Below are 144,179 nucleotides of genomic sequence, written 5' to 3'. Positions count from 1 at the left end.
ATTAATAGAAGAATTAGGCTAAAGCAATTAAATAAATAAAATATTTATTTAATTAGATATGACAATTTTAGGTGTCTACATTTTGCCCCTCTTTGAGACAATGCAGCTTGTCGCGTTGTTTCAAAGAAGATAATATAAACTGATACAAAGTTGCCCCAAGATGGGAATGATATGCCCCCTCAAGAGATTGGATGAAAATATCTGGAAAGGTCGCAGACAATCTCTCGATAAGAAAGAAAGGCTAGAATAGACTGACTGGATAGGATAGAGTGACAGAGTCACGGGATAAAGAAGACTAACTCGGGAGACTAGGGCTAGGGTAGTCTCAAGATAGACCACGAGGGGAAAACATCCTCATTGTCATCCACACATCCAATAGATTAGAGTACAAAGAGCAAATAGAGACGCAGCAGTTAGCAGCGATGGCATTGGTGCACAGATTTGATCGCGTTCGCCGATTTCAGAGGCCAACAGATGCAGGAGAGCCGGTAAGTATCGCAAAACCTGCTTGTACTTTATCGCAATAAATGTTGTCATTAATGCATGTTAGGTAGCGCAATAAATGCATTTTAGAATATGTCAAACAAGGTCAAAAAATTGAGGCACGTCTGTGTTGGTGTCAAGCGCATCTAGGTTAGCTAGGTGTGTTTGTGTTTGTGTCAGGCGCGTCTGTGCTAGAAAAAGCGTCTATGCAAAATGCGAGCGCGTCTGTGTTGTGCAGGCATGTTTATGCTATGTGGGCATGTCTGTGCAAAGCATAGGCACGTCTGTGTATTTCAAGCGCGTTTGTGCAGAGTAGGCGTGTTTGTGCAATATGTAAGCGTGTTTATGTCATGAAGGCGTGTTTGTGTCTTCTAGGGCAAATCGGCAGTTCTGTGATGTACATACGTTGTCGATTGGATAAGTTGCTGAGAGGATACACTCAAGCAGGTCCTCTAGGGAAGACTAGGGTAGCAGATCGAGGTACTTTGTGATGAATAGTGAGTACCAAGACAAAGTACTTTGTGATGAATAGGGAGTACTAATATGAACAACACTTTGTGATGAATAGGGAGTGCAAATATGAGCAGCACTTTGTGATGAACAGGGAGTGCAAAAACACGTAGTACTTTGTGATGAACAGGGAGTACCAATAGGATAAATAGAAACACTTTGTGATGAACAATGAGTGTCACTAGAATAGAAGCAACACTTTGTGATGAACAGTGATTGTCGCTAGGATAGAGTATCATAAGCAATTAGGATAATAAGTAGCATTTTATGATGAACAGGGAATGCCACTTTGACTAACACCTTTGATTTGTTTGACTACAAGAGGACCTACCGATTCTGGAGTCACGAGAGAGATTCCCTTCGACTCAGAGTTTGCGAGCAGAGCTGACAGTAAAGGAGAGAGCAGCAGTTCAGGCTATGGGCCTGCGACATATTCTGTATGTGCCTGAGTTTTAGGCGAACATGGGATTGTTGACTACGCTGGCTGAGAGATGGCACTCAGAGACTTGTAGTTTCCATTTACCGATGGGTGACATGACAGTCACCTTAGAGGATGTTTACAAGATTTTGAGGATACCAATCGATGGGGAGTTAGTTCCTAGGGAGGGAGTTCATCATAACCTTAGAGGGCTCCCTGTGTATCAGTTTTGTACCATTTTTGTATGATGATGTAGACACCTTCGGGTGATTGTAGCTATATGATTTTGACATCATTGTATCATGACACTTATGATTATATATATATATGAGATGATTCATCTTTGTGGCAGCTATATGCATGTGTACCTATGTAATGAGATGTTTCATGATGTATGTTTCTATGTGATGGTTATGATATGGATGCAAATATGTATATGATGCAATGCAATATTTTTGTTCTTTTATGTTTTTAAATATGTTATGCATATGTAAATGTGAATGTATGAAATGTAAATGAATATCATAATGCAAATGACTATTTACATGATGAGAATGTAAAATGTGCTAACATGTGTTGTGTGCAGGATGTGATGTAATTGTGATATCTATATGTATGTATGAAATGCTTATATGTGGTAATGCAGGTGAAACTACATGAGATGCAAATATTTTTGGTGTGTCATTATACTCAGTCGTGTGATAGCAGGCTACACGGACTCAAGAAGGACGATGGAAGTCAATCAAGAAAGGGGGATGAAATGTAGAAGATATGAAAGTGAAAGAGCTTCTTGTGCGTTATCATCATTGAGCTTTATTATGGCAAAATAAGTTATGACAATCGAGGCATATGTTTGACCCAAAAAGTCATTGTACCTATTTGCATGGAGACAAGACAATCGCAAACAAGGAATGCCCCAGTTCATACTAGACTCACAGTGTCCTCATATCCTTGGACAAGTCATAGCATTACTAAGAGACAATCCGCAGACATCAAAAGAAAAATAGGTGACGATACCCCATCCTCTCCTTTCTAGTCAAAGACATCCTGGAGATAGAATCTCTAGTCAGGGACATCCTAGAAAGCTAAAAGATATGTCACCAGAAAATTAAAATCAAAAGAAAACCAAGACTCGACACCAACATCCACTGTAGTCCTCAAGTTTAGTGTCTCTTGTCACTTGTATAAGTCTATTTGATTGTGGTCACAATGTTTACTTTCACAAAATGGATAGATAGCACTAAACCATAATGTTGTCTAAGTCTGTTGAAAGATTTGATTTTGTTGAAGCCCATTGTTGTTGATGTGTCTCATCTGAAACTGACTGAATCCATGAAACTGATACTTTATTGTGGAGAAGACGAAACTTTATTACGGATTGGCGATGCAAATGTTGCTTTATTGTGGATTGTGCATGGATAGACTGAAGAAAACTGGAAGAAACTGTACTCCTCAGAACAGGCAATGCTCTCAGTTCCACACCCATTACTAAACGTAGGATTTGCCTTAGCCATAGATAGGAGCTGATTTATTATGAACGGAAAGGGGTGAAAATGAGGGATTATTATGGATGGCTAACCAATCTTAGGTAGATCAATAACAAGCCATGATGGGAATAGGTAAGTTTATTATGAATGGATAGGTTGTGAGTGTGTGCAAAGTGAAAGGATGAAATGGAATCCTAAAGGAGGGAGGAGCAATGTCTCTACGCATGGCACTGGTGACCCAGTTTTCACCATGGTACTTACCCAGGGCGCCACCGAAGTGGTTTTCACCATTGGATGAAATGTTTTTTCTGTTTTTCAAATTTTTTTTGTGTGTCACAAGGCGCCTGTTTGCCAGGTTTTCACCAAGTAACGATTTTGAATTTTTTTATGATTTTTTGTATTTTGAATTTTTTGATTTTTTTTGTATTTTTGAATTAGGATAGTTTGAAGAGCTATGTGTAAAACCTGCAAAGGTGCATGTTGTTGATAGGATCCTCCAAAGGTTCGCCATCTGGAGTTGAAAGCTAATATGCACCAGAGCCATAGGCTGCTGTAATGATGTAAGGACCAAGTCAATTTGGTTTGAATTTGCCCTTCTTCTCTCTGTCTTGCTGATTTTTTGGATTCTCTTTAAGAACTAAGTCACCTACCTCAAATGTGTGAGGCTTCACCTTGTGATTATAACTGCATTGTTCCTTGACTGAATGATGTGTAGCATGCCAAAATGTTTATGGTGAAAGTGGAAACAACAATATTAAAAGACTAAATGAATTCAACTACAAAACCCTAGCCTAACAACAACAAAGATCCACCATAACATATGAAGATTACCTAAGACAATGCAAATCAAATGAAATCACAAAGATTATACCATCACATGTCCAATAGGGTTTGAATCTCCATTGATCTTGCTTGATATATTTGCTCTCAGATTTTATGTGCACAAGAGCTCAACAAAGAACGGAAATGTGGTTGTAAGTAGGATCTCATATGAGAGTGCAAAGGCGTAGTGTAGTCAAGTAGTCAAGTAGTTAGTTTGGGGGTCTTGATAATGAAGAAAGCATCTCCTTATATAGAAGACACCATAAGAAATGGAGGGATAAGATTGAGAGGTGTAAAAGATAAATGGTCGGCTATGATTAGAGGGTAGGTAGAGAAAATAAGAAAATAATGAGAGGGTAGGTAGTGTATGAATTAAGAGATGAATGACATGTGTCATAGGTAGAAAAGACTAATGAATTAATTAATTAATTAAATATTTATTTAATTAATAGAAGAAGTGGGATCAATTAAATAAATAAGATATTTATTTAATTTAGGAAAAAGGATAATTTAAATAAATAAAGGTATTTATTTAAATGAGAAATAAGGCTAGAAGAGGATAAATGAATTAATTAAATAAATAAATAAATAAAATATTAGGATTAAATAATTAAATAAAGTTCTATTTAATTAATAGAAGAATTAGGATTAAATAATTAAATAAATAAAATATTTATTTAATTAGACTGGACAATTTTAGGTGTCTACAGTATACTCCTTCACACAAGACTCTTTCTGCTTCAAGTTGTGTAACTTCCAGAACAGATTTACTTGATAATTAGCTGACATAAACTTTGAATTTAACTTGACAACTATCATTTCCCATGTTTTGATCTTTTCTTTGCCTCTTCTTTGTCTATCAACCTGCAAATGTTCCCACCAAAGAGATGCGTGACCTTTCAACCGGGTACATGCATACTTTACCTTTCTTTCTTCTGTGGTGTTCTCAAAATCAAAATACTTCTCCATCTCTGAAATCCAATCCATTAATTCATTCAAATCCAATTGTCCATCATACTCTGGTGGGGTAAAATGTGGTTTATTATTCGCCATACTCAACACCCTCAAGAACCTCCCTTCATCTGGATCGATCGTCGGTGGGTTTGCTACTTGTTCTGCTGGTGCTTCTTCTTCATCATCTTTGTTCACATCTTCAATATTTTGACCTCTTCTCTGGGTTGTTTCAACAGCTTCTAACCGGGTTGCAATTCCTCTTAACATTTCCATCATAGCAGGGTTTGCATTCCCACAAGATCCACCATTCCTATTTCCTCTTCGCACCATCTTCATGCCAGTCCTCTATAGCTGCAGGTCAGATCCATAATCTGCCACCACACAACAAATCTTTAGGACAATGCAATCTCCAAAACAAAATCTCGCTCTGATACCACTTGGTGCAGTCACCGGTTAGGAGGGACCTCAAAGAGATCAATTGAGACTGGGCAGCAAGAGTAAACATAGCAGAAACAAGAGGATATGATGGAGGTAATGCAAAACTAAATGAATTAGATCATGAAAATTAATTACAGATAACTAGTAACATCTGGGTTACAAGATTTGGCTCACTAGCCTGCTATGTACATGCTTAATTGTAGAATTGGTCAACTTCGGACCTCTAATTCCAAGATATGTCTTCTATGTTCTCACTGATTAATTCATGATGCTAAATTACATTGATTTATATGGACTAGAGGGATTCAGTCGGCCCAAGAAGAATCAAACAATGATGAACCTGATCAAACATGTAAAACCACCAGGTTGGCCTCCACCAATGAAAATCCTCCGAAAAATACAAAGGAAGAAGTGCAGATCAAAGGGAAGGTCAGCCACATGCTAAGGAACATTGGAATCAACTAACTAGGGATCTGCAAGCTATAGAAAGGATCTAAAAGATTCATCAATAGCAAAATAGGTCAAGGCGGCTCCGGTGTTCTTAGCCAAAAAACTGTCTTGGAATCCGGAATTGATAACTTGCGAAAAAATGATCCAAATGCTCTGCGGTTTAGGAATAAGGAAGATGATCAAGTTCACAAGCAAAATTCAGCTCCACAAGATCTAGTGAGCAAATGCAAGAAAATGCAGAAAGAAATAGAAAACAAACTAAAAATAAATGTTTTTGGTTGATGCAAGATTGCCAAGAACCGGGGATTCTCCTGCATCAATAAGAAAAGAAGCAAAGTTTCTATAAAGGCCCAAAGTCCTCTGTTGTTTCTCTGGGATGGGAAAGAGTGCTTAATCCCAAAGTCTTAAAACTCAATGTTGTCATATCAACTTTTTTACAAATACTTCTGTAACCCAATGTGTTAATTAAGAAAATCAAAGCAAAGCACAAAGTCTTTAATTTGACTCCTAATTAAAACTTTCGATAATATTTTTTTGAAATGATAATATGAAGCTCAAAGTCTTCAAGTCTTCAAGTTATGATTTCCTTTTCCAAGATGACACAATAGAGCATAAAGTCTTTAAGGTGCTACCTTACTATATTTCAGCTAACTTTATCTTGAAAATACCGATATGAAATACAAAGTCTTCAAAATGATGTCACACTCACCAATTCTTAATTCTATTAACAAGAGTCAAAATATGACACAAAGTTCACAAATTAACAATTGCCTCTACTCTTTAACAATATTCTCCTCAATCACACCTTTACTTGAGAAAAATAAGAATTTACAACAAGAATGACATAAGAACAATCTCACCGTAAACTACAAATGAATCCAACACAAAGTTTGGATGCCAAAGTTTTCTTCTTATTCGATCAAATTTGTAAAATCACAATAGGAACACAAAGTTTCACTTTGCTCTTCACTTCGACAGAGTTTTGGCATATAGATTAAAGATTCTAGATAGAAATTACAATAAGCAACCTCATATATATAGGAGAGGTGCGTTGAGAAAATCTAGGAAAAACTATAACTAATTCAAAGAAGAGTCCTAATTGACTTTGGACTCGCGCATTGCCTAAGTGCAAAAACTAAATACAAAAATTACACTTGATGTGTCAAATTCTTATTCAAAAATACATCTACTATGAAAAATACTAAGTGTCACCAGACACTGCATTTTGATCTTGCTTCATAAACTCTTCAAAGTTTTGTATAGTTTCTTTCATCTTCTCCTGATCAGGTCCCTTGGTGTGACTTGCAATGACCTTGACTCTAGTGATTGAATCTTTGAGGCTCATGTAGCATTTCTTGTGAATTTTCAAACGAGAGGCTAGATCATCTAGATTTACTTAGATATATATCAACTTATCAATTGAGGTCAATGAGAAAACTTGTTGTGTGCGGGAAAAGCAGGGCGATGAAACTTAAAATGTGAAAACGTAGTCTCAAAGAGGCTTGTTCATACACCCACGGGACTTTTTGGTGCAAGTTATGGAGTCATGAGGAATGACTCAACTTCCCAAGGTTGGTTCCATGGCTCTCTATCTCACAAGGTCCCTCAAGCCAATGCCTTTGCTCTCAGATCACTGAGCAAAGTGGCTTAGGGATGACGAATGCAAGAACGAGGGATGCTTATGATTGATTTTAATTATGAAATGCATCCTATCTATGCATGATCCTACAAATGCAATAAACTAGATTATAAGATGACAAGATTAGTAGCAATACTATCCTAACATGATATACTAGCTAATGATTTAAGCTAATGATAAAGGAAATAGTCTAAAGTGCTTATTAGATTAATTCCTATTACAAAGAGAAGCTAGATGTATTGATAAATTTGAGCATAAATGAGATACTAAAAGCTTGCATGGATCCTTAAAATGGAGGAATAGGAGCTCTATTTATAGTGAAAATAGGGCAATGGATGGTCAAGATTGAAGGAGTTAATTAAGGGTCAGGATTGAAAGTTATCAATCCATGTTTATAATTTTCACCAATGAAATGGTGACAATTGTCAACATAAGACTAGTTGAGAGGAGATGAAAGAAGCATTAAATGCTTGAGAAGACCTTATGGTTACCTTAGGAGGTAAGGGTTAAGGTTAGGTTAGGGTTATCTAATGGATAAAGCTTTTATCCAAGGGGTAAATTCTTGTGCAAAGGTTAAAGGGATGACCATGGTCAAAGCAATGAATGCTTGATGAGACCCTTAGGTTAGATGGAGGTTAAGTTACTCAAAAAGTCTCTAACCATGCCACTAAGGGTTAGTTAACCATTAATGGTTTGAAGACTTTGGGGACAAATTTGTAAGAGTCCTTCCAAATTTGGGGGTATTGGATAAAGTCTTTAATGCCTTTTGAAGACTTTACTCCAAATTTAAGAAGTGACCTCCTCAATTTTAGTGAAAGGGGATAATGAATGGGTTTGGGTTAATTGATTAGGATTAGATGGATTCTAGAAGAAATTAGGAATAGGGTTTAGGATGCAAATGGGAGATGTAGGAAAATGCAAGTGGGTGAGGGAAAATATAATTAATTAAAATAAATTGCTTTATTTCAATTTGGTTGCAATTTGGGAAATTGAATAAATTAGATTTATTCAATTTGGGATAAACTATTAATTAAATGTAAATTTAATTAAAAGTAAGAAGAAGAGATTTAATAAAATGATTTATTTAATTAAATGATGCAAAGGGCTTTAATGAATTTAACTAAATAAATTGAATAATTTATTTATTTCAATAGAAGAATGTGGGTGATTTAGTTAAATTGAATTTAACTAAATGCAGGAATGGGAATAAAATGAACATTAAATATTCATTTAGGAATACGGTCATTTTTATACGTCTACATTTTGCCCCTCTTTGAAGTGACATGTGTGCACATGTTGATTCAAAGAAAATGATGTGTCGTCATGATTTAGTTATGATCAATTTTTATGTCATTTTGAGATTTTCATGTCATGTTTATAATGCCCCCTCGGGAGATGAAACGGAATTTTTGAAAATTTGATTTGATTTAGATAAATTTGATAAATTTCATTGCATTGTGAAATTTTGTCTATGTTGAATGCGGTAATTTGATTCATCTCCCGATATGGACATTTCGTAGGGTTGTAGGAGACACCGCGAGCAATTTACACGTCCCTCCATGTAACCCTAATTTTGATTTACCCTATAAAAGGGAAAAAGTGATCTCTTTTGTCTCATTTGTGCTTGTTGACCTTGGAGAAAGTGATTTTTTGAGAGAAGTCAACATGTTGGTTCCTTATGCTTCTCATCGATTCGAGCGCGTTCGGAGGTATCGGAGGCCTGTCGTGTATGGACCACCAGTAAGTCAACCTTTTTGATCCCTTTTGGATTTTTTATTTTGTCATTTTTTATCATGTTTTCAATTTTGTCACGCGGATTTGTCGATTTAGCACGTCAAGGTCAAAGCGTAGCGCATACAATAGGCTTCATAGCGCGTCGGTTTTAATAAAATAGGTAGCATCCAAAAAGTTTGGGGTAGCGCGGCGGTAAATTAGGGTAGCGCTTAGGTTTAGGTTAGCGCACCGGGATCACAGGTTAGTGCAGAGGGAAAAATGGGTAGCACGTAGGAGATACCTAGCGCATAGGGTTTCTAGGAGGTTGCATGGGTAGGCTTATGTAGCGCGTAGGTATACCCTAGCGCAACGGGGAAGGGTTCTAGTGCAAGAGCCAAGTAGAATAGTGCATGGGGTAGTGTTAGCGCTTGGGGTAGGTTAGGTGGTGCAGAAATAGGATAAGGAAGCGCGTAGGTGCTGGCTAGCGCATAGGATGGATTGGGTAGCGCTTTGCGAGGACAGGGTAGTGCATAGTAAGAAGCTTAGCGCTTAGACAAGTTTGTTTAGTGCATGGGGAAAATTTTTGGTAAAGGACAATTTTTTGGATGAAGAAAATTTGTAGGTTGATGCCAGTTCTGCCAAGATAGGTGTAAATTGTCAGTCTGCGTGCCTGCTGTCTTTGCTTTCATAAGTTTATCCAATAGGATTTCTGATATAACTTGATTTGATTTGCAATGTTTTAAGTTGATATTGATTTGATATGATGTGGTTTTTGATAGGGATGGTGGATATGAACTTGATTTGATAGGAATTGTTTCAAGTTGATATATATGTTGAACTTGAGTTGTTTTACAAGCTGCAATGATTGTGGAACTTGAGTTGTTTTACAAGCTGATATGGATGCGAAACTTGAGTTGTTTTACAAGTTGCAATGAATGTGAAACTTGATTTGTGTTACAAGTTGATATGAATGTGAAACTTGAGTTGTGTTACAAGTTGATATGATTTGATATGAAAATGGAATGATATGATGTGGAACTTGATTAGATTTTCAAAGTTTCAAGTTTTGATATGTATTTGATTTTGATATCTATATTTTGATGAGGAAACTGATATTGGACTTGTTTTGTTGTGTGATAGGAGCGCATTGGAGTGGTTCAGTCGCGAGAGCGATTTTCGAGACCGTGGTCATTGATACCACAATTGACACAGGCTGATAGAGATATTATTGAGAGGTGTGGCATGTCCTTGTTGTTAGAGATGTGTCGGTTTATCTCGAACCAGGGTTTATTGATAGCATTAGCTAAGAGGTGGCACAGTGATACAAACACCTTTCATTTGGCGATAGGCGAGATCACAGTCACGCCTGAGGATTGCTACCGGATTCTGTGGAATCCTATGGTAGGGGCGTTATTACCCTATGAGTAGACTGAGGAGGGTGGTATAGAGGCACTTCACTAGATTCTGCAGGATGACGCAGTTTGCGGATACGAGATCCCCTGGCAGGAGTTCTGAGATTTGGATTACGCTCCCCTACCATCAGTGCTGGCAGGTTTTATAGGTGGTTTCTTATGTCCCGATCGTAGGTTGAAGGGACTGGCAGTGGGATGGGGGTTAGTTTTGGAGGACATGGTGATGCAGGGTCACCGCTTTGCATGGGGGTCGGCTATGCTGGCCCACTTATACAAGGCTTTGCATCAGGTAGTATACTTGGGTTATAGTAGTTTATCAGTTGGAGTGACACTACTACAGGTATGGGCATGGGAGCATATTCCTGCAACTAGGCTACTGGCGGATAGAGATAGGCATGTTGGGTGTGCGTATGCATACGGATACCGAGGGATAGTTGTCCAGCGTAAGCTGGGCAAGCTAGAGCACTGGAGGAGAGTTTTGTATGATATTGATACGGTCATTTGGCGATCATATACAGGTTGCGAGGTATGGGCAGAGGATGGGATGGAGATGCCTTATGTTTACATGTCCAGGTATCTGATAGGGCGGATGCCCTTTGTTATTGAGAGGTTTCTGCATAGCTGAGTGTTTTGGCAGTATGGTCGACAGCAGGGGATTCCACAGGGAGCATGCCTATATGCTCGACGGAGACAAGGCATTCCGGATTGGAGACCTACAATCGATAGCGCGACGGTCGTGGAGGAGTTCTTTCATTTAACTGACCATATTTGGGATTATGCCCCTAAGATAGTGGATGCAAGGATGACTGACAAGTTTGTAGGACTCTTTGCAGCGCGTGCAATGGCCAAGATATCAGATCCAGCGGAGATGATTCTCACTTTTGATGATGATGAGGATGATCAACCTGAGAGACTAGGGAGACGGGGAGAGGCGGGTGAGGAGGTAGATGAGGGAGGTGGTGATGGAGGAGGAGACGATGGCGGAGATGGTGGAGGAGGAGGTCAAGGTCAGTGAGGGGATAGGGGGAGATTAGATCGGGGGAGGAGAGGAGATAGGGGTGGAGATGGTGGTGATAGAGGGATATGGGTGGAGAGAGCAGTGCGGCAGGTTGCGATGGATAGAGGGAGAGGAGGTTTGACTATTAGAGATGGGGGTGAGGAGAGGGTTGGTGAGGTGATAGCGGTAGTGGGAGGGTATGATGACTTCAGACAACCGGCCCAGAGGAGGAGGTCAGATGTGCTACCTCCACCAGCACCGAGGGCAGGCAGAGGGACAGGGGGTACCCCTACAGATGCGGATTCCAATGCATCTGGAGGATGCACGGATTAGATCTTTGCAGTTGTCAATGCAGTAGTTACAGACACAGTTGTTGGCACATCAGTGTCGAATCATTCAGATGACCATAGAGCGTGATATTAAGATAGAGCGTTAGGGTTGAGTCAAGGAGCTCGCAGCGAGCTTGCAGAGAGCGACAACAGGTGGCCCGATGAAAGACACCTTGAGAGAGCTAGCTTTGAGAGACAAGGAGGCGGAGTACTACCGGCGTCATTATGAGGATGTAGTGCCCAGGGAGCGTCGAGTGCAGAGTTTTACAACGTCGAGATCTAGTTGATCTCGGGAGACTGGGTCGAGGATAGAGAGCAAAGGCGTGACAGGGCCTCCTAGACATGATCCACATGGAGATCCAGGTGTTGGGACATCTACAGCAAGACCGTCTCCCTCAGGAGATAGTCATACCTGAGAGACGTTGTCCCTATTGTATTTTTGATCATTTTGTTGTATTGGCACAAACATGACATATTTTGTACATTGATCATTCTTTTATATATATATATATATATATATATATATATATATGACACCATTTTCTTTGATCCTCATGTGATGTGTTAAGGATGATGCTTTCTATATGCTTGTGATTATTTTATGATTTTGCAATGCTTAGATGGATGCATGTGATGTGATATGTGATGAATATGATGTGATAATGCATGATGTTGTGAGATGTATCTTGAAAATGAGATGTATGTTAATGATATGCTGTGAGATGTATTTTGAAAATGAGATGTATGATAAGGATATGCTATGAGATGTATCTTGAAAATGAGATGTATGATAATGATATGCTGAGATGTATCTTGAAAATGAGATGTATGATAATGATATGCTGTGAGTGCAAGATTTTTAAAATGATATGTGACTAATTGTAAAATGATATGCAACTAATTAATTTGAGCATCCTCATTCTGCATTCGTCATCTTTGTATAGACACATGTTGTTTTGCTTTCTTTATAGGTATCATCATTGAGCATTGATTTGTTTTGGGATATGTTGAAAATTTATACAAGCATAATGGTATAAATGAACCATAATGACCTGAGAAAAATTTACATGATTTTTTATTTTTCAAGATAGCACAAGCGTCAAGGTATAATTGAACCAGGACGACCTGAGTGCAGTTTGTGTATAAACAGACAAGATTAAACCATTTGTATGCGTAAAGTGGAATCATGTCTTCAGTGATATACTGTGAATCACGTCTCGAGACAAGTATTTACACAGTACAAATGATCGCCTCACAGACAGAAAACTAAAAAAATATTGGAGTCCCCACGACTTTCTCTAGCTTGATGCATCGTCGAGAGAATGTAGAAGATCCAATAGTTCAAAAAGTTCAAGTGCAAGAATAGTCAAAAATTTATGCAAGATGCAACATTTGATACTTAAAAAAATCATCCATCATATTTTGTGAATCCCGTTAAGTGATCAATGTGTGGTGTTTGTGATTGTTGAGTTTTGTTTGCTGGATATGATGTTCTGAGTTTGCGACAAGTTTTTGACGTCTTGAGTGTACTGCAAGTTCTGATTAATACTGCCCCTAACTGAGCGTTCCTCTTAATGCGGATATGTACAGGGATTACCAAGCCATGGTGAGATGCAGTGAAAGGATATGATGATAAACTAGGATAGTGACTACGCTAAGTATGTCCTGGATGGATATTGTGATAAAAATGTCGGGCGACACCCGATAGTGCTTTACTGTGGATATAATGGTATGGATATAGATAGAGGAGTTGTCCTCTCACAATAGCGCCTGTTTGCCAGGTTTTCACTGGTTGCTTTTATTGTACCTTTTTATTTGCTTTTTCCTGATTTTATTTATATATATATATATAGACTTTTCTGTGCATTAGACTACTCAAGTGTAGTATTTATTCAGATGGATGTTTTTAGTTGGTTCGTCGAGCACATCTCCCTCTGAAGTTGTTAGCTGATAGGCACCTGATCCATAGGCTGATATGATGACATAGGGACCTAACCAATTAGGTTCAAATTTCCCTTTCTTTTCCCGATCTTGCTGATTCCTAGGATTTTCCTTGAGTACTAGGTCACCAATTTTAAAAAATTTGGGAATGACCTTGTGGTTGTAGCTTTTGCACATGCGTTGCTGATATGCTTTGAGATGAGTGTAGGCACGTTGATGTCTTTCTTCTAGAAGTTCGAGCTCTTGCAGTCGGTTAACTCGATACTCTTCATCTGGAATTAGGCCTTTTAAAGAGACTCTGAGAGATGGAATTTCTACCTCTAGGGGTAAAATTGTTTCGGATCCATATACCAATGAATATGGTGTAGCTGTCATTGGTGTGCGGATGCTAGTTCTATATGCCCAAAGTGCTGGATTGAGTTGTACATGCCAATCTTTGCCTGCATCATTCACTGTTTTCATTAGGATTTCCAATATTGTCTTATTGGATGCTTCTACTTGACCATTCCCCTGTGGGTAGTAAGGTGTAGAAAAATGATGTTGGATTTTGAATTTTTCACATAGTTCTTGCACATCTTGGTTCTTGAAAGGTCGTCTGTTATCTGTGATGATGGAGCTTGGAATGCCATATTTGCAGATCAGATAATTAAGGATGAAAGAGGCTATTTGTTTCCCAATTACTGTGGTCATGGGGACCGCTTCAATCCACTTGGTAAAGTATTCTATTGCAGTTATAATGAACTTGTGTCCATTTGAAGATGAAGGATAAATTTTGCCGACCAAGTCCAGTCCCCACTGGCAAAAGGGCCAGGATGTTGTGAATGGCTGCAGTTCCTGTGCTAGTGCATGTATAAGATTGCCATGGATTTGGCATTTAGGACACTTCTTTGCAAAGTGATAAGAGTCTTTTTCCATTGTCGGCCAGTAATATCCCATTCTTAGACATTTTTTAGCAAGAGTAGGACCACTTGAATGTGTGCCACAGATACCTTCATGAAGCTCTTGTAAAGCGGAGTCAGATTCATTACGATCAAGGCAACGAAGAAGAGTACCATCTAGACCTCGACGATACAAAGTATCAGCAGTAAGAGTATAACGGGCGGCTTGCCGGATAAAGTTACATTTTTGGTTTCGGGATAGGTCAATGGGTAGGGTATTTCTCTTAAGATAGTCGTATATCGGTCCATATAATGAAGAGTCTGAACCGGTCAAGGCATAGATAACATGGGAATCAGAATGGTCATAGGCTGGGGAGAACAGTTGCTCTACCAAAAACTCGTAACGATTTTGTTGCTTTGGAATTTGCAGTAGTGAAGCGATAGTAGCCATTGCATCAGCTTCTCTGTTATCCAACCTTGGTATTTGCTCGAAGGTGATGTGTACAGAATATTGTTTAAAATCATCCACCATCCACTTGTACGGTAGCAACTTGTCGTCCTTTGTCTGATAGTCATTGTTGATTTGATTGATGACTAGTTGTGAATCTCCGTAGACTTCCAATTCTGTGATTTTCTATTCTACGACCATTTTGATGCCTATAACCAGTGCCTCATATTCAACAACATTATTTGTGCATGGAAACATAAGCCAATATGATCTTGGTATGGTGTGCCCTTCAGGAGTGATGAACAGAATGCCAGCACCTGAGCCATGTTGAGTATAGGATCCATCAAAGTATAGGGTCCATTGTTTGGTAGAGATAGCAAGAACGTCTATGTCTAGTAATTCAATCTCCATAGGTTGTTTTCCAGGTAGGGGTGCTTCAACCAGTTGATCTGCAATTGCTTGTCCTTTGATAGCTCGTCACTCTGTGTAGTGGATATCAAATTCACTAAGAAACATGACCCATTTAGCCAATCTGCCTGTAAGAGCTGCTTTGCTGAGTAAATATTTGAGAGGGTCAATTTTTGCAACTAGCTTAATTGTGTGAGCCATCATGTAGTGTCAGAAATTTTGAGAGGCAAATACCACTATTAGACAAGACTTTTCAATGAATGTATAGTTGAGTTCATATCCGTTCAATGTCCTGCTGATGTAGTATATAGCTCGTTCTTTGCCCTGTTGATCCTCTTGTGCTAACAATGCCCCCAGAGAATTAGTGGCTTCCCTGCTATTGGTGGTACTAGAACTAGTGGGTTCATTAAATACTACTTGATTTGATAAAATGATTCGGCACATTTGGCTTCACATCTGAATGGTACATTTTTATGTAGCAAATGATTGAACGGGAGACTATTATCTGCTAATTGAGCGATGAATCGCCTGATTGATTGGAGTCGTCCTTGTAGAGATCTAAGCTGACTGATGTTCTTTGGTGGTGGCATCTCCATAATGGCTTGTACCTTTGCTGGATCCACTTCAATACCCTTAGCTGAAACTATGTAACCCAGTAATTTGCCTGATGTAACCCCAAAGACACACTTCTTAGGGTTGAGCCTGACTTGAAATTCCTCCACTCTGTCAAAAATATTTTCTAAGATGTTTAAATGATCTGCTCTGGTGAATGATTTAGCTAGTAAATCATCTACATAGTCTTCCATGAAGGTATGCATCATGTCATGAAAGATTGTCGTCATAGCTCGTTGATAAGTTGTTCCTACATTCTTTAGGCCAAAAGGCATGACATTCCAATAGTATGTTCCCCAGGGATAGGTAAATGTTGTTGTATCTTGATCCTCTGGGGCTATCTTGACTTGATTATAACCTGAAAAATCGTCCATTAGTGATAGCATTGCATGGCCTGCGGTGAGGTCTACAATTATGTCGATACTGGGTAAAGGAAAGTCATCCTTGGGACAAGCTTTGTTGACATCTCTAAAATCAGTGCATATTCTGATACTACCATCTGGTTTTGATACTAGTACAATGTTGGAAATCCATTCAGTATAGTCGATAGGTTGAATGAACCTGACATCTAATAGTTTCTTCAATTAAGCTTTAACCATGAGTGCCACATGTGGATTCATCTTTCGCAGTTTTTGCTTGACTGGCTTAGCTCCTAGAGTAATGGATAGGTGATGCATGATTAATTATGGATCAATCCCAGGCATATCTACATATGACCAAGCGAAGTTGATTTTCTTTTCTTTAAAAAATTTGATAAACTTTGATTTTTCTTCCTCTGTCAAAGATTCTACAAGGTGTATATTTTTGGCTGCTTCTGTAGTACCAATGTTGATTGATTGAGTGGGCTCAATCAATATGGGTGATTGCTCATGATAATGCTCAGGAAGAGTTTCAATTCTCCCATCCTTAGGTGCCTTAAAAAGGTTTTCACCCTTAGATGCGTCCTTTATTTTTATTTTTTTGTGATCTATTGCTGCCATTGATTGGTTTTCAGCAGTAGATCCTTTATTTCGTTCATTTTTGCGACTAAGAGACTTGGCACTCCCCTAATTGCAGATGTCGGTACTTTGTTCACTAGTAGAGTCTGTCTCCGGGTTAACAGTACATAAGTAATGGATAATGGATTCATCATTTGGGAAAATTGGTATATCATGAGTTTTAGGTTCGTCCCAGTCTATGAGGTCAGGAAAGATAAGTGGTAAGGAGTTGTTTGGTGGATCAAGTTCTGCTGTTGTAAGCGTCAAGACGAAGGTATCATCGTGTTTGGCTGGGGTGTTAAAGAAGTTAAGAATTTCGTCGAGGTCTTCGATGGTATCATTTTTCATATAGACTTGCTCATAATGTCGCTACTCGTTTTCCTTGGCGTCATAGATATTTTGTGGACCAAATTCAAGTGGTCTAGATTCTGTGTCATGTTCTTCTTGAGAGATGGGTGTATTACTGTTATTTGCACAAATATCTTCAGTAACATTAGAACAACTACCCCATTCATATTCATTGGAATCAGTCTTAGAGGTATTATTCCAGATTCTAGCAGTGTTGTGAATTGGTATGTTGTAGGGTGAGAACGGGTCTTTGATAATTGAGACAAGTTTGATAGTTTTCTCTGATTTTGTGTCAGATCCTGCTTCTACTTTTTGTATTTTCTCATATACTGTCTCTCCTCGGGGAGGAATGATGTAATCAGGAGGTGATTCTTCTTTGTTGGATATTGGTTCTTGAATATGATGTGCTTTTGCAGTAGGTGCTTCTTTCTTTTGATTGATAGGTTGCCTTTGACATTGCTTTTGTTCTTGATGTTCACGTTCCTTACGTATTGTCTCAACTGACTCAAATAGTGCCTCTTTCCAGGAGTCTTCTTTGTATTTCTTCTTTGCTTTCCACTAAGGTTTTTGATATTTGTGTGGTGCCCTCTTTGGTAGTAGAGTGAATTCAAAGCCCAATCCTTTTTTGTCTTTACTAAATTGTGAAGGAGGATCCAATGGTTCTGTGACGCCTTCCTGACGTTTACCAATAGGTCCTTTGCCATTGTATCCCATTTTTTGCATGATTAAGTAGCCTTTTCCATACAGGTGTGTTGGTATAGCTACCTCTATAGTAGCTGCTTTGTCTCCTTCTTCATCCTTGTACAACCAACTAAGGATGTCCTTTTCATCTGATTCATATGCTAGAGTGCCTAGTTGGATAAATGTGCCATCAAACTTGGTGATAGGTTGGGTTGCTTGATGTGTTGATGTTGTAGGTAATCCATGAGATTTAGTTGATGTTGGCAAGTTAGTTAAAAACATGGGTTCCAAAGAGTATTCTCCCATGCCTTGCTCTTTGATTTTCATTTTCTGCTTGAAATCCATAGACAGTGATGTAGACTTTTCTTGCTGAGGATATGGTGTTGAGTAACTTTGTTTTTCTCTATTATGTGGAACCAAGCTATCTTGGCCTGTCCCCATAGCATTACAATGTTGAAAAGGATTATGATCTACTGATATGGAAATTTCCTGTCCATTGTCAAGGAACTTAACACACTAATGACAAGTAGAAGGTACTGTCTGCAATTCATGTATCTAAGGTCGACCCAATAAGATATTGTATGTGAGGTCTATGTCCAAGACTTGGCACATAGTGTCTTTTTGTATTGGTCCCACTCGTATTGGCAACATTACTGTTCCTTTAGATGATCTTTCTTCATCATCATATGCTTTGATAGTGATCTTTTTGCATGGATCAATAGATTGCTCAGAGAAGCCTAATGCACAGATAAGTTTTAAGGTACAGATATTGAGTCCAACTCCTCCATCTATTAATACTCTTTTGACTCAATGCTTGTAGACCAAGACTTCAATGTGGAGTGGAGTATTGTGTGGATGTCTTAATGAGATATTATCATGCTCATAAAAAGTGAGGTTATGAGGCCCTGTCATATGAGCCACCATGGCTTGGAATTTGTCAGCATCCAGATCTTGAGGTACATTTGTTTCTAGTAACGCTTGCTCCAATATGTCTTTGTGTTTTGGCGAAAGTTTCAGCAACTCTAGTATAGATATTTGAGCAGGAGTTTTGCGCAGTTGACTGACTAGATCATATTGAATTTTGGGTGTGGTGTTTGTTGTTGACATATGCCCTTTTAAGACATATTTTTGAGCTCTGGTTGTTATGTTGGCAGATTCATTTTCATGCCTATCTCTAATTGTGATGACGTTTACTTGATTGTCTTCAACTGATATATGATTGATGGTGTTATTATATATGTGATTGATACGAGCTCCACGTGTATCGTTCGAGGTTGAAGCTCCATCCTTGTTGTAGTTTGGAAGAGGATTTTTAAAGGCTCCATGGTCACCATTTGTCTTGAGACCATCGACTATTAAATCACCTCTATCAATCATGTCTTGAACAATGTTTTTCAGTCTCATGCAATCATTTGTTTGATGACCTTTGTTACGATGAAAATCACAAAAGTGTGAGTCATTCCACCAGGGTGGTTTGATTTGTGGTTCAAAGTTGCTGATTGCTGGTAAGGAGATAATTTTGTTTGCCAGGAGTTCTCTGAATGCTGACTCTAATGATTGCCCCAGTGGTGTGAAAAATGCATTTTTGAAAGTTGTTTGTGTTGCCTCATGAGTTTGGATTAGGTCCTCGATTGGTGTTATTGTTTTGGGTATTTTTTGTATTGAGTTGATCTGGATTGGTATTTGGTGCATAAGTATTAGTGCCTTGGTTAGCACCATTGGGATTCTTTGTAGCTTGAGGATTACCTGATAATGCAAGCACAGGCTGCTTTGATTTTGGATCATTTGATTCATTTCCTCCTTCATTTCCATTGTTTTTGTTTCTGGTCCAGAATCTGGATTTGTCTAAGTTGTTGTTGTTTTGGTTGTTGTAGTTGGATGAACTTGTTCCTTCTTTGAAGAATTTTAACATTCCTTTCTTGACACAGGCCTCTTCTACTTGGATGCCATTCTCAATCAGCTTGGCAAAAGATGGTATGCATTGGAGTTTGAGTCTGTAACTCATCTCACTATTCAAGTTGTCGATGAAAATTTCCATCTTTCCTTTTCGAGCACATCACGATGATATCTCGAAACCATACGTCGCCAACGTTGAAGGAACATCATGAATGTTTCATTGTTTTTCTACTTGGTATTATACACATCTAGCATACTGATAGCATGTTGAATGTTATAGGAATATTGAGTTATGAATTTGTTGACTAGTTCATTGAATGATCTGACGAGAGGAGTGATTTTGGATAACCATTCCATTGTTTTCCCTCCCAAGCTTCTTGGGAATAACCTCATCAAATAGGTGTCATCATGGGCGAATTCAAGACTCATTGTACAAAATTCTTGAACATGATCACGAGGATCACTTTTCCCATCATATTTGTCAAATTTGGGAACGTCTGAGTTTGGAGGAAAAGCTACCATGTTTAACCGTCTGTCAAAAGGATAAGGACAAATTTCAGTTAAGGAGTATCGTATTGTTGTCCCTTGTTGCATGTCTTGCATTTGTCTTTGTAACATTTGCATTTGTTGAGTGAGAGCAATCAAAGGTGCGTTATTTTGCTGAGGGAAGAGTTCTTCCCTTGCATTAGTTCTAGGCTGAAATGGTGTGTGGAATGGTATGTTTTGCTCTGGGATGTTTTGCTCAGGGATATTTTGCTCAAGGATATTTTGCTCAGGGGTATCTTGCTCACGGTCACGTGTTTCTTCCTCTCTTTGTCATTCTTGATATTCATAAAGTCGAGATCTTGTTCTAAAAATGTCTGTGTCCAAACCTTCAGGAAGTTTAACTCCTTTGCTTGTAAGCATGAGCAGATATTTTTCCTTGTCATTTTCCATGAGCCTTTCCACAATCCTTTGAAATGAAGCTCTTTCTTGACACTCTTGAAGGAGTTCCTCAGACATTTCAGTGTCCTCTAGATGCGGATCCTCAAAAGGATTTGATAATCTTCGATTCATGCTGGATTTCGGTTGCATGTCGCTTTGTTTGTTTCGTTGAGAGCGAGTAACAATGGACATCTAGTAGAAGCTTTTGTGACAAAAGGAACAAACTCTTCTTCAATGTTTTGCTTAGGGGTTGGTGGTTCAAATTGGGGTATGTTATAAGTGATGCACTCTTCGGGAAAGAAGGCCGGATTGATCTTCCCTCCTTGATTTATGCATTGACTGAATGTTGATTTTTGACAGAATGCCCTACTCCTCAAGTATTCCTTGTTAAATTCATTTGTTTTGTTTTGAAGATATAAGCGTATATGATGAAGGGATGTGCAATGAGATTTGAAGAGTTGGGAAGTTTGGCAAGTTTCGAAGAACTCGGTTGTTGTTTCTTAAACTTAGTGTTATGATAAATATTCTTTCTTCTCAGAATATGAGGATTAGTCATGCACAAGCGATCAATGGTTTCCTTTGATTTGTTTTGGATTTAGTTTAGCTTGTTCTTGGAAACTCAAGTTTTACTTTATCAAAATGAAGGTTTAGATGCCCCCTCACGACAAAGTGTGTCAAATGATATGGAATACGAGCTTTCCCGATATGGAAACTCGATTTGACAACTTGGAGTTTTAAAACAAGTGTGTTTTGGGATAAAAATCCATTTGATTGAAGGACCTGTTTGATATTTGTGATGATGTTTCCTAATTTTGATTGGAGAGATGTGTTATCTTGCGACTAGTTTCAGATTTTGGACAACTTTGTTGGATGGAAATTTTGCTTTAGAAATAGCTTTTGATACTCTGTTTTTGGTTTTCTACTCAATGAAGTTCAGGGTGATGAAGGAAAGCTTTCAAAATTGTTTTCAAAATTTTCAAAATTGACCTTTGTTTTGCCCCCTATTTTTCTGGTTTTGGCTATGCGCTAAAATAGAGATGCAATGTGCTATAATTTTTTTGCAATGTGCTAGAGAAAAGACTCCATGCGCTACGCTGCCCCCTGATACACGCTAACTGATTTATTTTGATTTTGCCTTGGTTCAAAAGGTTATGCACTAATATGGGTCGCCTCTGCGCTAATTGTTAAACCCTACGCGCTAAGGTTTGGTTTCCACACGCTAAGTTGATGCTTCAACGCGCTAAACTATTTTCAAAACGCACTACTTGAAATTGCTAGTTTTGGTTTTTGATGAAGCGCTAATGTTTACACTTGATGTGCTAAGTTGAAGGTTTAATGCGCTAAAAGATGGTTTCCACGGGCTAAGAAGTTTCTCTTATGCGCTAAACTGTCCTGATATTTTGACTTGCTTTTTTTTCTGTGATTTTTGGAATTTTGCTTTGAGTTTTTAGTGCTGATAGATGATTTTCTGAAGTAACAAATGAAAGCATGGCACCAAAGAGACAACCATTTTGCTTAATCTAATCAATAAGTGTATGTTCTACGAGGATGTGTTCAAATCCTCAATGTTTTGACAGGTTTAAATACGACATGCACTTCAGTCAAACTCTTTATTCAAGGGTCATAAGCAATATCATAGCCCACTAGTCTCGATACTCTGTCAGCTCAAACAGTCGTGTCACCCCCTAGGGGGCGCCCATTTTTTTGCCTTTTGCCAGAAATTAACTCAAAGTGAATTGCTTCACAATTGAGTAGTTATCTTGGGAGATATATAGTGAGCGATCTTGGGGGTGGATTCTTCCCCACCCTTGCACTATGATATTGCAAATGTCTGGATACTGACTCGGCTCAAAGTTTCTATGCTAAGGTTCGTAATTAGGCTTCCCGTTTAGTCGGTGGTGATAAAATCCCTCAGGAGGCTTCCCAACCTTTAGAACAAAGGCTTTACGTATCTCAAGGATACTGGGGGAAGGCTAATCGCTGCGCACAACCGTTGAAAAGGACTTTTGTCACTTTCCACTTTTGATTATAGTGGGTTGGAACACTTGGCTTCAAAGTCATTTCCCACTTAGGTCGTTCCCTTCACACCGGCCAAAAAAATGGCTTTAAGAGTTTTTCAACCCCTCGAGAAGGCAGGCTTGCTAAAGAATTTATTGCTTGAAGTAAAGAAAGCTTTAAGAGTGGTCTAGCTTTTTGATCACCCAGTTAAGGGGAGAGCATATACCTTCCACTTTTGAGACAGAGCACACAAGTTTCTTTTTAGTCTTTTAAATAAATGATTTGCTAACTCTATATAGAGATGTCGCTCCACGAAAACACGGTGTTCCTTTTAACCTTTCATAGCAATGATTTTTTGATCTATTTAAAAGGGAACTTGGTCAACAAAATAAATGCGATGCTTTGTCAACAAAAGAAATCGATTTGAAAGGGAAAGATCTTCCCTCTTTAGTTGCAAATGACCTTTGGACTTTGTGTGATTCTTTACCTTGCAAGAATTTAAAATGGATCCTTTTATGCACCAAAGGATGGTCAAGTTCTTTTTAAGCCATTTGTTTGCAAAACTTGAAAATTTGATTTGTTCTTTTTAAGATCCAATTTGAAAAATTCTCTCCTAGAAAAGCAAGGAAAATTTGTTTTGTTTTGTGGATCTTTTTAAAGCCCAAACAAAGTGAGTTCAATTTTATCCAACAAAAATAAAAAAACTTTATATCTTGACTAACTTAACTAAGTTAGTAAAAACTTAAACTATTTATGATCCTAAAATTAAGCTCCCATCTGCAAGAAACTTGTTAAAAACCCTGCAAGATACCAAGTAAAATTGTTAGAAAATCTGTGGGTTTGGTGGACTTCAACAAGTCTAATTTGACATTCGGTTACAGTTTTTAATTTTGTCTTTGTCTGTGATGCGCTACAGAATAGACTGTGCGCGCTACGAGATAGTCAGGATGCGCTATTGGACAAACCCGATGCGCTGAACTGTTTTCTAAATGTGCTACTCTATTATTCTCTCGTGCCAAGACCTACAGGAAAATGTTAGTGAGGATGATGCGCTAAGGTATGGTTTGCATGCGCTGGGGAATGAGTCCCACGTGCCAAACAGTGAGTCAGATGTGCTAAAAGATCAACCAGATGCATTAAAGGATGTTCCCTACGCGTTGATTCCTATTTCCCGCATACTTGCAAAAGTGTTTATTTTTAAAAACCGATTTGATTAATGGGGTAGAGCCCCACGGTGGGCGCCAAAAATGTGTGCGGGAAAAGCGGGGTGATGAAACTTAAAATGTGAAAATGCGGTCTCAAAGAGGCTTGTTCACACACCCACGAGACTTCTTGGTGCAAGTTATGGAGTCATGAGGAATGACTCAACTTCCCAAGGTTGGTTCCATGGTTCTCTATCTCACAAGGTCCCTCAAGCCAATGTCTTTGCTCTCAGATCACTGAGAAAAGTGGCTTAGGGATGACGAATGCAAGAACGAGGGATGCTTATGATTGATTTTAATTATGAAATGCATCCTATCTATGCATGATCCTACAAATGCAATAAACTAGATTATAAGATGACAAGATTAGTAGAAATATTATCCTAACATGATATACTAGTTAATGATTTAAGCTAATGATAAAGGAAATAGTCTAAAGTGCTTATTAGATTAATTCCTATTACAAAGAGAAGCTAGATGTATTAATAAATTTGAGCATAAATGAGATACTAAAAGCTTGCATGGATCCTTAAAATGGAGGAATGAGAGCTCTATTTATAGTGAAAATAGGGCAATGGATGGTCAAGATTGAAGGAGTTAATCAAGGGTCGGGATTGAAAGTTATCAATCCATGTTTATAATTTTTACCAATGAAATGATGACAATTGTCAACATAAGACTGGTTAAGAGGAGATGAAAGAAGCATTAAATGCTTGAGAAGACGTTATGGTTACCTTAGGAGGTAAGGGTTAAGGTTAGGTTAGGATTATCCAATGGATAAAGCTTTTATCCAAGGGGTAAATTCTTTTGCAAAGGTTAAAGGGATAACCATGGTTAAAGCAATGAATGCTTGATGAGAACCCTGGGTTAGATGGAGGTTAAGTTAGTCAAAAAGTCTCTAACCATGCCACTAGGGGTTAGTTAACCATTAATGGTTTGAAGACTTTGGGGACAAATTTGTAAGAGTCCTTCCAAATTTGGGGGTATTCAACAAGTTAACTTGTTGAATGGATAAAGGCTTTAATGCCTTTTGAAGACTTTACTCCAAATTTGAGAAGTGACCTCCTCAATTTTAGGGAAAGGGGATAATGAATGGGTTTGGGTTAATTGATTAGGATTAGATGGATTCTAGAAGAAATTAGGAATAGGGTTTAGGATGCAAGTGGGAGATGTAGGAAAATGCAAGTGGGTGAGGGAAAATAGAATTAATTAAAATAAATAGCTTTATTTCAATTTGGTTGCAATTTGGGAAATTGAATGAATTAGATTTATTCAATTTGGGATAAACTATTAATTAAATGTAAATTTAATTAAAAGTAAGAAGAAGGGATTTAATAAAATGATTTATTTAATTAAATGATGCAAAGGGCTTTAGTGAATTTAACTAAATAAATTGTAATTTATTTATTTAAATAGAAGAATGTGGGTGATTTAGTTAAATTGAATTTAACTAAATGGAGGAATGAGAATAAAAAAATATTCATTTAGGAATACAGTCATTTTTATATGTCTACACTTGTTTATCGACCACTTCACCAATTAGCAAGTTGAATTCTTTGATGATGATGTCTTCAGGAAGGGGCTTTTGGTTCTTGTCGAGGAAAGTGCAAGGAAGGGTTGATATCTTCTCGATGATGTCTTTCCTTTTATCATTACATTCCTTATGTGATTTCCCCAAATCTTTTATAAGCACCTCTATTGTGTTCATTTGATGTTCTAGTACCTCCCTTTGTTCAACATACATATCTCTTGAAGGGAGCGCTCCATTATCAACTAGAACATCCAATTGGAAATCTTCTAACTTCAACCAAGAGTCAAAGTCCTTCTCATATGTGTCCAATTATTGTGAGAAAATATCTAAAGTTTTGTGAATTTCAGACTTGACATCTTCTAAATTATTTACCAAAGAAACAATAGAACCAATCAAATGAGTCCCTTGGCTCAAAAGCCTATACATCCACTAACCAATTGATCTCCCGTGAGAATTGACCTATTCAACTTGTTCGATGAGTTGTTCATCTACAAATGACATGACAAACTCAACTATCTCTAATGATTTGGCTATCTTGATCAAGACCTTAATTAGTGAGTTGATCAACCTGTTTCTTCAACTTGTCCTTCTTGATCTTTTCTTCATTGTACATTTCCACAAGATGTTGAAAATAAGTTTGAGAATTCTCCACCGTACCTTCACATGTTTGCTTGCCTAGATCAATCCTTTTAATGACATAATATGTAGGTTGCACTTTATCAAAATCTGTGTCCGGAGGAGGAATTGCCATTTTTACATATTTATTCTTTGATTTGTCAACCTTCACCTTGGATAATGTTTTGGCCTTCTTAGTACCCTTAGGCTTAATGGGCACCAATTTACTGAAGTCAAAGTCATCCGGAGAGATGAATTTCTTCTTTCTTTTTCTAAGCGTTAGACACTAGCCAAGGTGGCAAAGGTGTATCATCATCCACTCTAGTAGTCAACACTTGTGTTGCCAACTCTTGAGGCTGCACATTTGTAGTAACAATAGGTGAAGTTGAGGTAACAATGACATGTATATTTAGAGTAATAGAAACCCTAGGAGGAACTTGGGCTTCTAACATAAATTTATCAAAATCTTCCAACATGGAAGAAGTAACCTTAGACAAACTGGGAAGGAAAACAATATCAAGGTTGCCATGAGGTGTATCAAGGGTAGATTCACTTGTGGAAGTGGAGGGAATAACATGAATTTTAGGAACTTGTGATGAAAATGACACAATGGAACCTAAAGGAATAGTATTAATAGCTGAGACTGAAGTAGTACCTGTGATGTCACATGATGTAGGAGGAATACCTTCTAGTGTCTCGTGAGACTGGGAAGTACTTGGGATTTCAGGTAATCCCTCCTCATCAAATTCTTCTTCCTCTTGCTCCTGTTCATTTTCAGGTTCCTCTTCTTCTTGTTCCCCCTAATTATCTTCTTCATCTCCCTCATGAGTTTGAGTCTCTTGAGCAGAAGACTCATCTTGATTTTTACCCTTTCCAATAGTGAACTTGAACTTTGGACCTTTAGGAGGCATATGATCTTGTTTGTTTTTGGTCCTCAATTCAGAAGTCTTTCCCTTAGGCCATGTAGTATCATCTTCAAATGATTTGGTTTGGAAAGGCTTCAACAACATCATGTAGATTCAACCCAACACTGGTATTAGCAAGAATATTCTGGAACTTGCCCCTTATTGAAGTATTCTCCTTTTAGGACCATTGAATAAGAGGCAAAGGCGATCCAACAACTTTGTTTTTCTCATATATAGGATCTAGGATGTCTCCATCCTCTTGAATATCCTCGAGGACATCAACAAGATCAAAATTCTCAATTTGTTCTACCATAAGGCGATAGTAATCAAGTCTCTGAATATCCTCTTCAGTTTTGCAATCAATCCATACATATTCAATCTGGTGGACATGAGTGTAGTTCTTCTTTATCTCATTCTTCATGCCCATATAGTCAAAATATTTCTTGGCTTTGAAGAATCTCATGGTCACTCTCCTTATCTCCTCCTCCATGGCACGAGCCTTGTAGATAGAGTTGATGGAGTATCTCCCTATGGTAATGAAGAACTTGAGACCTATTTTATGAGATCTAGATTGACACTCATGGATTGATATCATTTGGTGAGCCATATCCATAAGAATAATCTTATCTAACGGATATCCTGGAAGCACGAAGGGTTCTCCATCAAAGCATCCAATTTTGATATATGTAAATGTGGGAAATTGTAAGAAAATACAACCATGTTCACTTACTACCTTCCAAGCCTCATTTGACACTCTCTTGTTTTAAAGATCTTTATTAAACAAGCACGTATAATGAGCAAAGAAAGCATCACGTTAACTCTCTTGAAATGGTGTAAACTCTCCTTGAGAGTGAATTGGGTAAAGTACTTATAAACAAGAACTTGGCTCCTATCACCTGTGGTGGATAAACCTGGAAAATGCCTCATTGAGGCAACTGCATATACAAGATATGAAGTCATATAAAATTTCAAGGTGGTGGGCACCTTAGTCAACTGCTCACACAATGCATCCACAATTTTATTGCCCCAAAAGATCTACTTCTTATTCTACCTAATGGCGTGAATGTACTGATACATCCACTTGCAGTAAGTGTTGGAAGTTGGGAGGCCTTTTACCCCACTAAGAAGAGTAATGAGATCATTGACCTCCTCAATGAAATAATTGTGAGGAAGAGTCTTAGGCCATCTTGAAATTGTAGGCCTAGGAGTTCTTAACCAATTATCATTAATGTTCTTCTTGCACTTATTTGAATTACTGTCAAAGTAGGTAACAATTGATTGCATATCAATATTAGCATATTGATCTATTGGTGGACACTTGAAAATTGTGTCAAAGAAGTCCTCATCAAGCTTGATGAGAGTCTTTTTACCATCTGCATCTTTCACTGATCTAGTTGTAGGATCATACTTGTTAGCTAGGGCTAAGACAAATTCTAGATTCTGTGCGGACATGGGAAAGCCTGCCACCAGATGAATTCCATTGTTAATGGTGGGCTCCATTTTGTAAGACATTGGCGGATCTTTGACTCTTTTCAAGAATTCCTTGAGATCTACATGGACAATCTTCGTATCCCTTACATTATCAATATTGGATGATACAGAAGGAGGAAAAATTGGATGAATCTCTTGCTTTTTGAACTTCATTGTTCTCTTACTAGGTGAGGGCTCTGTCATTTGAAAACAATTGCATTGCAACATTGAAAATATTATCACCATATTGAGATGATTAGCCTCCATAGGAATCTTATTTGATAAAACAAAAGTCATCGATCAATCACAAATTGGCTAAAAATCACCAATTTGTAAGTGTGTGAATTAGGTGCAAATAAAAAACAAGTGCATATCGGACTTGTAAGTCCGATTTGCACTTAAGAGATAGACAAAAACAAAAAACAAGTATATATTAGGCTTATATCCTTGATAAACACTTGGGAAAATCATAAAACACCAAAGGGTGCATATCAAACTTGTAACCCCGATATGCACTTGGGAAGAACGCTAAAAAAAGGTGCATATTGGAGTTATAAGTCTGATATACACCGCACAAAGAGTAAATATAAATATGGTGTGGATTGGGGTTATATCCCTGATTTACACCTTAAGGAACGATTTGGTGCAAGTCAAGGATACAACCCCGACCAACACCCAAAGAAAGGCACTTAGCAAAAAACTGTCAATTTACAAGGTAGTGTCGGGTGGGGTTGTAAACCTGACCAACACCTTATGTAAAGAAAGGTAATGGTGATGGTGGGTTTGTAACCCCACCACACACCACTAAGCAAGGCTCTAGTGTATGGTAGGGTCACATCCCCACCATGCACCATGGAATGTGCAGTGTGGAAATGATGTGGGTCGGGTTTGAATCCGACACATATCATAGCTATTTACTACGGTCTATGCTGAGTTCAAAACTCGACTTCACAACATGCAAATCCACAACAATGATGTGGGTCGGGTTTGAAGGCCCAACGCACATCAAACCCGACCCACATAAAAGCTGAGGCTTTGGTGTATGTCGGGTCTCCAAACCGACACCACACCAAAACTAGAGTTTCAATGCAATCGATAAAAATGATAATACAAATTTTAATATCAACAATATGAACATCCGAAAAAACTTTTGATGTGTATATTTAATATGAAAATTCGATTGGTAGTACACTAGGAAGAAATTCCTTGGGCGAGACTAGAGGTTTTCTTGCCTTGGTTCTTTCCTACCAGTGCCCACACTAAACCGAGGTGTAATTTTTAAAATTTAATAAAATATTGCGGCTACGACCTATTAACTATCAAAAAAATAATAATAAAATTTGACTGAGAAAAATTACAAAGAGAAGAACAAAATACATACCAGGGTTTTTAGAAAATCTGATTTGAAAAGAAATCCAACCCCTTATGAATCTCCTTTTGAATAATGAAAACAAATAAGGGGACAAATGGTAATAAAGGAGGAAATAAACCCGATATGAATCGAACTCTCAAAACAATAAATGAAAAATCATGCCAATATGTGCTTCATAATGATGTAAATCAGACATATAAGTTCAATTTGCATCATCATGCCTTTGGAGGTGCACATCAGACTTGTAAGTCTGATTTACACTTAAAAAGGGCTCACAAGTGCATTTTCGGGGTTGAAACCCGATTTTACACTGAAAAAATTAAAAATGATGTAGAGTCGGACTTAAAACCCGACTTTGCACCAAACAAGAAAAACTCTCTTAAGTTAAAATTTAAATTTTAACTAAGAAGACAAGGTTTTCAAGATTGAACACAAAGTGTTCAACGACGAGTGAAGCCACAAAAATGCTTCAAAACTCACAACTTAGAGAAGTGAAGACGAATTTAAGAAAAAATTGTAGGGGTTATCTTGTTTTCACACAAAACTAAAACAAGGATAACAAGCACTACCCAAAGACACAAAAAAAGAATTGAATAGATCAACACCATATCCAAAAACATAAAAAATCTGGATCACCATCAACTCAATCAATCCATACTAAATATCAACTCAAACACATCTTTCGGAGCACCAAAGATTCCAGGAACACATCTACCAAATTACCAACACCAAAACCATATGTTGACATCAATGACAACCATTATGTTAACATCAATGACAACCAACACAATCATCAACATCACATTTGCAACAAGGGTCACCATCATTTAACCATAGTTCCCTGGATTTGATTCCCTAATAGGTCTCCTCTCTTGCTAATATTTCTTTGTATGCCTCCATGAGAGATTTTTCTTTTTCAAATTCTATTTGAGTCATTCCTTTTTGTATGACCATGTTACTCAAGTCTGCAATTTCTTTTTCAATTTTGGTTTTATCATCAAAGATGTTTCCAAAGATGGATTTATTCCACTCTTTAGGCTTTCCTTTTAGATTTTCGAGTTTTTGGTAAATTATAAACACATATGTTCCTTTTTGCCTAATTGGTTCCTCCCACCATTGTTTCATGTTTTCTTTAAGTTCTGGGTGTCTAAACCACATTCTTTCAAAATAGAATTGTGTTTGATTCCATTGGAGTTGTAAAAAATGTTAAGTTCTCCAGGGAAATTATCCAAGATGGGAGCGGGGTGAATGAGTGAAGTTGGGAGACTTAGATACTCTCCCTATTTCTCAGATAGTAAGAAATGGTCAAGTCTCTCTGCAATATAGGCGAAACCTAATCACCTATTATTCTAGGTGAAATTTCCATTGACTAGTTGATAGTCCATTATATTATTATTCTCTACAAATGTTTGGAAATCTCTCTATGCGCGTGACACGTCTAATCCCCCATGTTTCTCTCTAAGTGATAAAATAGCGTTAAAATCCCCACCCAAGATAATATTGTCTTGATATAATGAGATGATATTGGTGACTTCTTGCCATATATTGTTCTTATCTTGTGTTTTGACTGGTCCATAAACATTGACAATAATGAAATTGAGGGAAGATTTCAGACTCTTAACCTTTGCTACCGGCTAGAAATTAGAGAAATTTTCAATGACACAGTGTACCTGATTTGGTTGCCAAAGGATGCCCAGACCTCCTGATACGCCATTGGCCTCCATGAATTGACCATCCCAACACTTGCAATGTTTTATGAATAGATCTGCTTCCTTGTTGTTCAATTTTGATTCTTGGATAAGCACAATGTCTGATAGTGATGTAGCTAACCGACACTTTATTAAGCATCTTTTGTCAGGGGAATTTAAGCCATTGACATTCCACGTGAGAATCTTCATTAGTTCCTAAGGGAGGGGGCTCCTCCCTTGGTAGTAGATCATGATAGGCAGGTTTTGATGAAAAATTGATCCCTTTTTAGTGCCTCCTCTTCCCTCTTCTGCTTATTTGTTTTTCTGCCTTTGCCTTTTCTATATGGACCACAATTTAAGGTTATTTTAGCAGTTTGGATAATACAATGAGGTTCTAGAATGTCTAGTTCATTAGCATGGTCCTCATAAAGGTCCTCTGAATCGTTTTCTTAGAGGTCATTGTCTGAACTTGCTTTAATTGGGGTTACTTCAAATTGGTTTGTATCCACTGCATTCTTTTCAATGCAAGTTGCTTGCTCTAAGATCTCCTCTGATAACTTTTTTGTGGCCCGGATCTAGATGTCAGCTTGGTTAATATTGACATATGTGTTTCTCCCCACCATATTGATTGGGGTTTCATTCAATGAGTGCTTAAGAAAGGGGACCTCCGTTGTTGTTTCTAATTTCGGCTTAAGCGGATGGTCTGTCATGGGTGAAACAACCAACGTTCTTGTGTTGGTTGTTGTGTCTTCATTTAGCTTGTCCCTAGCAAATTCTCCTTTTCCTATGCATTCCTTAATGAGGGGTTTTGCAGAGTAGACTACCATGACATTTGGCTTGGGTTCGGTGCTTCCTTTGCGTTTCCACTCCTTTTTTGTGCCTTTTACTGTGTGTATTTTTTATCTAGGGCAACTTGTAGTGGGATGTGAATGCACATTGCAATTTAAACAATAGAATCTTGGCTCTTTGATTTCAGTTTGTTGTTTCCATACTCCTACAATGATGGTGAGAAGAATTTGATCTAGAATTGGTTTGATAGATATAAGCTTGATTTGGGTGAAGAGAGCAGAGTCGACTCTCTCCATTTCCAGTCCCAAAACAATGCCAAGTTGTGAACCAATGAGACGAAAAATATTATTAGACTAGTATTCCAGTGGTAAATTGTTGAATCGAAGCCAAAGAGATTGATCTGTTGGTATTGTCTTGAGGGGATCGAAATTATTCTCCCATCTTTGAACATAGATCAATTTGTTAACAAATCACCATGGTTTTGTGTTGACGATCCGTTCCCAGTGATTTTCTAAATCTAGGGTTACAACAATTTTTTTGTTGTTGGAAGAAAATCAATTTATAAGTTAGGGCCCTAGAATTGATGAACCCATTTCTTGATATTGTTCCTAGAGGGCTTGAGTCCAACTACCCTTGCAATTACAATGTGTGCCACAAGGAAAACCGCCTCTAGGTCTACCAAATTTACAACATTTATTTCGATGGATGTCTATTCTTTCTTGATTGTCGGGGCTCTAGAGATTGACCTTTGTTTAGTCGGTGTGGAATCCTTGCTTTTCTGAAAACCTCCTAGGGTAGTTTGATTGATCCCCTAATGTCGTTCTTCTCTTGTGATTTGGCCTGATTGCAAGAAATGATTTGGTCTGTTTCTTTCGTGTGAGGTTGGGCGTTTTGTGTTATACCATTCTCCTTTGTTATTTTCATATTGGTCTTTTGATTTGTGTGCCGCTTGTGGCTGGAAACCCCCAAGTGGTATCATGTTTACTCCCTCACCAAAATGTGGCAGATATGCTTTTCATAGAGTAGTGTTTTTTCCTTTGGTATTACCTTTAGTAATTGGATACGAAATTGGTCACATATGTTGTAGCATAGCATAACATAGCGATAGTCTATATTTTTTAGTTCCATATTCCTATTTTAAAAATATTATTGACTAAATTGATACAAATATTTATAACTTTATCAACTAAATAATTATCCGATAGGCTATTCCTGTAGGGGGAACCCCCTCCACCGAAATAGTGTCTCACGTCGGCCTTGCGGGATACTTGCCGTTTTCCAGTTTTCCAATCGTCGTAATAAATTGTGTTGGAAATCTCAAACTATTTCTTTGTCGCAGTAAAGGGGAGGATGGAAGATTGATTGGGGTTAAGGAGCAACACAACCATGATTAGGCGAAATCTTTAGCCGACTGATGCAACACGTCCATTCACATAAGATCTGCTTAAGAAATTCAAGTGATGTTCAATACAAGCAAAATTATGCAATGCACTTGAGATTTTGTTACAACCTATCTAATATATTTTTAGTTTTCAATAGGCCTCTTTGGCACTCTTTTCCAGGGTTCCCAAGGAGATCTTCATATTTGCCAGTAGGTCAAGGTGGAGGTTCATGGTCACCATGTTTCATCGGATCTTTCAGAGCTACCCAAAACAAGGCATGTTCTTCCCGTATTCATGTTCTTTTCAATGAAAAGCATGCTAATTCGTCGAGTTGTTGAGTCTAACATCTACCTACAAAATGCCTTATTCAATTCTATATCATCCGAGTCTCTTCTATCTTGGAGCCACCACTTCCTCGCTATCCATTTGAGGTCGTACCAGAATGATAAGAACATCTGTCCCAAGCCGATCATGAAAGAAATACAGGTGATCCAACATAGTCGAGAATTCAATGAGATCCTTCCCTTCCAGAAGGATATAGGGGTTTCTTCAAATCATCTAGTCATTGAACAACTTTTGCCAACCCTTCTAAAATGCCATTATTCATAATTGTTTATTAAGCTTTTATTTCCCTCAACATACATTGAATGAGTTTTGTATTAGTTGCGCCTTGAATGATATGCACCTAATAGACAGTAAGAAAAAAATTCGTCGAATTTGCCGATGGAGAAGCTTCGTGAATTTGTCCTTACAAAACAAGAATTTGACTTTTGCCAAACCTTGAAATAGTGTTGTTTTCATTTTCACACCTTTTCCAAGTTAAAAGACAATATTTTTTTGGGAATGAATAGCCAACAATCCTATAAATCAAAATACATAGCCTTTATCCACACAACATTGATTATGGTGTACTTGAGTAGTTAGTGAAAAAGGACTAAAAGCATTAGATGGATAAGATTTTAGTAATCATCTTGAATCCTTTCTTTTAATTTTCACTTATTGATTTGGAAAAAAAAGTCTTTCACTTCATGTAAGGTACGCCTTTGGTATAGTAATACATTTTCAATTCTTCAAATTCATGATTGCACACAAGCTCACATATGCATGTTAGACGTACAATTATCTCCAACTCCCTTCTTATAGAAAAAATATCCACTAAAGTATGAAATAAGCACACCACTACTGCTTTCAAACCTTAAGCACCTCTCCGCTGAATCACAAATGATGGCATATCAAGAAACTCATATTTCCTTGATAATGATCCCATGATATAATATTTATTAGAGTGATTTCTTCATATTCTTTTTCATTCTTGACAAGTTGTACCAACATTAATAAGAATAACTTGAGCTCATCAACTAATCAACAATCACATTACATTCCACAATAAATTCAACCTATCATATTCTTCTTCAATTTCAAAAGAATTTAACTTCTGTAACATATGGAAAAGGAATCGAATCCTTGAAATAGTGGTGTTTTCATTTTCATATTGAAGTGTTGTAGATTACAAGGAAAATAGTATTGTTAATATCCATTTATATACTGTAGTTTGACTTTTTAAAGTATGCATACCTTGCAGAAATATTTAAAGTAAGAATATAGATGGCTTATTATTTTCTAAATTTTTATTTATTTATAAATAAATAAGTTACTCTATTAAATTCATCTTTTAATTATATTCAAATATAAATAAAACATGAGTTGGCTATCATGTTTAATCACTATTTCTAAATCAACTTATTACAATAACAAAATAGTTATAAATGATCACGTTGTTTCTAATCAATTACAAAATAGTCATTTACAACAACATTTGAAAAGACATTTGAGTGATATTAATGGTTTATTATGCATTTTGGCTCATCAATAACATTTTTTGGCCCTACCATACAACATATTACCCTTTGAATGACAAGACCAGAGATAACAATTTCAACAAATGCTATAAAAACATGCTAGATTGATATGTATCCCTCCATCTCCCCAAGACTAATAGAAAACAATTTGTGAAGAAATGGTATTTAAGAATAAGTATATTTTCTTCATTAACATCAGATAGGTTGGATCAAGATATTGATCGGATCATGATTAAATCCAACCCTTTAGAAAATAAAATTATAACTAGTGCTTGCACCAAAAGAGGTGCAATGGTTATGCCAATAGTAATTTATATCATTTATTATCTTTATAATTTTAGTATAGAATTTTCTCTTCATTTATTAACATTATTAAATCAAATTTTAAAATAATTAATATAAAGAAAAATACGAATATTATAGAGACTGTATGACATGGAGAAATACCCATTTATCAAGATTTTCAAAACAAAATCATAGCAACTCCATGTTGTGCTTGTTGGAAATGGTTTGCCTTTAAATACCCCCCATTTAAAAATACTCAATATTTTAATAATAAATAGATTTTTTTTCCCAAATACAATAAAATTGAGACATAAAATACACAAAATACAAATATCAAAATATAAAATTTAATATATGTTAGTAAGCAAAGAGCCCAATTTTTAAAATCTGAAATATAGAATGTAAACTTCAATAACTTGCTTAAAAAAAAAATTAAGAAAGAAACATGTAACATTTCAATGAGAATTCAACAAATTTTTTTTTTAAATAAAATTTTAAAATAGAATATATTGAAAATAAAATTAAATTGAAAACATAATTTAATATAAAATGTGACTTGTTGTTAATGGTCTGTTCAACTTGAGTTTGTATAAGGTCAACACCATTATTTTGTTAATTATTTTTTAAGTTATCAAGGTCAACACCCTTGTCTTACTACTTCTAATATCAGAAGGCCTTATATTTTGCCCTTTTCATAAATACAAAGAAATTTAAACTCGATGCAACTAAAAATTTAGAGTGTAACGTTTGAAAGGTCCTAAGAAAAAAAACAATTTTATAAAAATTGAGGAAACAAATTTTAACACGAATTGAATATCTATCTTTCAACAATTTATTTCTCCCAAAATGATTAAAAAGATATTCATACATTCAATTATGAAAATTCTACCATGTTTATATAGTTATATAGATATTAATGCTTGCCCTCCTACAGAGTGTACAATTATAAACCATTTGATAAAGTCAAAGGATGCATTGTAAGACTACACTGTGATGTAGACACCTAAATAATGCATAGTTCAATTCCTAAATAAAAAATTTGATAGCTAATACATTTAAATTTTGTTATTAATATTTAACATTTTGAAGGCTTTTAATAACTCAGACAATTGTCCTTTGTTCTCTTTCAATTGGTTGAACTCTGACGCTATTTGCGTGATAAGACAACAAACAAACTCTCAGATCATGACGCTACGAGCCATGTTTTCCGATGACCTCTTACCAATAACAATAATGAAGGGCACTACAATCTTTCCAAAACATTTCTTCACAGTGACATGCTAAATTAGGGTTTTATTGCAGCATTTACAGATAATTCTGAGTTTAAAATCTAAAATGTTTTACACTGTCAGTTTTCCTCATAAATTTGAACAAACAGATGCAATTTTGAGTGGAAATTATGGACTAGGTTTTAGCACTTCTGAATTCTTCGTTGGTTTTTAATTGCGCACCTAGAGATGGGCAATTAGAGATGAATTTGAGGGTTCAATACTTTTGTTTCCTCGCTATAGTTGGAGTTCTGGACTTTTAGGGCATGTTCCCATGCGACTGCTTAGCTTATTTTGGCTGGCCCCATGAATATTTATCTTTGCTGCTTATTTTTAAACAGAACATTTTAATTACTTATTAATAGTATTAATACTAATTTGTGCACTTAAAATTTGAAAAACAAAATAGAAATAAAATCTTAAAAAAAAAAGGAGGTGACACTTTTGTTAATAAGCAGCGTATTTTCAGCCCCCGCTTTTCTTCCATGGCTTATTTTTAATTCCTAAACAATAGCTGCTCCACCAAAGTAGGAAAAGATTCTAAATCATTCTTTTTTTCACAATTTTAAAATTGCATGGGAACATTTAACTGCTTAAATAGAAGCAGAAAATAGAATTAAGCAGAAAATAGAATTAAGCAGCCGCATGAGAATATGATGTTACTATCTTGCTTAGAACTGGACATTGATTTCAAGTAAAATTTATGAATTTCTTTTAGGGTGTTAGAGTTTTAAATGCTTGCAGGTTATTGCATTGCAGTCGGAGTTTCGTTTTTAAATTGCTCTTTATGGCTGAACATTTATACATGTTTTTCGAGGAAGACATTGGTTAGGATCAGGGTTTTAATTTTGGAAAGAAATTAGTGGATTTAATGTTTTTAGACCTTTGAAGTAGTGGTTGTAGTTGGAGTTTTGGGTTTAGATAGCTCATGAGGAGGCAATGTCACCGGATTCTCGACATGGCCGAAAGAAGGCTAGCATTTCGGAATCTAATGGCACATCCCGTGAAATACTTGGCTTGCGGGAGCTTTGTGAGGGTGAAGTAGGTGGTAATAGTTCTACGATAAGGCTGTGGAGGGACCCTAATTTGGACCATAGGCCTGATAGCTATGAAGATTACAAGTCAGATTACCATCCTGCTCTCTTTAGCGCTCTGGAGCGCCATCTTCCTGGGCACATATTGGACGCGACCAAGGATGCCAAGCTTCATGTTCTGGGCAAAGTTGTATCCAGATATGCACCCCGAGGAGAGAGGAAGCGGGTGAGGCAAACTGAACTATATATAATACTGAATTGACTGATTAGGGCATAGGGTATGTAATTATGATTTATTTTACTTACGTTGACGGGGCCAAAACAATGCACAAGACCATGAAATGTAACTTAATACATACACCCACCCAGCAATCAGTATGCAAACTCGTTTAAACAAGTTAACAAATACGGACATGTATTTCCTTTTTAGGTATCTATATTCTCTGTTGATCTTAATTCTTAGTTTGCCTTCTCTTTCTTCAAACCAATCTGACGTAGATTTTACCTTGAAGATTAGGCTGATTAATTGCAGTAAAGGTGGCATGTCTTAAGCAGCGTAGTTTTAGGTTTTGCAGAATTTAATTTGATATCTTGCATGTGGGAAATCAATAATTTCAGGGTTTGTAAATCTAATTGTAATCGGTTTTACTTACGGACATGAAACGGAGACAGTCTATTGGACCTTAAAAAGATGGGACTATAAAAAGTAACATTACACGTGTCAACCCGCAAATTGTCATGGATGATGGCAACAAACTTAAAAATAGGAAAATTCATTCGCTATTTAATCTTCTACTGTTGATCTTAATAATTATTCCCCTACCCTCTTTATTCTGATGCCTTCAAACAGGTCCAATGTATCGACAAAGATGAGAATTTTGTGTTTGGACTCTGGAGAAGTTATCTATTAAGTGGAAAATCAATTATTAGGTTAGTTAAGATTTTGTAGAATACGTGAACATAAATTACCCTTCGTTTGAAATTTTTCAGCTAGTTAATGTTTTGTGTTTGCATCCTAAGTCTTTGCCAAACAATCAATAGCTCTAAGAAAAAAGAGTCAGTTGACTATGTGACAACGACATTGATGAGTGACTGACATCTGATATTAGTCTGCCCATTCATAATGATAGAGTAGTCATCTCTTGTCCAAACATGCCTTATCTCCTCCATCACTATACTCACCTTGGAATACTCTTTGTCAAGAAGTGGGGTTCATAGCTTATGTTCATTGGGGGGCAAATGAAAGACTGATAACAATTGCATTTTTGAACATTTGTTTAAAATATGAAGAGCTTGCCTTATGAAACAATATGACATTGGCATTAAGTTTGAGAATAGAAGACTTGGCCATTTCTTATGATTGGATATCAAACATGCCTCAAGACTAGTGGCCCTTTTCTCTCTTATTTGACTTTCAACATCTGTGATTTGGGTAGGGAATGACATGCTAGGTTGCATATATTCTATTGGCATTCCTTTCATTTTGCCTCAACCTTTTTTTGCTAAGGTAAAGTTTTCACAACTTTTGATCTTTTAGGGGCTTTAAACTCTCGAGATCCATCTCTCAATGAAAGATCGATCTCGAATGTAGCTGCCCATTAATCCTTTTTGCAAAAATGACATAACCATACTCTACTTCCTCCTGATTTTTCCTTCATCTTTGTCTATGCGTGTTGCAAATTGTAAAAGAGGTTTTTTAAGATTAAATGGGCATTTTGCATAAGTTTTGAGGAGTACAGAAGGGCATTCAAATGGGTTACTTGAACTAATTGTCTTTGCAGTACTCCCACTTCTACAAGAACCTGCAACATTACTCTACTAGTATAGGCTCTTTGTTGAATTTGAACTTCTTCACCCTCACCAACCTCACTGCTGCTGCTGATTGCTTTTTTTTTTGTGGAAAATTCAAATGACAGCTGCAAGTGCAAACATAAAAGTTAAAACAAAAATCAAACAAAAACCCTCCCTTAGTGTTTGAAACTTTGACAAAAACAAAAAAAATTGCAAAAGAATGTGTGAAAATGAACAATAGATAGTGAACTTACCTCAAATGATATAGATTTGATGTTCTCTTGCTCTCTTCTCACTGCCATTCCTTTCTTTGTTTACAGCTGTTCTTATTCTTTCTTTTCCTCTTCCCAAGTTGAATCGTGGCAAAATGACTTTTTTTTAGCTGTTTGTCTTCCAATTTTAGGTTTAGGTTTTGTGTAAAGGGATGTGGGGTCCTTCTAGGCCCCCCCATCCCTTTTTTTAATTTTAATTTTGTGTTTTGTTTGCTGGGCTGTTGGGATGGCTAGCTGTTCTGTAATGTACTTTGCTGTCCCCTGTCTGATTTTTCTCATCCTTGAAACATTTGCTACCTTTTTGAAAATTTGGGGACAAAGGGTATTGAGGGTTTCCTACCCATTCTCACACCCCCTGTATTGGATGGGTCTGTTTTTGCCAGGAATACATTCCTTGGGTACACAGAATTATAAAAATTGTTGTTGTATATCATCAGGGTCATGAGGAAATTAAAAAACTGGAAGTATAATAATTTTGAGGAATGATAGTTGAAAAAACAGAAACCTTTGTTAGTTGAAATGCAATGCCATAAAATACTTGAAAGGATCTCTCAGATGAAATCAAATTTGAAAGCCAAATGAGCCAAGCAAAAATATGCAATATATAAAAATACATATTATATTTATTATTTTATGATCACTATTGAATTTAGTACTGATCTTAATGCCACATTATAAAATAACATCATCTATATTAATAGAGAAGAAAGCAAAAGGAGATCATCAATCTTAAGAGGTCAAACAAAAATAAAATGAGTGAAAACAGCTTGAAAAGAAAAGGAATAAATTTTTTGTTTTATCAACGTAGCTTAAGTGAAGTGACAGAATTTTTTATTAATGTCTAGGAAGATTATTTGGTTTTATATACTGATAAAATAACATATATAGTTTGGGTGACAATTATTTTGGGTTATCTGCTTTAAATTTTAGACACATCTAAAATAATATTCATGAATTCTAAAACATAACAACGTAACTAACTAGCTGTTTGGGGGGTAAGCTCAGTAGAGTTTACAAGTTTTTCATAACTTATGTTGCTATATCTCATTCACAACTCTTATTTGTAATACTAGCGTGCCTTGCTAATCTCCTAATACCTCTCATAGAAAATTCACTGTCAAGAGCTGTTCACTTTTGAACTAGCCACTGCTTAGAAAGTCATATTTCCCACACATTTTATTTCATAAGTACTTAGTCTGAGTAAGTTGATTGGACCAAACAATATTGGGAACAATTTAGCTGTGAATATTGTATTGTCACATTGCTTTTTATCTAAGTTGTTGGGTTTTCCACTTGGACCCTCTGGGTCTGGTTCTCCTTAGGTCTGGACAGGGTTTGGCCCAAACCCAGCCAGGAGGAATTTGAACGGATTTGCAGAACTCGTCAGGAATTTGGTGGAAAACACAATTTTGTTGACTTTTTAAAATTGTTTTTTAATGCCAAAAAGACAAATTCAACCCCCAACCCTAATTTGATGTCTTAAAACACTAAAAGGGTAAAATCTACTTCATTTTTGCACAATAGATTGAAAAACATAACTTCTTTGCTTCATTGCTGAACATCATTTTTTGCTTGCCATTGCTTAAGGAGAGTTGAAGATTGATTGTTGCTTGTTCCTAGCTGGTTCTTGTGCTACTTCTACATGGTTGCAAGTGTAGATTTGTTCTCGAAGACATTTGAGAGGAAGATTTCAACAAAAGGGGTAGGTTTTTGTTCTTTTTTTTTTAATTAAATTTTCCCTTGCATTTTTTTTACAAATTGAAATGAACTCTCTAGTTTTGTTTTAGTTTTTCATTTTGGTTTGTAGAATGGCAAGTGCTTCTAGTGTTGGGAATGAACCCTGTTTTAAAACGGACCCAAACTCTCTCCCTTGGAAATAAGTGGAAATGGTAGAACAATTTCCAGGTGGAGGAAGTTTTCTTTGGACTTGTTCTCATTGCAAAGAACCATACAAGAGTTCATACAGTCAAGTAAAAGCACATTTGTGCTTTATCCCTCAAAAAGGCATCAAATTTTGTGCAGGAAAACCAAAAGGTAAAGGGCTTCTTGCAGAGTCACAAGTATTGGCATATATAGAAGAGCAAAGAAAAGTAGACGAAGCAATTGGGAAGGAATCTTCTCATCCTTTGGTAAATAGTAAGGGTAAGAGTAAGAAAGGATCGGTGGACTCTCTATCACATCTCAATCTTGACCATACAGAGGGCCATCCATTCTTGTCTATACCTCAACAACAACCTATTTTGTAACATAAGAGAGCAAAGGGTCCATTGGAAACATCATTTCACAATGAGGGTAGATAGATTGCCGAGAAAGACATAGCTAGATGCATCTATGCTAATGGGTTGGCATTTAATGTTGTTTGCTCACCTTATTGGCAAAAAATGGTGAGATCAATTAATGAGGCTCCAAAGGGGTTCAAGGGCCCAAGTAATGAGAAGGTGCGTACTTCCTTATTGGAGAAAGAGGTGAGACATGTAGAGGACTCGTTGAAGCCCATCAAGGATTCATGGATTGAAACAACAGTGTCCATCGTATCTGATGGATGGAAAGATGCAAGAAATTGTCCATTGATCAACGTTGTTGCAGTGTACCCTAAAGAGGCAATGTTTTTGAGAGCAGTGGATTGTGAAGGGTAGGTGAAGGACAGTCCATTCATTGCTAATATTCTTTTTAAAGGGCATTGAGGAAGTTGGCCCTCGAAATGTTGTTCAAGTGGTAACAGACAATGCCAAAAATTGTAGGGCTGATGGGTTATTGGTTGAGGAGCGGTATCAACACATTTTTTGGACACCTTGTTCGGTCCACCCACTCAAACTAATGTTGCGAAAAATTGGCAAAAAAATTAATTGGATCAAAGAGGTGTATGCTGAGGCCGAGGAGATCCAAATGTTTATCACTAACTAGCAACCACCATATGTGACAAGGCATATTTAGACAATTCTTGAGATTGGAGCTATTGAAGGTAAGTAAATTTAAAATGTTTAGTAAATCTTTTAATTTAATTTTAATTTTAATTTTTTCTTATTTTGATTTTGAAATAGGTCGTTGAGACCTATTTTAATTCAAAAACTACACAGTTGAACCCTAATAGCAATATCATAGTTTGACTTGTTGTGGAAAATACCTCCTACTTATCAGGTTGCTGAGCCCTGTTTTACTTCCAACACACTTGTGTTGAGATGACTTTTGAAGGTTCATCTACCACTAGCTAGCATGGTAATCAGCCCTAGTTGGGGCATATGGAGGCAATCGAGCACTACAATGGCAGAAAACATTAAGAGAATGATACTAGATGACTCTTGGTGGGATCTTGTTGAGTACCTCCTGAAGTTCACTAAGCCTATATTGAGCATGATCCGTTACATTGAAATGGATAGGCCTTGTTTGGATGAGGTATATGATGGCATTGACTCAATGATTGAGAAGATGAAAGTTGTCATAAATGCAAAAGAGAAAGATCCAAAAGAATTTTTTTTCAAACAAATACAACAAATCGTTGTGGAGAGTTGAAACAAAATGACCACTCCATTGCATCTCCTTGCCTTTGCATTGAGTCTGAAGTATTATATTCAGCAAATCCTTAAAGAGAGTGACACAAGAGTTGCCTCATATAGAGATCCCAAATTTGCTCAAAGGTACAAGGCAGCCATTCGTAGAGTCTTTCCCCAAGACCTACGACCCAACGTGAGGGCTGAGTTCATGAGTTTTTCAAGCACAAATGATTGTGGTCTTGAAGCTCTTTGGGACAAGAATAAGGTTCCTGCTCATAGTTGGTGGTACTTCCATGGAGAAGCATACTAGCACCTACAACCTCTTGCCATCAAAGTTTTATCGCAAGAAAGTTCTTAGTTACTTAAAAAACCTTCTATCTTGCTTATATTTTAAATTTTAATTTATAATTCTCAAGTCTCTAATTTCAAAATCTTGATAGGTTGCTAGTTCATCTTCATTCGAGAGGAATTGGAGCACGTGCTCCAGCCACTCAATGAAGCACAATAGACTACACTCCATAAAGTTGGAGGACTTGATCTTTGTACATTCAAACTTGTGGCTCATCACACACGAAGAAAATGCCTACAAAGAAGGGGAGACAAAGCAGTGGGATATTGATCCAGAGCATGCCGAGTTGGATGATTCAATTGTCCGCCTTGATGCACTTGGAGTTGATGACATTGATGACCATGAGCTACCTAGTGATCATGAGATATACTATGCTAGTGCCACTGCACTGTTTGTGGTTCTTCTATCCTACCACGACATATAGATGATGATGATGATATTTTTGATGACCCATATGATATTTGATCAGTGATGGCTGATTGTAGTAGCTTGACATTATTATTTTTGAGCTAAAACATTAATATGGTGGTGTATTTACTGTTTTGCTATGTTATTTGAACTAAAAATTTAATAGATGATGGTGTATTTTGCTATGTTACTTGACTATTAGCATTGTGGTGTATTTTGAACTTAACTTTTGTTGCATATATGCATATATTTTTGATTTTTGTATGTTTTTGTACTAATGAACCTAAAACGAATCCAAAACCCCAAATTTTTTTTTGCTGAATCTGCGAACCCAAATCTCGAACCCGAATTCGAGCCTGAACCAGAATCGGCAACTTAGCTTTTTATACATACAAGGTCTGATATTGGAAAGTTTATGATCCATAAAAGCCTTTAATGTGTTAAGGTCATCCTACTTGTCCGTGTCCATAAAAGTTGCAAGGATAAATATCTTTCTAATGGTCAATTTTGATTATTTTTGAATATGGTGAAAAGATACAACATGAGGATCATTAGATTGCAGATAACAGATTAATCTATTATAGTTTCCTCCATGTTTTTACCAAGACAATGTTATCAATTAGCTAAAAAACTAGATAACCATCAAGGATGGTAATGGTGTTTCCAATTGATTATCTAAAATCTTTTAAAGATTAGCCATATCCTAGATTGGAGACTTAAGATCAGTGACCAGCCAACATGAGACAATTACAAGATTATTCCCCTAGTGGGGTAGCCCTTCAACAATATCAATTGATTATACAATATATGAACCAAAATATTACTATAATAGAGATGTTCTCATAAAATGCACCAAGAAAATGTAAAATCTATTCAAAACTGGCTAAATTGTTGGAAGTTTGTTCATTATTGGCTTTAATAACATATATAAATTAAAATAACCTATGAAAACATAAAATATTCAATTGATTTGTCATTTTAAGCTTTGCTTCTGGATGTTGGGCGAAAGATAACATAGAATGGTGCCTTACGTTAAACACATTCCAAGACTAAGAGGGGAAGGGGGGGGGTGTGCATTAGTCTTGATCAACCTCTTTAAACTTTATTTCAAAAATCAATGTCAACTCAATCGTAATCTTATCAGCACCAATGAAAGATAAAACAATGAACACCATGCACAAGAGAATACCAAAATTTACATGGAAAACCCAAATAAGGAAAAACCACGGGGAGAGTCAACTCACAATATATGAACAAGATTACAATGATGTTTTAGGCTCATTGCCAAGGAATTTCCCTGCCCCCTGAAGGACTTGCAGGTTGAGGTGCACTATCCCAGGGCAAGATACAAGGGACTTGCAAGTTGAGACACACTGCCTCTGGGCAAGATACAAAGAACTTGCTGGGGAGGCTCTCTATCTTCGAGCAAGGCACATGAACATATGAATTGAGATGAATGGGCCTTCAACAATATTGCCTCTAGCAATCTCCAAGTATGAAGTCATCCTTAAATCTCTGTCCTAAGCGACCAACTTCAAAACAATCACCACACACTTCCTGTACTTCAACTTTGCATCAATAACTCTGCAAAATGATATGATCATGTAGGCGCAACACATAATTGATAAACACACTCATCCACACCCTCAACACCGATTTGGTCTTCTATATATATCTTCCCCTTCATCATAAACCCCAATTAGGTCAGCCAAAATAGGGGACAAGTGTAAGTCCTATCAAGTCGGCCACCAAATACAATTGTGGTGAAAGCAGTCCAATCTAGGAGATAGAGAGGATCTAAAAGCATCACATCAGATCTTTCTAAGCCGCCTCAAACAATTCACACGCTAGTACACATCCTCCAAAGTCGACAATAAGGTAACGTGCAGATGAACCATGTAGTGCACAACTAGTTGGCTCAAAAGCATATCTTTCATACGAATTAACTCAATGCAGATCCCCACATGCCAAAGTAGGACCCAAATACAACATAACACAACCTTCAATGCAAGCGGAGATGCCCAAGGATACACCGCAAGCAAGATAACAAATCATGTCGGCCAAACTAAAGCAAATACCTTGAAACACAATTACTAGAACCAATGATCAACAAACATATCTTTTAGCATCATGCGGAGCATGCAAGGACATTCCTTGAACATCCAACAACATCCCCAAATACTTCTTTCCCATTGTCACGTCAAAAACATACTGGCACAACACAACTAATATAGAACACTTCATTCCGGAAGGCTAGGAGAAACTAGTCATGAACAAAGCATCATTATCAACTCTTGTAGACAACATCAGCACGTGAAACTTGAACTGAGGCACAACACAAACAATATAGACATGTCCTCCAAGCCGCAACACTTGAAACACCAATGTACAGAAATGCGGAGCATTTTCTAGACTAATTTTGACAGACAACCAGGCTGTCAGCAAACTCTGATTACCAACCACATCAGCTGCAACACTAGGACCTGCAAAGATAGGAGTGCAATGTCCATAGAGCATACACATTATGTCCAAATCCGCAAGACCAAATCATCAAATGCGGAGGAATGCAAAGCATTCTTCCAACTTGTCTTCAGCATACATTCTTGCAACAACATACTCCATCAAACTTCCAAGGATTAGAATGTCTGGGAAACATCATTTTCTCACTTAAGAATAAACAAGAAATATAACCACCATTTTGTAGCATCATAAACATCTTCATTCTAGTGCCATGCTAGTAATCCTCATCTCAATAAGATACCATCATCATGTTTCAATACATCATAGAGTAGACATTAGTTGCCAAACTGAGTGTGGACATCAGACACCAAGGAGGTGGACATCCACAATTAAGCAATTGCAACCATCAACCATCTATACTCTATATCAGTGACGACAACTTCCAACAATCTCCCTATACACAAGTAATCATCATACTAGACATATGATCGATGGCAACATTCAACTTCATCCTCACTTCTTCCACAATTGCAACAATCTCTATCCAACCAATCACCATATCATCAATGAGAACACAACAACTGTCAATAATCAAAGACAACATATATTGTCAGACATCAGGTTGACATCAATGACAACACATATTGCCAACACACCTTATTAGGGTAAAAAAGTCAAATGAGGCCATGCAAATGTTTCTTTCTAGCAACTTAACTAATTCAGTGTGTTTCTTAGCATTAATGCCTTACAATAATGCACCCCAAGAACGGAGTTTACCACAATTCTTCTTATGGATCCTCAACATAACACACAATCCTCTATGTCTTGTTTATAGCATTTAGTCTTTCCTTGAAAAGAAGTAGAAAACAAAACATTCACTATAAGAAAATTGCATAGATGAACTCAAGAACCATTAATCTTTTCATTCATGAAAAATTGAGTGTACATTTTGGAGACAATTGCAGTAAACACACGCCATTCATATATTTCAAACCAAACTTAAACTCACTATATAGAAATTTTTATCTATTATCGATGGGAGCTTAAAATTTGTGGAGACTACACATACAACCATGTTGAAAATAGGAGATGTGGAAATTGATGAAAAAGCTCCCCTGGAACAAGGCAAATTCAAAATCTCAGGAAAGTTCTTCTTGGATTAAATTTTCTCTCTATTAATATTCTCTCTTCAGGGGTTTCTTGCCAAATGGCAGCCAGGTCAATGCATGCTGAGGTAGTGGAGCATCTTTTTACATGTAGCCGTCGCATGGGGGGATGATGGGCATTTATGGTAGCGTGAGCAGGTTTGCATGGAGGAATCTTTATTGCACAATGGGCGATCTTTTGCATGAGGGTGCATTCATTGCATAGTGGGCACTTTTTGAATGCAATGGTTAATTAATGCTTTATGGTTGCCATTTTTGGCAGGATTGTAATTAATTGTATATTGGAATAATGGGCATTTAATGAATATTCCCACTTTGTTGCATCATGCGTGGGAATCTTTTAGGGCAAACCCTAGTTAAGGTTTTGCATGTAATCATGGCTTGAAGCCTATATAAGGGGGTGACCCCCTTCATTTGTAAGGGGAGATTGATTCGGAAATTGTTGTGATAAGTTGTGAAGTAGCAAACTTAATACATTGTTCAATTTGATGGTGTATTCTTGTTCTGTTTTATGACTTGCATGGTCTCACTCTCTTCACTTAGAATAGATTTGCTTTCAAGTTGTTAGATGAATGGGATTTGATGAGATTGTTTATAGTGCAAACCCTTGCTCATGCCTTTTGTTAGTAGCTGATTGTTACTAACTCTGCAAGGTTAGTTTGAGCCTTTTGTATGTGTGAACTTAACTTCAATCATTGGGTGGATATTGTTATATGATGGTGTCCATTGGTGGTGTGAAAAATTATTGCACAACCTTGGAAGATTGCACTGCCTTTGTGTAGTTGTCTTCTAGTGGCGAAGCAAAGTGTGGTTTGGTTTCACTTGAGCAATCCCTGTCTCCTTGTTCTTAGATTTGGATTAGATTAGAATAGTGTTTCTAAACCCTTTCCCGTTTACTTTTTGTATATTTTAAACTCGAGAAGTCCCAAAAAAGAGTCATTCAAAGCTAAATCATTCACTAGTAAATTCCTTGAAAGTTGCGAAATTGTTTAAACTTCTTTGAGTGTATGTAAGGCCCCTTGGATTACCAATATATCACATTAGCCAACTGAGTCACGTCTGTCGCATATAGGAACCTTGGAGTCAATTGTTTGATCTTCCTGCAATCTTAGCACATAATCGCACATTGATCAAGAGAGAGTGAAGTGACCGTTAGGCAACTTTATTCTGTGTTCGATGCTGTCATAAAAAAACATGTCAACACTACCTTCTCATTAATGAAATTGTGAGTTCCCGTTGAGTCTATCAACACTACTATTCTCTTTTTTCACGAAACCCACTATGTTGAGAGTTTGTAGGGTGGGTGCTAATTCGCAAAATTGCATGACAAAAGATGGTAGGGTATCTCTTGATTCATCATTTGACTCATTGATGATCTTTTAACATTTCTTCTTGACTAGGCTCTTCAATGTGGAACAACTTTTTGTTAACACATTTATGCCCTTGACTATATTTGCTATCATAATTAAAATATAATTTTTTCTTCAATTTTTAAAGAGTCAATCTAGTAGACTAAGCAAATGGTTTTGCTAGGATGTTTCTCCCTCCCTCTCATGTTATTACACCCTTGCCTTTTGGGAGGTAAAAACCTTTCTTTTGCCCTATGTGCCATGATAAAATAATTAGAGATAGTAAGATAATAAAATATGCATAATTAATGTTGGATGCGATCCTTAAGTCCACGAAGGAACAAGTCATTTAACTTCACCTCTGTAATCATTGCCACTTGCAAGGACAAATTTGGAATCATTGAATTTTTTTTTTTTTACTCAGATAATTCTCTGATACACTATTATTATTGTGCAACTACAACTTCTCTATAAAAGCTGAACAACTTACACTAAGAGCTCTGGTTCCACATATAGGGAAGCCATTGTCACCTTTTGCCCACTTGGAGTTTAATGTACATAAAAAAAAATCTCCATTTGATTTATCCAATTAAGTGGATCCTTTCCATAGAACTTACACAGGTCCACCTTTGGTAGCAGGTTCTTATTATAGTAATATTGTAATATTTAGCATGTAATGGTCATCTAGTTAGCTTTAGGAAGTTTCTTTTTTGTCTTTCGTCTTCTAGTTAAATTTAGGAAGTTTTCTTTTTGTCTTTCATTCATGATTGTTTCTTTAATAGAACATCACTTGTACTCTTTATTGAGGAGTTTTCATCTCCTTTGTAAATAATGAATTATTATTTCATGATATCAGAGCTCAAGAGAATTTTGCCAAAATTTTTTTATATAAAAATTTGTGGTTTTTACCTAGAAATTTTGAGGTTGGAAGTTTTATGCTTGATTTAAAAAAAAAATTCGAGGGTTTTTGTTTTTCGGCAGATTTTTTTAATAAAAAAATTTGTGTGGGTATGCAGATCGTGGTTTGCCTTGATTTTGGTCGATTTTTTTAATAAAAATCGTGGGTTGCGGGTTGATCTGTTTGAATCGCATGGGCATTGTTTTGACTGATTTTTCAAAAAAATCAGTTTTTTGATCAATTTTTTAATACAATCGGGGGTACTTGTGTTTTTTTTTAACTGATTTTGACCAAAAATTAGAAGTTTGTTCATTTTCTAAGCAACGCTTAGGGATTTGTGCCAGTAGGGTTTGAATCTTTTTCCACAAAATTGTGATGCTCTTTTTGACAATTTTTGGATAAAATCGTGGTTTCTTGCAACTTGTTTTGGGTCGCACCTAGGGTTTCTAGGGAAAATGGTGTTCGTCTGCAAATGTTTTTGATGTTTTTTTACAAAATCGTGGATGTTGCTGTTTTTCGTAAGTAGTGGAGGGTTTTTGACTTGGTTTTTCTTTTGAAAATTTTTGGCAAAATTATGGATTTTCAGAATATTTGCATAATTTAAAAAATAATAAATCACAGGTTTCAGTTTTTTGCCTATTTTTAATGATAAAAAATCAAAGTCTGTTGGTGGAGCTGATTTTTATTCCATTTTCCGTGCCTCTAGATAGCAGGAGGGATAGCTTTGTTACCCAATATCATGTTGGAAGGATTGTGATAAACTTGGTCATGTATAGAAGTTCTACAAAAAGTGGTTGGCTGATCAGGAGGAGGGTCTCAGCTGGAGGCTCATGTCGCAGAGTGTTCCTGAAGAGAAGTTAGCCTTTATGTCAAGTCTTCAGTAGGGTAGTTAGTAGAATGACCATTAAGGGAGGGTGTTATAGTAATATTGTAATATTTAGCGTGTAATGGTCATCTAGTTACCTTTAGAAAGTTTCCCTTTTGTCTTTTGTCTTCTAGCTAGTTTTAGGAAGTTTCCTTTTTGTCTTTTATTCATGATTGCGTCTTTTATAGAAACATTGCTTGTACTCTCTATTTAAGGAGTTTTCATTTCCTTTGTAAATAATGAATTATCATTTCAGTTTTGAGAGCCAGAGTGAGTGCTAGCATGTGGATCAAGATTCACTGTTTGGATGATCCACCTTAGTTAAAGGAAACATGGGGTTTTGAGACTGATTGCTTCCTAATATAATCTTCAATTTGAGAATTTAGTTTTCATGTTAGTGATGCAAGAGCTTTCAGGTCCATAGGTAAATTTGCATCACCAAAAATGATTTGTAGGTTATCTTTTTAATTTTCTACTTCATTTTTGGTGTGTTTGTTGTTTCTATTCTTATCAACTTGGTTCTAAAAGGATGTTACATGAAAGTTTCTATGTTTTAAATGGGCTTTATTCTTGTAGCTATGCTACAGTCCATCTTTTGGTTGCTTCAGATTTTTCTTCTGGTTGTCATGGAATGGTTTCTGATGTTTATAAGATTGTTTGTGATGTTTAGAAGTTGCTATGGAAAAGGCAACAGAACTGTGTATATACAACTATAGGTGGACTGTGTATACAGCTATAGGAGGACTATGTGATTTCCAATATAGGGACTCTCTATTTCTGTTGCAGGACCTGTGTATTGCTGCTATAGGGTTTTGAATTTTCCTATTAGAGGACCTATATATTTCTACTACATGGACCGTGTACCTTTTGCTGTAGCTGTTGTAGGACCTGTGTATTGCTACTATAGGGGTTGTGTATTTTGCTACATGTATTTTGTTGGTATAGGACTTGTGTTATCGGCCTTAGGAAAACTATATATTTTTCTGTTACATAACCTGTGCATGTTGCTACAAGAGGATTGCTTGTGCTGTTTTCTTTTTTAAATGTTCATGCCTAGGTGACAAGCTACAATTGGAACTATAAAGGCTACTATAGATATTAACATTGAAGGTACATATGATGTTGTTTAGATGAGAGGATTATCGTTGCTTTATGAAATGTAATTGATATAAAATATATATTAAAAACTGCTAGCTGTCTATCTCTTTAACGAAAGGTATTTTTTTTCCTTTTACTAATCTTGATGGCCTCATTAGACTTTATTGCTTTCAATAATAAAGTCTACGAGTAAATGATTTTACTATATTTATGGAGGATTTTTTTGAGGCTAATGATTTTGGAGGTCATGATTTATTTCCTTCTATTTGGGCTGCTGACTTTTCACATTCTTTTGTGGTGATTAATTTCCTGCATGCATGAGACTTTTATACTTTGATGTAGACATTGGCTGGGGTTTATCATTGGTTGAACCCATGGCCGATCAAGATGGGGAGGTTGTTGCTCTTCAAGATTTTATGACTTTTCAGATTCTTGTTGTTGGTGACAAGAATTGGGCAGTTTTCTTGGCTAAACAACAATAATTATTTATATGGCTTATTGTTCTGAAGGAACTGGACTCTCCATTGGTAGATTTGTGAGAGGGGAGAAAAGAAGAGAAGGGGGGAAGATTAACTCTTTCTGGAAGAGAAAAATGCAATTTTGTTGAGCAGCGTTAGAAGAGTGCAAACCCTTAAATGTGAAGAGGGAATTGTATTTGTGAAAATGTGTGTGTTAAAAGCTTTGTAGTGGGAGAATGAGGTAAGCTACAGGTTGTATAGACTGCTTTTTATAGCATAATGGAGTTTTGGTAAGCATGTTGTAGTGCATGCTTTTTGTAGCATAATGGAGTTTTGGTAAGCATGTTGTAGTGCATGCAATAAATTAATAAAATCTTTTTGTTTTGCATTTAAATGCTCCCATTGTGCATGGATGTATGTGTGTCATTGTGTTGGCTGTCCTTAAGTGGATTCCTGATTCCTAACTGCATCAGTTAGCTATTTCTCCTCACATGTTAGACAATTCTCCTTTCATTTCTAACATTTCAGACTACATATTTTGCATGCCTTCTTCCAATTGGTGCACTTTGTCATCTAATGAATATGACACTAGATCTGATGTCCCACCTGATCCTAACATTGAATCTATGCCCTCTTTGTTGGGAGATTTTCTTGATATGTAGGAATTATTGCCTTGGCTTCTAGTTTGTGGTCTCATCATGATGTTGCTAAAATACTTTTGATAATAACTTCTTCAAAACAAATCAAAATAATATGAAATTTTTACTACAACTTACCTAGGCTCAGATGTCATTTGGCTGAAAAACTCCAAGAATTCATTGATCTGTAGCCTTGAGAGCAAATTTGGTGAAACCCTAATTTTGCAACAACTCCAAAATTATTTCAAATAATCTCAAATTTGGACTATAACAAGCTTCATTATGTTTTTTATCAACACACCAAATCGCAAAAAAAAAAATCACCAAATTGAAAGAGATATGTAACTCACAATTTGACCTTCTAAATGAATGGGAAGCTTCCATTGTCACATCCTTTGAGGAAGTTATTCACTTGGAAGAACAGTTGAAGAATCTGCCAGAAATTCCAATAACCGAGATAGAAGGCATGACGACTAGATTCATTGAATATTCTAGGAAAGAGAAGGAGAAAGGGAACAAAGTAATTCATTGAATATGTCGGGTAAGAGAAGGAGAAAGGGAAAAAAGTAATTCATTGAATATGCCAAGAAAGAGAAGGAGAAAGGGAACAAAGTTCTAGATGACAGTTTGTTATGATCCTATGTGGCAGATTATTTTCCTATTGGAGGATGCTTCCTCGATTTTGTGCTAACTCATGTCATTTTCTTGTTGGTTGATATCATGATAATGCTTATCTTGATTAGGGTTTTATTTGGGGTTTAGGTGGCAAAATCTTGGCCCTTGATCTTCATTTGATCTTGACCCTTCATTGTATTTGGGAGTGCTATATAAACCCCAGTCATTTCATTTGTAATTATTAGACATTAGACAAGAAGAGACATTAGACAATAGAAATCAGCTGTAATAGATATAGGAGTTCAAGGGAGATAAGAGTAGGACTCGAAGAATTGTTGTTACTTTGCTATTGGGTTAATAAAACATTGAAGTTATGGTGTTTCTATTCAATCCTTGAAGCTTCTTACATGGTTTTTCATCCTCTCAAGTCAATCTTTGATATTGATTTAAGTATTTAGATTGAATGATGGAATGTTGCATATGATTTATTGTGAAGCTCATAATCCATACCACTAGCCTCTTGCTGATTGTAAGCGCGCCTTGTGTGATCAACTAGAAATATTGAAATTACTTAAGTTCAATTGTTGCTTAATCATGGATATGCATTCAATTGATGGTGTCTATGCTTAGTAGCGATTTGAATCTTCAAAGTCCTTAGAAGATTGCACTAGTTTTAGTGGAGTTGTTCTTGTATGGCAATACTAAGACTAGTAGAGTTTCACTTGAATTGTCCTTCATCCATCCATTCCTAGGAATAGCTTAGTATCTCTCAACCTTCATCTTTTGCAATTTTTTTTGATAAACATCTAGTAGTAGTAGGAAAGAGCCTCATTGAATATCATTCGAGGAAACCATTCTTAGAGAGATTGAGCATCATATTCTAAGAAGTTACGTAAGGCCCCTTGGAGGAACAACAATTGCAACAACCAATTGAGCTTAATTTTGAATAGATGTTGTGATGTATTCACACATCGCCCCATTGCAAATGGGGACCCCCACTTTTTTCGCTTTCTAGGGTAGTGTTAGAGTCTTTTGCTATTAACCTTTGCATTGGAGGGGTATAGTTGGTGAAGAAGCCAGGAGTCAGGTGGATAGCCCTTGTTGTGAGGGGTGAAATGAAGTGGTCAATGAATGAAGGAGCCCTTTATATCAAGCCTAGTCGACATTGCAGTGTTTCCTTCATCATCCACATGATTTGAGTGTACGTCATTAAGAGGTGAGATCTGGGAGCAAAATTTGACTAAGTATGCTAAAAATACCTTTGCTCCAGTCTAGGAGTGAATTTTGCTTCCATTGCTCCTCTTTAGGAGCGAGATCCCTCTCCAGGCTTTCCAAATCACCTAAAGTTGCCTCTAATCATCATGTGACACCTTAGTTTGAGCGAAGGATTCAATCCTTGATCAGGAACATTGAATGAGGTTAAGTGTGGAGGTCGTTTCCATTGCTCCTCATTAGGAGTGATTTTCACTTCCATTGCTCCCCTCTTTTGGAGTGAATTTTACTTCTTTTGCTCATGGATAGGAGCAAATTCTCTCTAAGGCTTTCCTTAAGGCTAATTTGACACATTTACACACTAGGAAGGCAAAATCACAAGGTCTAAAGTTGATGCAAAGGCAAGGAATTGATAAAACCTAGCTAAGAAGTGAGTTTGGGACCTACTTCCTTTGCTCTCTGATAGGAGCGAAAAACACTTCCATTGCTCCTTGTTGGGAGCGAAATTTGCTTCCTTTGCGTGAGTTTGAGAGCAAAATTGCTGATTTGATGCCTTCACTTGCATAGATTGCAAAACACCCTAGCTTGAGTCGATGAAGGGCAAAATTTGATTAAGTGTGTGATCATTTCCTTTGCTCTTCTTTTGGAGCGAAAAACACTTCCTTTGCTCCTCATTAGGAGCAGAAATGGCTTCCTTTGCTTGAGATTGGGAGCAAAATTGATGGATTGACTCCTTCAAGTGCAAAAATGGTGAAGTACTCAAATATGAATTGATGAAAGACAAGTTTGAAACCATTTCCTTTGCTCCCTGAGAGGAGCGAAATTTACTCCCTTTGCTCCTTCTCAGGAGCCAAATTTGCTTCCTTTGCTCTTGGTTGAGAGTGAAATTGATTCTAGAGCCTCCTTTGGGGTCAATTTGACATGTTTCCACGTATGGATGGCTAAAAGACTAAAGGTTTGAGTCAGTGAAATGAAGGAAAGTGAATAATATTGAACTAAGTGTCCAACTTGCAAGTACTTCCTTTGCCCCTTGATTGGAGCTAAAAACACTTCCATTGCTCCTCATTGGGAGCGACTTTCACTTCTATTGTTCCAATCTTAGAGCAAAATCACCTCCAAGACATTTGGTGGAAGAAATTTGACAAAGCTTGTTGCATATGAAGAGATAAATTGATGAAGGGAGAGCAAGAATTTGGTTAAGTGTCACAAAATTTCCATTGCTCCTTGTGAGGAGCGAATTCTTGTTCCTTTGCTCCTCATTGAGAGCGAAATGCTCTTCCTTTGCTCATGAATAGGAGCGAAGTTGATTCCAAGGCTCTCCTTAAGGTTATTTTGAGCTATTTTCACCCATCGATGACTAGAACCTAGAATTTGAATTGATGGAATGGAGAGAGAGGTTGAAATTTTGGCTAAGTATCATAAAATTTCCATTGTTCCTTACTAGGAGCGAATTCTACTTCCATCGCCCTTCTTTGAGAACGAAAATCATCCCAAGGCAATTTTGATGACAATGCATTTCATATAGGAGAGATGATGATTTGAGGTATAAGAGGGCAAGATTGGTGAAATTTAGCCGAAAGAAATGAGTTTCTTACCATTTCCATTGCTTATTATTTGAAGCGAAATCACTTGCCTTTGCTCCTTCATGAGAGCGAACTTGCTCTTAAGGCCTCAAATGAAGGTAATTTGATGCATTTGAGTGGATGGAATGGAGGGCAAATAGAGGAAATCAAGCTAAGTGTCTAAGTTGTAATGACTTCCATTGTTCATCATTTGAAGCGAATGTCACTTCCTTTGCATTCATGTTGGAGCGATTTCCATTGCTCCCTTCTAGGAGTGAAAGTTACTTCCATTGCTCCCCTGCAAGAGCAAACTCCCTCCATTTGCACTCAAAAAGTCCGAAATTCTTGTTTTAGTGTGATAGGGAGTGTATTGATTCAGTTAATTTTGTTATTTCATCAATATGATTCAAAATGTCTTCTTTTCCAGGTTTGATTGAAGAATCAAAGTCGAGAGTGAGGAAGCACATCCAAGACTACACCAAGATGGAACACAACACAAGGCAAGCATGACATTCAAAAGAAGAAGGATTTCACTGGCAAGCGCAGTGATACCAAGAAAGGTGACTACACAAGAAGGATTCACTTACACAAGGACATGATCCACAACACTAATAGCATGAAGGAAATCACAAAGAAAGAGTTTTAAAAGAGCGAAGAAGCGGTTATGACAAGGCAATATCAATATTCAAAACTAAGAGGGAGTCACATCTATACCTTGCACCTCCATGATTGAGACATTCAAGAGGATAGTTTCAAAAGAGTTAATCAAAGTTAGAATATCATCATCATCATCGCTGCTGAAGGTAGATAATGTTGAGTATCAAGAAATGTTATTCAATGCTCATTCATGATGATCTACCAAGTCTACAAGTGCAAGATGAGGTGTCATCGTAGTCACCACTCACCAATCAGAGGGGTTCCACATCAGCAGGTCCGGATTCAATTAACCAAGCTCTACTTATGGTGGCACAAACTTTGAGGCACCTACCTTTGTTTTCTATTGGTTCACATTCAGTATTGAACCTGAATGTAATTATTTCATTGGCCAGACTAAGGTTTGTTGTAACAAACTCTAATTAGGGTTTTCATTGTAAAATCTCGGCCATTGATCTCAAATCAATCCAGGCCATTCATTATAATGAGCTCTCTATATAAAGCTCAAGCTCTTCATTTGTAAAGGTTAATAGAGAAGAATAGAAGTAATAGAATAGAGGAATAGTGAATAGTGAATAGTGAATAGTAGATAGCAATTAGAGTAGAAGTTAGATTAGGAGAAGGCAAAGATTGTTGCCAAAACCTTGTTGTAAAGGACAATTGATTTCATTGAAGTTATGGTGAATTTGATTTGTTACTTCAACAAGTTGCATGGTCTCTACTTCTCAAATCATTTACTTTCATGTTGATTAGATTGAATGGAGAAATTTGTTGAATGCATTTGCGTGGAATCCATTTAGTCCATACCACTAGCCTCTTGTTGATTGTAAGAGTGCCTTGCGTGGTCAATTGGAATGATATGAGCTTAACTTCAAATTGTTATACATCCATTGTTTATGCATTAACTTGAATGGTAATCAATGTTTGATGGTAATAATTTGAATATCTTTGAATTAACCCTTAGAAGATAGCACTGAGGTTGTGTTAAATTGTTCAGTTTGATGGTGAGACCTCGCCCAGTAGGATTCCATCGAATCATTCACTCTTCTTTTGCATTCTTAGGATTAGAATAGACTCCCTGAACCCCATGCCTTTTGCTCTTTCTTTATTTCCCAAGCGAGTAGATAGAATCCAAGTTCCAGCGATTCATGCATTCAACAATTCGATTTTAGTCCCCCTTGTGATTCCAACATAATCACATCAAACCAATGAGCTTATCCACACGTCGTGACTCGACATACAAGAACCTTGGAGTTGTCTCAAATGATCCTTATGTGAATCTTCAACATTTGAGAGGCTTTGTTCAAGAGAGGATAAGATACAATGGGGTATTTTATTCTGTGTTAGACTATGCATAAAAAACACATCAACACTTGCTTTTTCGAATGCCAAGATCATGTTCCCACCACTTGTAATGAAATAAGTTACATAAGAGAAGAATATAATAGGAGATATGTTGCCACATTGAGGGGACAAATTTTCAAAAGTCTTTAATAAGAACATAATTAACGGTATGATGATCAATTACTACTCACTACCTCTTATATAGGCATCATTAGGTAATATTACTACCCTAATCCCAATGAGGCCAATTTAGCGTACTCTAATTGTACTAATGGAATTTTAAATAACTCAATTAAGGATTATGCTAGCCACAAGTTAGCCACTGGCATCCCAATGCAATCAATGGGTTAAGGTCGTAGCAAATTGATATACAAATGTTGAGTAGGAATTGCATTTTATTCAACTTCCTTTCCTATCTAAGCTCCTTAAGACTTGTATATGTATACCATTTGGCAAAGATAATGTGACTATAAGGTCATCAAATGCAATCCTATGTCACTAAGTGGCTAAGTAGATGAAGCTCCTTTCTATTCCAAGGCATATAAGTACTCAAAGAAATTGAAAAAACCTACTAATTTATCCTCATCTAGAGACTTATGATATGTTTTTGAAATTGGTTGAGAGATTTATGATATTAAACTTATTAGATTTCCAGAGTCCATGATAGATTGTATGAGAAATTTTCTGGATTCAGCTGTGTAAAAGATTTATGATAGATTCAGTTTACTAACTTGTGGTCCATGAATAAATCGTTTGTTTCCAAACTAACATATTTAGTCTTCATTCTAAAGAAAATATAGACAAAATACCTTGCTCATAATATAAGAAGTCATAATCATCAATCCTCTGATATGCTAGACGCTATAAGAAAAAATCTCTTGGGTCAACATCTAAGAAACAAAGCTTGGAAATTTAATTGACTTGATCTATTGCAAACAAACTTTGATTTATTGAAAGCACAAATCACGTAATCAATATTATTTAAACATGACAATAAACCACAAGAATGAAGGCTTTATTTCAGGATGTGAAATAAGTGCTTGATGTGAAATCCAGTTCAAAGCTAAGAAGGTACGATGGATTGTCTTTTTTTAGTGAATGTATTATGAATATGTTTTTGCCAAATATTGTCATTAAACTTCGTTTTGGTCGACAAGGAACTGAAGTAAAGCATTTGCTATAGTTTTGTTCAAAGTGACAAAGATACCTATAGAATTTTAATTTCTCATCTTTTAAGTGAATTTAGTATGAATATATTTTTGCCAAGTAGCATCATTAATCTTCTGTTTGCTTATCAGGGCACTGGAGGAGACTTTTACTATATTTTTTATTGGGATTCATGAAGATACCTAGAGTTTTAATTTATCTCTCTTACTTGCAGGCACAGAGGCATAAAGAGTATAGGGAGAGAATTTTCAATGAGTATCAGGTGAATAGCATCTCATCTTTTTTCTTCTTCCTTTTGGATTCTTAGACCATGTTTATCATTCCAATATTAGAATCTTTATATGTTTCATCTTTAAAATTTTTGTTTATACTTGCTATAGCCATATGCTTAATTATTGTGTAACTCTCTAACTAAGTTACTGGTTTGCTCCCTTCGACTAGCCGGTTCAGGTCTGATTCAACTTGAATCCAGATTTGGATTCTATTTGTCATGGGGTGCAAACTTGGTTCGAGAAATTGTCTGTGGGTTCAGTCCCGGATGGATTTCTGAGGAATTTCAATTTTTTCTCTGCTTCCGCAATGAATCTGCCTTTTCCTCTGTAAAATGCTTTACTTGTATTTTGTGCAATGGCATTTCAACTACTCCTAGATTCAATGCTTGCCATTTTGGGAAGAATGGGTTTGGATATTCTTTGGTCTATCACCTCTAAGTCGCATCGTTCTTCAGAATTGAGATCAACCCGTCTCCTCTTTGGTCGAGTGAGCGCAGATGGATAAAAAGTTTGTGAATAAATTAAATAATTTATTGATCTTACGATTATTAATAAAAAATTAACAATTATATATGATAATTAATTTTTAAAATTAATAATATATATTAATATTTATTATTTAAAATTAATAATATATATTAATATTAATTTTTTATAATTTATAATTTTATTATATTATAATATTATATACTAATTTTATTAATATTATATCATATATTAACTTTATTATTAGCAACTTTCTTGTACAATTTTATTGTGATATTATATATATTAATATTTATTTTTTATTAATATTACTTTTTTTAATAATTTATTAATTTTATTATATATTAAATTTATTAATATTATATATTAACTTTATTATTTATTTATTTATTTTTAGACTACAGGAATCAGGTAGCCCCCTATAAATTGTAGTGCGACAACTAAACTTTTTAACGTGATTGGTGATGTTGGCATGACATGCCCTCTTGTACCACGTGGGCTATAGGGGGAGATTGGACCTTGTGACCTCGCGCCTACCACATGAAGCTCTTGCCAAACGAGCTAGGCCCTAGCCCCAACTTTATTATTTATTAATATTAACTTTTATAATTTTATTGTGATATATATGTGTATACAATATATATATATATATATATATATATATATATATATATATATATATATATATGTATGTATGTATATCTGTATGTATGTATGTATATATGTATGTGTATACAATCTACATGTATGTATGTATGTATGTATATCTGTATGTATGTATGTATATATGTATGTGTATACAATATATATATATATATATATATATATATATATATATATTAATGTTTATTGTTCATTAATATTACATTTTATAATTTTATTAATCTTATATTATATATTAACTTGGTTTATAAATATTATTATAAATTGAAAATTTATATATTTAATATTAGGTCTAATATTCTTGATTTCAGTGTGTAAATATATGTATGTTTATGATTTTTTATATGTTTTTGTATCAACAAATCCATAATGAACCCAAACCCCCAAAAATTTGTGACTGAACCTGCGAATCGAACCTTCAAACTCGAACTTGAACCCAAACTGGTAACTTAGCTCTTTAATTGCAGTTTACCCTATTTAGTTTAAAATTTGATGTAGTTGCAGTCGTTTGTGTTAATGAATGGGCATCGTAACCTTTAAGCCTTGTCATGATTTGGCTAGGGAGTTTTGAAAAGTAATGCAATCAAAATTTAAATGAGTCACTATTGAAGTCTATGAATGAAAGCTTGAACATTACATAAATCATTTAGATTACGTGAATTGTTACTCTGCTATATGGAATTTTATGACTAATGACCGTCCATAGAACTCATAAAGTTTTATCTATTTCAAAATAGAATAGAAGTGTTTGTCTAAACTTCAGAATGAGTTTGGATTAGAACCAAACAATTTAATAATATGAAGATTGTTCATTGCTGTGAATATCTAGTGTTTTGGTGTTTTCTGGAGAAATGCAGGACAGGAACTTTGCATAGTTATAGTTGTTTTGTTTTGGTGGGATATACAAGATTAGTCAAATTGCATGCAAAAGACTAGATCACGTGTTTTGCAATAGTCCACACTATTTATCCTCTTTGGAAGGATTAAATTTTTCCATCATATAATAGAATTCTATGTTTGCTGGGGTTACACCTTTTAGCTGATGACATATTTTTATTTTATAAGAATACTAATGTAGTTTTTGTTTAATTCATGAAATTATAACCATAAATCTATTATCTAACAACATTTGTTTACCAGAGAACATGATTCTGACTCTCTTCAATTTGATGAGGGATTGTGTACATAGTGTGATATGAAATGTTGATGTTAAAAGATCTCACAGTTCCAGAAGCATTCATGTTCACTATTATGGACTATGGAAATATTATGTCTCTGACTAGAGAACATCCTTAGGAAGATCTCAAACTAATTATTTTATACCGTTAAACTTCATGGTGGATGATACTAAATCAATACCAGATTAGCAGTGAGTTCGTAATTTGGCAAAATTAAGCTCTCTGAATTAAAACTAATATGCAAAACAATAGCCTCTATTGATAAAAGTTGTCATTGGTATTACTCTTAAAGGAATATTGTTATATTTAGCTCGTATATGGTCATTTTAGTAGTTTAGGTTGTTTTTAGTAATTTTCTTTTATTTCTTGTTCTCAATCGTTTCTATTTTAGAAACATTGTGTGTAATCTCTATTTTAGGAGTCATCTGCTCCTTTGTAATTAATCGATTACCATTTCATGGTATCAGAGCAAAGGAATTTTTTATCAATAAAATTTGTGGTTTGTTTACTTGAAATATTTTTCAGAAGTTTTAAAATGTAATTTATTAAAAATCATGGGATTTATATTTGCTCAAAATCATGGTTTATTCTTTTTGAGAAAAATCGCAAGGTGTGTGAAATTTGAGCACGGGTGTTTATCAGCAGAGCTGTGCAGATTTTTTCCTTTCAAATTTGTGTTTTTCCTTTAGATAAAAATTGCGACCCTCTTTCTGAAGCACCGTCTTCTGCATAAACAAAGGAAAATCGCAGATTTTTGTCATTTAAAAAATCACGTGACGAAGGTTTTGTGTTTTGCACAAGAAGGGTTTCTTTTCCCATTCACCAAAAAGAGTTTTATGAGTTTTTTCACGCAATTTATCTATACAAAATTGCTGTGTTATAATTTTATTTTTGCCTGATTTCCCTTGCACAAGAAGGGTTTCTTTTCCCATGCACCAAAAAGAGTTTTATGAGTTTTTTCACGCAATTTATCTATACAAAATTGCTTTGTTATAATTTTATTTTTGCCTGATTTCCCTAAAATGGTGAGTAATGCCTAGTGTAGGCTGCGTTTTTTACAATTTTTATGGAAAAATCATGAGTTTGCTCTTTAGTTGTGTGACTAGGGTTTTCAAACTCTAGCCAAGTTTTTTTTACGATTTTTTTAAAATCGTTGGTCCTTCCACCTAGGGTTTCAGACCTTGGTCTTCTTTTTTTGGCAGAAATTTTCGTTGGCTTTTTGATAAATTGTGGGTATTGTTTGCTGGTTGAGTTTTAAAAAATTGTTCTTTTTCCAAAGCTGCAAGTTCACCTCATTTTCTGTGACCTCAGACAGCAGGAGGGATGACATCATTGCCCAACATTATGTTGGAAGGCAGCCAGAGGTTCAACGATAAGAATTATAATGCCTGGAAACAGCGCATGCTCACCATTTTCGAGTACCAGTGCCTTGACCAGATTGTCTTTGGTACATAAACACGGCCCCCTACTACAGACAAAGACTAGGACAAGTTTGATGAGCATAATTGTGAAGTGGTTATGCTGCTCAAGTTATCTGTCACCAATGAGATGCTTCTAGAAGTGCTGTCTACCAAGACCTTTGTAGAAATTCAGACTCAATTGAAGGATTTGCATGAGATGTTTGACAAATGCAGAGCATTCTTCCTTAAAAATATGTTGTTCTCCATTATGATGGATGATAAGATGTCTTTGCAATATCATTTAATGAAGATCAAAGACATTCACGATCAACTGGAAGCCATTGGTCGCAAGATGGAAGAAGAGGATATGGTTCTTATCACACTAAAAAGCTTACCATGATCTTATGAGCACTTCATCGAAACTCTCAACATTACCTCCACTAATGTTGACTTTAAGTTCGATGATCTGTGCAAAAAGCTCTTGTCGCAAGACGGGTGGAAGAAGCAGTTTGGGAGCAATAGTGAGACATCCAGTGTGGAATAGGCTTTTATTGCCAAAGACAAAGGCAAAGGCAAGTCCTCTCAGCATAAAGGACAAGGAAAATCTGAGGATAGTTCCAAGAATCTGAAGAATATCACATGTCATTATTGTGGTAAGCTTGGTCATATGAAGAAACACTGTAGAAAGCGGTTGGTTGATAAGAAATCCAACTAGGGAGGGTCTCAACAAAAGGCCCATGTTGCAAAGCATTCCGAGCAAAAGGAGACTGCCTTCTATGCATTTATGGCCAAACGACAAGCAGATCATGTCAAGTCTCCTGTTTGGTATATTGATTTTGGAGCCTCTGGCCATTTTACACACAGGAGAGATTGGTTCACGGAGTATAAGGCTTGCTCAGATTCAGTGATCTTCAGTGGTAGTGAAGAGTATACAATTGGCGGCAAAGGAAATGTTCAGATTACATTCGGTGTGAGAAATTTGATTTTTCTCAATGTATACTATGTTTCGGGCATTGAGCTCAATTTTCTCTTCATGAGTCAGATTATGTGACATTTTTTGAAGTTGGAAGTCGCCTTCAATGCACTTAAGTGTCGTATTGTTGACAAGGAGTCCAAGAAAATGATTGTAGTTAGCCTCAAAGATCATGGCTTGTATAGGCTGGTTGATACTGGAGACTCTCAAGAGCATGCAATGACCACAAAGAGTTCATCCATCAGTTTTTTAACTTTTTTTTTGGCATCAACGTGATGGGAATCTCAACCTATCATACCTCTCTTGGTTGGCTCAAGAGAATTTGGTAGAAGGCTTACCTAAGATTTAGCAGCAGACACATGGTGTGTGTAGAGCTTGCCAAGCAGGGAAGCAACATTGAACTCCATTTTTAGATGGACAAGCTTGGAGAGCATCCAAGGTCCTTCAGCTGGTTCATGTGGATGTTTGTGGACCAATGAATATTGCATTGTTCACTGGTGCCATGTATTTTGTATTTTCTCTTGTTTGTTGATGATTTTAGTAGGAAAGTGTGGGTGTTTTTCCTCAAGGCAAAATTAGATGTGTTTAATGAATTCTAGAAGTTTAAAGCATTAGTTGAAAAAGAGCTAGGATGTCTAATCATCACTCTTAGGTCAAGTAATGGGGGTGAATTCTTTTCAAACGAATTTGTCAATTTCCGTGCTAAACAAAATATCAAGCATTAGCTTACCACATCCTATAACCCTCAGTAGAATGGTGTTGTTGAGCGGAGGAACCGTACTATTACGGAAATGGCCTGTTGTATGTTGGAGAACAAAAATGTTCCAAAGAAGTATTGGGTTGAAGCAGTGTACCTTCTTAACCGATTTTCCACAAAGGCCATCAAGAAGATGACCACAAAGGAAGCTTGGTTTGGGAAGAAACCAAAAATCAGCCATCTCAAGATTTTTGGTTTGGTTGCAAATGTTTGGATTCCAGATGCTAAGAGGACCAAATTGGATTCAAAGAGTTAAAAGTTGATGTTTACAAGCTACAGTGGCAATCGTAAGGTCCATTAGATGCTTGATGTGGACACTAATCGTCTCATATTCAACATAGGTGTTGTATTTGATGAAGTAGGTGGGCCCTTTCAACTTTCTTCTCCCATCAAGAGTTTTGAACATCAACCTTTGTAGACTAAAGGTTTGGGTGCTAGGCTTCCATTATCTCCACTTGAAGGGGGGGATTTTGACGATTCCGAACTTGTGGAATCTCCTAGGCACGAAGCTATACCAATAGATTTCCCTTAGGATAACTTGGATCAACATTTAGATAATTTCACCCAGGCAGCCCAAGTCATGATTATCGTCCTGATTTGGCAGATGATGCTTCTACCCTACGACCGAAGTGGTGGGAAAAGCTCATTGGTGATGTTTAGGATAGTGAGCTTGTTGAGGGTAGAACATCCAAAGATAAAAGTAAGCAATGTACTGTGAACTTTGCTCTTATGGCCAACATTCAGAATATTTACGAGCTCTAGGACTATTTAGAGGCGAAAGGTAAACCTGAATGGGAATAGGCTATAGAATTTGGACAACATAGTCTTTTGAAGAACAATACTTGGGTTCCGTCAGATCTTCCACCTGAGAAGAAACCAATTGGTTGCAAATGTGTGTACAAGGTCAAGTATAAAGCTGACAAAACACTTGATAAATACAAAGCTCGGTTGGTGGCTAAAGGATTCTCACAGGGAGAAGGCATTGACTATGAGGAGACCTTTGCTCTGACAACAAAGATGAGCACCATCCGGCTTGTTCTAGCCATTGTAGCTTAGTTTGGCTAGAAAGTCCATCAAATGGACGTGAAGAGTGCCTTCCTCAATGGAGATTTGGAGGAAGAGGTCTACATGATGCAACCTCAAGGTTGTAGGCAAAGAGCACTAGGTTTGTAGATTGGTGAAGGCTCTTATGGCCTAATGCAGCCCCCAAGGGCATGATACATAAAGATTGACAAGTATTTGAATACACATGGCTTTCAAAGGAGTTCTTCAAATCCCAATGTATATGTCAAGAGAACTGATAGCGACATCATTCTTCTTGTCATCTATGAGGATGATATCATTGTTACTGGTAGTGGGGCACATTTGCTTGAGCAAATCAAATTGAATTTGTGTTTGGCTTTTGATATGACAGATTTAGGCCTTCTGCATTATTGTCTAGGTGTAGAAGTTTGACAAACAGGTGGTAGTATTTTCATTTCTCAATCTAAATATGCTAGGAGTTTGCTAGACAAGTTCAAGATGACAGATTGTAAAATCTCATCTACACCTATGAAGAAAGGGCTGAAACTTTCAGCCAAATCAGATTCACCAGTGGTTAATGAGTCAACTTTTAGGCAACTAGTTGGCAACTTCATCTATCTTATAGCCACTAGACTTGATCTAAGATATGCTGTGAGTTACATCTCTCGTTTCATGACTACCCCTAAGGCTGAACATTGGGTTGCAGCGAAGTGAGTATTGAGATATGTGAAAGGGACACTTGACTTTGGTATTTTGTATAGAAGAAGCAAAGATCCTTGGTTGATTAGTTTCATAGAATCAGATTGGGCAAGTTCTGTTGATGACAAAAAGTCTACTTCTGGGTATGTTTCCAGTCTTGGTATGGGTGCAATCACATGGACCAATAAGAAGCAACAGATGGTAGCTCTTTCCTTGACAAAAGAAGAGTATTGGGGCATGTGAGGCAGTATGGCTTTGGAGGATACTTTCTAAAATGAAAATGTCTCAAGGAGTGTCTTCACCCTTGTTTTGTGACAACCAAGGGGTGCTAAAGCTTTCCAAAACTCTAGTCTTCCATGAGCATACGAAACATGTCGAACTTCATTGTCACTTCATACGACAACTTATTGAACATGGATTAGTAGTGCTGTAGTATGTTCCAACTGAGGATTAGATTGCAAACATTCTTACCAAGTCCCCAAGTCCTGACAAATTTGTGAAATTTAGAGGCAAACTTGGTGTAGCTTGTAGAATGACCATTAAGGGAGGGTATTCAAGTAATATTGTTATAATTAGCTCTTTAATGTTCATTTTAGTCATTTACTTTGTTTTTACTAACTTTTTTTTATTTCTTGTTCTTGATTGTTTGTATTTTAGAAACATAGCGTGTAATCTCTATTTAACGAGTCTTTCGCTCCTTTGTAATTAATCAATTATCATTTCAATTACAAGGTACTCTTTTCCTCGTGATCATTGATAAGTTCAAATTCTTATCTGTAGGAAACATTTCTTTGGTCAAAGCAGCCCATAAGTTTTTGTTTATTTTGTATAAATACAATGTACTTATATTATATTCCAATTCAAGGAAATTCTTGCCCTATAATATGCAGGATAAATTATCTATGGTTTTGGGACCTGTTGTCATTTTATGACACCCTTGGTCCATCAGTGAGAACTGATCAGAGATATGTTCCATGGACCAGCGCTGCCTAGTTGATCAAGGAGAAAAGCAGTGAAATCATAAGGTGTGAAGTGTTGCCTTGTTCGGAGGAAGTTCCTCCCTTGGCCCTCTCTTTCTCCTTTTCTCGGAACTTCGGAACCCCGAGGTTCCGAAGTTCTTTGCCCTTGTCTTCTTCCTTCTTCCTGCTCCGGAACTTCGGAACCCTGAGGTTTCGAAGTTCTTTGCCTTAGCCGCTTTCTTTCCTGCTCCAGAAGTCCAGAACCTCGAGGTTCCGAAGTCCGTCTCCTCTCCTTAGCCTTTTTCTCTTTTTCTCCGGAACTCCGGAACCCCGAGGTTCCGAAGTTCCTAGCCTTCCTTTCCTTCGCCTCTTCTCCTAAGCTTCTCCTTTGCCCAAAACTCCGAAATCTCGAGGTTCCGAAGTTCCCCTTCTCTCTCCTTTTCCTTTTCCTCTCTTTCCCGGAACCCCGAGGTTCCGAAGTTCCTTTGAGCAAGTTCTCTGGAACTCCAGAACCTCGAGGTTCCGAAGTTCCTTTTGAGCAGTTCTCCGGAACTCCGGAACCTCAAGGTTCCGAAGTTCCCTTCCTTGCCTTTCCCGAAACCTCGGAGCCCTGAGATTCCGACGTTCCCTCCTCCCCCTTCTTCCTTCTTCTCTCTAGAACTCTGGAACCCCGAGGTTTCGAAGTTCCTTCCCCTTTTGCTTTCTCTCTCTAAGTTCCTCCGGAACTCCGGAACCCCAAGGTTTTGAGGTTCTTCCCTTGTCTTCCTCACTTTGGGAGTCCGAGCTTCCGAAGTCTCCAGGCTTCCTTCCAACTTGCAACACTTCCGGATGGCGTGATCGACACTCAAGGCTTTTAATGCTCCGATAGTTTTGGGGACTTGTACACTTTCTTTTGTGGAGCCACAAGGGTGCATTTAATGTTTTTGGCAGGATTTCCATCAAGAGAGGTACAGGGCCATGCTTGGTGACTTGTGTCATGACTGCATACTCTAACTTTGGAAGGTCAGTCAATCCACCTTCTCAGGGTTTCCCTTTGTGGGTATGGCTAGGTTGCTTGCATGTACAAGCCAAGTGCATGCACTTCCTTGCACTTCTAGACTGACATGCAGGGGTCATGATCACCATTGTAACCCTTTTTTCTATATAATGGCTTTTAAGCCTCATTGTAAGGGGTTCTCTCCCTGCTGCCTGGAGTTTTCTTATGCTCTCCTCTTGTCTTGAAGACTTGTAATCTTTGCATTTCTGCAACTGTAAGATTGGCGTTTGGCCTTATGATTAATTGAACACTATTCTTGCCTTCTTTCAACCTATGTATGTTGTGTATGCTTTCTTACCTTCATCATAGGTGCATGTTGTGGCTCTTTCTCTTCATATATGCTGTGTTAACTGGTTTTCTGAGTGTGATTTGTTGGAGTCCTTCTCCCTCTTGGCATTCAGTGGATTCTAACCTTCATCTATGCATTGGGGTTACTCATATAACTGAAAGTTGTGCATCTTCAGGGTGTTTCAGTTAATTACTTGTGTCATTTAGGTAGGGAGAGGAACTATCTCTTCTTGGTGCATCACCTCCCTTGTTTCAAGCAATTTCTCTCTTTTCTTTTCCTCCGCAAGTTGTTAGGGTAGGCTCAAGAATTAGCTTTGAAGTGTTGAGTTGGTTCAACACCTGCACCTAGATAGAGAAGGAAGCCGGCCTTCTCCGGAGATTCAACCCCTTGCACAAGGTCCCACACTTCGGGGTTGTTTCCATGTTTCACAAGGTTGCTGAGTTGATAGCTCAGCAAGGGTGCAAGCTTTTGTGATAACAGGACAATAATAATAATACAGTTAAATTTTAATATAATATAATTAAACTTTACCATTTATAATTTAATATGATATCTAAACTTTTAATGCTTTTAAGATATAATATTTTAAATTCATTAATGATTTAATATAATAATACATCTTTATGAATTCAGATTCTATTTTTAGGCTATATATTTATGGTTTCAAAGTTGAACTAAGTTAATTATTTATTATTTTTAAGCTATATTTTTTGGAAAAAATTAAATTATATTAAAAAAAACAGCGTCTCCAAGTACCCCCATCTCCTATTTTTGAAAATTAACCATCCCTCGGTACCAGTCCTCGAAGTCTCCAAGTACTCCCGTTGCTTGGTAACCTTGATTAATATTAATTATAAACATAATATTTTCAAAATAAACACCACATGAAAACATGATATGCCCTCATCAAAATTATAAGTTTTAGATAGATTTATACCTATTTAATAAAAATAAAGATATTTAAAAAAAATAATATACCATTTTGTAATTACAATGTATAACAAACATTTTAAAAAAAATATTAATAAATATTAAGAATAATTAATTCAGTTGAAAAATATATTTATAAATTAAAATTTCTATTTATTTTCAATAATTTTTTTCAAATGGTGATAAGAAGTTTAAAATTAAAATTAAAAAATTAGATGTAAACAATCAAATTTTAAATAAAAAATTTGTATTAGGAAAAAAAAACAATGTAGATACAATTAATTTAAATGTCTTTATATGTAGTAAATATAATTTTAAATGTCCAAGGGGTTGAGTTTAACTGGTTAAAACACTGGGTTCTCACTGTGTTGACCCAAGTTCAATTCCCAATAGGGACATCTGAAGTGGAATTGTAAGCTGTGACTCTTGGCCTTCCATAGGATGGGGGAGGTCTTGGGGTCAATCTAGTCAAACATAATAATAATAATAATAATAATAATAATAATAATAATAATAATAATAATAATAATTCAAAGATATGTAATGGGGATAGGGCCCCCTACCATGTCCCCATTGGTTCATAGCTCTAGTCAAAAGCTATTCAGGCTTCGGCCAATTACTGATAAAAAAAAATAAATAAAAAAAATATAATTTTAAATAAAATAATAGGTAAATGAAATAACTCAATTTGATAACTCTCAACATTTCTTTAAATAGATGTATTTAAGATATCTATACTATTTATTTTGTTGACTAACACTGATAAGCCTAGATTAGTTAAATATGCAATGGAAATGGAATACTGTAAGTCGTATAAATTAGCCATGGATGAGGAGATGACCGCACTAAAGAAGAATGAGACATAAAACTTGGTTTTCCCAAAAGGATGAAAACTTGTTAGCTGCTAATGGGTGTTCAAAAGAAGTTTGGTTTTAATGGTAGTATTGAAAAGATTATTGCAAGGATGAGGGAATATATTTTTGTCAGATTTTCTCTTTTGTTGCAAAGTTAAAATCCATTAAATTGTTTTTAGCTTGTGCCACTACTTTTTATCTTGAGGTTGAATAGCTGGATGTTTACTTAAAGATAACTTTCTTGCATGATGATTTGGTGGAGGAGATGCATATGTCACAGCAAGAGAACTTCATTTTTAAGGGTAAGGAAAACTTGGTTTGTTGGTTGAAGAAATTCCTCCACGGTTTAAAACAATCCCCTAGAATGTGGTATAAAAATCTTGATCTGTATGTTTCGGGGTTGGTGTTTATTAGGGCTAAGTCAAATCATTGTGTTTTTAATAAATGAAGTGGTGATCATTTTATCATTATCACTTTGTATGTTTGTGATATGCTGTTATTTGATGATGGTGAGGAAACTATGTTCCACCAAGTTTTAGGGATGTGGGGACGTTGGGATGGGTGGACACGTTTGAAGAGCACATGAATATACTGAGAGGGGGGGAGGGGGTGAATCGGTATATTAACAACTTTTACCAATTTAAACTTTATCAATCACAACAACATAATCTACTACCTTTCAACCATCATACACATAAGAATACTATAACACAATATTTATGTGGAAACCCTAATGGGAAAATCCATGGCAAATAAATGCTTTTATATAACTTATTTTACAATTTTTTGTAGGCACCAACCTACTAGAGGCACCAACCCCTATTTGTAGAATTTGTGAGCATCAACCCATTGGAGATATCAATCCCCGCAATTTGTAGGTACCAACCTATCGGAAGCACCAACCCCCACTAGCACCAACTTAGTGAGAGACACCAATCTTTCCTATAGGAAGCGCCAACTTCCAAAATATGGTTTCACCTTCAATATGTTGCTTCTTCAATGGATGCTGGAGAATTCAATCTCTTCAACTCTTATACCTCCTTGTATTTTACTTCTTCAATGGATGATGATCTTCTCACAAATTTGCCTTTAAATAATTTATATATATATATATATATATATGGGCTGGTGTATATATGATTTTTCTCTATCATTCAACACTCACACTTCTCCTTTTAGATCTGCATGTGTTCCTTATCAATCCCCACAATTTGTAGGCACCAACCTACTGGAAGCACCAACCCCCACTAGCACCAACTTAGTGAGAGACACTAGTATCTCTTATAGGAAGTGCCAACTTCCAAAATATGGTTTCACCTTCGATATGTTGCTTCTTCAATGGATGCTGGAGAATTCAATCTCTTCAACTCTTATACCTTCCTTCTTGTATTTTACTCCTTCAATGGATGATGATCTTCTCACAAATTTGCCTTTAAATAACTTTTATATACTTTCCATATATATATATATATATACTTGCTGGTATATATACGATGTTTCTCTATCATTCAACACTCACACTTCTCCTTTTAGATCTGCATGTGTTGCTTATCAAATCTGCATGTATCTTTACACACATTCTGCATTTATTCCTCATGCATGGACTGCATATATTCTTCAATACAAATCTGAAGCACTCTTCATAATCATCTGTCCTATCTCTGCTCTGTGTCAGAAATATATCTTGTTCAATGCTTGCTCTCAACTCGGTGTGTATTTTATCTCCACACTTACAACAACCCACACTCTTTTTCACTTTCTTCTCAATCAATCACAAACTCTCTTTATACTTTAACAAGAGAGGTGACTCATTTTTAGAGACACATTCATAATGAATGAACATCTCCTTTCATAACAAATTCAGATCACACTTTTTACTTTTATCTCCACACTTACAACAACCCACACTCTTTTTCACTTTCTTCTCAATCAATCACAAACTCTCTTTATACTTTACCAAGAGAGGTGACTCATTTTTAGAGACACATTCATAATGAATGAACATCTCCTTTCATAACAAATGCAGATCACACTTTTTCTTGGAAAATTTAGTCGCCCATCTTAAATATTGAGTGAGATGTTTTTTGTCTTGTTAACAAGTGATCGCATCACCTTGTGTTTCTTATATATATAGCACTCCACATACTCACTCTCCTTTTTATATCTTCATTACTTCATATATTCCCACTTCACACCACACTTACCAACTCTCTCCCTAAGTTCTCTTTATGTCTTCTCAAGTAGGTCAGTTCACTTTGAAGACATGTCTTTTTACATTAAAAACTCATAACTCTTCATTCAAAAATAGATCACACCTCTTTGAATTAAATTCTATGTAGATCTCTTCAACTTTAACTACTGTTTTCAGTGTTTCATTTATATTTACTATCAGTTAATCACATCGCTGCTTTGTGAATAGACTCTCCTTAATTAATCATTGCTGTAACTGTAAATAACACCCCAATCTGCTGTAGCAAAATTCTGATTTTTGCTTCTGGATTGTCTTTGACCAGCGAATGAGGAAATTTGTTTTGATTGTTTTTTTTTTTTGGTTTTTTGATGATTTGCTTGTTTTTGCAAGAGTTTAATGAACACTAATCTAAAGAAATTGCTGATAAGAAAGCAAGTAAACATATAATGCAAGTAGAGGACAATATGGATGATTATTATTCAAATAAGTGGCTGATATACATACCCCAAACTGTATGCAAGAGTCTGATACAAGTCTGGGACAGCAAATACAACCTTTTCCAGCTTAATTCTCAGCTACACAAATCTGCTCTAAGTCTGATCTGAAGTTTCCTGCTGATGGAGAGTGTAGATCAGCTCCAAAACCAACAAGAAACCTCATGTGTCAGCTAGGGTTTGATACCCTTGTCCTCAATTTGGTACGGCCGGCTGAGATAATGCAAATATGAAGTAGTAATGGCTTTGGAAAGGCCCGATCTGCTGATGGCTGCCCCTGATCTGCTCAAACAAGGTGCTGATCATTGCTGTCCCCACCAACCAGCCAAGAAAATACCTTCTTCCTGCAATATAATGGCTGTCAACCTGTCCAAAACTGAAGAATTATGACCCTTGGATGATCTCTCACCCCCGTGGGCCACCAATCTATGAAGGGTTTTCGTCCTCCACAGTAGATCTGAGAATTTCTTCTCCACATAGCTGCTGCTCTCCAAAACAAATGCTTAGGAATGAATGAATGAAACCCCAAATTTGTCTTTTTAACCTTTTTCCTTTTCCCTCCAAAAGGTTTGATCCTTTTTGGAGATTCGCCTTAGCGACATAATATACTTTATGAAGTTTTATTAAATATTAATCTTCCTCTAGGAGGTTCGAACCTCTTGAGGGTTTTATTTCATCATTAGCAAAGACCACCTTTTAAAACAATTATAAGTTGATGCCTCCTAGGGAAAAGTGCCATGGGTCACTTTATAAAGTATTATTATAGTAGCATCACTTTATTTTATTTAAGTAAAATATTAAAGTAATAACTTTAATATTTCATTTTTATTCCTGAATACACCATTTGGTCTCCCAACTGAAAAACTGAAGCTGCTATCCATACTTGGATGATGCTTGAGTGTGGCGGCCCCCACTGCCAGTCAACTCCTACAAATAGGGATTCTCCTTAAAATTAGGAGATCATACTTGATCACCCAAAATGACTCACAAAGCCCTGCCACACTCCATTGGCTCTAGAAAGGCCAATAGACTGATTACCAGTGCCCCCCTAAAAATTAGGGATCTCCCCTAAAACTAGGAACTGCAATTAAAACCTCCAAAATGATTCCTGGGGTCCCCTGCTGCATCCCGTTCAACTCATAGTCAATCCCTAAAAAATAGGTCACCCTCCTAAAATTTAGGAGACTGCCGCAGACTGTCCAGAATGGCTTATAAAGCCTCTACGTAGCTCCACAAGCCCCAAAATGGGTCCCCTTTCCACTCCACTGGCCTACGAGAACCCGATGATAGGCCAATCCCTACTGTAGTTTGAACTGCCTAAGGAGGAGACATTACAATAACACATTTGTTAATACTGTTTTTATCCTTGTTGCTGACTTGCTTTATTAATGATTTGTAATTGTTAACCTCCTTTCTATAGTTGACTCCATCTTTTGCTGATCGATGTCAAAAATCAAACTAGTCACACCTTTTGGATGATGATATGGTTAGCACACAACCACCACCTTAATATTAGTCAAAGACTCCTCTAAGAATCACACATTTGATTCTTTACTAATTGCACCATTTAATAATAAGTTATTAATTAAATCACTCGATCTTCAACAGTAATTAGAGCGCCTACCTTGGTCTTTTATGAATCTTTGTTTACACCTTTTCATTGATGAGTCTCCATACAGATCGCTAACTTTTGCAGATTGTTGATTATTTCAGGTTGCTTTAATAGTTTGAACTTTGGACAACCTACCACCGTGTAGATAGATTGCTGTTATCATTTGTCATAAGGAGGATTGCATGTTTGGAGGATCGCTGATGTCTGAGAGCGATGCTTCACCATATTTTCTTCAGTCGAGTGCATTGTTGATTACTTCAATTGCTGCATAGTCTTCATATTGCTGATTGTTGTTTGTCTTGTAATAGTCAGCCATCCTTTGATAAGTATACTGTATTATAATTCAAGTCGCATCAGCAGCTATATGCATCTGTTAAGTCTTCAATATACTTCATCGTATATAAAAAATGATTAAGTTGCTACCTTAATATTTGCTGTGTATTCTTAAGGAAGTCGCCCCCCTTTAATGCCTGCTCTTTTCTGTAGTATTAATTGTTCCTTAAATAAAGTTGCTTGTCTCACTCAAATAGACCCATTTTTGATATGACAAACAAAACATGGTAAATAGCTCTGTTTTGTATTCTTGTTTTGGGCACCAATAAGTCGGTGACAATAACATTAATCACTGTCTTTGCAGTGCACCCTTTAACAAGGATACGTGGTTGCCTTCATGTTCTTTTCATCCAAAGACGTAGATTGCTGTCATAATTTACAGAATATTACTCTAATCTGTTATCAATATACATATCTCCTTTGATGCAAGTTCCTTTTTGGTATCAATGATTCACCAAACTTGTCCATACATTAAAGACCCTTCTTGACAGAGCTTTGACATCAATAACAATCACCTTTGACACCAATGACGACAATGACAACATTTCCATTTGGATTGTGTATTAAGCTCTTGTTGATATAAATCACAGCCATCCAATTCCTTAACAACTAATAGCATTCTCACCTTTGACATCAATGACAACATTCTAACAGCGTTTCGTGGACAAGGTTTCTTGAGGCCATTTTTTGGGATGACAGGGGATGACAAAGGGGACAACTATACAAAAATATACATACATTATAGAATCATTCATCATATTGACATATACATTATAGAATTCTTAAAACACTACAATCTTCATGTTATCAAACGTTGGATGCATTCTTGTGGATAGTTAGTCAGAGTCTATATACTTGTCATTGAAAGCCAAATAAATTGTTCAAAGCATGTATTGTTTACAGTGTTAGACCCGAGGAAATGTCCCTGAGCTGCCCCCATCTTCGAGACATCCTTGGTATGGGGACGGGGGCAGAAAATATCAGGGACACGTTCTTATGTATCATAGTAGGAAATGATTACGGACTAGAAATCTCAATTTTTTTTACAATTTGAAATGGAAGAGTTATACGAGTTACTAATTTTATTGTTGAGATAGATATTGGATAAGATAGGACTAGCAAAAAACTTTGGATTGGTTAGAGTAAGAATGTTGAATCTGTTTTGCAATGTTTTAGTATGGTCAACAACAAACAAACGAGTGTTCCTATTTTTGTGAGGATTAAACTTTTAAGTTGAGTGGTGTCCTTCCACAATTGTGGAGATGGAGGACATCTTTAGTTCCCTATGCTAGTTTAGTTGAGTGCCTTATGTATGCTATGATCTACACTAGACCAAAAATTGCCCAAGTAGTTGGAGCCTTGAGGTGTCACAATGGCTAATCTTTGATGGGAGCATTGGGTTGTAGTGAAGACCAATTGTTAGTTGATATTCGGGAGTATGTGGATTCTAATTGGGCAAGTGATGTTGATAGTGGGTGGTGTATTGGAGGCTATGTTTAGCCTATTTAGTTGTGTAGTGAGTTAGATGAGCAAGCAATAGGTTGTGGTTGCTTTATCCATGACAAAGGCAATGCACATGGCAGCCACTCATGCCTGAAAGGAGTCCATTTAGCTTTTGATATTGTGTTCAGATGTCGGATTGAGTCAAAGAGTAGTAAAAGGTCATTGCAAGAGAGTGCCATCTATTTAGCAAAGAATCCAACCTTTTATGCATTGACAAAGCATATTGATTTATATTATTACTATTTTGTTTGAGACATGGCAGAGGATGGAAGGGTGATATTGGAGAAAGTTGACACTTTGAAGAATGTTGCAAATACATGAACAAAGTTTGTGAGCATAGAGAGGCTCATATGCTGTTGTGAGATTATTAGATCTCTTGACCCTTAGTAGTTAGTTAATTGTATTGGTGTTACCCATTTGCTCTTGCAATATATATGACAAGTGGGAAAATATTGGGAAAGGTGTCATAAACCTTGCATTTTTTCTTTAATACTAATTAATTGTTAATTGATTGTAAGCCCTCATGGAAAAAGGTGTCTCACCATGACTTGACCATAATTGCCATGTGTATGCTTTCTTATGATGCGTAGACATGTACAAGAGAATATCTTGCCATGTAAGATGTGTAGAGCATCCACGACAATGCAAGTTGTGTAAGAGGATCTATGATGCACACAAGAGTCTGTAAAAGGGGTGTTACACTGTTGACCATCTTATGACACATTTTATGATACCTCTTAAGGCATATTAATATGCCAAAATGGAGTACCTAGTTTGGGGAGGAGATTATGACAACCTATGACATGTAATGACAAGGTGTAGGACATATTCAAAATATAGCCTATTGACCACCTCAACAAGAGTGGCATTGGAGCTTCGGCCGAAATATGATGCCATTTTTAGGTCATAGTTTTGATAAACCACACTTGGTTTGTGGTTTGCGTTTCCCTATTTATATGATCCTAGAGATGGAGGGTTTTGTAGTGAGTTTGCTGGTATAGTTATGTTGTCGGAATTGCTTGAAATTTGTATATTGGTGATTTCTCTTTTAAGGGCTTGAGCTTGGAGATTGCATGCAATTGATTTTGTTGATTGTAATACAATTAGTTTTCCCAATGTATATCATTGTGTTTTAGTTTTTTGTGTGTATCTTATTCTTTCTTATAAATTGTTTTAATTGTATGTTTTGCTCGTCTCTCATGGATTAGTGTAGGAAATGTTACCACAATTTTAGCTTCCTTTCACTCCACCATTGCCAACCTTTGCCTTGGACATAAGGCACAAGCAAACAATATTAAATGTAATCCTAAGTTGCCAATTCGGGTATGGGTGTGGGTACGGGATACATAATCGGGTACGCGGGTACAACAAATTTTTTTCCTTGGGTATGGGTACGGGTACAAGTATATATACACACACATATAATATAATATAATGATATATTAACATAATACAATATATTAGTATATAAATATATAATATATATTAATATATTATTATAATATAACATATATATATATATATTATAATATAACATATATATATATATTATAATATAACATATATATATATATATTATAATATATAAATAATATATCAATGAATATATATAAACACTTGACACTCGACAACATCGCACTAAACAATTATTAAATATCATTGGGCTGGATATGGGGGAGAGCTTGTAGACACTTGCTGCATGGGAATACTACACTAAATGATCTGATCAATGGAATGAACCATATTGAGATGTGCTAGGGAAAAGTTGTTAAAAAAAATACTAGTTTTATTAGAGCTAGTAGGGACAACAGGCGGCGATCCTAGGGCCGCACCTGGCTTGTACTTGGACCCGGCTGGAACCTGGACTGGCACCTGGGCTTCCGATGTAGTTTCCAATAACGTAGAGGTAATCCAAAACAAAAATAAACACTCAAGTTATCCAGCTCAAGGCAAGTCCAACCCTAATAATTTGGAGGTAGTTTGGTGGTTGACCCAAAACCCTTACCTTATATATTATTATACAATTCAAATATTATTATTCCCTCATTACTATAATTTGGTGGTTGACCCAAAATCTCCTACCTTATACCATTTTACAATTCAAGTATTAATATTCTCTCATTACTGTCATGGCCCCATTAATACTTAGTAGTATTATTCATAGTTATTAAATTTTAGTTGACAAAAAACATGTTGGCTTAGAACTGGTTTCTTGGCAACACCTAATCATAAATAGATAACTAGCTAAGATCAACACCTAGTAGTAGCTAATACTGTTAAAGAACAGAGGCTTCCTACTAATCGATTCAATGGAAATTTAACAATTAAATTCAACTCATACAAGGATAATTGAGTTTGACTGACCTACAAAAGCTTTGGAAATCGATGGCAACACACCCTTTAACATTTTACCCTCTCTCTGACTTGGGATGATGTACTTCACAAAACTCAACAAACAACAAGTTAGCCATCAATGATATACTCGACAAACATAATTGAAATCAGAATCTAAATATAACATAATAATAGCCATTAAACTAACATTTGCAGAATTGAAAAATCCTATCTAATCAGCTTATTACATTGTCATTTCTAAGTATAAAAAGACGTTAGGGTTAGTACACTGCAGATCTTGTTTAGATTAGGTGGAAGTGCAAGTTGATATGCAACTTTTGTAGGAATTCAAATGGATCGACATATTTAGGTGCAATATTTGCTGCTTTATTTCAAACTTGATGGAGCTTTTGTAGGGTTTGGCATGAAGGATTCCTTGTCTACTGCTGCAAATTGCTTGGGAGTTGTCCAGTATTGGCATAGCTCTTAGTTGTGTCAGTTGCCTCCTTCAACCTTGGTTTGATCGGTTTCTCCTGTTTTTCCCATTTCCCTCAGCATCTTTGGACCAATGACTACATGATTCTGTAACTTAAATCAACTGGGTAGAGTTCTGTATTTCATTCCATATGATGCCTCAAATGGTGTCATTATGATGGATGAACAATAAGAATTATTGTATGAAAATTTTGCTAATGGCAAGTATCTTCCCTCATATACGGTTTGAAACTTTGATCAATGTAATACGTTCAAAAGAGTTTCTCAACTACTTGGTCTACTTGTGTTTGACTATCAGTTTTTGTATGTTATGTTGTACTCGAATTCAGGGTTGTGTCTAAGGCTGATTGGAGTGTTATCCAAAACTTAAGTGTAATATCCCTTGGCTAATCTGACCCTGTTTTGCTTATATGAACACCAAGGAATATTGTCAAACATTTGGCATACAATGTTTGAAGCCGCTGTAGTGAATTCTTTATTTGTCTTCTTTGGGTTTGTAGGCTGCAAATGAAGTTATGGAAAGCTTCTAACAATGCAAAGTTGTTATAGAAATGATATACTAGCTGTTTTAGACCTTTCCACACATATGTAATGACTGAAATTAACTAGTACAGCTAGTTGACATTAAGACAAACACTTGTCATGCATCCCAATGTATACCTACAGCCATTAGGCATTTAAGCAAACAATTGGCATGAAAGCTAAGTGGCTGATTAATGTTGAATGTTACCATGAATGTGGAATATGCAAATTATATCTCCATTAAACATATGCAACCTCCAAGTATTTCATGATATAATCATAATAGAAAATGATGCAATGAAGTAATGATTTTCTAATACAATGACCATAGATAGAAAACCTGGTATTTCAATGGCTGCCTTGATATATTGGTTTGATTCTCCTCATATGCAAATCCCTTGTCAAATATATATAGCTGTTCAACCTTTCTAAATCCCCTTCTGTAGAACTCAAACTACTGTAGCGCACTGTTCACGGCACTGTAGCGCACTGTTCACGGCACTGTAGCAGTGGATGAAAAAACTTGCAATCTGCTCTTAAAACCTTGAATAACTTGTTGATAATCTCTCCCAACAAGCATGATATAACTCCATGTGCCAAAGAAGGATGATTCACAACCAACTATAAATGTTCTTCAACAATAAACTTCAAACCCTTGTAGAAAACTTCACCAATTTGCACAAATGAAAGAACTGAAGTATTCTTTCCCACAACTGCAATAATTCAGGTGTTATTTCATACCTTCAAAATTGCTATCAATAGGAAGTTTTCGTTTCCTATGATCAAAGAAGAAAATTGCGAAAGCCCTAGGCTCCACAATAAAAATCAATCAAAATACTATTCATCAACTGGATGCCGAGAATGAACTCTTGCCTTTCCTTTTATTCTTTCCTTAAGAGAGCTCAAACATCTTCCTGAACAATGTGGGATAAAAGATTTATTCCCACATTAAATTATTCACTTAACGCACTTTATTATATTAAAGTGACTTTATTATTATAAAGTTTTTTTAGAACTTTATAATAATATTAAAATATTAAATTAATCACTTAAGTCACTTAAACTTTAATATCTCTTGATGTACTTGTCTGATTGCTAAGCTGTCTGAGTCAGGAGTCGACTCTCCCTGTTCTCCATGTGATTGGATGCCTGTCTAAAAATAGAAACCCTGAATAGTGACTTACTATAAATAGTAAGTATGTGGAACTGAGTCTAGAAATAGCTGAAAAAGCCCAATCAAGGTCGACACTGCCAATAAGCTCTGCTCAAGTGTCTTTCTATTAATAGGAACCCTGACTCTCCCAAAATAGTAACTTACTATAAATAGTAAGTGTGCCAATCTGAGTCAAAAAACCTGTGCAAAGGCCAAAACCTGAATCCAACTGAAGAGTAATGTCTCTAATCACCAAGTAACTGCCACACGAGGCCCTCTATCAATAATTGTTAGCCTACGAGGGTCAAATGATAGGCTAATTCTTACAAACTCTGATGCTCGCAAAATGGGGACATTACATTAAGGCTGATTGGAGTGTTATCCAAAACTTAGAAGTCATTCTGGTATTCCTATCTTATATTATTCTTTCTGGGACACCATGTGATCAACAGATTTGTTTTACAAACCTTCTTGCTAAAGTGGGTGAGTCATCCTTAAGGTTCACAGAGGTGTAATGAGCAACCTTTGTAAGTTTATTGACTACCACCTAAATTATGTCATGCTTGTAGGGTGTTAAATGTAATCCTTGTCTGGAGTCCATATTTTATAGTTTGCCCCTTATATTCAGGTATGTCATGGGAATAGAGCAACCCTGTTGGATGTATATGTTCTAGTATTGCCCTTCGAGGTGATCAGAGCATAATTGTCCTGTAGTGTTGCACTTACAAATCACGATTAAATATAAATAGTTTTCAGTGCCTTCAGTACCTAGTTTTAAATGTTTGATATTCTGCAGTACTAGGGTTAACAGACAGATGTGGTATTTTTATAAGATAAAAGGATATACATTTCAACTATGAATTATATTTACTGCAAACTACCCTTTTATGGTTCCTGACACTGTTATTCTGTTTCACAGCCTCTACATAAAGATTTACGTACCATGAACCCCCTCGACTACTGCGTACAGACTTTTATTGATGCCGTTAAGGAGAATACACAAGAGAGCTTTAGACGAATAGTTATGGAACCCTTACCTGGAGTGTATGCATTTGATTTGCTTCAGAAAGAATTTTGCCAGTTACTACTAGATGAAGTAAGTTCTCAGTACACCTGTGGAAATTGGCAGACTGAGGTTTAGCTTTGCTTCAATCTGCTGTATTTCAAATTTTAATACCTGATACAAATTTTGTGTCTACCTTCGCATTAATTTTGTTCTTTATTTGTACATATTTGAATTCCTAGGTGGAGAATTTTGAGAAGTGGGTTGATGCTACAAACTTTGATGTTATGAGACCGAATACAATGAACAAATACGGAGTTGTGCTAGATGATTTTGGATTTGACAATATGCTTGATAAACTGATGATTGATTTCATTAAACCTTTGGCATCAGGTGTGTGTGTTTGCTATAAGCTTTTAGTTTTAGTTTGCCTTCTACCATTAACATTTCCATTCCTTCATGCCTAAAGATGTGAAGTATTTTCTAATCTACTTCTTTTCAAAATTGGCATTTGAATGAAAATGTGACCTCATATTTTGGCTTTGCAGTTTTGTTTCCAGATGTTGGTGGCTCAACTCTTGATACACATCATGGTTTTGTTGTCGAGTATAGCAAAGAACGAGATCTTGATCTTGGTGTGTGCTTTGCTTCCCTTCTTCTTTTTCAATTGTTATTTTTTCCAGTTTTGGTCAAGGTAAAGGCCTTTAGTACAATTCAGAATATATGATAACATAGAGCTGTTAATAGTTTTTAAATGCATTGGAAATTTGCTAGAATTATTTTCTGATGCTACTACAGTGAAATCTTTTGACTAATACACAGAAATATAAAGGGTTTTCTCTTGGTATCTGATGAATCTTTATTTAATTTGAAAATAATGTCTCTGTTTACTTGGTTATACAAGTTATGTTGTTTGTAACTCTTCTATATTGATGGGTAAATGAGGGTAGAAGGGAACCATGGCCAGTGGGACACAAATGGAATCCACTCTCTAGGTACTAAATATGTGTTTTTCATTGTCTCTGGATTAACATTTTGAAGCTTGATTGTACTTGGAGCTTGCCCAACGGTTGTTAGGGGTTGGAGAGGGAAGAAGAGTTTGAACCCAGGTCTTCATTGTGTAAATGCTCTATCTTTACCACTCAGCTTAGCCTGTTGGTTTTGTGTGTTTGTAACTCTTACTGTTATGTTTATTATGCATTTTGGTAATTTTTTCATTTTTGTGATGGCACTTATAAAAATTATTTTCTTTAAGTTTTAATTTTGTTGTTCATGGTGAATGTAATGGCATGCATTGCAATTCAGAATATGTGAAAGCATTTGTATTCCATGTGGATGTGTCTATGGCCCTCAAACCTCCATCGCCATGTCCAATGGTGTTTCAGGTATGGGGGGACAGCAGGGGATGTGGTAGCACCCCAAAATTTTGGTCAATTTTGCCCTACATTGTCTTGGTTTAATGTCTATCATAAGACCTAGTAGGACCTTAAACTCTAAACGCTTGGCTATGCAAATTACTTTTGTTCTTAAAGCTCAGCGTTATATTTTTAAGTTGACCAGCGGTGATAGGTTTCCGGTTTTTAGTCACAATGTTATGTCATCTAGGTCTCGTCGGTCATTGGCCCTCTTTCCTAGTGACTTATCTACCCGGTAAATGCCTTTTCCTAAGTCTTGATGTTAGATTTTCTTTAAATACTTTGAGATCAGATCGACGGTTTGCGGAGCCCCGTGGCCCTCTGACATGTCAAAGCCATCTAGCCCCCAAGAGATTGCAAACCGTCCGATTAGAAATGGGCCCGTTGGAGGTTGGAGATGTGTCAATCACATTGGAACCTTTTCATTGGAGCAGGGCCTCAGGGAGCCAGAGATGTCAAAGCCTTGTCACACCCTCGACATCTTGCGATGGTAATACTTGTCCAGGTGGAGCCCATTGTAGAGAAAGGCTTAGTGAAGGTTCATGAAGGGCTTGATCTTTTAATCATGACTGTTCATTCTTGAGCGACTATTGTTGATTAATGGTGCATTTTCAAAAGTAGCAAACGGTTACAAATATGAAATTTGCTTGCACATTAATGAGGATTAATGGTGAAGTGACTGCAGTAGTTGAGGTGATAACCATTGTGAGCCATTATAAGCATCTATAGGACTGTTTCATTCCACCTGTAAATGTAAAATAGACTGTTATTGTTTATGTGCAATCAGATTTAGTGTAGCTTCAAATTTCTGTTATATTAGAGTCAGATCGAAGAAATGAAGAACCGATTAAGTCTCTTATCGATTTGCCTCTGTAGGTATGAAGGCAAATGCATATATATGTCACCGATCTTTTTCTGTTTTGTTATGTACTACGAACACCAAGTAACAATATGGAGGATGGCGTATATATGCGATTGTCTTCATGGAATCGTGCCCCCACAAGGGGTCGCGATCCTATGTGGAACCATGTGGTTCCACATAGGGTCGTGACCCCTGTGTGGAGCCACGATCCTCTACACTGGCGTTCATAACTTTAACCAACTTAAATGTTTGCAAGGTTAATCTGTTAGTTAAACACTAACTAAATTCCAATCTTATTTAAATCGTAAATAACAAAATTAGTATTTTGTGCGCTTGATACAATTTAGTTATGACTGAGACTATAATTTAACACTCCCTCTTAGTCTTAGGAGTATAGGCCTAAAACTTTAATTGAGTTCATCACTAATCTCATGAGAGTCACATCACCTAGGTGTGAAGTATCAACGTGTGATACTAAGGATATACTCACTTTGATATCCAAGTTTAAGTATCAGCCTGTGATACTAAGGATATACTCACTTTGATATCCCTGTTATAGTATGTGCACTGACATTAATCCGCTTACATAATGTCTACTATAACTTATCATATTATTGATATTCAAATTGTCAGTTTATATGATCTTCCAAACATTTATAAGATCGTCACCTTACAATGTTAAAATACAAGTGTTCATTAACTAAAGAATCATCATCCTTTAGGAATGAACACAAGGAAAGGTTACATACTTCATATACTCAAATATATGACCAAGAAGTTTGCATAATTTTAGACATCAATTACATTTTAACCATACCAAGATACCTCCTGAAGTGATCAATTTCCACTCTTGCTAGGGGTTTGGTGAGAATGTCAGCTGTTTGATCTCCTGTATTGACATATTCTAGTCTTATTACCTTTCTCTCTGTCATGTCTCTTACATAGTGATATGGGATCTCAATGTGCTTGGATCTATCATGGAAAACTGGATTCACTGAAAGTTTAATGCAGCTCTGATTGTCACAATGAATGATAGTAGGCTTCAGACTTTCACCAAACAGTCCTACAATCAATTTCCTTATCCATACGACTTCCTTAGCTGCCATGGATGCAGCTATATATTCAGCTTCTGTGGAGCTTTGAGCTACGGATTCTGCAGATCCAAGATACCATAGCTGATCCTAAGCTGAAACAACATCTTGAAGTGCTCTTCCTGTCTATCACGCTTCCAACCCAGTCTGAATCAGAGTATCCATGTAGGTTCAATGCAGTGTGTTCATAATGCAGTCCATAGTCCAAGGTACCTTGTAGATATCTCAATATATGCTTTACTGCAACCAAATGTATTTCTTTGGGTTCAACCATGTGTTGACTGAGTGCATTTACTGCATAACATATATCAGGTCTGGTATTGATTAGGTACATTAATGATCCAATAATCTGTCTGTATAATGTTGGATCTGCAAATTTGGAATCTGCTATAGCCTCTTTTAGTTTATGTAGGTTTGTTTCCATAGGAGATGACATTGGCTTACAATTCATCATTCCAAATCTCTTTAGAATGTCAGTGGTGTATTTACCTTGATTTAGATAAATACCATCTGGTTTTTGCCATACTTCTAATCCAAGGAAATAATGGAGTAGACCCAAATCCTTCATCTCAAACTCTGAAGCTAGTTCTTGTTTGCATTTTGCAATGAGATGATCTTCGCCTGTAATTAATAAGTCATCTACATATAATATGAGTATCAACATTTCACCTTTGATTATTTTGAAATACAGATTTGGATCAGCAATGTTCTTAGAGAAACCTATCTCTAATAAGTAACTGTCAATTCTTTCGTACCATGCTCTGGGACCTTGTTTTAATCCATACAGTGCTTTCTCTAACTTGCATACATGTGTTTTAGCATTATTTACCTCAAATCCCTCAGGTTGCTCTATATATACTTCTTCTTCAATTGTTCCATTCAAAAATGCAGTTTTTACATCCATTTGATGAACTTTCCATCCTTTAGATGTTGCTATAGCTAGGATTGTTCTGACAGAAGTGTATCGTGCAACAGGTGCAAATGTTTCTTCATAGTCAATTCCTTCCTTCTGTGAGAAGCCTCAAGCAACAAATCTTGCCTTATGTTTTTCTATACCGCCATCAGCAGCATGCTTAATTTTAAAGAACCATTTAGAAGATACAACTGATTTTCCTTTAGGTCTAGGCACAATTTTTCACACATCATTCTTTAAGATAGATTGATATTCTTCTATCATCGCATCCTTCCATACTTGTTGTTTAAGAGCCTCTCCGACACTTGAAGGTTCAACATTTATCAGGTCTGTCATTAGACTAACATAGCTAGAGAACTTTGAAGGTCTTTTGCTTTCTCTAACTGTTCCTCTAGGTGCTGCAAAGGATTCTGCTTCCTGTACTGTTTTAGTGGCCCATAGTGGTCTCTTCCTGGGATTCTCTGTTGTAATGTTCTCAAGTTCCGAGGTGATATCCTCAGGATGCTCCCTCTGAGTTTCAGAAAGAGAATCTTCTTCCAAATTAATGGAATTAGTTGGGATTTCAGGTGTGATGGAACTCCTTGTTCTGTTAATAGCTATATCTTCCTCAAATATGACATCTCTGCTTAATTCTATTTGTCTTTGACCAAGGATGAATATTCGGTAGGCTTTAGATGTTTCACTATATTCTACAAAAATCCCTTTCTGTCCAGTAGGTTCTAATTTAGTTCTTTTCTCCTTAGGTACATGAATATAAACAGGACATCCAAATATTTTGAGATGGCTAATATCAGGTTTAATTCCAGTAAAGACTTCTTCAGGAGTTTTGTCACCAATATGAGAGTGAGGACATCTGTTTTAAATGTATACAACGGTATTAGTGGCTTCTCCCCAAAGTGCAGTTTCTAGGTTTTGATCTAACAACATAGCCCTTGCCGCTTCTACTGTTGTTCTATTTTTTCTTTCAACAACCCCGTTTTGTTGAGGATTGTAAGGTACAGTGAACTCCCTCTTAATCCCAACATCTTTACAAAACTCTTTAAATACTTCTGATGTGTATTCCCTACCATTGTCAGTCCTAAGAGTTTTGATTTTCCTACCAGAGTGATTTTCTGTAATAGATTTGAACTCTTTAAATTTCCTAAGAATATCTTCAGATTCTTTACTTTTAAGGAAATAAATCCAAGTTTTCCTAGAAAAATTGTCTACAAAGATTACATAGTATAATGCGTTTCCTAGTGATGGTTCAGACATAGGCCCACATAAGTCAGAGTGAACTAGTTCTAGTACTCCTTTAGTTTTTCTAGAACTGCAGGGAAAAGAGCTTTTAGTGTTTTTCCCTAGTGCACATCCTTTACAAACATCTGAATGAATTCGCTTTAGTTTAGGTAGTCCTGTGACTAATTTCTCCATAGAGGGTAGAGCACGAAAATGTAAGTGCCCTAGTCTTCTATGCCAAATTTCCGCTTGATCTATGACTTCATGAAGTAAGGTTTGATTTGGCTCATTACACAATTCATATAGGTGTCCTTGTCTGTAACCAATCACTTGTGCTCTTTTGAAGGTGGATGTTTTTGGCCATGCCATTACCTTTCCTTCTATAAATGAGACTCTATATCCGTCATCCTGAAGTGCAGAGATAGAGACTAAGTTCCTTTTGATGCCTGGTACAAATAGTACCCCAGTGAGTTGGATTGAGATTCCAGACTTCAGTCTGATTGTACATGTTCCAACACCTTTTATAGGATGTGTAGAGTCATCCCCTATTGTTACCTCTTCATTTGATCCCTCTTCTATTGAGTCTAGTAATTCTCTGAATCCGGTGACATGTTTTGACGATCCACTGTCTATCACCCAAGTGTTAGACTTGTTTGAAGCTTGACTTGATAGTGCTGAATATAATACAAACTTCTCAGATTCAAGTTCTGTGTTCCTCTCTACTTTGGCGAATGATGCCCGCTGTTTTACTTTATCAAGACAATTAAATGACATGTGTCCGTACTGATCACATCTATGACATTGGATTTTTGACATGTCTTTCTTATGAAAGCATTTCCCATGATGGGATTTTCTCTTCTTGAAGTTTCTCTTCTTGCCTTTCTTACGGGAGTCGGTATTCAAAATGTGGAGGTCCTCATCTTTAGTTTTGTGATTTCTCCCTTTCATTTGCCTTGACTCTTCAAGGAGGCAGTCATCCCTTAGTCGATCAAATTCTGTAAATTTATCCTTTGCATTTATGCCTTGTTTGAATGATTCCCAGGATTCAGGTAATCCATCTAGAGTAATCATTGATAGTTCTTGCTTCTCGACATGATAATCAAGTTTTTGCAGTTGATCTCTGAGTGAACCTATCCTCATGAAGTATGAGTTTATTGTTTCACCGTTATTTATACTTATGTGGTTCAACTGTCTTTTTAGAGCTAGGGTTTTGCTCGGATTGTTTATCTCATACGTCCTTTCAAGGGTTTTGAACATTTCATAAGCGTTGTCATATTTTAATATAAGTGGTATTATGTGATCCCTTACTGCATCTATCACGATTTTTACAGCTTTATCATTTCCTTCATTCCACACGGTTTTCTCAGGTTCGTCTGCAGGTTCGGGCTTGTCTTCTTTTAAGAATTTGATTACTTTGTTCTCTTTTAATACTATCATAATTCTGACTTTCCAAGCCACAAAATTTGCTGCTCCTTCGAGTCTGTCCTCGAATCTGATTGTGTTTGCCATTTTAGAAATCTTCGATTTGATATGTAAACTTCGCTTTTAGTCTATTCGGATCTTAAGTAGTTAGGCTTTGATACCATGTAAATGTAAAATAGACTGTTATTGTTTATGTGCAATCAGATTTACTGTAGTTTCAAATTTCTGGTATATTAGAGTCAGAGCGAAGAAATGAAGAACCGATTAAGTCTCTTATCGATTTGCCTCTGTAGGTATGAAGGCAAATGCATATATATGTCACCGATCTTTTTCTGTTTTGTTATGTACTACGAACACCAAGTAACAATATGGAGGATGGCGTATATATGCGATTGTCTTCATGGAATCGTGCCCCCACAGGGGGTCGCGATCCTATGGTTCCACATAGGGTCGTGACCCTTGTGTGGAGCCACGATCCCCTACACCGACGTTCATAACTTTAACCAACTTAAATGTTTGCAAGGTTAATCTGTTAGTTAAACACTAACTAAATTCCAATCTTATTTAAATCGTAAATAACAGAATTAGTATTTTGTGCGCTTGATACAATTTAGTTACGACTGAGACTATAATTTAACACCACCAAACTGTTTTCATTCGATGAATTGTCTAAATTGAGCTCTGAGTGAAGTTGCAAATATAATTAGGGTTTTTCACAGGCGACAGAGCTGAACATGATTCCATTGGTGAGTTTTTTAATTTCTCAACTCTCATATGTGATTCTGGTCTAGTTTGCAGGTTTATTTGAAGTGTGCATAGTGGGAGCAAGCTAGATAGATTTTAAGTGACTTCTGTAAACCCTAGTTGTAGAGTGCAAAACCCTAGTTAGTCAAAATGAGCAGAAAGCCTCCAAGGAAGATTGATTAGGACTTGATCAAGCAGTTGCAAGGTAAAAGAGCTCCATATCTAGTATGTGGGCCAGGAGGTCCGAAGGATAGATTGCTCGATAGCTTACATGGTGTCAGGATGCCAAGGTCCCAAAAGCAGGGTGGGATTTGGTTCAACACTGATATTAGAAGAGAGGCTCGAAGATTCCTATGAGGAATGGGTGGGAGCTTGGTTTGGGCAAGCTTGTTGTGCCAAATGTTAATGTTGATGTTGATTTCATGAAGGTTTTGGTGCAGAGATATGATGTTGGACGAAAGGCTATTGTCTCTGCAGGTGGGTAGGACATGATAAATATTAACAATTTCACATCTCAGATTGTTTTGGTTTGAATAGAGCAAAATTGTCAACAACTGACTTGAGGGAGTTTGAGGAGAATTGCAAAGTTCATGATAAATTGTACAGGGTCAAGTGGATCCCCAATTTCAGATGGAAGAGAGGATATAGGAAGCTTGTTCCCTTTTCACAATTTGAGAAAGAGCCCTTTTCTGTTGACACTGTTTGAAGATTACTTCGTCAAGACATACTACAGTCTATGTCTGGTGTAAAGTGAAGATGCAAGGGACAAGATGCCAATTGACAATGTGTATGGCACCTAAAATAGTACAATGTTTTTAGGCACATCCAGCCTACAAGTCTTCACACCTTCATGGGTTCACTCTTCTTTTGAAATATGCTTTTTTCATCATCTTGCATTTTTTATGGTTGCCTTGAACACCTCCAAAACCTCCAAAACTCTTTTTAAGATTGCAAAGATGGGAACAAGAGGCATCATGAACAAACCAACAAACACCCCCAACAAGAAATTGCAAAGAATATTGGCTATTTACACATTCAAATTTGAGGATGAAAACCTAGGGTTTTGTATAGATCAAAGGATGAAACCCCCATAGATCTCATGGTGAAGGACAAAAACCCTTTGATTGAAGGAGTAGTCTCACATAGAGGTCGCATTCTAGCTTTAATGGTGGTGATCACCCACGACAATTTACTCAACGTAGTTGTTGAGGGTAAAATTTCTGCACTCACCATCATTATGGGCTATTGTAGTGAGTGGGCCGTCGTGCTGATTCATTTTGTAAGAAAAAATTGTAAATTTACCTTGCAGTCTTGAAGGCCTTGTAAAATTTTAAATTCTTTGTTAATGTAAAATGGTGCCCAAATCCTTTTTAGTCAATATTGGTAAATGAATTTGAAGTTGTCTTTTACCCTATGTTATGAAAGCTATCTCACAATATTAGGGTTTTTGTTATTTGCATAAATGTTACGAAATTGTTTTAAGTTTTTATAGAGTTGAGTTGAATAGCTTAGGGTTCGTCATTTTAGGGTTCAGAAGGCCAAAATTTAGGATTTTTTGGGTTGTAATTGCAATGGGGAAATATCTCTATAATCTAGGGTTTCAAGGTTGGGTTTGGATTAATTAAATTGAATATGGGGAAACCAAAATATTTATCTTAATGTTTAGGATTTCTAAGGCTTGTATTTAAATATTGTTCCAAGACATTACAGGCAATGGTTTGTAAGCATGAAGCAAATAAGAGATCAAAGCTTGCAGGTTCACAGGGGTTGGATTGAGGAGAGAAATGTGTTAAATATTGTATTGTTGTTTTTGAAGGTTAATACATACTTGGTGCTCTCTTTGCTGGTGTAGTTTTTTTCTAAAAGGGTTTCCCCACATAAATTTGGTGTTGCAGTATATATCTATGGTTTGCTGATTTCATGTTCTTTCCATTTCCATTCACATATTTGGCTTAATACATGTTCAGTAAAATCTGTATAAGTTTATGTTGCTGCAATAGTTTCACTATGTTTTTCAACAAGAATCCCCTCAAACATTCAAGTCCCAAGAATTGTAAGTAGTGGGAAAACAGTTGGTAATGTGAGCTTGTTGAGATTTGCATTATGAAACAGAGGTGCAAGAGGACCCCCAATGTTAGGATGCTATAAAGCCACAACCGCTAGAGTGAGAACTAGGATTTTTGGGAACCCTAACTATAAGATTGCAAGGAAGAGCAATACCTCACCAATTTGTGCTTGTCTGCACATGTACCATAAGTTTCTAAAGGGCATAGAATGCCCTCGATAGTGACAAGATGAAAGAGATAAGTAATCAATCTAGTAGGTCTGGGATCACCATAGAGAGACGTGTGCCCTAATTTGGAGATTTTGAAGAGAAAAAATGTCAAGCATCTTTGACTAGGACAGTGGAAGAAAGTGGAAAGGGATCCATCTTAATCTCTCTATAGATAGTAATACTTCCAACAAAATGCATTGTAGACTTGACACTAGAAAACAAAATGCTCCTTAGATTTTTCCTCCTACAAAGACAACATCACTACATAAAATATGGTGGTCCATCTCAACTCACATCTGATGGAAACTCACCCATAATTAGCTTAGGGGAATCCTCAAACTATGAGACCAATGATGCTAAAGATAAGTGGGCTAAATAGTTACCCCATCAACAACCTATAAGAAATGCTCCACATAAAAAGCTAGAGGTTGAGAGAAGTTAAAGGGGAGGTCCAAGTGACTTGGATGTACTTACGGCAAATACCCTATGTGATGAATTGATTAAGTAGCTTTCTCCTTGGAAGGAGATGATGAGGAGCACATAAAGAGTAATTGAATGGAGGGATATTTTCGAGATCTAGAAGGATTGCATAAAGAGTATAAATTAGAGAAATGAATAGGGGTGTCAGATCTAGAAGTGGAATCAACTTCATGATTAAGTTTAATTTCCAAGGTGAAGTTTCAGGTAGTGCAACAAGAAATTTGAATTGAAGTTTGACTTTAGAAGCTAGAAATGGATCCTTTTCATTGAGTGAAATGGGTTGAGAGAAATTTGTAGAGGGGCTGTGCTCTATCTTAATGCTTCATGTGGAAGTTGTCTTGCTTTTTTTTCATTCATTAAGTCGAAGCTTTAGAAAGATTGAAGGCCTTTTCCTTGGCTTTGAAACACACCCATAATTAGCTTAGGGGAATCCTCAAACTATGAGACCAATGATTCTAACGATAAGTGGGCTAAATAGTTACCCCATCAACAACCTATAATAAAAGCTCCACATAAAAGGATAGAGGTTGATAGAAGTTAAAGGGGAGGTCCAAGTGACTTGGATGTACTTATGGTAAATACCCTATGTGATGAATTGATTAAGCAGCTCTCTCCTTGGAAGGAGATGATGAGGAGCACATAAAGAGTACTTGAATGGAGGGATTTTTTCGAGATCTAGAAGGATCACATAAAGAGTAAAAATTAGAGAAATGAAAAGGGGTGTTAGATCTAGAAGTGGAATCAATGTTTGCTGCTATATCTGATAAATTAAGTACAGGAAATAATAATACAAATGATAATGTATACCAGACACGGCAGTAAAATATATCTTTATTTGCACATGCAGTTGTTACAAAGAAGAAGACCTGAGATGGTCGGGCAAGGATTACAATTGATCTGAATATACCGTACTACTTTCCTTGGAGTACACAACACATTTGAAGAACCCGATGGTTGCCGAGAGGAACACAGCCGTCAACCAACCAACACATTAACTACCCGAGAGTGACAATCCACTTAATACAAATAATTAGTACATTTGCAAATAACAAATATTATCAAACATAACAATAGGCATTTTATGCCGACTACAATCAACTTCGTGATTAAGTTTAATTTCCAGGGGTGAAGTTTCAGGTAGTGCAACAAGAGATTTGAATTGAAGTTTTACCTTAGAAGCTAGAAATGGATCCTTTTCATCGAGTGAAATGGGTTGAGAGAAATTTGTAGAGGGGCTGTGCTCTATCTTAATGCTTCACTTGGAATATTTATTGCTCTTTCTTCATTCATAAAGTCGAAGCTTAGAAAGATTGAAGGCCTTTTGCTTGGCTTTGAAAGATTGAATGCCAATGCTTATTCTTAAATTTATTGTAGCAGAAATATTAAGACTATAGATTGTGGTGCATAGGGGAATGATTGGAAGAATTTATAAGTTCTCTACAAACTATTCACACAACAAGCTTAAAGTTAAGGAAGTAGTTAAAATCTTCTTATTGAGAAGATCTTGCGATTTAAAATTTGATGTATTAGGGAAATAGATAGAGGGCACACGATTACTTTTGAGTTGGACTGGGCACAACTTGATTGGTTGCATGATGTTTGCCCTATTCTTCCTTTTGCCAATGTATACCTCATCATGCCCCTTCTCAAGATATCATTCCATGCGTGAATGTTTATAAAGATTTGCCATTGGGTGAGGTAAACTATACAAAATTCCTATGTTGAGTATAGTGTTTCAACCTTTGGGAGTGACCATTGTAATTGTTGAAGAGGAAAATGAATTTAGTGTGTTGGATTTAATTTTGAGCTGTTGACAAAGATGAATGGGGAGAGTGATGTCCTGCAAATTATTGAAAAAGAGTTTGCAATGCATGTTGTTGGATCTTTGTGCCATCTAGATGGTTGTGTGAAGAGGACTATTTAAGGGGAGGTGCTAGAAGGGAAGGATATGTGTGAAGAGGAATGTTGAAGGGAAGGATTAGCTTGCTGGGAGGAGGTGGGCTTATAAAGATTTCAAATTTCAAAATTTGTTTAAATAACTAAGAATGTGTTTTCGTATTGGTGCAATGACATAGTCACTTCAATGCCAGCTTTGTACCTTGCCTTTGTGGGGTAGAATAGTAGCATGTTTGGCCAGGATATCAGTAACCCAATTACAATTACACAGTTGATGATGAACCTATATGCTTTTGAAAGGCTCTAGTAGAGCTAGTATTGCAACTAACTCTATGAAAGAGGCTGAGGCAGCGGTGGCTGTTGCAGGGAAACAAAAGGTCGATCAAGGTTCCAGATTTTAAAGTCCTTCCATGTAGAGACTGGATGAAAATCCTAACATTTGTCTGTTTGGATTAAAGTTTAGTACTATATTTTTTTTATACTTCTGTCTATTGAAAACTCTGAACAATGAAATCAGAAAATTTTAATTTTTTATTGCTATATACAGGCACATATACATATACATATACATATGGACTGCCCTCCACAAAACTTGCTCTACTGCCCCCTCCCATCCCTCTCCCCAAAATGCCATAGGGCATAGGTTTCCTTGGCTTTCTGTAATTTAATGATTGATATGCATGGACTTGGGAATATAGAATATTGCATGTTTAAAATCTGAATGCATGAGATTAGAATGGGCTACATGGTTTTCAACATATCTGTATTTAACTCTATATGTTTTTGTTTTTGGTGATTTAACATTTATATTCCTGGTTGGGTTTCTCATGTCTGCAGGTTTTCATGTGGATGACTCAGAGGTCACTTTAAATGTTTTCTTGGGAAAGCAATTTACTGGTGGGGAACTTTTTTTTCGTGGTGTACGTTGTGATAAACATGTCAATGATGAAATTGACACAGAGGTGAGAGTTAAGGGAGACATCTTAAATAGGACAGTTTGTCTTAAGCTCCCTTTTCTGAGACGCCATGTTTTTATTATTTCCAAGCCACATGTTCTCCGATTGTGGTATAAGAACTTGATATCCTAATAGGATTCATGCATAGGTCTTCCACATGGACTGGTTTTCTCAATTTTTGGTAAGTGTAGATGTTGCTTGGAGGATCCTTTAGACCAATATGGCCAATGACTTAGGATGTGATATAAAAGAAACTGAAATTTATTAGCATCTTCAACATCCAAGAAAAATGAAGGTAGTTAAAGGTCTTCAGATAATCAAAAGTCGGTCAAGAAGACTCCAAAGAGCATACTTGATTACAATACAGAAGTACTGAGGTTAAAAAATCCCTAGATTATGAAAGGCATTGAACACAACACTAAAGAAATGTAAAAATGATATGATAGGGAAACTCAAAGCATTTAAAGTTTTAAACCCTGAACCATAGGAGCAAGTCAAGTACAAAAAAACTTGAGTGGTTAGACCCCTCAAAGAAGCAGACCTGATGAAGATAAAAGTGGGTGAACAAGCAATTGACAAATATCCAGACTATAACAGTGCTTTAGATACCTAGTCTGAATGATATCCAGGAGAACCATGTTCTAGTTCTTTGTTTTTTTAAGTCACTGTATAAATGAAAATCATAATCTAATTATTTGAAGCTGCAACAGCCGAGATGTCTTTATTATAAAAGTTGTCATTCCCCTGTTTTGTAGGAAATTTTTGAGTATTCTCATAATCCAGGCTATGCTGTTTTGCATGCTGGTCGCCATCGTCATGGAGTAAAGGAAATTGCATCTGGTCACAAGACTAATTTGATTCTTTGGTGTAGAAGGTTAGCAACTTAGCATAGCCTTCCAAAACTTTCTGCTATGTGCTGTGCTTATAGTATAATTGGAATCTTTGTTTTGTGTTGCCTTTTGTTAATTGTTTGTATTGCAGGAAGAGTGTTTCCATGTTTTTGCCTTGGTCTTAATTTATATTAGATAAATATTAAATAGTTTAATGATTGATGAGACATTTAAGATAATTGGAGTATTTTTTCTTGGCTGGTTTTGCTTTTGTATGTTTGATATTTATCGAATTTACCCATATTGGGAGAAAAGCCCCTGGATCTGGCCATGGTTAGTTCCCAGTTTGTTCCCAATCAGGTCTGGGCAGGTTTTTTTGATTTTTTGGAATTGGCTGCTCTGCACATAATTGTTACTGCCTCTGATAATATCTGCACCTTTCTTGTCAAGGTTGGTGGTAGGACTCCATTGACATGGCATAAACATTACTTTCCTGTCAAGTTTTCTGCTGAGCAGCCATTGAAATTTGATGTCATAAACATTACTCTTCTACTGCTCATTCATGGAGAGAATAATTGGGGAAAGCTGATGATTATGTGCATAAAAATAATGGTGTTATCATTGTTAGCACTCTTGTTTTAATCTGTATGCAGCTTTTTTATGTTTTAAGTTTTTTGGGAATTATACAGTTTCTGGGAGGTTTTATGACTTGTCTTTTACCAGCAAGTCTTGGAATATGTTACCCGCTGCTGCACGTTAGTAAAAACAATACATGTTTTACTTTTCAACTCCTTTAAAGTGCCCACACTAAAGGGACCTGTTGGTGTACGTTTTATCTTATACCTAACATTAGAATAAAATACCACAAGGATACTCTATCCTCTCCTGAACAAAATCACTACTTGTGCCAAGATTGCGAGAAGACCACAAGGAGACTCCAAGGTCTATATGTGCGAACAAGCGACTTTAGTGGGATAGCTTCTTGGGTAGTGTATGCTGAAAATCTCAAGGGGGACTTATGTTTGAAAATAGTATTATTCTTAGGTTGAACTTAGGCAGATTTAACAATGTTTTTTGCACTATGTTTTTTGGATTTTTTTTAGGACTTCAAAGAAAAGATAAAAAGGATGAGGGTTTAGGGATTCTATGCTACTTCTAAGCTATTCCTATGAACTCAAGATACAGTAATGACTGGGTGAAACCGGTAACGACGCTCTGTTTTGCCACACTCAGACAACAATGCAAAGCGGGTGCAATCTTCTAAGGTTATGCTTAAGATTTTCATACTTAGGAAGAATACCAATAATTGAACAATATCATTCCAAGTAGAAGTTAAACATCTATATTAAAAAGCTCAGGCTAACTTTGTACATTGAAAGGAAATCATCCATCCAACAAAAGTATGAGCAAGATTTCACCAATCATTACTTATTAGATCTATCATTCATCTAACAACTTAAAAACAAATTACTTAAGCAAATCTAATCTAATTGTTGAAGGGAGTATGTAACCATGCAACCATTTAGCAATAAATAGATTTCAAAACAATACTGATAATGAATATTTTATTACTCAAATAGCTCTGTGCAACAATTTCATAAATCTCTCCACAACACAATGAAATGAGAGAATGTGGGTTTATATAGAGTTTTGAAAGAAAAATGAATGGCCGAGATCGATCTAAGATCAACGGTTAAGATCTAAACAACCCAACACTAGATAGAGTTCCCAAAATAATATCAAAGATCAATTACAAAAGAGACTAGTGGCGCAAGATGCTATTTTTAGGATTGTATCCCTTTCCTTTGATATTCATTGAACTTGGACACAATTCGGTCCACTTCCTCCATTGTGACATGTGGCAATAGGTTAACCTTGAATTCCAATCCTTCTAAGTCATTTGCACAAAGACCAAAGGTGAATTCCCAGTCTAGTTGCTGCTTCTGAAAGGCATCTTTGATGGAAAGGAGGTTTGATGCTTTAGCTAGGTTGCTCTTCAAGACCGGTCCTATGATGGCAAAGAAGATGTCCTGTGTTTTGATCTTCAGATTTTCCAATTGCATATCCCTTTCTCTGATGGTTTCTTTCTCAAGTATTTCTGCAACCATAAGGAAAATCTTATCCTAAATGGCCCTTATCTGTTCTTCTATTTTATTTGTATCAATCTTCACCTTTTCCAAGACCTCATTCTGTGCAACCAATGTCCAGAGCCAACTGTGAAAATCATAAGCTGCCCCTCCTTCAATTATTTTCTGATTAACCAACTCTTGGGATGAGATTCCTTTGAGTTCTCGAAGGCATGGAATGATTCTTTCGCGGACATCTTGGAAGTCAGCCCACATTTTTACCATGTTATCAATCCTGGTAAGCAAAGAAGAAGTTTGCTCATATGCTGATGATATTTCTTCTACGAACTTGGCTGCCTCTTCTTTTGTACTTTCCATCCAATCCGTGGTTTCTCTGGTTGTCACTGCATCTTCCTTAGAACTTTTGACTACTTGTTGTGAATCCAAAAGTAAGAGAGCTTCTGGATTGGCTTGATCAAGTGGTTTAGTAGTTAACTGCCAAATATACTCTTTCAAGCGCTCTACTTCTCTCTTATGCTCATTCTTCTTTTCTGTCTCCTCATCCAGTTTTGCCTTTTTGGAAGCAACTGAATTATCTAAGTCATCTTTTGCTTGGGTCTTTGTGATTTGGCCTAAGTCAAAAGTGGTGATCTCAAACTCATGAGGAGCAATGTCTCCCTTTGCTTTTGTTCACCTTAGGCACAGCTATATGCACTGTGTGGTTGCCTGTCTCATCTCTTTGGATGGTAGGATATCTCTTGGCTGGCTTCTTCACAACAGTTTGCTCTAACTTGGCCAAGAAGTCTGTCATGTCATCCTCTTCCTGTTCTTCTACTATTGGCGTGTTCATCTTCAATCTTTCTTTCAGCCATTCAGGAACAATGGGTTGCTCAATGCCTTCTACCTCTTGGTCATCCTTTGTTTCTATGTCACGTGCAATCCCCCGGAGAGCAGAAATCATCCCTTCTTGGATCTCTTCCTCTTCAATATCTGTGTCATGCTCCAATTCTAGGATTTCTGTGCCAGTAGGTGATGGTGGTTGTTCATCTTCCCGATCGACTAATTCTACATTTTCCTCATGAACTGAAGAAGGAATTTCTATTTCAACCAATGGTTCATCAATATATAATATGTATTTCTCATTCCTTGATGTGGTGGAATGAGATGATTCTATCCTTTGCCTTTTCTAAGCAGGTTCTTCATTCTCAATTACCTCACCCTTCCTTTTAGCATTCTCGCTTGGTTTGGCATTTTGTGTTGCGTCTTCATTTGAAGAATATCCTTCTGCTACTCCCATTAGATTATATGTCAAAGCTATATTCTTCTACTTCAGCCTATGACACTGCTAATTAACCCACCACCTACTATATTTCATGATTGGCCGCATAAGGGTGGTTAAGTTTGCATGATCTGGCTCTGACCACTTGATAGGAGGAAGAGGTGCATGCTCATCAAAACCAGGTTGAGTATGCTCTCCATTATCTTCTTATTGATCTGGTACGAGAAAAGGTTGAGTTTCTCTGATAAAATTTGCAGATAGCGTGGAATGTAACCTTTTCCTAATTTTGTACTCATCTGCAACATTTGCCCAGAAATCTTCTATATCTACTCTATGCCTGAATCTTTCCTCCTTTACTGATCTGATGTTATTGTGAGGATCATAATTGGTTCTGGACTGGTAAAAGGTAAAAGGATACCACTACATTTCAAGTGTGGCATCCTCAGCTGCCTGTGCAGTTGAACAAGATTCTTTCATGTTTCCAATGAAGAATGGAAAAGATATGGCTGCCTTTTGCCTTACTTTTTTGAAACTTTGATATGTTTCCAACTGTCTGAGAACTTCCAATGGGACCATCCTATTGGTTGGGTTGATTGGCAATCGGTAAGGGCAACCAGTGAAACCTTGGATTCTGATATAGGTGAACTTCGTAGACTAGATAAACCAGGATCCATATCAGCTGATCAAACTTTTGGATTCATGAGAAAGTTTGTTACGAGTACCTCCTTGCAGTGTTCTTGTTATGTACATCAGGAATGCGTCATGGGCTCAAAAAATTTTCTGCTTGAGCTGCAGTTGAGGATAACAATCATATGATTGGAATTCATTCTCACCACCTCCTACTATGCCTTTGCAAATCAATCCTGAATATCTGTAAGTTGCGGCCAACAGATAAATTATGTAGGAGCTCATGTGGAATGTTTTTGTCCTTTCCAAGTTCATCTACTGTTCGTAAATGTTATCACTGATTATGCGGGACCAATTGAATATCTTGATTCGTGATGTGATTTCATCCATGAAATAGTACATCCATGTCTCAAATAGCTGACCCTTTGGGCTGCTCATTACTCTATTCAACAACAGGATGATATCACCATACTCTTCCTTGAAGAATGGACGCACTAAATACTTCGGCACCTTTCCTTGAGGTCTTTTCTTTTCAAGCCAAGACTTGTTTACATTTGCAAAGCAAAGTTCAGACTGACTATCATAGACTCTCTGGGCTTGCTCCTTAGTTTTATAGGTGGTTTTACTGTCCTTTGGTATACCAAATGTTTCCTGGATGGACAATTCTGAAAGATTAGCTAGGACTCTTCCATCTGGTGCAATGATTTCTCTAGATTGTGCTTTATAGTGCAAGGCACATTTGACAATCAGCTCGACACACTCTTTGGCTGGTGGGAATCCAGTTGCCTAGACAATTCCGTTTTGCATCATCTTGCGAGCAATAGGTGTGGGAACGTGTCCATCATGTCCATACATTCTTTTCTTAAATTCTTCCATATCAATGTGCCCAAAATTTGTGTCAATGATGTTCTTCCACTTGGATTCGAGTTTGGACTTCAACTGCGCTCCCTTGCTGGCGAACTTCATTGCTACCTGTAAAAACACATAAAAACTCCATGTTATTTTTAGAATTTAATTCTGATTTTAAATTCTTTTTTGAAAATTTTACTTTCAGCCTGTTAAAAGGCTAAGTCTTTGAAAGGTTTGGTCAAGAAATTAATGAAAAATAAGACAGAAAGATGAGGAAATTTAGTCAAATTGAGTTTTTGAATCCTCTTTATGACTGAAAAGTGCTTAATTTCTAGACCCTTGACACTTAGAAGAATGTTCTTTTGGACAATTCTTCTTCAAAAATCCAAAATTTATGAAATTTGAGAGAAAACTTCTTTTCAATGCTCTCCAAAATTTTCAACCTGAATAATGAATTGTGAAAGTGAATTGGTTGAAAATATATAGAGTTTAGAGTTCTTACATTTAGAAGTTTTTGATTTTTTTTGTTTGTTTGTTTGTTTGTTTGTTTGAATCCTTCCAAAATGGAAAGTTTTATTTCTTCTCTCAAAAATTCGATTTTATCCAAGAATCTTCTAGAACTTTCTAGAAATTTTGAATTTTGACAAAATTTTCAAGTGTTGAGAATAAAAAATATTTCATGTGACAAATTTATTTCTCATCATGCTGGTCTGATTTTATGTGAATTAAGATCTGAACTTCATCTTTCTAGCATGGCAAATTTGTTCTCAATTTTAAGTCTCTGGCTAGGTATCTTCACATATTCCATTTATGTCTGGATGAATCAATGTGTCAGCGTATGATTGACTTGCAAGGTTTTGGACAATTTGTTCATGCCTTAGGGTTTGGAAGGAATTTATTTCAATTTGCACATCCTATCTTCTTTTCCCTTAGGTGGACTTGAATCTTGTTTGTCTTGCCAATTCATGTCTTGGATTGTCTTGGATTGGTTCTTGGAAGAACTTTTGAACAGTTATCTTTGGGTGATTCTTCATCCATCATGTCTTGGTGAGCTTAGACAATCATACGTCTTTTTGTCATGAACCATCCTTCTTGTACTTGGTGAATTTTGGGAGTTGTTTTGATATTGTGCTTGATGTCCATGGTGAATTTCAAGATGGATCAGACAATTTGTCTTTCTTCCTGTCATATCTTTTATTTCATTTTTGTGTGATGCTTCATTTGTCCAACCCTAGGCGGACTTGGATGAGAATATGTTAAGCCATGTTTTGTGAAACAAACTTCCAACTTGAATGCCTCCTTTCTTGGCGGAATTTACATACTATGTACAGGTTCGTGTTATGCTTGGAAGGTCATGTGGATCAAACTTGAGTAATCTTTCCCTTTCAAGGCGGATTTGGATGGCTTTTAGAGCTTCAATCTGCTATCTTCAACTTTGCCAATCATGGCAAATTGGGATTGCAGCAGTTAGACAATTTTATTTAGCTTTCAAACCCTTGAATATGTGAATTCAGATTAATTTCTTCTTGACAGGGCAGAGTTTATTCTTCCTTAGGCAATTTCATTTTATACTTGGAAGATCATCAAGGAATCTGTCAAAGGATTTATCTCCAGCAAACCTTTAATTCACTGTCTAGGATGATCTTGGATGAGTTTTGGATATGTATCTTCCTGCAGATTTGGAAGATTTCTGAGGAGTCTGTGTGTAGATTTGGATAATCTCTCTCTCCCAAGGTGGATTTAAAGATTATTAATGGTGAATTCTGAATTTTATCAGCAACTACATTATTTTATCAGCAAACCTTGTTAATGGCGAACTTTGAACTTTTTTGATTGCTCCTTTTCAAACCCCTTGAATCTGCTTTACTTCTCCTTTCTATGGTAATTTTTGGGGAGTATCAAGGTGTAATTTACACCTTCAAACTGTTGTCAATGGCAAATTTGAGGAGAATATCAAATTTATTTCCTTCAAACCCTTGAATCTATTTCTTTTCTCATCTCCATAGCGAACTCTTCTGAAAATTTGATAATCCAATCAAATTTTGGAACTGCTTCCTAGACGAATTCAAGGAAGAATTCAAATTTCTCTCCTCAAAACCTTTGAATTTGTTTTACTTCTGCAAGGCCAAACTGATAATATGGCATGAATCTGATAATCTTTTATGCCTGAAAGCTGCTTACTTTGATCTCCCTTAGCGATTTTGGGAGAAGTTCGAACTTGATTGGCAAAGAGAGGTGATAATGGGATGAAACTTTCTTTTATAACCTCCTAAGTGGCTTCTAGAAGCTTTATTCCTCCTTCTAGAAGTTCGAACTTCATTACTTGGCACACAAGAAAGTGATTTTAACAAAGTTCTAATGCTTTAAGTGCTCTTTCAGAAAGATCAAACTCTTCATTGCTTTCTTCTAGAAGGGAATTTGCAAATTTAGAAAGTTTTAATGTTTTATTCCATCCTCAAAGAAGTTTGAACTCTTCGTTGGAAGCATCCATTATGTTTAGAAAATTTTATTTGTTTTAAATCTCCTTCTAGAAGTTCGAACCTGACATGTCAAATGTTTTATTGCTTTAGTTGCCAAGTCATCATCTTTGCCATCTTCAAACCTTTTGGAATGCCATGTCATCTTCAATTTCACCTAAGTAGGCCCTACATTGCCTTAGACATTCTTCCTCAAGTTTTAGCGAACTTTGTTCATATTTCTTGGGCCATGGTCAACCTTGTCTAGGCGTACTTATTTTTCTTTCCACACTTCTTAAGGCGGACTTGGATGAGTCTAGGACAAGGCGGACTTTGGAGAGTGTTGGACATGATGAAAGTTGCATATACTTGGCCATTTTTATGCCTTGGTTTCTTATTTGCTTAACCTTGAGAAGGAGTTTGTTAACTGTCGCCATGAGTTAGTTGACCACCGGTAGGAGTTTGCCATTTGTCGAACAATTTTATCTTGGCCATGAAGTACACTTAGAAGATTTGTCAGACATTTTTCGTGTATGAATAAGCTTAACCCTAGGCAGGAGTTTGAGTAACTCTTGCCATGGATTAGTTAACCCTTGATAGGAGCTTAACATTTGTCGGACAATTTTATTTGGACAATTCTCCTATGCCTTGGCAGACATTGATTATGCTTAATCATCTTCAATGCTTGACATCCTTGGACGATTTTGACTGATCATTTGCCATTCCTTGAGCCCTGTCGAACTTATCTACCATTTTTATTTCTTCAACCTGGGCGAAATTTTCAATGTGCCATTTCACTTGCCTTCCTTTTGACTTGGTCAACAGTGTTCATGCCATGTTCATACCTTGCTGGTTCATCTGAACAAAAACCCTAATTTGGATTTCCATTTTGCCTTTTGCACTTGGAGACCTTATTTTCGAAATCTAAGAACATGGGAACAAAGAACAAAAACCCTAATTTGGATTTCCATTTTGCCTTTTGCACTTGGAGACCTTATTTTCGAAATCTAAGAACATGGGTACTGATAAAATGGCTGATCTTCTGGAACAAAACCCTAATTAGAGTTTGCATTCTGCTTTTTACCCTTAAAACATAATTTTCAAAATTTGAGAACATGGGTAGGAATAATTTGGCATGAGGATTGAAACCCTAATCTTGAAAAAAGCAAAAATTTTCAAACCCTTGCTTTTTACACTTAGAAGCAAAATTTTTCGAATCTGAAGACCTGGGTAGGATTAAAACGACCTAAAGAACAAAACTCTAATCTCAAAAAAAACCAAAAATTTCGAAGCCCTTCTTTTTATATCTAGAGGGGATATTTTCAAATTTCAACAAAATGGGTAGTAATGAAATAGCTCAAAGAACAAAACCCAAATGTCACTTTCAAAAAAAGCAGAAAAGGCAAAAATTGCAGGTTGTCAGAAATGACTCAAAGCAATTGCGATCCTCGTCCTTCAGACCTTTTGAGCACTTTGGCGGCATTCAAATTCAATTCTAAGCATAAATTCTCTATCTGGTCTGGAATGACCTCTAAATTCTAACTCAACTCTCTCAAGAATGAAGATTTATGAAAATGCAAAGCTATGACAAAACCTAAAAAAAGCGAAAACAAGGGGTCCCCATCTACGATGGGGCGATGTGTGAAATAGGTCACAGTAGGACCAAGGTTTTAAAAATCAATATTGAAGTCCATGCGATCTTTTATAATTTTAATGGATTTGTTTACCTTATGTATGTTATAAACCTATATGTTATGTGAATTTAATTTTGATTTTTAGGTTAAAATTGTAATGTCCCCTACTAGGGGGTTACCTGTTTAACAAGCATCATATACAGGATTATGCCTTAATTCAGATTATTAAGCTAGAGACAATTAATTGTTCGTAATACAATCAATAATTATTATATTAGACCCATCCTTACTTCTTTCCTAACCCTAATGGAGGACGGGGAATTACTGTCATAGGGCGCTTGGAAACCACCTCCACAAGTAGGCCCAACAGTTTCATGAACACCCGTCAATACCACCACTTGGCCCAAGGGTTTCATGAACACCAGTCAGTAGCACCTCTTGGGGCTCACCAAATTTGTGATGGAATTACTCTGCCTCTCCCTACACAAACCAACCTATCCTTCCAAAGGCATTAGTGAAAGATTAAAGACTGTGTCATTAATATAACATCTTTCATGAATTATGAATGTATGTGCTTTGATATGTAGGTATATTTAATCATTTCTGATATAATACTGAATTTATTATTATTAGCCAGATATATATTTATATATATCTTATACTATGGTCTTATTCTGTTTGTATAATCATATGCATATTATGATCATTTTTATTTGTATAATCATATCATGATCATGTGTATATTAATTGTCATTTTTACCAGAATTAATATTTGTCAGTCAGCATAATTAATCCTTTAATTCATAATGGGCAGATATGGCATACCAATCTGCTGTTTGTAAATAATTACTTGCCAATGAATGATTGATCTGAAGTCTGCAGATTGATATTTGTTATCACTACCTTTTTCTCTTCTTCATCCATTCATCCCCATGCATATCACCAAGAACAAGGATGTTACTGCCTGTAACTTAATAGCAGTTCTGATCTGATCTGATCGAAGGTGTTGTCTCTGGATGCTTTTGATTCCTTACCTTTATATCTCCTAATGTGAGGGAGAGGTCACACCACTTCATCATGTATTCCCTTTGGCAGGAGATACACCCTTTCACCATTAGCGCCCTTTGAAAGAGTGCAACTCTTCATTATTTCTGCCCTTTGAAAGGGACACAACCTTTCACAATTGGATCTGCACTTCTTAATTAAATCAGATCTGCACTTCTGATTCCTAAATTATACCACCTTCAAATTAGTTCTCTTCTCCCTTTTATACCTCATATTTAAGGGAGCCACAACTTATCATTTCATGCCTTTTGACCATTCATTAACATTAATCAAATTTAATTATATTTTAATTTAATTTTGATTTTTATTCTTTTGTATTTTAATTTTTTTATTATTATTATTTATTATTAAATTATATATCAAAGTGGGGACATCACAAAAATATGTATACATTTGTGATTTCTATATACCCAACTCCAATTTTTCTCTTGCTGTGTTCGCATACCAAACCCTGGTACCTGAACCCGACCTCAAGCCAGTAACTTAGATATTTATGTTTGTAATTTCTATTCTGGTATTGGAAGTCTATCCCACAGTAAGATTGTGTGTGAGGATTTTGACTTCTTGTTTGAACTACTTTTTAACTTTAGTGGCATACATTCCTTAAGGTAGTGTTGTGATGTATTCACACATCGCCCCATTGCAAATGGGGACCCTTAACTTTTTTTTGCTTTCTGGGGTTTGTTTCTGGGTCTTTTAGGGTTTTGTCTATTAGCCTTTGCATGCTGAGTGTTGCCAGAGGGATCACTAAGATAGCAGGCTTTGTTTTAACTAAAGGTGAGTCAGTGGATGCTCCGGGTTAGGGTCATTTTTGAAAGTCTTCCTTAGGACAAAGTTTTGCTCTTGTTGCTAATTGTGTCTTGTTTGAGGTTGAGGAGGTCAATGGAGCTTGGTGAGTGAATATCCTCTTTATAGGTCCGAGTTAGGTCAAATTGGTGAGTGATGAAGTCTGGAATGTCATCCTGATCTTCAAATGTCCTGAAATTTGGTTGTCTGGAACGTCATCCTGATCCTGAAATTTGACTAAGTCTGGAAAATTGAAGAATCCTCCAAAAACTAGATTTTGCATTATAACTCCTGGAGGTCCGAAACCACTCTCAAACATCCTGACAGTATATATGGAATATAACTTAAAGTATAAGAAAGAAGAAAGATATAAATGAATCTTGACGAAGAGACCAAAATGTCAAATTTCGCTCTTGAACCTTCCAAAGGGTCCAAAGCGAATTTCAATTTTGCTCCTGACCCTTCCAAAGGGTCTAGAGCGAATTCCTCTATAGGACATTCTACTTTGATCCAAACTTAGAACTAACTCATTCCCAGACATTATTGAGGGCAAAACATTTGGAGTGAAGAAATATGAAAATGAAGTCAGGATTTGAGCATAAGGAGGAATTTCGCTCCCGACCCTTCCAAAGGGTCCAGAGCGAAATTCATATGAGACCCTTTTTCTTCACAAAACCTTGAAGTGAATGCTAACTTGGACTGGAGGATGATCAGGAGAGGCCTAATAAGTTATATCCAAGCCAAAGAAGGGAGGAAAAAGGTGAAAATGAGCCTAAAATGAGAATTTCGCTCCTGACCCTTCCAAAGGGTCCAGAGCAAAATTCACTTTTCCTCTATTTTGCTCTTTGATATGGCCAAGTTTTGGATTTTTGAGGCATGGTTGAGGAGGCTTTGATGCACATTTGCCTTTGAGAAGAGGTTTGAGGCGATGAAGTGGTAGAAATCAACCCAAAAGGAGAATTTCACTCCTGACCCTTCCAAAGGGTCCAAAGTGAAATTCCCTATAGGTCCTGTCCTTGGCCTAGGTCCAAAGCGAAATCCTCAGTTTGACCCCCTATCTTGCCTAAAATGATGAAAACAACCTTGTCTTGAGCTAGTTTGATGGTGGATTCACTTAAATGTGGAGAAACCAAAGGGTCCAGAGCAAAATTCACTTTTCCTCTATTTTGCTCTTTGATATGGCCAAGTTTTGGATTTTTGAGGCATGGTTGAGGAGGCTTTGATGCATATTTGCCTTTGAGAAGAGGTTTGAGGCGATGAAGTGGTAGAAATCAACCCAAAAGGAGAATTTCACTTCTGACCCTTCCAAAGGGTCCAAAGTGAAATTCCCTATAGGTCCTGTCCTTGGCCTAGGTCCAAAGCGAAATCCTCAGTTTGACCCCCTATCTTGCCTAAAATGATGAAAACAACCTTGTCTTGAGCTAGTTTGATGGTGGATTCACTTAAATGTCGAGAAAGGAGCTTGAATTTGATCAAGTTTGAAGGAGAATTGGATGAAGGAAGTGGAAAACCAACCAAGAATGTGGATTTCGCTCCTGACCCTTCCAAAGGGTCCAGAGCGAAAATCCCCATAGACCTCATTTTCTTCCTTGTTTTGGCCAAGTTCTTAGTTTCTAAGGCATGTTGGAAGGTGGATTGACATGGTTTTGCCTTAGGGAGTGACTCAAAGTGAAAATGTGAAGGATTTTAGCCTAAAGTAGAAATTTCGCTCCTAACCCTTCCAAAGGGTCCAGAGCGAAATTCTTGGAAACTCCTATTTTCTTCTTGGATGAGGTCAAGACAGTGGTTCCTATGGCGTAGGTGCAAGTAGAGTGGTGTATTTTTGCCTTGCAAGGAAGATTGGAGTTGAAAAGATGAAGAGTTAAGCCTAGAATGTGGATTTCGCTCCTGACGCTTCCAGAGGGTCCAAAGCGAAATTCCCCAAAACCTCCCTTTTTTCTCAATTTTGTGCCAAGCCAAGTGTGGGTTAGGGTGAATTAGGATTGGAGATGTCCTTAAGCATGGCTTTGAGTTGCTAGTGATCACCAAATGTGAAGGATTTTGGCCTAGAAGGAGAATTTCGCTCCTGACCCTTCCAAAGGGTCCAGAGCGAAATTCTTAAGAGCACCTATTTCCCTTTCAAAACAAGTCAAGTTCTTGGTTTTTATGGCCTGGATAGGAATAGATTGATATGTTCTTGCCCTTTTGAGGTGAATTGAAGTGGAAAAATGATGAAATAAGCTCAAGAAGGTGAATTTCGCTCCTGACCCTTCCAAAGTGTCCAGAGCGAAATTCCTAAAATCCACCTTTTCCTTTCATTTTTGTGTCAAGCTAAGTGTAGATCAAGGTAGATTGAGCTTGGAAGGACCCCTAGGCATGCCTTGGAATGGATTGTGGCCACCAATGGCCAAGATTTTGAGCTAGGACAAGGATTTCGCTCCTAACCCTTCCAAAGGGTCTAGAGCGAAATCCTAAATAGGTCCTGTCCCTGGCCATGATTTTTAGCGAAATTCTCCTTTCTAGCCATTTTGAGGGTCAAACAAGTGTTGCATGTATGGGAGAGGGATCCAAAGATGAGAGTCCAAGTATAGAGAGTGAAAAGGATAGACCTTGGTGAAGGAAAACAAGCAAGTCAAGAATTTTGCTCCCGACCCTTCCAAAGGGTCCAGAGTGAAATTCTCAATTTCACCTAATTTGCTCATGATGAAGGTCGAGATGGATTCCTAGGCCTTGGTGGAGAGAAGACTAGTGTATGCTTGCCTTGGAAGGCATTTTGGAGTAGAGAAATGATAGAATTTGCCCTAGAATGTGAATTTCGCTCCTGACCCTTCCAAAAGGTCCATAGCGAAATTCTTAAAACCTCTATTTTGCTCCAATTTCGCATCAAGCCTAGTGTTGATTGAGATTAAAGGCATCCTTAGACATGCATTTGAGCAAGTTGTGGTCACAAAATGTGAAGATTTTATCCTAAAATGCAAATTTTGCTCTTGACCGTTCCAAAGGGTCCAGAGCGAAATTCCTTATAGGTCCTGTCCTTGGCCAAGGTCCAAAGCGAAACCTTCTTTTCCAAGTCATTTTGAGGGTCAAATCAATGATATCTTCAAGAGAGAGCAATTCAAAGGTCAAGAGCACTTCAAGGCAAAGAGATGATAAAATTTGAGCTAAATTGCAAATTTTGCTCCTGACCCTTCCAAAGGGTCCATAGCGAAATTCTTATAGGGCCTATCCCTGGGGAGGATCTTGAGCGAATTTCATTCTAATGCCTTTTTGTTGATGATTTAAGGTAAGAAATGCTATGATCGGGATAAATATATCATGTGTCCTTAATCATCTTTTGGTTTGTTTTGCAGATGGAGGAGGATCAGACCAAGACAAGGACGACCTGTTCTAGTCCATCATCATCGAGGACATTCCAAAGGCATAAAGGTGGACTACATGTGTTTTAGGAGTTGCCATCTACCTCCAAAACCTTCACTTCGCCGCACTAAGGAACCACAAGATGACAAAGAAAGGCTTCGCCAACACTTGAAGGCAAGGTATGCTACCAGAGAAGGAAGACTTGACAATAAGAAAGCCTCATCAAGCACTTGGGTGTAAAAGAGGTACATCATTCATCAAATTGAGACAGAAAAGAGATCAACCAAGACACATACGTCAGTCAAGGTGGCATCCCAGTCACTGCTCCTCCAGTTGGATTGGTCCACCTCAACATGTCCAGATTCAATCTACCTGACTCACCGAAGGCGGCACAAACTTCGGTGTACCTACCCTTGCTTCCTATTGGTCCTCGCTCTGGGAATGTAATTTTCTAATTGGCTAAGGAAGTTTGTTGTAACAAACCCTAATTAGGGTTTCCATCTTGTAATCCTAGCCATTGGTTCTAAGTCAATCAGAGCCATCAATCTGTAAAGGGCTCTCTATATAAAGCCTTGGCTCCTCATTTGTAAAGGTTAATAGTGAGTTACTAGTGAATAGTCAGAGAGTAGGAAATAGTTAGAGTAGAGTAGAAAGAGTAGGCAAAAATTGTTGCCAAGATATTGTTGCAAAAGACTTGTAAACTTCATTGAAGAAATGGTGAATTCTATGGGTCGATTCAACAATTTGCATGGTCTCTATACTTCTCAAATTTGATTTCATGTTATTAGGTGAATGGAAGAAATTTGTATGATCAATGGTGAAATTCGTATATCCATACTACTAGCGGTTTGTTGATTGCAGACTTGCCTTGTGCAGTCAACTAGAATCATTCAGCTTAAGCTTAACTTCAATTATCGCTTCTTCATTGATATGCATCAACCTGACGGTGGCCATGCTTGTAGCGGTGATCTAAACATCATAAAGCTTTCTTTAGAAGATCGCACTAATCTTGTGGAGATGATCCTAGGATGTCAAAGCAAGACTTAGTTAGAATTTCATCAAAGGTCATTCATTGCTCTTACGTTCTTAGTGTTAGAAATAGATCCCGTTCCAACCCTTACCCTTTTTCGTTTTCTCCAAATCAAGGGTCGATGAAATTCCACGTTCCAGTAATATCCAAAGCAAATTAGACGTTCAGGTCATCAAAAGTAAGTCCCCTTGTAATTCCAACAAAATCACATCGTACCGCAAAGAGCTTATCCACACGTAGAGAACCTACATATCAGAACCTTGGAGTTACTCCGACTGATCCTTCATTGAGATCTTCAGCAGTCAGGAAACTTTTTTCAAGAGAGGATAAGGTACCTTTAGGTATTTTAGGAAACTTTTGGTCGTGTACAAAAGACATGTCAACAGGTAGTTGATTAAGAATTCTGTTCTTTACTTTCCAATACTTATCAGAGCTATCTTCTTGTCAGGTTCACCAAGTTTAAGAATTTCTATTTATTCTCTATTTTTGATTATGAAGCTTCCTAGCTCTCCAATATAAATAATCTTTGCTACACTTTTGTATTCTGTGCCTGTTATCAAGTGTAATGCTACCAATTGTTGGATATTCTAGTAATATCTGCCGTCTTCTCTTCTTTTCCGCAAAGCATGAATAGCAAGAATGTCCTTTCCTTCCATGTGATTGGTGTCATCTTTCTGTTTTGCGTCACTGGTGGTATGAGTTTGAGTTTTTTCTAGTCTTACCTTATTTATTTATTCTCTTCATCATTGGTTGATTATAGTGGAGTATTATTGGTTTAAGAGATGCATTTTTATCTTTAAGTTTATAAAGCCATAAATTTATATAAATATTTAAAAAGGGTACTGTACGAGTTATTTTTGCCAAAAAATGGGACGCAAAAGTATGCACCCTCAATTTTAGTAGGCATTACACCGTCTTTTGCCACTAACAACTAGAATCAAAGATAAATTTATCCTAATGAATTCAAACATAGCAGCTTGTGCCAATGAAATGACAAAGTCCACTGTAAAGGCACACTAAAATTCAAATATAGCTGCCCGTTACAGTGAAGAGGCAAAATCCACTCCAATATTTGAATCCAATGCATAATAAATGTCACAAACAATCTTTAAGTTGTTAGCCTATGTTTCCAGGTTCTGGTAAAACACCCTGCTTACTTATATGGGTTTGGTTTTGGGGTTTGCTTGGGCAAACCCAGGAGGATCCATGGGCCACCCAGAAGAAAAAGTTTAAAAACTTCATTTTTTAAAACATTTTTAAAAGCTTGAAAATAAAATAGTGGCAATGCCAAAGTGTTGAATAAAATCGTGGGAAAAGTGAACATATAGAAGACTCTGTTCTATCATTAGATTTGCCAAACAAATTAAATATCAACTATTTGAAGTTTAGTCTACTTAACAATTTTTTAAATTAGAAAATAACCATATCAATTGTGAGATTTTGCCAAGATCAAGAGCTCAAGGAAAAGTACAATAGAGAGACAAAATAGATGATAGGAATAAACTGTATTCTATCAAAATGAAAATACTGATCAACTGGATCTTCAAGAGTTGTTGTTACATACAATGAATATGAGCCTGCTTATATAGGCAAGGTTATATAGATATGTGAGCACACAAACATGACATGTGGCTCAATGAGAAACAAGGGTAGGTAGGAAATAGGTGTGGTAGGTAGGTTAAATAGTAAAATATTCCACATGAGGTGGATCACCCACCGAAGGTGGAATTATCATCCCACAATAAGTGGATATGATAAAGTAATAACAAGATCACACCATAAAAGGTGGAAATCTCCTACAATACACTATCCCAATGTGGCACAAACACCCAAGTGTTTCATATGCAAACTACTATGATATGCATGTACCTAAGTAAACTTAAGTAAAGTGTAATTATATCCAACATGAATAAATAATTACACCAACACCCCCCCCTTAAGTGCAACTTAGGGGAATGCACTTAAGTCTACAATGAAATTAAGCAATGCAAGATGGGTCTCGACTACGAGGCCATGTTAGGTACCCATGTACGAATGCAAATGCACACAATCCAATGCAATCTCTCATAAAGCGAGGAAAGAGAGAAAAACCCAATGGGAAAAAAACCCTCACCCAAAAGACAGATGAAAACTATATACAAAGGAACTCTCAAAGAAGTATGAGAAGGACAAAACCCCATGTGAGGAAAAAGTCCCCCCATATGACAGAAGAAGAGAGACTAGGTAGCCCCTCCTCAATGTAGAATCTGCACCAATGGTAAAAGCTCGATGCTGAAAGAAGATATTGCTCCACGAACGTCGAACAACGTACCTCCCCTTAGAAAGCAACAAAACCAAAGGTGTATCCATGAAGTCTCCCCAATCATGAAGGGAAGATGTAGGAAAAAAACTCATGATGAATGAAGTCTCTGAAAACTGCTCAAGTGTCCCCATGTCGATGCTGAAAGTTACCCCCTCCAAAGGTGGTGAACTGCTCCACACTGCTGAAAAAGGCACTCCAAGATCTAGTGGAGATGAATGTAGAACAATAGCCAAAGACTCACATGTCTCCTCAAAGAATAAAGAGACCTCCTCCAACTGCTGTACAAAAGTATCTACAATCATATGAACCTCTAAAGAGTGATCATGTAGAGATGCATAAGAGGGTTAGAGTGTTCCCTCACAACAATCAAAGAAGGATCATCTTCATCAAAGAGAAGATGAATGTCATCAATGATGTCTTGCAAATGTGCAATGTAGGACTCCACAAACAAACCTGCAATGTCTGTCAAGTAGTCATCCCAATCAACTGAAGCTGGAAGACAAGTAATATCCTGCTGCACTGAATCACAAGAAGGCAAAACTGTCGCACTAGTTGCATCATCAAGTGCAATAGGTGATGTGATATCAAGAGGAGGAGATGAAATACAGGCTCAAGAACGGGGTCACATGTGAGAATCCCCAAGTTCAAGTACCCAAAGTTCTCCTCAAAATTTGAATCATCAACATAGGAAGAATCAACCTCATCAATAGGACCAAAATGTGAAAAGGAGTATAATCGAGATGCATGGTCAACCACCCCAGTCGCAATGATAACTCTAGTCTCCATGTCTCTAATGATAACTGAATCAGGTGTGAACTCCACAGTTTTCCTAGTTGCCCCATGTGTGATTTGATAGATGGAAAGGAGATTGTTTGTCAAGTGGGGTACACACAACACATCATTGAAGGAGTTATCCCCAATGGCAATATATCCTTTCCCAATCACATCCATGTATGTATGATTGCCCATCAAAATCTGTGGCATGTGGCAAGGCTCAAATGAAGAGAACATAGATTGCGAAGATGCCATATGATGAGAACCCTTGAATCTAGAAGCCATCTCCCTGAATCATGACTTGTAGTAGCACAAAGAGCTTGTCCCTTTCCTTTATCTGTCCTAAAAGAGTTATCCTTTCCTTTATCCTTTTCCTTGGAAGAAGAAGCCGATGTAGACATTCTAGAAGGCAAATTGATTTTGTTCTTCTCAAGAAGATTCTTCAACTCATCAATATCCTTCTTGTAACAATGATGTTCATCATGTCCCGACTTCTTGCAATATGCACAAAAAAGATTGTCCTTATTTGATTTCCTCTTAGGTGAGGATGTAGAATCACTTTGTTGTGGAGAGGAGGATTGTGCTCCATCTTGTTGTGGTTTAGACTTAGGTTGCTTTTGATTCTTGCCTTTTCCTTGATTTCTTTGATTCCCTTTGTTAGCCACCAAAGCTTGTGACTTTGAAGATTTGAGAATCCCCATCTTGGTCAACTTAGATTGCTCAAGTATCAACATCTCTATGAATGCATCAAATGAGGGAGAAGTGTATGAGGAACCTTGAGTTAACCAATGAGTGTGAAAGCTAGATACAAAAGCTGCATACTCTGATGGAAGCTTGTCCAACAAGTTATAAACCAATTGAGCATCCTTTTTGTTAATTCCACAATCCTTTAGCTTTGCTCTTAGTTCATTTACTTTTGTGACATAATCTTGGATTGTATCAAAATCCTTGGGATCTAAAGTTGTGAGTTCACTATCAAGCTTCTAGCTCTTAATCTCACCAACTTGGCCATACAATTTGTCATAAATATCCCAAGCCTCTTTAATTGTAGTACATTTATCAATGTGAAAAATGAGGTCATCTGATACATACTTTCTTAATGTTCCAAGTGCCATAGAATTTTTAGTGAGCCATTCAACTTGAGCATTAGGATCAGGTGGTGCTATTAGAGTTCCATTTACATAATGAATGAGTTCTTTTTCCATTAGTTTACTCCATGCCTTAATCTTCCATGAAACATAATTATGAGGAGTTGAAAGAGGAAATTTAGGAGAACCCATAGCACCAAAATGAAAAAATCCAAGATAGAGAGAGGCACAATCACACAAGACACCCCCCAAATTACTCAATCAAGAAACCACCCCCCCCCAAAAAAAAAAATAAAAAAAAAATGATGATTTGACACTTTATACTTAGTGCATATACAATGGGCCCATTTGCAAAACAAGGCAAGATGGACTTCTGATTTCAACTTTACAACTGCCTCAAATAGGCTAAAAGAGACTCCCACAAATACTGCAAGTGATCTAAACTGAGATCCAAGCAAAATACAAGTACCAAATAGGCCAAAAATGACCAAATACTGAATGTACAATTTCTACTCAAAATCACTACAGACTAATGGCAGATATGAAAGTAGACGAAAAATTATGCACTTTAAAGAAAACGACACCTGAAAAGGAGGTCGTATGACCCCAAACGAAGCCTCTGAAGTCCCAAAATCTGGGATTAGACAGGTACAGTCATGAAAATCTGCAAATTCTGAAAAATTCGTCCATCAAAGTGGAAAACCACCTGCACCACTGCGGAGAGCACGGAATTCTACCCCAAATCAAAAAAATTGCATTGAAAAATGATGTCTTGAGCTCGAGATATTGCTATTTGAAGTTTGCCTATCAAACTGAACATGCAAATGGAGAGGGGGCTGAAAAAAAATTCTTACATATGATGACGTCAGCATCTCATAAACAGAGAATATTCTTTGACCTGCATCATAATCCTCATAAAAAAATCTTTTTCCCTTAAAATAGGCTTTTTTGAAAAGCTTTTATTAAAAAAACTTTTGAGAAAAGTAAACTAAGGTGGGGGCCATGAGGGGCCACCTCACCATACCCCTTCCAAAGGAAAATAAGCAAATGAATCACCGTAAAAGAAGACTTTGCAGAAATATTAGACCTGCAAAAAGTAACTAATATGGTAACCAAAACCACGATTTACATAGGTCAAATGAAAGGGTATGATTTCCTAGCGATGCACATAACAGTCCTCGCAAATCTGCTCACTGTAAATAACCATGGACGGCGGCATAGCTGCCGGTACGGGTGGGGCCCACGTGAAGTGCTGCAGACCTGCACTTAACTCTGTGGAACAGTACGTACTAATCGGGGGGTGGGGGTCATGACCCCCCCCAAATACAATAAATTTTTTATTATTTTTTTGAAATTTTATAAATTTTAAAAAAAACTTTTGCAATGCCCACTGATACAATAAAAAATATTCTGCAAATAATTTAAATAAATTTGAAAATGCAGAATAAAAACAATATTTTTTTAATAGATCTGTACCATTTTTACCCAAATTGGCTAAATTTTTCCTTCACCAAATATGGCTGAGTTTATACTCAATTTTCATGGAAACGGCCTTCCAGACTCAACCGTGATGTCCAAATCGCTGTACGACGCACTCAAAATTAGAACCTCCCGAGATCCAAAAATTGAAGCCTCCAAAAACACCTCTCCAAGACAAATCAATGATGCTCTATAGGCTCTGATACCATGTGAGATTTTGCCAAGATCAAGAGCTCAATGAAAAGTACAATAGAGAGACAAAATAGATGATAGGAATAAACTGTATTCTATCAAGATGAAAATACTGATCAACTGGATCATTAAGAGTTGTTGTTACATACAATGAATATGAGCTTGCTTATATAGGCAAGGCTATATGGATATGCGAGCACACAAACATGACATGCGATTCAATGAGAAACAAGGGTAGGTAGGAAATAGGTGTGGTAGGTAGGAGAAATAGTAAAATATACCACATGAGGTGGATCACCCACCGAAAGTGGAATTATCATCCCACAATAAGTGGAAATGATAAAGTAATAACAAGATCACACCATAAAAGGTGGAAATCTCCTACAACACACTATCCCAATGTGGCACAAACACTCTAGTGTCTCATATGCAAACTACTATGATATGCATGTACTTAAGTAAAGTTTAATTATATCCAACATGAATAAATAATTACACCAACATCAATTAATTTGGATTCCATTAAAAATGTTGTGTACTTGATGGTGATTGAGTATGCTCATTTTGTGGCTACGGATTCCATTAATAAGGCCTCACAACTCACTGAAATAAGATATTGTGAGTTATCCAGATCCAAAATTTACTAGCAACTTTTACAAAAAAAATATTGATATCATCTTGACCCCAATTCCAATTTATTCTCCTCAAGCAGATGGACAGACAGTAGCAGTAAACAAATCTGTACAAAGGTATTTGAGATACTGTGTTGCAGATCACCAGGCATCAGTGCAAAAAATAGTTGCATTTGGTAGAGAATTGGTACAATCAACATACAAGACATTCATTAGAATGTCATCATTTAAGAGCCTTATTCTTCAGGACCTTCCTTCGCTGATTCATTTGACTGTTAAAGACATTTAAACTTTTGCAGTTAAAGATTTTACAGAGGAAACCCAACATATATTAAAGCATTAAATGAGAACCTCAAATTGACCCAGTATAGGATGAAGTCCCAATAGATCCTGCAATAAAGGTAGTATGAATTATTGCAAACTTACAAGCAGAACTGTCTCAAGTGGGCTGGATATTATTTGTTTTATTGTAAGGTTGTAAAAAGAATTTACATAAACCTTTGAACTAATAGAAGGTTATGAGGTATTTAAATATTTTGTTTATTGGCAATTACGAATATTTCTGTATTTAGAATTTTTAATATATACACACACTCACACGAACCTGTATCTGTACTTGTGGGAATTGATTTTTGCTGTGCTGGCATACCAGTAACCTGTGCCCTTTCTCATACTAAAAGTGACAACTTAGTTGTTAGCAACTGCCAAGACCTTCACTGGTACCTTTCCACTATGCTAACAAGAGGATAAATACACAAATACACAAACATTTGTAGCCATGATGATCTCCATTAGTTCTAGAATGAATGTAGTGAGGTCAAGCAACTATTGCTAGAGTAGCAATAGGGCTTCCATCCACCAACTCTAAACTCGCCTATAGACTTCCAGTGCAACTTTACTATAATAATTTCTTTATCTTCTTAAATGTAATGTGTAGAACATGCAACTATGAATACTAACTTTTACCTGCAAAATAATTTCCATGCGGGAACTATTAACTTAAACCCCGATTAAATCTTTTTGCAAGACAAATCCCCTTTTAAAAGTATTATAATTTCTAATAAACCCATTTCCAGTAATAAGTTGCAATTAAATATTTTAATGTTCCCCTTAACTAACTGAAAGGTATAACGTCACATCTGGGCTAGCATAAGTGGAGACAACAACCAAATAATGAACAGTGCTTTAAGTAAGAGAATGTTGTAGGGATCATCATGTCCACAAGTTATTTCTCTCCAACTCAACTGTATATCCATATTTGAGAGTAGATTTTCAATTTCCTCTTAATCTATGCAAAAAGTCAGGCGGCATAATCATGGCACAACAAAGATCAAAGTACATTATGGGGATGAATATTGAAGTTCCTAAGGGACAGAAAGAAAATTGAGTTGCCACATAGAAGATAAACGTAAAAAAGGAACAAATAGCAAAGAATCTAGTCACACAGGAAATAATAAAATAAGTACTGAGTAATCTGGATTCCCATTTTAAACAAAATGTACAGCCATTAACTAGGAGTTTGCAGTCAGAGACTTTCCAATATCCTTTAATGGGTATACCTGTCCTGAGATACGTTTCTCATTCTCCTAGAGATTCCAGTTAGTCTAAGCCAAAAAAGAACCTTAAATGCTGACTGTATTGGCTGCATATTAAAATAAATCACCTTGAAGTTAAACTTATGATAAATGACACTGAAGGTCATGCAACTTCTCAGCATATTCTTCCAAACTTCATAGGTTTAAATGGCCTAATTCACTTAGTTAGCACAAAGGGCAATCGTATTGCATGGATATCAAGAATACCCAAACTACCTTTATTTTATTAGGATGCAACATAACTCCTAGCTAACTGTATGGGAATCCTTGCTTTCATTTGCAAAGGAATTTATAAAAGATTGCAATCTTTTACAAATTTGCCATTCCTCTGATAATAAAAAAAATGCCATTTGTTGTTATAAAAGTGAGCCAATGAGATGAGTATTAAACATGACTGGCTGCCAACAGTTTAGTGTAAATCTGAATTGCAGAACTTGTTGGTTTTGCAAATGAAAATAGATAGCCATGAGATAATAATGGATGAAGTGGCAAATCCAAGCATCATTAATTTTATCTATGTTGTCGATTCTAGGATGGATCCGAGTTCAGGTTCATGGATCCAGCAATTTTTTTTGGTGTTGGGTTCATTTGGGGTTTGTTCATACAAAAACCATATAAAATCACATATATATATGCAGCCTAAATGTAGGAATTAAGTTTAGAATACCACATATCATCATATAAACAACAAAACTACCACAAACTCGAATGCCATTTATAACATAAATGATAAATGTTATAAAATGTTCATTGTTCAAACTTCATGTTCAATATTAGTTTTCAGCATCAAATGGCTTTTTTAAAGCATCAATATCCTCATCATAATTGACATTGGATGATGTAGGAACATTTGAAGAACCACAAGTAGTGCCACTGCCACTTACACTAAAAGTGTCTCGCTTCTAGACTTTTCGAGTGCAACATGCTGGGAAGTGAAAGCATCCGAGTCAATATGCTTTGGCTCCATATTCCACAACTTTGTGTTCCCTTCCTTGTAGCTAACTTTGTAGCTCGTGTGCCTTGAGTTTAATTTTCTTGTCCTAAAGCTGTAATATGTATTATAAGATCTTAGTGCTGAGTTGTATATTGTGCTGGCTTGATGCCACGTTGGAAAATTATTTTAGGCAATATAGCTACTACTATGGGAAGGTTGTGATCTGTCATGCCCCCAACTTAGACCAAACCCTAGTCTCTGCAATTATAAACCCTAGCTACAGATGTATATAGTTAAGTATGGGTAATTAAATAAATGCATAAGGCCAACCAGATCCACGGGAGTTAAATGACAACAACTTCTCTAAAACTGACTTCCTTAGGCAAGCAAAACAAGATTAATAAATATCACATACTTGCTCTTAGGGCCGACTTCTTTAGGCAAGGGAATAAATTAATTAAAAATATATATTTTTGCCTAAGAAGGCCGACCTCCTTGGAAAGATATGACAGTTGGTAAATGGGCATTTAAATTAATTGGTGCCCCCTCCTATTGCCATGACCTCCTAGGGTGAAGCACCCAGCGTTGGGCAAAGAGAATTAATCAATAAAAATATATGCTGCTGGCCGACCTAATCAAAGGGAGGTGACTTTTGGATAAAAAGGCATGTTTGAGGGATATATAAACAAGTCATTTGGTGGACATTAGAAGGGAAAATTCAGGGCATATCTCTTCCATATACAGCAGACTTAGAGCAGAGGTAAAGAGCAGATAAGGAGGTAGATTTATGAAGATATATCAATCCGCCCTAAAGCAAAATGTTGAGTACTACTGCAGATGCATTAACCTGTTATAAGCAGATCTAAAAAGGGAAGAAGAGAAAGAAGCATTCGATCAAGCAATCAGAATAGAAAGAAAATCAAGCAGCCATTTTGAAGAGCATCCATAGGATCGACATCTGCAGCAATCACCCCATCAGACAAAGGTTATTAAGAAGAAGCAAAGGATCAGACCAGTAATAGACCAGATCCAAATTCTTCTTGTCAAACAACTAATAGCATAATAACTGTTGTTGTGGATTTAAATCAAGGCTCATCGGGGTTAAAGGAGATATTTTATTTAGTTAAGTTATAACCCTAACCCTAATTGTGATTCTAGGGTAATCCCAATAAGAGGACATTACATGATCTCATGCATGCCCCAATATCATTATGCAAATCTTCAAAATATAGAATTCTATCTCTCGATATCAACAAGAGCAAAATCCATCAAATGCAGAAGTCATCTAGTCATCATCCATATAAAGTATCCAACAATTCAACAAGTACCAACAATTTAGAGTCATATCTCTGACTACGAATCTGTAACAAATGCAAAGCAACAACCATTCACAACAAATATATACAAACCGCTACCTAATTATCAACGAGACTCACAAATCTAAGTAGATCACACAATCAATAGATGTTAACAAGCATGTTGAAAACAATTGTCTAATCTAAAACATTGATCTTGAGCAATGTTATACCAAGTCAATTGCTGAATGTTTTGAAGTAATAAAAAATGTACATATGCTCAAATCCAACAAATCCTATATTTTGAATCATGAATCATTATATTCTTGTTCCAAATCTTGGAAAACATTGATCTTCTACAACTTGTCAATTATGAAAGATATCTTATAACAAAAACCTAAAAAACATAAGTTACCACCAAGTGTCATTTTTTAAAACATCTTGGAAAACAAAACATCTTGTGCAACAATCTCATAATTGGCAATTTAGGAAATACTAAGATGCATCTTTGGAATATCACAAAAACTTGTATCCTAAACAAAAATGCAAAATGAAGTACTCCATGATACATAATACACAAATGCCAAAGTCTGGTTTTACAAGACTTGCCTAGATTCAGAGATTCAGTGTGTCCCTAGGCAAGCAAGTGGAAATGAGGCCCAAGGATTCATGACCTAAGTAGTCGATGATTTTGGTCAGACTTGTTAACTTTGCCGGACTTTCTAGACTTTGCAAGGCTTGTTGGGAAGACTCAACCAAGTAAGTGAAAATTAGGAAAATAAGGAAAAAAATATTGAAAATGCTCAATAGTAAATTTAAAAGCATGAAACTCAAGCTTTTTTTGAAGGGTTTGGAGGGCTCTTGAAGGTTGGTTAAAAGTGATAAAATTATGAAAAATGGCATGCACCATGAAGGTTTGTGTGGTCGCAAAGGCTTTAATTTGAGCTCAGTTGTAATGTTCCCTTTTTGAAACAGCATTTAATACTAAATAATAATAATAAATTTAAAACATGAAAAAAAATAAAAACAAAATATAATATAATTAAAATTTAATTGAGTTTAATGAATGGTCAGAAGGCATGAAGTGAAGAGTATTGCCCCCCTCAAAAATGAGATATAAAAGAGAGAAGAAAGGGGATATGGAGGAAGGAAGAAAGAATGGGAGCATATGAATCAATGGAGGATTAATGGAAGAAGAAATGAAAGGGAAGAAAATAAGGATGTGACTCTTTCAAAGGGCAGAAATCGTGAATGGTTGTACTCTTTCAAAGGGTGGTAATTGTGAAAGGTGGGGACTCTTGCAAATAGCAGACATGATGAAGAGGTGTGACCTGTCCCTCACATTGGAAGATATAAAGGGGAGAAAGTTTCATTTGAGGAGGACATGGAAGAGAGATCAATTTGGAAAATAATATATTATTCTCAAAAGGCAGCAATAGAGGGTGGTGACTTAATTTTCATAAAGGTGGTGAACCTTTGACCAATAAAGTACAAAGGAAAAATGAAAAAATCAATCATGACTCACCAATACATCAAATCAGCACTCATTCAATCATAACTCTTGAATCCATCAAAAACAATCAATCATCAATCATCAAATGAAGCAAACGATCAACCAGCCAATCATTATCATAAATTATGAATTCATTCAATCAATCAAACATGCAAATATCTATTATTCCAACATCAACTATTCAAGCATCAACCATTCTAGCATCAAATCATTCAAATATCAATTGCTAAGATATCAATCATCCAAGACATAAATCATAAACTGATATAGAAATATTACTAGAGGAATATGTCAAGCAGCATACCCACAATTTAGAGCAGCATATCAGAAATATAGAAATATTTCCAGCAACAGATTAACTTAAGAAAATTATTCAAGGATTATTCATAATAACATTCAAATATTGTTCAAGGGAATGATTGTCAATCCATCAAGAAATATCAATCAGCATTAATCAAGAAAATTCATCAAACAATCAGTTTGAATTTGAGGAAGTGTCTTGTAGGAGTTGGAAGGATGTAATCCTTTCATGCTCCGGTGCTAGGAGTTGAAGGATGATAACCCTTTCATGCTTTGGGGCTAGGAGTTGGGCAAGTCAATTCCTATAGAATTCACAATTTGATTGATTTTGCGGATTGTGCTTTGATTTGTTGATCTGATTAGTATCTTGAATTTCTGATGTTTGATAAAGTCATTATCATTTTGAAGTAAGAGTTATTGTTTTAGGGCAAAATCAAGAATATCCCAAAATGGGACATTACATCAGTGGTGGGGGCTTTGCTACTTGACCTTCCCCTACACTGCAATAATAAATGCTCAATAGTAAAAAAATGAAACTCAAGCAGTTTTTGAAGGGTTTAAAGGACTCTTGAAGGTTGGTTAAAAGTGATAAATAATGAAAAATGGCATGCACCGTGAAGGTTTGTGTGGTGTCAAAGGCTTTAATTTGAGCTTAGTGGTGGGGGCTTTGATGCTTGACCTTCACCTATACCACAACAGGGAGCATGTTGGAGGCGCCGTCCCTTAACCTTGCTGAGGGGGCTACTCCTAAATCCCCATTCTAGTTTTAAAAAGCAAAAAAAAAAAATTGAGTCATGTTGGAAAAGCAACATTTTTTAATTCTTTCAGAATTTTCCCAGTTAAATCCAAGTAATTTTTATACTTGTGGTTTATTATCCTATGTAATTCTCCTATGAACATAGTACCATTTGTAGATTTGTCTGATATACAAGTGCATGACTCCACATAGAATTTACAAATGCTATTTCATGAGGGATACAAGCTCCTTTCTACCATATTTCATAACTCCATATTGTGATTTTTGTTTTTGATGCCATGGATATCATAATCTACAAGTTTTGTACACTTAAAAACATGACAATATTTATATATTTAAAAATGTTGTTTCTAAAATCTGCTTTTATGCTCATGATTGTTGTATACTAGTGTTTGTGATCAAAGTAACTTTTATTTGGTTAGTTTATTGTGTCTTTAAAGTTTATTTATTGAAAGGTGCATGATAAAAGTTTCAAATCCTTAAAAATATCTATTTTTCATGGTTTTTATGAATTTGCTATGTCTTTGCCAAGTCGTGGTCAAGTAGGAGCATAGAGTTGGAGTCTGGGTCAATAATCAGCTTGCCGAGTCTTGTAACACTGTGCCAAACTCCAGGTGCACACTCCATGTGTAGTATCAACAAAATTAACACAACATCAACTCAAAATCAGAAATACTGTGACTAAAAAACGTACTCCTCAGTTCAATGAGAGTGAAAAGGAATCTGTATAGAAGAACCCCCCTAGAAAGGCTATGAAATACAAATTTCAAGCCAACAAGTCAAATTGATCATGTGTGTATACAAAATATAAATTGCACATAACTCAACAGTTTTTTCGGATTATCACAAGTTTACAGTAAGCCATCCTTTTTTCAACTCTGGAAGAGTCTGTAGCTATCCTTTAAGATTGTTAGGCTACAGATCCAGTGCAAGATATGGGCCTTTTATCTGCCCTACAAAATCATCAACAAGAGGGACAAAATGCCAACCATCCGAGCCTCAAATGAACAAGCTAGACATGTAGCTGATGCATGCTACTGAACAAGTCTACGATGTCCATGATAGACATTATGTATCATGTTATACCATACATTCTTCTAATCAGAAATATTAGAACCGAAAACATATCACTGTTCTGTAATGATCTCCTACGTTGGCTACCAATCCATCAACCCCAGTAGATCACTCCAAAATTTCCTCCTCTTGCAGATGAATGTGGGACAGGTAAACAAACAGGTCACTGCGAAATTCCATAGTTTTCTCAAATTATATCCTTGAAACAAAAATGAAGTATAACATCAGTTCTGAAAAGAAGTCTCAGTGTCAAATATAGACAAAACCATCAATTAAATCAAGACTTGGCATGCTCTTGCTCAAAAGAGCATGAAGAGTTGACAATGACAATAAATATCCTTTCATCACACCAACAAATATCTAACAAATCAACAGATATAAACTGGAGTTCAAGGAGTTTTAGAAGGGGAACATGTGACGGATTTTGGGAACAATGCAGTTTTTCTTTAAATTTTCCCCATCTTGCAGATGAGTGGGGGATGGGAAAACAAACAGGTCATTGCAAAATTCCGTAGTTTGCTCAAATTATATTCTTGGAACAAAAATGACCATAACATCCATTCTAAATGAAACTCACCATGTCAAATATAGAAAAAAAACATCAACGGAATCAAAATTCAGTATGCTCTTTTGCTCAAATGAGCATAAAGAGATGGGAACAATATAGAACATCCCTTCAACATACTGTTGGTGTGGATTTTAATACCCACCGAACACAGAATAAAATGTCCAAAGACACTCTATCCGCTCTTGAACAAAATCACCCCGTATGCTAAGATTGCGAGATCATATGGCGATTCCAAGGTTTTTTTTGTTAGGTCTTGGTGTGTGGATAAGATCAATGGGTGTTGTGACATGTTGGTAGTACACAAAGGGACTTATGCTTGGCTCATTTAATTCACAATGAAGGTATAGACAATGAAGCTCTATCGTTGGGGTCTTGGATCATGGACTTAAAGAAAACTAAAAAGGAGATAAGAGTTTAGAAGCTCTAATCTATTCCTAAGAATTCATGAGACGGTATTGACTAGGTGAAACCAATAACCACGTTTTGCTTCACCACGCTAGGATAACTACACAAAGTGGGTCAAATCTTCAAGGGGTGTGCTTATGATTTTCACGTCATGAATAACTACCATCAAATCGAACAATATTCATCCAAACAGAAGCTAAACATCCACAAAGTAAGCTCAGACTAACTTTACACAATGAACAAAAATCATCTGTTCATAAAAAGTATGAGCGGAAGATTCACCATAAATCAATACTTATCAGATCTTGCATTCATCTAACATACATGAAATAAAATCTAAACTATGATGGGGGATAAGAACCATGCAAACTCCAAAATAAGAGAAGTAATCACCATCAATTCGAACAATGCATTACTCATTACTTTGGCAGTCACAACAATTTGCTTATCTAAATATGTTTTGCAACATACTCCCATGTTTTACAAATGAGGGGCGAGCTCAATTTATAGGCTCTTCAATTACAATTCAATGGTTAGGATTGATTTCGAGTCAATGACCGAGATTACAAAATAAAACCCTAATTAGGGTTTGTTACAACTAACTACCTCTCGACCAATGAGAAAATTACACTTGGGGACACTTGTCCTCTTGCTAAATATAAACCAATAATAAAATTGAAAGTTGTTGCATTGTGGAGTGTGCCTTCTAGAAGCTTTCGTGGACAAGTTAGGTTCATTGAACTTGGACATGTTGACTTGGAACAATTTGATTGGTTGGAAGATGACGAGGCACCACGCATAGTTGGACTACTCGCGACTCGGCTCAACTCGCCAAGCCCCTGGGAAAAAAACTTGGCAAAAACTCGGGAAAAACTCGGCGAAAAACTCGGCAATTAAAAAACACGCTTAAATTTAATAAAAAATGCATTTTTTTCGCAAAATTTAATGAGAAGATGCATCCAATGAGTCAATAACTGATAACACAAAAGAAACAAGCTGATTCTAGATATATTTGAATGCAAAGTGTCTACAAAATCGCATCCTCATGAGGAATGTTGATGGCTGGAAGCTTGGAAGCAAAATAGTAAATAGTTTTTGTCAAACCAAAAGTAAATACATCATTACAAATTACAATTACAAGTTCCTCTTCCCAGCTCTAGCAAAAACTAGGGGAGAGGTAAAAGTAGAGGGTCTAGTCATAGAAGTTTGCAATGGGCGTGACTGTGCCTCCTCTCTCGGTATGGCTGGCTCATCCTGGCTCATCCTCCATCCTGGATGAAGCTATGTCTCCACTTGCTTGTGGAACTGGCAATGACTCCTCATCCTCATCCTCTTCCTCCTCAATGTCATCCAACGTGAAACTAAATCCACCCCCCTCCTCCTCCATAGCCTGCCTCTCCAAATCAGTGATGTCATCCTTAGAAAACAATGGAGGTTGCTCTTGTGATGTCCAATCACTGTAAGGATCTACATCATCCAAATCAAGTGGACCACTTGCTACTTCCTCTACCTTCCTTGTTAATGCATAGATAGCTTCAGTAAGATAAATGATTGAATGAGAGATAAATGAAGTCTCTCATTCAATCAGTTATCCTATCGATTATTCAAATGAATATCATCATGCCCTCAATTGATAAGCATTCTTTATTTATACATAATTGTTTATTATCATAGAATTCTGATGTGATAATCTATTATATTAGTTGCATTTACCGATTAGCAAATCAGGGTAACCATTGCAAAACCGATTTGATGTTGATGATTATTGGTAAACTGAACATCAATTAGTATTTAATGATTATGCTTGAACCGATTGTTATCGGGGAGATGTAATAAACTCACACCGATTGATATCGAGTGTTAAGGAAAACATTCGAAGCATTAATATAACCATATACCGATCAGTATAACTTCGAATATAATGATTAATGAATAGAACCATTAGTTAAGTGATCAGTGTCCGTTAACATAGACACCGATTCACTTCGGTTACCTTGCAATACCAAACGCCATAATTAATACCGATTGGCATATCGGTTAAACATGTTACGTAAGTCTCGATTAGTATCGGGTTGGAAAATATGTCACATGTTATGTGATCACTGATTAATATCGGGTTGGCAAATATGTCATATGTTATGTGATCACCGATTAATATCGGGTTGGCAAATATGTCATATGTTATGTGATCACCGATTAATATCGGGCTGACAAATATGTTTAACACCGGTTGATATTATATACCAAAGGGTGCGATCAAGTAGTGTCTTGATCGGTCATGTCCATAAGACATGACCGGTCAAGGCACTGCTTGATCCTCCCCTCATATATATATATCATATGGCATTTAAGAAAAAGGACATAGAAAATATAAAATGCTCCTCTCACCTGCCATACAAAAGTAGACAATCAGATTTATCATATAAGTAGACAATACATAGATCAATAAAATATAACTATAATATATCTTGCATATTGAATTGAGAATTGGACATCATTTACATGGTATCAGAGCCAGGTTAAATCGAATCTGAGGCTGTTCAATTTTGTGGAAAATTCAAACAAGCATATGTTCAACATCAAATTCTTCTAATGGGTAGCGCCATCAAATTTGAAGATCCTATCAGATTTGTTGAAGCAATCAGACAACTCCTCGTCTAGGTCAAAACTTCTTTGAGCATGGTGATGTGGATATCCCGATTGCCTATTCTAATGCAATTTGGATATTAAAGAAGATCAACTCTACTCTCAGGGAATCAACTGCAGTTTGCACATTAAGAGCCAAGTTCTTTGTGGAATCACTAGGGAGCGATTCTATGTAAATCGAACAAGGCAATAAGGAAGGTTGCAAGTCAAAGTTTGATGGCGGATATGTGTCTCTAACTGTCCATAAAATCACAGGAGTAACTAGTGCACTCTGGATGAACACTTGTTCGCAGTTCCTTGTTATCATCAGACAACAACGACTGTATGATCAATTGTCGGGCATTCCTATCATGAGACAATATTATCTTGTTAAGTGCCTTTCTGTACGAGGATGGGTTCGAACATGCCGCATGAAGAGGTCTATCACATTCATAGAGTAATGATACATAAGTTGATGGATATTATCGCAGGCTGTTTTTGCAGAGGCGATGACATAGTACACACACCCCATGAACACAGCTACGAATACAGTTGTGCTACAAAGATGATAGAGTATGTAACATCAAAATGCGGGAGAGATGATCTTCCATGTTCCAAGAAGGCACTGCAAAGCAATGCAATGTGGAGAGACTTCTCTTCGTCTTGTTTTCTCGGCAGGGTCACGCAAATACGTTTCATTTGCTTTTGAGAAAGGAGCTGAAGTAGACGTTCAAGATGACCGGAAACAGACACCTCTGGACGATGCAATTACATATAGACAAGATGCAGTCACAAATGTCTTTATGAAACTAGAACAAATTGCTGTAGTAATAAAAAATAAAAATAAAAATTTGATCAACAACGAAAGTTCAAGGGAGGCGGCAAGATCTCGATCTGACATAGATTTGATGGATTGTCTGTGTATCGAATCACTTAGCAAGTTTTTGTGATTAATAGTTCGATCTATTGAATTGGGCATTAAGGTTTATCTTTAAATGTTGTTTGGCACTAGCGCCACAACATTGGAAACAATACTCATATATTTGCCAGTCAGAGAGCGACATGAGAAGCAACGGTCTTACTGTAGACAAAACCAATTTGATACTCTCTTTACATAGCATGTACAGATTTGCAGAGAAGGGTCTTCATTTGAATGCATGGCTGGGGAGATTATTGAGGAAGATCGATGCCACATTGATACTGCTGAGTGTCCTGTACGTGGCATATGGGCTCAACATCTCATAGATCTTGGTTATGTCAGATGAGCACAACAACTAAAAGTATGTGTATCAAAGAGCAACCATCAAATGAGATCTAAATCTTCAAGTGCAAAGAATCAGGAATGAACAATTGTTGGATTGCGAGGAAGACTAATAAACAAAGAGATAAGTAATCCATGTTTGATTAATGGTCATGAATTTCCTATGTTATTAATTCATGCAATTACATTATGCGTGTTATTTGTGAATCAAACATTGTCAGTAGGTGTCCACACACGACAAGCTGCATTTGAATATCTTGTTTCAATTTTTTCAATGTACTATGAGAAACTTGCCCCTTACATGCAGGACTTCTTTGGAATCACAACAAAAGCAGTTAAAAGTGATGAAGAGCTTGTTGCTCTTTAGGCTATAGAGTTTTGATGTACTATATGTGATGAAGAATTCAGGAAGAATATGGAGGGGACTTTAGTAGAGATCCTAAAATTTCACATTTCCATCTATAAACAAGTATTTGCTTGCAGAAGTGCAACAGTCCATGAGGAAGCAATGTTGACCATAGGGGCTCTTGTTTATGCTACTAGTGGTGAATTTGCTAAGTACATACCAGAGTTCTATAAGTCATGTTTTGTAGGTGATCTTTCGAGATAAAGAAAGGACAGACCAAGAAGCATAAGAGATTTCATTCAAGGGAGAAAGAACTTGATGCTTGCAGTCATAGGACTGAGTTGATGGCGGTAAGTATTTATCGAAGAAGAAGAACCCATACAATTTGTCCTTACGATCTGGTTCTTCGAAGAGGAGGTCAGATGGTTGATATTAGATTCAGAGGGAGTCTAACATTTCATCAGAAGCAACCTTAGACAAAGAGGTCAGAAGGTTGATATCAGGCTCAGAGGGAGCCACACCATCATGAAGATGTGCTTAATGAATTCTTCTCTGTGAGGGAGAAGCTTGAGGAGCAAGCCCTTGTTAATACACTCTTCTCTATGAGGGAGAAGTTTGAGGAGAAGGCCCATGTTCCACCCTCTGGGAATAGCCATGATGAATGTCATCATGTTGGATACCATGATGAATCGTGTTCCACCCTCTAGGAGTAGTCATGGTGGATGTCATTTCATAACTATTTTATTAACAAGGATTCCTCCCTAGCTAAGAGGGAGTGTTGATGTTGTAGTGGCCACCCTTGTGAAGAGACAGATGGTGTCATTGAGGACCGACCCCTTGTGAAAGGGTGCCTCCCTCATATATATAGAAGATGCAAACTCATTCTCTGATCCATTCAATTTAAGTGAAGAGCAATTTATATATTAGTTAGAGTAGATTGATCCTGTGAAGAAGGCCAATCAGATTTGTTCTTGTGAAATTTACTTCAAGGAGTGAAGCAACATATATTGGACCTGCATCTTGCATTATTGCTAGACATATTTGATATATAAAGAAGACATTTTTATGCTGGGTGTTTCTCCCTCGAGTAGGAGGGTTTTCCCTTGGAGATCAAACTGCAGATATTCTGACCAAACCTCTTTCAGAGTGAAGGTTGATCACTTCAGAAAAGGTTTAGGTATGATAGAAAGGTAATTTGCTTTGTAATCTGTATTTGCATGTTTAATGTGTAAACTTCTTTGTCATGACAGGACATTTTTGGATTTTATCCCCCTGGGTTCATATCTAAGAGGTGACGATCTCTCAAGATAATGAACACTTGTATGGAGACATTATAAGGTGACGATCTTATAATGTCCAAACCAGTTATCATGGTGGATCTCTGGTGGATCATGGATGAAGCCATGATTGTGTTGTGGTAAAACATTCATATGAAGTGTTAGTGCACATACCACAACTTGGATAAGATGAGAATTTAAATCTTTCTCATATGATTATCCTTAAGTATTGCGTGTTTAGGCAATACTGATATCACGTGCTTAGGTGATATCCTGTCATCACAAGATTGACGTGATGGACATTTGTATCATGTGTCTAGGTGATACTTCATATCATGTGATTAGGTGATATGACATTTGTATAAGGTGTTTTTTTGCACATACCACAACTTGGATAAGATGAGAATTTATGATTATCCTTAAGGATTGCATGTTTAGACAATACTGATATCACATGCTTAGGTGATATCCTGTCATCACAAGATTTATGTGATGGACAGTTGTATCACATGTTTAGGTTATATCATGTGATTAGGTGATATAATCTTCTAGAGTGTTAGATTGAGTGGAGAATGCTAACTATGATTTGAATTGTGATGCTTGAATATATTGTTTGCTTTTATCTTACCTAGCTAAGAGGGAGTGTTAATGCATAGATAGCTTCGGTAATATAAATGATTGAATGAGAGATAAATGAAGTCTCTCATTCAATCATTTATCCTATCGATTATTAAAATGAATATCATCATGCCCTCAATTGATAAGCATTCTTTATTTATACATAATTGTTTATTATCATAGAATTCTGATGTGATAATCTATTATATTAGTTGCATTTACCGATTAGCAAATCAGGATAACCATTGCAAAACCGATTTGATGATTATCGGTAAACTGAACATCAATTAGTATTTAATGATTATGCTTGAACCGATTGTTATCGGGGAGATGTGATAAACTCACACCGATTGATATCGGGTGTTAAGGAAAACATTCGAAGCATTAATACAACCATATACCGATCAGTATTACTTTGAATATAATGATTAATGAATATAACCATTAGTTAAGTGATCGGTGTCCGTTAACATAGACACCGATTCACTTCGGTTACCTTGCAATACCAAACGCCATAATTAATACCGATTAGCATATCGGTTAAACATGTTACGTAAGTCTCGATTAGTATCGGGTTGGAAAATATGTCACATGTTATGTGATCACCGATTAATAGCGGGTTGGCAAATATGTCATATGTTGTGTGATCACCGATTAATATCGGGTTGGCAAATATGTTATGTGTTATGTGATCACCGATTAATATCGGGCTGACAAATATGTTTAACACCAGTTGATATTATACCAAAGGGTGCGATCAAGTAGTGTTTTGATCGGTCATGTCCATAAGACATGACTGGTCAAGGCATTGCTTGTTCCTCCCCTCTCATATATATATATCATATGGCATTTAAGAAAAAGGACATAAAAAATATAAAATGCTCCTCTCACCTGCCATACAAAAGTAGACAATCAGATTTATCATATAAGTAGACAATACATAGATCAATAAAATATAACTAGAATATATCTTGCATATTGAATTGAGAATTGGACATCATTTACATTCCTTACGCGCAATCGAAGATTATATTGCACAAAGACAAGGTCATTGAGGCGTTTTTGAGCTAACTTGCTCCTCTTCTTCGTGTCGATGGGTTCAAACAAGCTCTAATTGTGCTCACAACTGGATGAACTACAAGGTTGACATAAGATTCTGAGGGCAAAATTTTTGAGATTTGGGGTATTTCCACCCCAACTTTGCCACCAAGCATCTGCAAATTAAAATTAGGTTGAGAGTAGCACCCCTCGCCGTGGTCTGAGGGTGAGAAAAAGAGGGGTAGAGAGATAGGTCTAGATCTTGGGGGAGAGAGGAGAGAGTGAGATGGAGTGTGGTAGAGAGGGGGATGGAGGAAGAGTGATAGGGAGATAGATAGGTCTAAAATTCGAGGCAGATAAAGTGAGTGAGAGAATGTTGATAGGAGCATGATGATTACTTAAATTTGACTAAGTCTGAAAAATTAAAAGATCTTCTAAAACCTAGAATTTGCATTATAACTCCTAGAGATCTGAAACCATTCTCAAACATCCTACCGATATATACATGAAATATAACTTAAAGTATAAAGTCTTTTTCCTTTCTTATACTTAAATGTTATATTTCATGTATATATTCTGATGAAGAGAATGAAACTGACCTGATTAAACAAAAAATAGATAATTTTTTGACATGTTTGGGCCTCTTTTTTTAGTCTAGACGAGTTTTTTTTAGAAACTCAGCGAGTTTTCCCTGCGAGTTAAAGTGGTAAAAACTCGCAGAGCTCAAAAACTCAGCGAGTTTATGAAACTTGCTGAGTACTTTGCGAGTGTTCCATCTATGGCCGCCACGTCAGCATGTTGGATGTCCTCCATGGTCACTTTGTTCTTCTTCCATGTACTTGCCTTAGAATATCTTTCCTTGCTGACGACTCTGTCCTTTGCGCTTGCTCCCCTTGGAGCAAATGTCTGGACTTGAAGTTATTAAAATTTTCTTTCTTGATTGCTGGATTGATTTTATCCTTTTGGATTCCTCAATCTGTGTCAAGAAATTGTCCAAGTATGGAAATTTGTTTGGAATACCCTTCTTGTCTCCATCTGGTTCTGATTGGGAGCTTCTCTTTAATTCTCCAGGAGATGAAATCCTTCAAGAAGTTGCCCTAATTGCTTTAGTAGGTCTAGGATTGTAGATGAAATCCCCCTTTCTATATTTTCACAGAGTCTGAGGACTTTTCTTTCTTGATGCCCTGAAATTCCTCCTTCCATTTTGAAGACATCTTCGATTCAGGTTGGGAGTCCTTGTTCGCGTGGAACTTCATTTGTGTCTTCTTTGACGATCCCGTCTCTTCTGTCATCGATGATCTGCAAAACGAAAAAGAGATAAGTTAGGATTCTAACTTTGAGTTTAAATTTGAAGTTTTTGGTGTCATTTAGAATTCTGACTTTGGTCCTTTTCACCTCAATTCCTCAACATTTTAGATAATCAACAGGCTGCAAATGTGAAAAGTATCTTGAAATTGAAGAATGACTTAGTAAAATCCTGAAAAACTTGGTCTGATTTGAGAGTTTGGGACTGAAATTGGCCCTTAAAAATGAAAAACTTGTCCCAAAATCTATGAATTAAAGTTGAAATCAGATTCAAATTCTGGAAAATATTTGAAAATCAGACCAAAATATCCTGAAAATCTCCTCCAAAATTTTGAAAAGTAGATTGAAAATCACCAAAGATGTGTTTTGAATCTTCACCAAAAGGCAGAAAATGAACTAAAATACCCTCGTCACCTTGAAAAGTAGATGAGAAATAGATGAAAATCTTTGTTTAGGTCTGAAAAACTTTAGTTTGCTTCCCCCTCAATGCCTTGGAAACTTTTGAAATGTCCTTGACCTTTGAAAATGCCTTAGAAACTTCGAAATACTTTGCTCTCCAAATATTTTGCTTTGTCAAATGCGAGCTGTTTGAATGAAAGACTGAATGTTTAATTCCTTGTAAGCATAATGCATCTCATGAAGTTCGATTTGCATTTCTAAATTCACTGTTGATTTGTTTCTATCTTCTTCACATTCATCGAACTTAGTCATTTATTAAATGGTCTTGTTTCCTTGTTGAATTCAGTCCTCTAAGAAAGTTTCTATTTTCATTTCCAGTTGAACTCATGAATCAAACTCATCACCTTTCTTTCCAAAATTGAACTCAATCTTTCTTTTTCCAAATCGGACTTGGTGAAATCTTTTCCTTGCTTTGATGATTTTCATTCCTTATGCAAATTGGACTTCACAAAACATTTTCCCTTCTCAAATCGGAGTTGACGAAAAACTTACCTTATGTAAGGCGGAGTTTGAAAGATATTTTCCTCTTCATAGCGGACTTGGTGAATATTTTTCCTCTTCCAAATCGGACTTCAGCAAAAATTTTCCCCCTCTAGGTGGACTTTACCAAATTTTTTCCTCTCCAAATTGGAGTTTACTAAACATTTTCGTTGGCTGGGTGGAGTTCACCAAAAACTTTCCTCTTTCAAAATCGGAGTTTCCCAAAATCTTTCCTCATATTGGCGGACTTCACCAAAAACTTTCCTCTTGTAGATTGAACTTGGCAAACATTTTTCCTCGCCCTTGGCAAACATTTTCCCTAGTACAAGGTGGACTTCATGAATTCTTTTCCTTGAACAAGGCGCAGTTGGTGAAATCCTTTCCTCATTGTGTAGGACTTCGAAAATTCTTTTTCTCGCTATGTGTAGGAGTTTGGAAATTCCTTTCCTTCTCATGTAGGACTTTGAAAATTCTTTTCCTTTTCAAATTTTTTTTCCTCTCCATGATTGTAAATTTTCTCAACTTCTCAAAAATATTTCATCGAAGATCTTAACAAATTTTGAAGATCAAATGCTTTTCCGGAACAAATTTGAATTTGGATCTTTGTTTTTCATCCTGGAGATACAAAATTTTACCAAAAACCTCATGACTTTGAACAAACCGACCAAACCTGAGATCCCCCTTTTAAAAATAGAAAAAGCAAGAATCCCTAAAAAATGGAAAAAAGTTTCTAAAAATAAAAAAATAAAATAAGAAGTTTCTAATAATAAAATAAAAAATTAATTAATATATTTAAACTTTAATAATATTAATATATCATTTATTATATTACATTATATATAATAAAAATGAAATGTATGCCCTGTCAATGGGATAAGGCAAAGGAAATATATTCGACAAAACACGAGGTGGATACTTGAACATTAACTTTGATGGGACCTCTAGGAGGGAGTCGAGGCTTTGTACTTTGTAGGTGCAGTGATAGTCATCAGGAATGAACATGAGAATTTGTCACTAGCAGATCCTTCTTCCTGGGGTTCAGAACAAATAATGAAGCTGAGTAGACATTGTTTGTGGAAGGTTTGCCTGTTGCCCAACAACATGTGTGTAGTAAATTAATTCTGGAAGGTGATTCTTTGATCATTATTCAAGGATTGACTAGGACTTGTATTAGTAGGATGGTCAAGGTGCTATTGGCATAAGCATTACTTGTCTGTAAGGATCTTGATGTTATTTCTTTCTCCTATTTCTTTTGGGAATGACAATAGAGCAGCGAGTCTCCTCGACAATCATGGGGTGGATTTCAATCCTATGCCCTGTTTCTCGTCAGAAATAATGGTTTTTTGGGAAGGTCTTGACAAGATTATCCTTATTTGAGAAAGCTTCTGGAAATAATTGTGTCAAATATATTATATCAACATTTGGATCACACTCTTTGATCCATCATCAGGATGAAGAAAGAATTGTGTTGGATTGTAGACTCAACTTCCTAAATAGGAGGGTTTGGCAAGGATGTAGAGAGGGAATGAAAACTGAGAGAAAACATAAAAAAAGGGAAAAAATATATACAAACTCCACTACTAACCAAACCAAGGATTGATTTACCATAAATGAAAGATTCTAAATTACATATTGCTTGTTATTAATCTATGTTCTTATTTTCCTATATGAAAAAATATAAATTCTAATGAAATCATATGTAATTTATGCTAGAAAATACATTAAAATATGTTAATTTATATTATGCTAAATGGTAGTAACAACAAATGAGAAAACATAAAAATACTTAACTGTTGAGTATATATATATATATATATAGAGAGAGAGAGAGAGAGAGAGAGAGAGAGAGAGAGAGAGAGAGAGAGAGATGGGGTGTTAACTATGCAAAAGGTGTTGGGTGTAGTGCTTAAACATTTGATGATCCAATCAAGTTGTGCTTAGAATATGGAGCTGCATTAGATGGTGCTAATTCCCTAGTGTAAAGCTCCTGAGCTGAGGAATACATAGCAATGATGCAACATTTGTTAGTGGTGGTGCAGTATTGCATGATGTGGAGCCGCATGGCACATGAAGTTGAATGCATGTCCCATTACAGTTCAGTATGCAAAAATAGTTACTGAGTAGGACTGCTTTAACAACCACCACTTATATATATATAGAGAGAGAGACAGAGAGAGAGAGAGAGAGAGAGAGAGAGAGAGAGAGAGATGGGGTGTTAACTATGCAAAAGGTGTTGGGTGTAGTGCTTAAACATTTGATGATCCAATCAAGTTGTGCTTAGAATATGGAGCTGCATTAGATGGTGCTAATTCCCTAGTGTAAAGCTCCTGAGCTGAGGAATACATAGCAATGATGCAACATTTGTTAGTGGTGGTGCAGTATTGCATGATGTGGAGCCGCATGGCACATGAAGTTGAATGCATGTCCCATTACAGTTCAGTATGTAAAAATAGTTACTGAGTAGGACTGCTTTAACAACCACCACTTATATATTTATGGCTAGAAAGATTCAAATCATCTTCTTATTAACATATTGGGAGTGAGGGTGGATGGCTATCTGACATATTGGGAGTGAGTAGATGTCTGTGTACCAAAAAATTGCCAATCATGGTAAATTATTCAGATTTGTTATCTATCTTATTGAGGAAAAGTATCCTTGCAATGTTCTATTATTACGTTGTTTTTAAATTAATTGACTTTTGTTTATTACTTACAAAGTACATGCAATATTCCAGTTTTTAACAATTTTAATATATACATATAATAAATTCAATGAATACATTCCTATAAATTTTTAGTATACAGGTTTTCTAAATACATGCAAACCTTCAGGTTTTTTGTTATCATTGATTTAATTGAATGCTCTATCAACATATGTTAAGTTGCCAAGCTTTTTTGTAGGCTATATTGAGTCTGGGTAGCAAATGCATTGCTTCCACAGTAATTAATTGTAGCTTGCATTAGGATGGTATTTAAATGCTTTCCATTATGCTGAATAGCTGCTAGCAAATCACATCTTTCTGATGGTCTATCCAAAATTTCTACCAGTGATTTGTATTAACATTTTATTAAACGTATACAGTTTATAGTTTTTTTCAGTTGAAAGCATGATTACATACCATGAAAATATGCACAAGTACTGCATGAATCATTGTATGTAGAGGTTTAATCAAAAAATGTATGAATGCCAATTTTTTGGTGAAAAGCTTCTTGTCAAACATTCACGTTCCTATTTTCTTCCTAATTTGGGAACTAATATTGGTTTTGGTATTAGATACATAATATTTTGTGCTCTTGTAGATAGTGGCCTGATTATAAAGTCTAAGCACTTGCTCAGGCAAGACCCAGGTTCAAGCTTCTGAGTGCGTGTGGTGTGAATGTGCACAAAAAGTGTCTAGGGGTCTATGGAATGCCTTGGCTTCCCATTCTTTGATGCCACACTGTATATAGGGATTTCTGGAAATAAGAAAAACCTTGTGTAACTTGGCCATATTTGTTTTGCTTACAATTACTAATTTGTTTTTTTGTTGTCATTTTGAAGAATCTGTCCAAATTTAATGTTTTATTGAAGTGCATCAAGTAGCATATTGGTTTTGAAAGAAGTGATCTTTGAAATCCGTTCTTGGTAGAAACTGATACAAGTACTAAGTTGACTATTCTGTAATCATGTTAAAGTAGCCATCTAATGTTACTGAATCACACCAGTAATATGCTAGTTGGAAAGAAAACAATCTTGAAATTGCTTATCTTGTTAGGAACTGTTTATTCACAAGTTTTACCTTATTGAGCTCCCTGTTTGGAATCTATCCTCTTTAATGCTGTAATTTTTAGACACTTGAATTTTATTGTTTTGTGAATGTTCACAGCCTAAGGATATTATGTCCTTTATCTTTAATGAATAAATTTAAGCCAGTAAATTGGGTTCTTTCCCCAATTTCCTGTTAAGATATTCTGATTATTGACGTTTCCATTCTTACTGTAACATGTAGAAAATTTTCTATTCTGCGACTCTAGAAGGAATGATTTCTTATACAAGTTCTCTTGAGAAATTTGTCTTTCGCGTTCTTTTTTAATGGAAATGTCAGTGCAATTCAGTAAGGCTAGTTTGAAAGAGCCATTTGAAATGAATGTTGGATGACTATTATATTTTTTCTTGTATCCTAGATCTAACTGTATTACATATAGCATCAAGGTCTCCATTAATTTCTTTAGATGTATTTTTAATTTTTGACAACTGAAAGAATAAAATGTGTTAGAACTTTCTAGACTAGTGCATATGGATGCGGCTATTGGAAAATGGCTTCAATTTCACACTTACGTCTTGTCCACTAGGGTAAAAATTCGTTACTAACTTTTAAATTTTTTCTTCTAATTTACAGTGCTGTATTCAGGGAGCTAAGGAAGCACCATCGTGATTTTCCTAGTTGGTGTGGGGAATGCCTTCGCCAGAAGAAAGAACGTCGGAAACAACTTATGGAGGAAAAACAGCAGGTGAAACTGTAGCAACCAACCATTTCTGACGTGCTCAGAATGCTTGAAATTGTGGGCCAATTTTTCAAAGTGCATTGCATTATATTAGCTCATGGCTGGTTATGGCTTCATATTTACAGGAAATTCTTTGTACAGAATCAGGATAGTCAACCTTACTCTTGCAAGTCAATGGGAGTTCAATATCGTTCCATAGTATATATTTTAAACGAAGCCTCACTGCAGCAACATTTCTTCTCACCAGGGAGGTTACACGATAGGTTTCCTTTTTTCCCTTCATTGACTAAGGTTGTTAACTACCATAGAGTAAATGGAATGATGTCCTAATGAATCCATATGTATTTGTGGCCTTGAACAAGAGCAAGACTAATATGGTGATTGATTGGAGGTGAAGCTAGTCTTATCTTCAAGTGCAGAAGAATTTAAGGCTACTATTTGTATCTTAGTTATTTAGCAATTAATGCAATGGTTGGTGTCAGCATTCCACAGTTCATGAAGTTGGCATAAGTGCTATAAATTGAACTCATGCATTTTCTGTATCAAAATTTCAGATCACACTCACTGACCATTATCAACAAGAAGAGAGAATTAATGCAATGTTAAGAATTGTATGAAGCTATTATTTTGGACTTTGGTTCTGCTTCATTGCTGCAGGCTTACAGATTTCCAAGTACTTTGAATGCTATTAACAAATTAAACTGTTAAAAAAGTTAGGATTGAGAGTGCAAGCGATGTGCCTATCTTATAAGCAAATCAAATGAGAAAATATGATAAACACAATTACGAATTAAAAAATTCAATATAAAGATATGAAGAAAGTATTTGAATTTTGATGATATCCTCAATCCTAAACTCTAGTGCTTCAAACTTAATCCTGGACGCTAGAGGCTAGATCCTTAATGTTAGTGTCTATTGCCAAATCCTTAACCTAATGCTAAAGTCTTGAGCTGTATTGGCTAAATCCCAAATGCCAAACCCTATGCCCTAGGTCCAATGCACAAACAATAATGTTTGAATCTTGAATCATAATCTTCAAACCTTAATAGGGGAGAGGATCTAGTTGAACAAAATCTAATTGTTTGTGGTGGTAGTTGTTGATTTAATGTCCAATTTTTTTGACAACATTGTACTAATAGTTGCGACTTTAAAGTTATTGATATGACGACTAAACATAATTGAATGAAATGTACACTGAGTTGTAAAAAGCAACCAATCATGTGATGCCACATCAACTGGACAAGTATGGGGCCTTCTTTTGCACGACTATTGGTTTCACCTTTTTTTTTGGGTTGTTTTGGAAACATTGGCAAAAAGAATGTTGATGTGGCCTTGAAACCTTAGTTATAAGCAAGGGACTTGCCAAGTACGCTGTTGTAAAAAATTGGGAGTGATTTGAAATTTCCATGTAGGATTTTGAGAAGCGCGAAGTTAGGGTGCACAACTATTGGATCCTTTCCCCTAGCACAACACATAAAACTTTAATGCCATTGTTCAAAACCATAAGTTGTTAATCATAATGTAAAAATCTAATATTTGATATTTTTTCATAATAAACCCTAAATCCCAAATATTAGAATTTTGAATCCTATAGCCTAAATCTTAATTTTTAAATCTAGAAGTTAAAATCTTCTTTCATAAACCCTAAACTCTATATTATTGCCTAAGCATAAAAGCATGATCTTAACCATATATCTTGTGCATCAAATATTATCTATAGACCTTCAACTATAGTACATATGACATATTGCAATTCTTGTGTGATGTATGGACACTAGACTAGGGGTTACCAAAGTAAGCATTGACTAATCTTAGTAGAGGTGAGAAGGAAATTCCTAGAAGCGAAAAACTAGCATTTGCTTCTCTCGAATCTCCAAAGCATATATTGGGAAAAGAAAATGCCAATGATTTTTTGGAACAAGTGCAGATGGATACACTCCAAAGGATGTGTCGAAGACTACCTTTCAAGAGGCCCCAAAGAAGTTTGGCATTATCAATAAGGAGGCTCCAAATTTCTATCACAAGGGCCAAAGGCGTATTGGATTTAGAATTATTTATGCCAAATAGAAGTATTGAGTTATGGAATGAATTAGGATACTTTTCTGTAAGAATAAAATTATTGAAAGAGCATGTAGAATTATTGGAAACAGAAGAGCTGTTTTGGTGGTAGAAGTCTAGGGAAATTTGGATCTAGGTAGGAATTGAGAATACTAAATTCTTTCACAGTTCTACCAAGGTAAGGAGATCACATAATAGAATCACTAGCATTAAGATGTTGGATACCACATGTTCTAGCAATCCCACGGAGATTATTAATGAAGTTGTGAATTATTTTCAAAACCTACACAATAATTGGGAGGGCTCTAAATTAAGATTACAAAGCCCTTTGTTCAGTTGCATTCCAAAATCTTTATGGAGGAACATAATAAATTGCCAATGGAGCCTTTCACTTAGGAGAAAATCAATTTGGCCATAACAATTGCTACTAGGCAAGGCCCTTGGTTTTGATGGTTTCTTGGAAAACTTGTTCAAAAAATGTTGTCACATTGTGGGAAAGAATGTTGTAAGAACCATAATACTTGAACAGAGTAACAACCAAATAAAAATAAGATTAACAACTACATTCAAATTCAGCTGAAAGGAAACAATTCATTAACTAAGCTACTATCTAACTAACTTCTTCAATTGAAATGGAAAATAACTGTCATATAAAAAATTAATAATTTTAATTGAAAGAAAGAGAAGGGTTTAGAGATTTCCTGCTGATAATCATAACATGGGAGAGGGAGAGCATCATAACGGGCTTTTCCACCCAACCACAAACATAATTCCCTTGTGCCTCTTCCTATTGGAAGGACCCGATCTTTCATGAGGTGTAATGTTCCCCAATAATTAAATTGCGGAAAGGAAATATGAAACAATATTAATTATTTTATATTAATATACTAGCTTTGGATTAATATAAATAATTAATATTTTATAAAGTTAAACACCGTAATTATCTTTCATTATTAAGGTAGTTCTTACG

At 36.4% G+C, this 144,179-nt stretch overlaps 1 protein-coding gene across 6 annotated transcripts; it reads left to right on the top strand.

Moving 5' to 3' along the window:
- Positions 1-37,746: 37,746 nt before the first annotated feature.
- Positions 37,747-141,751, top strand: LOC131067961 (2-oxoglutarate and iron-dependent oxygenase domain-containing protein CP2). 6 transcript variants are annotated; one of them, XM_058003136.1, is made up of 10 exons: positions 38,280-38,389; positions 41,814-41,928; positions 60,175-60,222; positions 83,036-83,212; positions 83,362-83,512; positions 83,668-83,754; positions 96,273-96,397; positions 97,147-97,265; positions 141,046-141,157; positions 141,293-141,751. In XM_058003136.1, exons 2-10 carry the CDS (start codon positions 41,869-41,871, stop codon positions 141,479-141,481), a joined length of 1,068 nt encoding a protein of 355 aa, XP_057859119.1. In that variant the 5' UTR covers positions 38,280-38,389; positions 41,814-41,868; the 3' UTR covers positions 141,482-141,751. The 6 variants fall into 6 exon arrangements, with proteins under 6 accessions (XP_057859117.1, XP_057859115.1, XP_057859116.1 ...); XM_058003134.1 differs by lacking the exon at positions 41,814-41,928 and having other exon boundaries at positions 37,747-38,389; positions 141,277-141,751; XM_058003132.2 differs by lacking the exon at positions 41,814-41,928 and having other exon boundaries at positions 37,779-38,389; positions 141,058-141,157.
- The last annotated feature ends 2,428 nt before the right edge of the window (positions 141,752-144,179 follow it).

This window comes from Cryptomeria japonica, chromosome 6, assembly GCF_030272615.1.
Source record: "Cryptomeria japonica chromosome 6, Sugi_1.0, whole genome shotgun sequence".
Classification (NCBI taxonomy): Eukaryota; Viridiplantae; Streptophyta; class Pinopsida; order Cupressales; family Cupressaceae; genus Cryptomeria; species Cryptomeria japonica.
Note: the sequence above shows the minus strand (reverse complement) of the source record. Positions and strands in the feature narration are given on the sequence as shown.

What these genes read in the sequence shown, in the direction of transcription:
- LOC131067961 (XM_058003131.2), top strand. Translation starts at nt 38,069, where the DNA reads ATGTCACCGGATTCTCGACATGGCCGAAAGAAGGCTAGCATTTCGGAA. An exon ending in GAATTTTCAATGAGTATCAG is followed by an intron (nt 60,223 to 83,035) that starts GTGAATAGCATC and finishes TCTGTTTCACAG; the next exon opens with CCTCTACATAAAGATTTACG. An exon ending in TTGATTCTTTGGTGTAGAAG is followed by an intron (nt 97,266 to 141,045) that starts GTTAGCAACTTA and finishes TCTAATTTACAG; the next exon opens with TGCTGTATTCAGGGAGCTAA.